The sequence below is a fragment of the Melitaea cinxia genome, chromosome 10 (assembly GCF_905220565.1).
Source record: "Melitaea cinxia chromosome 10, ilMelCinx1.1, whole genome shotgun sequence".
NCBI lineage: Eukaryota > Metazoa > Arthropoda > Insecta > Lepidoptera > Nymphalidae > Melitaea > Melitaea cinxia.
Genome location: NC_059403.1, coordinates 1,658,045 through 1,802,223, shown reverse-complemented (window position 1 = coordinate 1,802,223; position 144,179 = coordinate 1,658,045). Strand labels below are relative to the sequence as shown.

The 144,179-nt window shown below is 33.9% G+C and overlaps 5 protein-coding genes and 1 non-coding gene across 6 annotated transcripts; 3 read left to right on the top strand and 3 right to left on the bottom strand.

Moving 5' to 3' along the window:
- Positions 1-1,839: 1,839 nt before the first annotated feature.
- LOC123657154 lies at positions 1,840-4,326 on the bottom strand. Its single transcript, XM_045592732.1, has 5 exons — positions 4,153-4,326; positions 3,543-3,566; positions 2,187-2,285; positions 1,969-2,034; positions 1,840-1,860 (listed from the first exon to the last, which is right to left on the bottom strand). The coding sequence occupies exons 1-5, from the start codon at positions 4,324-4,326 to the stop codon at positions 1,840-1,842; spliced, it is 384 nt and encodes a 127-aa protein (XP_045448688.1).
- Positions 4,327-8,541: 4,215 nt separating this feature from the next.
- On the top strand, positions 8,542-19,971 carry LOC123656892 (spermatogenesis-associated protein 20). Its single transcript, XM_045592508.1, has 8 exons — positions 8,542-8,553; positions 13,875-13,933; positions 14,049-14,187; positions 15,110-16,732; positions 16,823-17,031; positions 17,116-17,336; positions 18,079-18,217; positions 19,649-19,971. Exons 2-8 carry the CDS (start codon positions 13,888-13,890, stop codon positions 19,765-19,767), a joined length of 2,496 nt encoding a protein of 831 aa, XP_045448464.1. The 5' UTR covers positions 8,542-8,553; positions 13,875-13,887; the 3' UTR covers positions 19,768-19,971.
- Positions 19,972-25,641: 5,670 nt separating this feature from the next.
- LOC123657283 (ubiquitin carboxyl-terminal hydrolase nonstop) lies at positions 25,642-36,775 on the bottom strand. The gene is made up of 7 exons (XM_045592861.1): positions 36,656-36,775; positions 36,136-36,371; positions 35,583-35,748; positions 33,130-33,240; positions 28,475-28,614; positions 26,490-27,122; positions 25,642-25,696 (listed from the first exon to the last, which is right to left on the bottom strand). Exons 1-7 carry the CDS (start codon positions 36,773-36,775, stop codon positions 25,642-25,644), a joined length of 1,461 nt encoding a protein of 486 aa, XP_045448817.1.
- Positions 36,776-44,996: 8,221 nt separating this feature from the next.
- On the top strand, positions 44,997-90,421 carry LOC123656993 (cytohesin-1). Its single transcript, XM_045592599.1, has 8 exons — positions 44,997-45,670; positions 72,649-72,781; positions 81,383-81,581; positions 82,146-82,407; positions 85,661-85,779; positions 86,278-86,389; positions 86,817-86,947; positions 87,432-90,421. Exons 1-8 carry the CDS (start codon positions 45,461-45,463, stop codon positions 87,568-87,570), a joined length of 1,305 nt encoding a protein of 434 aa, XP_045448555.1. The 5' UTR covers positions 44,997-45,460; the 3' UTR covers positions 87,571-90,421.
- Positions 90,422-124,759: 34,338 nt separating this feature from the next.
- On the bottom strand, positions 124,760-126,774 carry LOC123657006 (protein yellow-like). The gene has a single exon (XM_045592609.1). The coding sequence runs from the start codon at positions 126,642-126,644 to the stop codon at positions 125,313-125,315; it is 1,332 nt and encodes a 443-aa protein (XP_045448565.1). The 5' UTR covers positions 126,645-126,774; the 3' UTR covers positions 124,760-125,312.
- Positions 126,775-142,967: 16,193 nt separating this feature from the next.
- Trnae-uuc lies at positions 142,968-143,039 on the top strand. The gene has a single exon. It is a non-coding gene; the product is annotated as a tRNA-Glu (tRNA).
- The last annotated feature ends 1,140 nt before the right edge of the window (positions 143,040-144,179 follow it).

The window sequence follows — 144,179 nt, the reverse complement described above, 5'->3', positions numbered from 1 at the left end:
TTGTTTGTTCGCTTTGTTTACATGGGTAAACTACTAAATCAAATTAATAACTCACACGGAGATGTTAAGCAAACAGATTATTTTATATTTAATAATCTAATTAATAATTCTATTAGTTTAAATAAAATTTCTCAGTGTAATAATTTACCACAGAGATAGTCTCAAGACCACTAAAGAAAGGTTCCTTGAAATTAAAAAAAAATAGTAAATGCGGCACAGAGAAAAAAAAAGATTTTTTTTTAAATATCGGATATCAAAATTTAAATATACCGAAACATCATTGGAACAAATAGAAAATCTGTCCATCTTTGTAATATTAATATTGAGTTATAGATTCAACAAATATAACAAAATATTATAACTTCTAATTTTAAAAAATAGAAATCATACAACGATCTTCTTATAATACTAAATAACTTTATTTAAAATCGTGCCTCTGCACGGGCAATAATTTACGGGCACTTTTGGTCGACATAATTAAGCGCTTCTTAAGATTCCTTTATGCAAATATTGCTGGATACGTAGCCGTATAATTAATTGAGGGTAACATATCGTTTGACATTATAGTGATGTATGCGCCTTAATCAGTCTGTCTAATTATTTTAAAACGCCTCCTAAATTAACTCAAAACGTTTTATTTCATCATCGTGACAAGTTCAATTTTACGATCGCGAAAAGATTTATATATTTTGGATATTTTATATTGAAAAGTCGATATATATGTTAATTATATTTTTTTTATATATATTACAGTTGTCGACCTTTGTATAATAAATAAATAAATAAACGCATCAAACTCAACGGCCGCAGTAGGATTATCTCCTGTGTCGGGGGTCCGTAAACACACACAATACACAAGCACAAACACCCAGACCACGACAAACATCTGTATGGCAAATACAAATGATTGTCATGTGCGGAGATCGAGCTCGCGGCCGCTAGCGCAACAACCAGCGACGTGACCGCTGCGCCAAGGCGTTGTATACAAATCCGAATACAAATTTTGTTGCTATAACCACAATCTTCTTACTAATATAATAATACTTAATTTAAAAAAAATGGACATGCCCGATGTTAATAATATATAAATTATCGTTTAAGATAACATTATACTATATTAAAAAATAAATAAATGTCCATCTAATAAATCTCGCTAAACTTTATCTCATTCCGAGGCGCGACAGTAAAACCCCGATAAGGACGTGGGCCCTTTTTCAAGGAGTTTTATTTTCGTAATTTTTTTCGTTTACATTTTGTTTTCCTTGTCTCCGTTGATTGAATCGTTTTTTGGAGGAGTTTATTATCTCACTCTCGGACCTGCGCGAGTTAGACGTAATCGGCGTTTGCATCTCAATATGGGTGTCTCGTGTTTAGAGGACGATATTATTGATGATATTATGATCTATTTTCAACCTACAACAATAAGGCACTTAGCGATTCGGCCACATCACTGCTCTATTAATACTTATGAATAATTTATATATTTTGGTAATATATAAGATATAATATCTTTCACGCTTGAGTACAAAATGTGAATAATAATCATCTTCGTAGAATATACGTCTTCTAAACATATAATATTTTAAATTATATAACACTATTTTCAGGTCATCACAGTCGATCTGAGATAGGTAATTATTAAACATCGGCTGTTACTCAGTTTGACGAAAGCGAATATTATACTATTGTTCAGTCACAAAAGCGATTGCATTGATAAAAAATTACATGTATTATGTATGAAACATTTACTCGTAAATACAGGTTGACACAAAAATATAGAATATAATATTCGAAAATGCTTCCACAGCTGTAATATTTTTATCTTTTTTCAACTTTCGTTTATTGAATATTTTTAAACGCCTGAAAATGTTACATTGATAAGTCAAATATGCACTTATAAAGACAAATAGACGTATTTCAGATGTTAGGTAAGAAGTTTTTAAATGTTACAAATATACCACTACTTACCAGATTTACGAATTCTTGAAAAGTGATTGCAGGAGTTGTAGCACTTCGAGCTTTGTCTAAAAGTATCTGCGAAAGAATACTACATATCGGTTACTCGTTTATAAGTAGAAACAAAATTTTTGTACTATAAATCAAATATTCGATACAAATTACACATCGAAATATTTTTAATTATTTAATTTGAAGTTAATTCGTATTTTACTTTGTTTTATATTTACCTCACGCTTATGGGGTGGCACCTGCGCTATGAAATCAGGATGTTGAAGAGTCTGTAGGAAGTCTGGCCACGGAATCTCACCGAAGCCCTCCGGATCAAACTGCAGATAACGTAAACATATAATCGTTAATATAATATTCACACCTACAGCATTCGATGCGGTCACGTATTCCGCCACCCGATTTAGTTTTCAACGGAGCATCTGAAACGTCATAATCGCCGACCGTTCTGGGACCTCGCATTATTATGTGTATAATATTGTTATAATCGTTTCGTCCATTTCCAAAAAGGAGAACACAAAAAAATAAAAAGCGCCCCTATCTTAGCAGTAGTATTATCTCAATGTTCCCTACGTGACAAGACATCGTTTGATCCGCGGCGCTACCGCCTTTCTTTATCTGCTTATAAAACTTTTTGTATCCCGCTTCTGTACATTTTAATCAGGCAAAGAAAAAAAATAACAGTCTAAAATTCGTTTCCACCTCGTAAACGACACTTATGAAATATGCGGTGCTTTAACTCTCTTGTTTATGCTGAAAGTGTCGTCAAATCGTAACCCCGTTTTTTTGAAGAAATATAAAATAAAAAATTTATGTAACTGTATTTTACCACACTCAGAAAATATACTTCTTTGAATATAACATTTTTACTTTATTACTAGCTGACCCCGCAAACGTTATTTTGCCACGTATTTTATTAACCTTCTCAATCCCCCCCCCCCCCTTATAACTTAGGGGAATGAAAAATAGATGTTGGCCGATCCTCAGACCTACCCGATATGCACACAAAATTTCATTATATTTTCTTAACCCTCTTTACAACCCCCCCTCCTTATAACTTAGGAGTATGAAAAATAGATGTTGTTCGATTCTCAGACCTACCCGATATGCACACAAAATTTCATGAAAATCGGTCAAGCCGTTTCGGAGGAGTTTAACTACAAACACCGCGACACGAGAATTATATATATTAGATAATTTCAGTGTTTATTAATACTTTCTCTATTTTCGATATAAACGATTTCGTGTTTCATGAAAATTAAATGTCTTATGAAATTATTAGTCGTTTTACTTGTAGCTTGAAATTGAAGGAAATTTATTCATTTATGATTATTATAGACAATTTATTGATCATAAAAATATTTAAAATAGTTGTAGCTAAAAATATTATATTCGCTTATAAAATTATGAGTAATAAGTTGTCTTATGGATTATTTTATCGTGTTCTAAGTTTGAAGCATGATTTCATTGATATTTTGAAAGAAAAACAGGTTATTAAGCTAAAATACCTTATCTGGTACAACTCGTCAGAAAATATCACAAAATATTGTAACAACTTTTAAAAAAATCAGACTTACCCTATCGAAGAGCAGACGCCATTTCTGAAAAAAAATTGAAATTGTTTTATATTTACAAATATTAGGTAACAGGTACATATAGGGTACCTATATCTACGTATATCTAGGTATAGGTCATAAACAAGAATCAGATATTATTATTAGATTATTTATCAGATATAAATACGTGTCCAGCCCGGTGAAATATGAAACATCGTTTATTCCATAACTTTATTATTGAACTTTTTTTTGATTGGTTTGAACGATATTGTCAAGGATTAAATAAATAATAAATAAATAAATAAGCGCTTCACACTCAACCCCCCCCCCCCCTCCCCCCAGTAGGATTTGCTCCTGTGTTGGGGGTCCGCAAACAATCACAATACGGAAACATACACAAGAACAAACGCCCAGACCACGACAAACATCTATATGGCCAATACAAATATCTATTGTGAGCGGGGATCGAACCCGCGACCGCCTGCGCCACAGTCACTACTGTGACCGCTGCGCCAACGCGTCGTCACGATCGACGAACACGTCATCGTCGCGATTTATGTATGAAATTCATATATGTAAATAATGCTTAGCGAGACAAGTACTCTACTGCATTAATTGTCTTAATACTTGCATCGTGCATCAACTCCCTTCTGATTTCCGCTTCGTCCAACTCCGAACCGAGATCTGTATGGTCTGTATCGTAAAGTGGTTCCGCAGCCCGTGATAGCGAACCGAGTGAGTCTCGAGCCGAGGCGAGGGATCCCGTGACTGTCGGCAGCACCCCGGCCTCGATCCCGGACTCCATGGAGGTGTTAGCTGATAGGACAGTGGCGACGGGCGGCGCGCGGACCTCTCCACCACCTCCGCAGCCACTGCCCACCCACACTGACATCTTGCTGGCAACACCATCCACACGACAATGTCCGATTTATAATTTTAATACTAATTATTTGCTTAATTTGGCATTATTTGGCACGTAGTTTCCATTATACGCTTATGAACATTTTCGAATGTTATGTCGAATTTTGGACAGATATGGACCGAAATTTTACTGTACATTTTGGACAGTTTACTTGGACATATTTTTTAAAATAACGTTTTATATAGATAGACGAAAAAAGAAAAGGTAAGGCACGTTTTTCGGTAAAGCTATAACCAGTGACTTGTACGTCTGAAACAATAAAAAAATGCAACGGTTTGTAATATACCCTGGAAACGTTTATTATAATTATCAAACACAGTTTGGCTTAAGGAAGAGGAACAATAACATTTTAATTTTACGAAATTGCTGCTTTATGCGTTATATGTGTTACATTAAAATTCGTTAGAGCTAATTTATTCTATTTTTATTTTCTTTTTACCTAAATATCTACTGAAAATATACGCTTAGTAATTAGTTGAAATTAAAAAGGAGGCTTCATTGTAAAATCATTAATATACACCATAGTGTCATTTATGATATAGTACCTATCAGTCGTGAATTTTACAGCAGTATTACCGTTAAATAAATTTTTTAAAAGTTAAAAAGATTAAGTCCATAAAAAGTCATCCTATTTCCCACTCAAAATTATGTTATTTTCAGATTTAAATTGTAATCAAATAGACAGTGTACCTCCTTAACAAAAAATATATTCACTAAAAATTAAATTATCTATTCATTAAAAAAACGGAGTTTTAAGTTAAAACAAAAAAAAAAAATCGAGCGAATTGAGGAATCTTTTTTTAAATTTAACAAAAAGTAATCATTGAGATATAGGTAGTAGGAAATTAGCTCGGACTACAGTAACAAAGTAATCTTTTAGGGGATCATAAGAGGAAAGCGCATCGGTTCAAGGGGAAAGAGCCCTTGACGTTACCATGGCAACGTGTCGCAGTTTCATTCACCTTGCAACACCCTCCTTGTTAGAGCACGTGCAAACTAAAATAGTTTACGTGACTACTCGAAAAACTAGATAATTTCGTTTTAGCAGACTCTTATTCGATTCGTTAGTTTTAACAAAATAAAATTTAAACATCGTTGTCAAAATACCAAATAGCGGCCACCCAGTAGTTTTACACTTGATTGCCCATTAAATTTAAATTAACCAAGGTGCCCCGTGCTATAAATTTCTGTATTTCGCTTGACAAAATAAAGAAGCAAATGCGATATTTTTTAATGAAGTCTCAATCGGTGAAAACTATTTTGTTTTAATAATAAAAATAAAATAAATAAATTGTTTACATTATCTGATATTGACATAAAGGTGTACAAGATAGGTCAATTATTTACTTACCCTTATTCTATAACTTTTCACTCACTATCATAAGGGGAACTTCACATTGTATAGCATTTCCAAAAATTTGTAATCGTACATTTCGTGTCAAGATCTCATTAAGTTTACGATTGCGGACATTAAGTACACGTCAAAACATGTCGTGTTACATTGAAAGTGAGAATGGCGTCCAGATTTTCGCGCATGCGTCTCAGGAAAATATTCCTTATGCATACTGCATAATTTAATTAACTACTTAAGTATTCAGATGCTAATTGCATCCATAGTTGATTGACATACTTAAATATAAATATTATTCATTAGGTATCTTACGACTCACAAGAGTTTTGTTAAGCATTTTGTATTTTTCTATATCCTTACAAAATATAATAGCAATAACCGGGTCCGTCTAAAATAGAATATTTAGTAAGGCGTTTATTCTAATAGAATAAACGGTCATTGAACTGTTAGATTAATTCATAAAAAATCAATAGTGTAGCTTTAATAATAAGGTTATATATAGTAGGTAGATAGATCATAGATGTTTGACATTAATCTAGCAGTTCCACTGATAAGAGCATAAAAATATAGAAAAAAGGGTTTATGGTTTTGCATTTAAAATAGAAATATATAAAAAGTATAAAAGTACTGTGTGGCTACGGTACTAAAGAATTTAGCCACCCCCTCTCTTCCCGTGGGTGTCGTAAGAGGCGACTAAGGGATAACACAGTTCCACTACCACATTGGAACTTAAAAAGCCGACCGGTGGCGGGATAACCATCCAACTGCTAGCTTTGAAATACACAGGCCGAAGACGGGCAGCAGCGTCTTCGGTGCGACAAAGCCAGCACTGCGGTCACCAACCCGCCTGCCCAGCGTGGTGACTATGGGCAAAACACATGAGTTTACGCTATTTTTGGCGTAAACTTATGGAGGCCTATGTCCAGCAGTGGACTGTGATAGGCTGTAATGATGATGATATAAAAAAGCTAGCTGACTCGGCAAACGTTGTCTTGTCGCTAAACGCTATTTAAAAATAGGGGTTGGTGGTAGAAGGGTAAAAATTTAGGGTTGTATGTATTTTTCAACGCCAAATCATAATAAAATTAAATATAAATAGTTTATCTAAAAAATTAAAAAAAAAAATATTACATTTAGGAGGATGAAAAATAGATGTTCGATTCTCTCTCTCTCGCTCTCCAATATGCACACAATATTTCATGAGAATCAGTCAAGCCGTTTCGGAGGAGTTTAATACAAACACCATGACACGAGAATTTTATATATTAGATATAATTTTAAAGACGCAGAAAATACATTAAATCTTAATGCGGTATTCCTACTACTTATATGTTTCATAATTAAAGTTATAAACTAAAAATATATATTTTTATAAATTATCTTTTACAAGTTCTTAAAGTAGACATAAAAAATCATTATTAATAGCAATCAGTAACTGGTTCTTCCAAAAGAAAAATATTTCTTTAAATTTAATTTAATTGTATTGACATTAACTTATAAATATCAAATTGTGTTAAAGATGGGTCTGTAATCAACTTATTTTATGTAACGACCACGGAATAAGTAAAACTTTTTTTATTACGTGGTAACTACATTTATGTTTTTTTTCTAGTTCACGATTTCAGATTTAGATTTAAGTTCTGTTTCATAAGTTGTGGATAACGCTATTTGACGGATGACAGAATCCAATGGTAACAAGTTTTTGATTCATTATTCTTTTTTACTATCGAACTCTACTATTTTTATGAGACATTTCTATTCGGGTATATTAATGTTAATGTTGCAGTTTTTTAATTGAGGAGAAACAGATCCTACTGACCTATCTTACCTCAAGCTATCAAAGTCTGTTTGTATCGTCATCCGTCAAATAGCGTTATCCACAACAGGTGTAACAGGCCCTTAGTAGCTTAGTAGATTATCACATTATTCTATGGCCCTTAGTATATTCATGATTTCCAATTAATAAATCAGTAAATTAGTACTATTAATAAACTACATTTGAATATAAATAATATTTCTACGTGTTAACGTTAAAAAAATATGAATAGTTTTTTCTAATAATAGTGCACTCATTTTAATTTTTGTGCTTATCTGATAAAACCTATGTTCGTATCTAATAAATCGTACATTTATGGTTGGATTCAATTATTCTGAAAAATGTGTTTTGAAACTTCATTTTCAAGTAACTGACTCACAAATAGTAATAAGTACTTATTGTACTATCTATACAAATAAACAAAATTGGAGTGTCTATTTGTAATATTAAAATAACCGCTTTTTAATAAATGCACATGGATGTATACACTTTTGGTACATATACCAAAATAACATTTTTTACAATTTTGTCTGTCTGTCTGTCTATTTTGTGTGTTTGTTCCGGCTAATCTCTGAAATGGCTGAACCAATTTTGACAGGACTTTCACTGGCAGATAACTGATGTAGTAAGGAGTAACTTGGGCTACTTTTATTTTAGAAATTTATTTATTTTATATCTCTGCGAACTGAAAAATAACTTTTTTGTTAAATTCCAAGCGGACGAAGTCGTGGGCACAGCTAGTCTTCAATAATTTACTTCTTGCTTTAACATTTATACATACGAATTTGATCTTGATTTTGATTGTGATCGTTGATTTACATTTTGAAATTGTATATGATTTTTATTTTCCTACGAATTAGGATCTCTGTAAAAAAGCCTGCCAGTTTGAAAAACAAAACCGATGTTATTGTTGTTGTCATGTGCTGTCAAATATTGTTGTTAAGTCAAAGAAAAAAGCGCGGGAACTTTGAAGTGAAAAGGCGGTCTTTTTTTTTTCAAAAATATTTTATTAATTTTATAATTCATTCACTGGAGTTTTTTATAAATAAATACTTATAAATTAATCAAGAGATGGGGAGAAGTAAGAAAAGGAAAAAGAAGGAGGAAGGTAACGCTGAGGACGACTCGTTGAGCTCCGACTCCGAGTCCATAAAATCTGTTGAGCTAACAGACGCCGAAAGGTATGCCCCGTTTCGGGTAGCCGATTACGTGCGGCACTACCCTGAGAACGGGGGTAATTTTGACTATATTGTATTCCTGGAGAGTACAGAGGCTGACAAGCCAATCGGAACAAGAGACATGATGACACTCGCTAATAGCATAAAAAAATATAATAAAGGCGTGAAACAACTAAAACGCATTAATAAAAGTAAAGTTGGAGTTATCTTTGATAGACCTGCTTTTGCTAACGCGGTCTTAGGCAACAAAAAATATCTTGATGGGTACAAACTTAAAGCTTCCCTTCCGGCTGCCGCTACAGAGGTCACTGGGGTAATTTCTCATGTCCCTATAGAATTATCCAATAAAGAAATATATTCAGCTCTAACTAGCACGAAAAATATTATATCTATACGTAGATTTATGCGACGTGTAAGAGAAAATGGAGAAATAAAATTAATCCCCACAAAAACAATTTCTATAACCTTTTCCTGTCCCAATTTACCAGATAGTGTGGACCTCAACAGCTGGCGGTTCGAAGTACGGCAGTACATCCCGCCAGTAAAGCAGTGTCTAAAGTGTTTAAGATATGGTCATATTGCAAAATTCTGTAAAAATTCACAAAGATGCAGCATTTGTGGCGAAGGTCACAATTTTAAAGATTGTCAGACTCCTTATACTGCAGCCAGTTGCTGTCACTGCTCTGGCAATCACATTGCCATATCCCCTGCATGCCCTGTTAAAAAAGAAAAAATCCAGCTTAACAGAGATAAATTTCAGAAAAAAAGCTTTGTTGATGTTTTAAACAGCTCTCACTTTCCATCATTAAACAAAACTGATCAGTTCTTATCTCTTTTAAATTCCGAAATAATACTCAAATCTATTACAGAAGCTTTAGTAAAACTTATAACACTAAACAAAAATAATGAAATACCTATCTCTTCCCAAAATATTAAAAATGTCCTGCAAGATACATTAAAAAAGGTTACTAATAAATAATTTGTACTTTATGGATACTTTAAATATTGTGCAATGGAATGCTCAGAGTATTCTACACAATCAACATATTTTTAATTATTTCCTTTTGGACAAAAATATTCACATTGCGTTAATTTGTGAGACTTGGTTAAAGCCTTGTCAAAAATTTAAGATACGTCATTACAATGTAATCCGTCTTGATTCAGGAAACACCCACAATGGCGTAGCCATATTAATACATAGCTCTATTTCTTATTCTAAAATTGATACTTTTTATGATGACTCCATTCAAAATGTTGTTGTTCGTATAAAATACTCTAGCAACAAAGAACTTACTATCATAAGCTTTTACAGTCCAACTAATTGCAATCCTGCTTTTTCTAAATCTAAACTAGACAGGTTAATTAAAAGTTTACCAGAACCAATCTTCCTAGCAGGAGATTTTAATGGCCTAAACTCAGCCTGGGGCTGTTCTACTTCTAATTGTCGAGGCAAAGACATTTTAGAGTCTATCAATAACAATAATTTGGTTATACTTAATGACGGAAGTATGACCACTGTTGGTTCGCACATATGGAGACAGAATGCTCTTGACTTAACCATAGTATCACCTTCATTGGCTCTAGAGTGTGACTGGTCAGTACATGACGATCCCTTAGGCAGCTACCACTTTCCTGTAATCACAAAAATTTCACTTAATAACAATCATTACAATGCCACTCCTATTCCCAATAGTAGCTCACTACCCTGCTTCCCTAACCTGAACAACGTTGATTGGAACATTTATAATTTAAATGTCCAACTATTGCTCACTGAATTTTCTCTTGATACACAAGACCCCCTTCATAACTACACAAAATTTACAGATATTTTACACTCAGCACTGTGGAAATCATCTTCTATTTCTAAGCACTCTTTGGTTAATACAGCTTTATCTTCATGCTCTCCTTCTAACTTAAATAAAAAAAAAAAACTTCTTCCTTGGTGGAATTTCAATTGCACCAAAGCCGTATTAAATAGCAAAAACGCTTATTTGACTTTTAAATCTGATCCCACTGAGGCTAATTACATTAATTTCAAAAGACTACAAGCCACCAAAAAATATATTATCAGAAATGAGAGAAGAAACAGTTGGATAAAACTTTGTGAACAATTTAACAGATCGACTCCTATATCAGTCATTTGGACGTATATGCGAAAATTTAACAAAAGCTATTCTCCACCTTCCCATAACAACTCTGACTATTCTTGGATCTTTGATTTTCTCAAAAAATATACTCCAGATACTGTAGAGCCAGCCTTTAATCTTAATTCTTTCTGCCATATTCTTCCTAATCAAAATTTTATTATAAAATCTTTTACCATTGTCGAATTAAATTCTGCTATTTCATCCAGAAAAGACTCTACACCTGGCCTTGACTACATTTCATATAAAATGCTTAAACACCTGTCTTCTCAATCTAAACTAATTTTATTAAATATCCTGAATCTTCTTTGGGAGCATAATCTTATTCCTATGGATTGGAAGGTTGATTGTTTAGTACCTATCTTAAAACCCAACAAGGACAAGTTTAACTTTGATTCATATAGACCTATAGCATTGACTTCTTGCATGGGAAAAATATTTGAACAACTTTTAAAACAAAGATTGGAACATTTCATAGAGTCTAATCATATTTTACCTTCTAATCAGTTTGGTTTTAGAAGAGGCAGGTCTTCAAGGGAGAGCATTGCTCACTTACATCTTGATATTTATAATGCTATACAATCAAAGCAAGCTCTCGCTGGAGTTTTCTTCGATGTAGTTGGAGCCTTTAATAATGTTAACCATCATATTCTATCCACGGAATTAGCTGCGATTGGTTTACCTGTAAAAGTTATACAATGGATTTTTAATTTTTTGCACAGTAGGAAGGTATTTGTTAAGTATAATAATAGACTTATTGGTCCAAGGCTTTCTCATAAAGGTACATGTCAAGGTAGCATTTTGAGTCCATTGATTTTCACACTTTATATACATAGATTAAACTTAATTCTAGGCTCTCATATATACAATTTACAGTTTGCTGATGATTTGGTAGTCTATTGTTCTAGTAATAATATAACTACCCTAAATCTTAAGTTAAACGAAGCTTTAGTTAAATTAAATTCTTATTTTAATTATCTTGCATTGGACATTAGCTTTGAAAAGTCTAAAGTCATAGTTTTTAATAAAGTAGGGTCTGAAAGAATTAAAATAAACTATAATAATATATCTCTTCTTATCACAAATGAAGTTAAATTTTTAGGTGTTATATTCATGAATAACTTATCATGGAACAAATATGTAGACCACATAGTTGATAGAGCTCTTAAGGCTCTTAATATTTTAAAGTCTCTTGCAAAAACATATTGGGGTTCTGATCCAAAAATCCTTCTTACCCTATATAAATCTCTTGTACGCAGTCATTTTGAATATGGATTTCTATGTTTTTCTGCTAATGACAAGTTGGTTAACAAATTAAATATTATTCAAAATCACAGCCTGAGACTTATCACTGGCGCCATGAAAACAACCCCAATTAATTCGTTACAGGTCGAGTGCAACATTTCCCCTTTACACCTTAGATTTAAATATTTGAAATACTGTTTTTTGCTAAAACTGTTTTCCATTAGTAATCATCCTCTAATTAAAAAGCTTAATTACTTACATAGTAAATATCCTGTAAATGCTCCATTAACTTCTAATAACCCATTTATTCTCTTCGAATATTCATTCATGTTAAATCTAAATAACCAACACAAAATACACAGTTCTAGCAATTGGATGTGTTACGAAAAGGAGTTTGACTGTCTTATTAATCAAATCGATATTATTATTGACCATAAGCTAAAAGAGCGCCAGGAAGTTTACAACCTCATAGCACAATACTCTGATAAGTTCAAACAAGTTTACACAGATGGATCAAAAAATGATATAAATGTTTCCATGGCCTATTATGTACCTCATCTGAAGTTTGGCCAAGGCGTCAGATTGAAAAAGGAGATATCAATATTTACAGCTGAAGCTCTAGCAATTACTGCTGCCCTAGAATTCATTAAAAAACAAACTAATCAATATTGGCTGATCATTACTGACAGTATGAGCGTTCTAAAGGCTTTAGATAATTATCAATTCAGTGCTAATACAAACTTCATCATTTTAGAAATAAGACATCTCCTTTATCAACTATCCAGAAGAAACTACAACATCAAATTATTGTGGACACCTTCACATATAGGAGTAAGGGGAAATGAACATGTGGACTTTCTGGCACGTTCAATTGTTGACAGTGACAGCGGCAGCCCTGTTGATGAGAATGTTGCCGTACCATACATTGATCTATTAGTTGCTATTAAATCAAAAATCCTATCTGATTGGCGTGATCTTTGGCGACAAACCTTGTTAAGAAAAGGATCTTGGTATGCTCAGATAAATCAAGATATTGGAAAAAGTCCTTGGTTTACTAAATCGCATCAACATAGAAGCAGAAAATATTATACAATACTATGCCGCTTGAGATTTGGACATTGCAGATTTAATGCACATTTGAATCGTATGCGTATCATCTCATCGCCCGTTTGCCCACATTGCACCAACAACTCTACACAGTCTTTAGATCACATATTTTTTGAATGCTCCGCTTTTAATCTGGAACGCCTCTTATTTATAGCCAACTTGTTATCAACTTCTGGACCAAAAAATGTCCCGCGCAATACACAAGATTTATTGACTAATTTGGATAACTATACTAGTATATTTGAATTTATTTGCAATACTATCAATGATATTTGAAACAGGATCAGGACCTTCATTCATCGGATGTGAAATTTTATTTTGATATTTCAGGCTTCGGCCTATTACAGACTTGGTTTCGACCTCGCCTATCACTTATAGACAAAGAAGAGTAGACGAAAATATGAAATTTCAGACTTGGTTTCGGCCTTACTCTACCAGTCATCGAATCAGAAGAACAATAAAGTTACTTCAGACTTGGCTCCGGCCTTTTGATATATCAGAACGAAACTTACAAATTCAGACTAGGCTGTATGGATTATAGTCCTTTGCCTTTCCCTATTGGGGATAAATTTTAAAACAACAACTGTTAAGTCAAATGGTCAAATGTCAATTGTCAACAAAACTATAATAATAGTAAATAATGTCATATGTACATAAGGACAAAACTTTCATATTAATGCAAATATATAATATAATATTTTGTAGTAATTAGTAGTACACTGGCATTCTATTACTATTATCACATCTAAATATTATGCCTACAGGTCGTGCTGTTTTGTTATTGCGACGTTTGTCGACTGGTGATAATAGATTAAAAAGTATACATTTGAACCATAATACTACGAAGGAGTCTTTATTTACTAACCTGGTGTGCTTACATCGGGATTTAAACTTTAACAAAAGGTAAATGGCTTATTTTTTTTTTAGCATTATGTAACAATATTACGTCAGACATTTTGTCCATAATTTTTTGTAGGTATGTACAAAATAAGCTTTAAGATACCTATTGATAGATTAATTAGAGTTGTTATGTGACCTTGTTTTGTTTTCGTTGTGTAGTACATAACATTGTGATTAATGTTAGAAAAACACGCACGAGATATTGTCCACAAAACTCAGATTTGGAGCATCAGATTTTCAGCATCCCAAAAATACATATAGAATGAAAGAAATCGGAACTACCCCAAAACTTTCCTACTAGCAGCCCTTTAGAGTACCTACAAAATTGACTGTATTATTATGTAAATGAGATATACTTATTTTTAAAAAAATATATAAAATTAAATAGGTTTATCATCATACCTTCAGAGAGCATTAGTATGTTATATTTTGTATCATTTGGCTATAAATAGACCATCAGATAATATACAATGCGTTAGTGTAATAGTCACACCACTGGTGTAGGGCTGATGTGTTTACGGTCTAGGAATGCCTACCTGGGCATCCTGGATATCACTCGTAAATGGGTTCCCCTGCGATACTAAAATAAAGGGCTGATGTGCTATAGTAATGATCTTTGATCCTTACACATGGTATTTTTATTAAGCTAATGTTTGCTGAGGTTTCAGTATTTGTGCTTGTGTATTTTGTGTTTTACTGGACCCCCACATAGAAGTACATCCTAGTGAGGCCGTTGAGTCACCTTTATCGTTGATCACCATGAATATCAAAACTAAACTTGTACCTTTTTTATCAACTTTCGTAGCCCAACCACAGAAATAAAAATAGAATAGTTATGTATATAAAAAATCTGAGTGAGAAAATGAGAATATGAGATATTTATTCCATGCTTTTTAGTTATTAATTATTTTTTATTTTTTTACAGATTATCTTGTTTTGGACATTCTAACATCTCAAAACCACAACTTACAAGAAGTATTAGCGACAATATAATCAAAATGTCTACAAGTAACACAGATTCTACCCAAACTGAAAAACCAAAACACACCAACAGATTGATTACCGAAAAGTCACCTTATTTGTTGCAACATGCCCATAATCCTGTAGACTGGTATCCATGGTGCCAAGAGGCCATAGATAAAGCTAAGAAAGAAAACAAACTTATATTTCTATCTGTGGGGTATTCTACTTGCCACTGGTGCCATGTAATGGAAAAGGAATCATTTGAAAATGAGGATGTGGCCAAAGTAATGAACGAGCACTTTGTCAATATAAAAGTAGATCGAGAGGAGAGACCTGATTTAGACCGTGTTTATATGCTTTTTGTAATGGCAACTTCAGGGGGAGGTGGATGGCCAATGTCTGTTTTTCTTACACCAGATTTACGACCAGTAACAGGTGGCACTTATTTCCCACCAGAAGACCGCTGGGGACGACCTGGTTTTAAAACAGTCTTGCTTTCCCTAGCAAAAAAATGGAAAGAAAACCAAGCACAGTTCCTTGAAGCTAGCAACAATATTATGAATGCATTAGAGAACATTGCTAAAGTTGATGTAGAGGCTTCATCAGTACCTGGCGAGGCAACATGGAATAAATGTGTACGACGATATATGTCGTCATATGAACCAGAGTTTGGAGGATTTGGGACTGCTCCCAAATTTCCACAAGCATCCATATTTAATTTTTTATTTCACTACTATGCACGAGATAAAAATAATGCTGAGGGGAAAAAATGCTTAGAAATGTGCTTGTACACTTTGACTAAAATTGCTAAAGGCGGAATTCACGATCATGTTTCCAGTGGATTCGCTCGTTATTCTGTAGATAATCACTGGCATGTTCCACATTTTGAAAAAATGCTTTATGATCAAGCGCAATTGATGATTGCTTATACAGATGCTTACCTTGCAACAAAAAACGAGTTTTTTGCAGAGGTGGTACGAGATATCGTAAAATACGTAAACAGAGATCTACGACATGATTCCGGAGGTTATTACAGTGCAGAAGATGCCGACTCATATCCAACTTTCGGTGCACCTCATAAGGAAGAAGGAGCATTTTGCGTATGGGAGTATAATGAAATAAAATCCCTCCTAGGAGACAAACACATTGGAGCTATTTCTTATCTAGACATTTTTTGTGATTACTTTGGCGTTACAGAGAGTGGTAATGTATCACCTGGAAGCGATCCTCACGGAGAACTTACAAATAAAAATGTTCTTATTATATATGGCAGTAAAGAAGAAACAATGTTGAATTTTGGAATTTCTCAAAAACAATTTGAGAATGTAATATCTGAATGCATTAATATTTTGTATGAAGAGCGATTAAAGCGACCTCGGCCACATCTAGACAGTAAAATCTTGTGTTCTTGGAATGGGCTTATAATAGCAGGATTAGCACAAGCTGGACAAGGTTTAGGAGAAAAGTCTTTTGTTGACGATGCTATTAATACAGCAGAATTTATAAAAGAACATATGTATGACCATAACAATAAAACACTTCTCCATTCATGTTACAGAGGTGATAAAGGTGATATTGTTCAAACGTAAGTTTTCATTATAAAATGCAATTAGCGTTAGAAGAAATAATGTTAACAAGATCAAAATAATAATAATAAGACATCTAACTGTTTCAGTAATCAACCTATTCAGGGCTTTTTGGATGACTACGCTTTTCTAATTAAAGGCTTACTGAATTTGTATGAGGCATCCCTTGATTTAAAATGGCTAAATTGGGCGCGGGAATTACAAATTAAGCAAAATGAACTATTTTGGGACCATGAAAATGGTGGATATTTCACCTGTTCCACTGAGGATAGTACCGTCGTTTTGAGGTTAAAAGAAGGTAAAGTATTGTGAATCCTAGTACCTGAATATATTCTGTCAAATAAAATCACATTTTATGATAATCTAATAAATGCATTGACAGATCAAGATGGTTCAGAACCTTCAGGCAACAGTGTTTCTTGTCACAACTTGCAACGTCTCGCCGCGTACTCAGACAAGAATGTGTCGCCTGAAGGAGGAAAAGACGAGATGGAAATGGCAAAGAAACTGCTAATAGCATTTTCAAAGCGTTTGAACGAATCTCCTACGGCACTGCCCGAAATGATGTCGGCGCTAATGTTTTACAATGATTCTCCTACTCAGGTTTGTAAATTGTCTCACATTCCTAAAATACCAACGCCAATAGAGAGCGGAAGAATGTCAGTCGCTAAGATTTTATTAGTTTTAAATATTAACTAATATGCTTTAACGTCAAGTAAGCTATTTTACTCACTAATAGCATCAAACTGTTTAATAGAATTGTTTTCAAATCAGACATTCCATTCAGGAGGTAATTTTCAAAAGTGGTTATCACCACTTTTCCTCAATCCCAGCCACTACAACATTTGAAGGTAAACCTCAACTCCTGGGGAGGATCGGGATTAGAATCGATAATTCGCATGGAATGCTTCTGATATTGCAGTCTTATAGACGCCCATTAGCAGTTACCGGAGCTCATCGCTTCAGCCTGCAATATCCCACTACTGGGCGTAGGCCTCTTTCCCCATGTAGGAGAAGGATCAGAGCTTAATCCACCACGCTGCTCCAATGCGGGTTGGCCTATATATTCCCTACTATGAGTAACGAACGCTATCAGGTGTACATGACTACAACCGGGACCGACGGCTTAACGTACTCTCCGAGGCACGGTGGGGAGATCCACAAGGACAAGGAGTAACTGCTCACTTTCGGGGGGGACGTGTGCTAGCTCACCATTGAAGAATAAAAAAAAAAAAAAATTCAAAACTTAAAAGAACAGTGAAAAATGTTGTTAAAAACATTTGGAGATGAGCACTTGTGTACATGAGCCGCTAGTGCGAGGTCAGTGAGCAAGCGCCCGGCGCAGGTGGTGATCGCGGGCGGCGGCGCGGACCCGCGCACGCAGGCGCTGGCGCGCGCCGTGCGCTCGCGCCTGCTGCCGGGCCGCGTGCTGGCGCTGGCCGACCCCGCCGCCGCCGACGCGCCCGCCGGTATGTCCGAGGCGCGTGAGTGTCATGCGACTCTGTGCAACACTTCCGTCACTTGCCACTTCCAACGTCACTCGCCACTTCCAACGTCACTCGCCACTTCCAACGTCACTCGCCACTTCCAACGTCACTCGCCACTTCCAACGTCACTCGCCACTTCCAACGTCACTCGCCACTTCCAACGTCACTCGCCACTTCCAACGTCACTCGCCACTTCCAACGTCACTCGCCACTTCCAACGTCACTCGCCACTTCCAACGTCACTCGCCACTTCCAACGTCACTCGCCACTTCTAACGTCACTTGCCACTTCAAACGTCACCAATGACCCCATATATAACTTGTGACTTCATACCTCACTTGCGACTTGATACACGGTCTTATATACAGGTCTTGCAACGGAGCCCAATTTCAATGGTTAGAGAGTAGTACGATAGTGTCATAACTTATCGTTCGCGTCAACGCCGCTGTACGTAACTGCTGTCGATGAGTGCGGTCACTTGATGCGGTGCGCAGTGCTCGCTGCACGCTGAATGACGTTTCATTGTAATTGGTTATATTGAGTGATATTTCATTGTAATTGGTTATATTGTAAATTTAAAACACAAATGCAATACGTGTGATAGAAAAGAGACAAAATGCTATTCTGTCTTTGTTGCACACCACACCCATCTACCGCCATGCCTATAGCGGCCGTAAATTGAAAAGAACAGCGCAACCATTAAGCCGACGTACCCCTACTACTATTGTTGCAAGATCTGTATAGAAGACCGTGACTTGTTACGTCACTTGCGAATTCATACGTCACTTACGAATTCATACGTCACTTGCGAATTCATACGTCACTTATTACATTATACGTCACACGATACCTCATATTCCACTTGTGACTTCATTCGTCACTTGCGACCTCATATATCACTTGTAACTTTATTTATCACTTGCGACCTCATACGTCACTTACGTATCGTGCATCGGGATTTTTAAGATCGCAATAATGTATAATCACTTCTATTTTACAGGTTTGATTTTATACTATCAAATATAAGGACGTTCTCAATGTCATTCATTTATAAAATAGAGCGAGTAATAATATGTTATGTGATCTATAAAAGATAACATATTCGATTTTGCAAAAACTAAATTTAATGTTTATTTTTAAAAGAATTTAATTGCTAATGCATATGATAAGCTTGAACCACGATTATATTTATGATAAAGATGAGTGGATTTAGCGGCGCTGTATTTCATGAAAGACATGACTAAAGTGATAAATGTCAGTTTTTTTCAAAGACTAACATTGAATTAGTGGTAACTTCACTTAAACTATAATTAATTTATTAAAAATGAATATGACGATTCAAAGGTGTACGAGTAGGGCCATAATAAGAGTAAGGGTAACATTTGAAGTCTACTTGAATAAAGTAATTTTTGATTGATTTGTGGTCAGTGATGGCGCGCATCCGCGCTGCTGGAGACGTGCCCACAGCGTACGTGTGTCGCCGCTACGTATGCTCTTTGCCCGTCACAGACGTCAAGCAGCTTGAAGATTTACTTGACAAAGCGTAAATAACTAACATAAATAAAAAAAAAAAACTTCCGGACTAACTTTTATTTATTAGTAATGTTGTTTAACTCACCGAGCACATCGAAGTATCGTCTACTAGAAGCAGTATAACGTATTTACACTAATATTACTAAAATAATATGTTAGTCTGGCTAATGAAAGTAGAAACTGAAAAACGCGCCAAATAAATAAAAAAATATCAGCATGGCAACATCAAATAAACTTGTTTCTTTTTTTTTCGCAGTGTTACTCTATGATATTCTAGCCTATCAGTGATACAATACTCTGATTCCGATTCTTTCAAATCTTTAGGGGAATCGCAAAAATTCGTAAATATTTATTATAAAGTTTAACTCACCGAGTTATTTTAAATTATTGCAGTATGTTGATTACGTAATTATTGCATTAAAATGAGGCTTTGCTTTGGTTTTCATAATGGTCATCAACACATATCTATGTACTTCATTATGATAAATAACACTTGAGAAAATATAATTCTGATATATATGTATAATATTTTATATATAGTTTCATATCATATATTCATATTTATTAATCCTGATTTTTATTCAGTACTATTTTCATATACTTTGTTAATGCTACATTTTACTATAAAATCTCTGTAAATTAGATTTTAAGAAATCTTTTTTTTTTTATGCTTGGTGAATAAACGTCTTTATTATTATTATTATTACATTGTGTATATAAGTTCGTTATAAAAACGGCTGTTTAAATATATTATGTTTTCATTTTTTGAGCTTTTGTAGGTTTTCACTTGATATACCCAAATCCAAAGGCAAATACCCGATGATGGGAACACATAAGTGTTGTCATGTAAAAAGTTTGCAAATAAAATCGAGTTTCTACTTTCGTCAGCAATACTTTATAGCTGCTTATTTATGTAACATCTAACTCATCATCGTTAAGAACTTGGGACACGTAACGCTGATACAGAAACAAGTTTATGATTCATAACGTTCACCATCAAACTTCGTTATTTGTCAGATACTCCTATTTGCAAATTGTAAATCTAACTAGTCAAGGAGATATATTCCCTAAGAACCTGTTCAGTCCCCATTGATAAAGTCTGTCAGTAACTTAAGTGGTAGATAAACGTTATCAGCTGCCAGTGAAAGTCCCTAAATCTAATTTAATTAGATTTCATAATAAAAAAATAAACATAATTCGTTCTTATAATTTAATATTTATTATGGTGATCTATCTCAATCTCAATTAACTTTATTTTGAACTGAATAACTTATGCATCTAATGAGGAATATTTGATGATGAAACTAATATAACGCAATAACATTAGATATTCTGTAATGGGGTGGTATTAGAACTTTATTATGTTGCATTGTATTTGATCATTTTATTTGCTAATTTATATTAAGTTACTCTTGTATTTGGAGTTAAACACATGTAACGAAGTTTATACATAACGGAAAAAGCGATTTATCATGGGTTTTAAATTCAATTCAATGTTAAAAAATATGTATTGTTATTTGATAATTATTTAACAAAAAAATCTTTATATGGATTTTAAACTCATAAAATTCCTGTACTATTATTTTAAGACAATGAAGCAATAACTAAGAGCTAGAAAGTATAAGTCACTTAATATTTATTACTGTTCATAAAAATTTAAATATATGTATAAGTAGAATTATAAACCACTATAAGTGGTGTCATTTGTCTCATAAAATTGTGATAGTTTTACTCGAATAGGCTTTATATTAAATGGATTTGCAGAATTTATGATACTCCATAATTATTACCCTCAATGAATGAGAAGTTTTTAGTCTTTAGATTATATAATTTTAATAAAGTTTGTATGATATGTAATATTGTACTATTGTACACATTGTTTTCATTGAGTCATAATAGTCATTGCAAAGCAATCATTGTTCAAGTTACGTTGTATTTAAATATATTTAAAAAAGCAAGTACTTTGGTTTTATTTCATAAGGTTTAATATTATTTCCATTTATTTTATTGCTACTCCATCTATTTTTTATACGACATAATCTGTTATCTAGCCTATCTCTGTAACACCAGGAGATGCGCTGTCTTGGGGGTGGGTTGAAAACATCCATCATGATAGACTTCAATAACCGTTTATTATCAGGTAAACTGTGTGACCAACCTAAGTGGTATGAAGAAGTTTAATACAATATTTACCCTATGTAAAAATATCTCATGAACTTCATAAAAACATGGACAAATGCAGAACAAATTCTCATAGATATCAAAGCCTGTCATAACTTTTTTGTTACATTTATTAACCGACTTCCAAAAAAGGAGGAGGTTTCGACTTCGACTGTTTTTTTTTTTTATGTATGTTACATCAGAACTTTTGACCGGGTAGACCGATTTCGACAAATTTTGTTTTAATCGAAAGGTGGTGTGTGCCAATTGGTCCCATTTAAATTTATTTGAGATCTAACAACTACTTTTCGAGTTATATCTAATAATGTGTTTTTACTTGACGCTTTTTTCGTCGACCTACGTTGTATTATACCGCATAACTTTCTACTGGATCTACCGATTTTGATACTTCTTTTTTTGTTGAAAAGAAGATATCCCTAGTTTAGTACCATGATAAGGAAATCAGGATCTGATGATGAGATCCCAGAGAAATCGAGGGAATCTCTTGAAAATCCGCAATAACTTTTTACTGGGTGTACCGGTTTTAATAATTTTTAATTTAATCGAAAGCTGATGTTTGTCATGTGGTCACATATAAATTTTATTGAGATCTGATAACTACTTTTTGAGTAATCTTTGATAACGCGTAGTTACTTGACTATTTTTTCGTCGATATACGTTGTATTACTCGTCGATGTAATTGAAGTCGGTTTTTTTTTCGTTTGCGAGCAAACACAATTATTTATGGTATACAATAGAGTATGTATTATTATCATTATTACTAGTGGTCACCCAGTGGTCGAAATTCGACCATAATTAATTTCAATAATAAGTTTGAACATTATCTTTTTGAAATTTTTTACATACAAAATGAAGATGAATCACAATTATAATCCTAATCCCATATTAAAGGAAAAGCGGGTAAGAGCTAGTTTAAAACAAAATTCTTTAGGGCGATTATACCTTTATTTCTATGAGTCAGGATGAAACATATTGTATGACATAATGACATTAAGAATTAACAACATTACAGACATTTAATTCGTTTTTACGACGAGAATTAAACATTTATTAACATTAAGACATCATAAAATGTTTATGTTATGTATGCTATTTTAAAACATGGAAACACGTTGATATAAGTATTTAAAAACTATGCTTATACCTCATAATAAGTTAGAATAGGATCGATTTAATAGAAACAAACGTCTGCATTGTAATACATTTTGATACATTTCATTATCACATTACATAAACCGTCTATTTTATGAGAATGCTCGGGTCTGAATGACTAAAATATTTTTATGAGGTGTGATTGTCATTTTGTAGACTTTGTACAGTTTTCTTTTTCGACGGGTGCAAAGTAAAAAAAGTTAACTACAATTTTGAGATTTTTTTTTATTGCAGTAACTAACTAAAAACTTTATATTTTACAACATGGCAAAATAAAAAATACAAATATCGCCTCATTTCTTGTACTTTTGTCAAGTAAAAGAAGACAACTACTGCTGTTTTGTAAAATTACACAACGTACATGCATTCAACTACCACCTGGCCGCTTTCACACAGTCCGCGCGGGGAGCGCACGTTCATTCCTATTGTGTCATCAGTCAGATGTCATGTGCTTCGCCGGCCGGCAACAGTGTTTGTTTGTTTTGGTTTTTTACGTATTAAGGTTTGTGTGAAAGTGTTATCATAATAATAAACCATTTGAATAGATCACAATAGACATGGAAAGACGTTTTTGGAAATTTTTGGAATTGGAAATGTCATACTTATAAATATATGAAACATCTTTATTAAACCCAGATTTATTAATTCCTATGTAGAAACGACCAAGTGGTAGTTAACTCAGTTGTCATATTTTTAAGCACAATGTAGAGGCAGACAACTGCAATATCTCGTAAATTAAACATAATTAGAAGAAATGAAATATACAATTGTTTGTCTTTCTGAAAAATATAGCAGTGATGAAAATTTCAACAAATTTGGTTTGAAATTGACAAAATGGGAGCACTTTTTCCTATTTTGCGCTCTCCTGAAAAGTTGCTGTTTTGTATATAGCTCTTTTTACTTTGCACCCGTCGTTTTGTGCAAACTAAAAATTTTATTTATTTTTTATTTATATTTGTCACTATGTAGCATATCCTTCCAAAACATCGCAGTACCTTATAATTATGCCTATATTGTAATCCTGTTGGATTGCGTACGTTTATATATAATCATAATTTTCATAAGACAATTAATTTTTACAACAAGAGTTTAAGATAGTGAAATAGACAATCTTATTATACAGTACAATACTTAGGTCTAATATTGTTGCGTCGAAGTTTAGAACTGCACACATTTTAATAATCTGTTCTAACTTTTTTTTTGTATTTTTTTTTTGCGATATTTGTTTTCTGCTCTAGACGAATACTTTTACGCACCTTAAATCAGCTCATAACGCCAAGTGCATTCATTACAAGTATGTACCGATAGAAAGTTTATTAATATATAATTTAATATGAAATGTTTTACATGCATAAGTTTGTATTAAATCTATATCAAATTTTAGTATTCAAAACCTACACAGAAGTCTTTTTTCTACAACACATCGATATATCTCGCAAAATATAGTGCATTACAATATTTCAAACAAGATTTACTCATATCACAATTTGCTAGAAAACTAAACTAAAAACTTCCTAAAATATGAGAATCGGAAGATACTACTGGAAATGAAATTAATAAAAACTAAGTTTAAATACATGTTTTAAATACTAAATATCACATTAATCTAACAGTTCAGTCGGGTTATAGACTACAAGAGACACTCAGGAACGAAAATACTACAAATACAGGGATACTCTACGTGTTTATACATTCATTATTACCTACGTGTTTAATATTCCTTATTTTGTGATGATCCACAATTTTCACATGTTAAATAGACATACATGGATACATTTACGTTTAATAATTTTTGTTTATAATTTACGAATTACACTTGTCATATGTGGTAACAAAATGGGAATGTGTAAAAATGGCATTTTTAATCATTGTCAATAATAACAATCGAATAAATTTATTTTACACAAAAGCATGATTTTCGTAATCGTTTATCTCACTCAATCAATCAAAGCACTCTTAAACATCGGGGCCACAGAACAGCGATATACAAAACAAATGCAAAATAATAGCGAGGTAGTTTTTTAATTGTTCTGGAACTAACGGACATTATTTATAAATATTTTTACCACCTCCTTATATCTATACTGTTCAATTATATTTGTAAGCTTGTCAATAATTAATGTAAAGCTTATTGCTTTACACTTTCTGTAGTTAACTTAAAATTAAGAAGATAATTTCACACTACGGAGTAGAAACACCGCTACAGCGACAATCTGTCTGTTTCTACTGTATTCTGCTCAATAAAGCAAATCTTGATTATAAAAATTAAAATTTAGTTGAAACTTCTGTCAGTCAATATACGGTTGTAATAATTAACTAATCATCAAAGGAAATATCTACAAATTCACATTAAAGCTTAAAAACTATAAAAATCTTGAGTTATCAAATTGTCCAAAACACCATTTCTATAACATCTACGCATAAATATCACGCCAAATAATATGACACCAAGCATATTACGATAGTATACAATTTTATGTGAATACTAAGAAGCATGAAAGGAGCGTCGATGAAACGATATTTTTCAAATACCGGTGAACAACGCCGTTGACCGTTTACGAGACATCACATTCATATTCTAAAACCGTCTTGTGGTAGAAGAGAAGATACCTGGAATTATAATAAAATAATATCTTAAACAGATTGTTACTTAAAGTAATCGCACACTAAATATTGTCAACATGAGAGCATATACCTCGCACTGTCAAAAAGTCATCAAATCTCATGAAGTTTAAAATTTAAATTTAAGTTCCTTACTACAAGCCATACATATGTCGCTTGACCGTTTTATTATTACAATGACTATAACAGAAAAGTATTGAGAATGCCAGAATCAACTGAGCCTATTTTAGATATCTCGTTCAATGAGAAAGCATGTAGGCTATAAAACATTGGGTGTGATTCACAGGTAGGAAAAGTATACTAAATTTACTATCTTTTTTAATGTTTACATTAAAAAAGATAGTAAATTGAATTTAATACATGAAACTGGGGAAGTAGTAAAAAAAATATTTATTAAGTAAATACAAAATCAATTTTGTTTTTTTTTTTTACTATAAAATGTCTGCTCACTGAAATGATAAACATATTGCAGTACTTTGAGAATATACCAACTTTACCTTATTGTCCCATCATTAAAATCTGATTAGAATATGATATATAATATATATCAGGATACTGAGAGGCAGTCACGCCATAACAACTAAGTTACCTTACTATGACAACCAAATAACAAGTGCTCTCAAGTATTGTTGTGAGTAAGGTGACCAGAGCTCCTGGGTGGTTTGGGGGTAGGGTCGGCAACGCGCTTGCGATGCTACTGGTTTTATAAGAGTCTTGGATTACGGTAATCGATTACCATCAGTTCATATGCTTGGTATATAAAAAAAAAATATATAATTACCCTTCGCTGTCCAAAACTTCGCGCAGAGACGCCCTAGTAATCATATGGTCGTCACACTTAAACCAACTCCCTTTCATCTGCCTCACATAGGCGGTGTAGTGGCCGGCGTCCAGCGAGCCCAGGTGGTTGACGACAGCGAACAGCGAGTAGCGGTTATCTTCGAAGATACCCTCGGGCGCGTTGTTGTTGTCGACCGCATCGACCGCCCGCCTGTGCGTCGACATAAACGGTGTCATATCGAGTTCGGCAGGAAACGACACGAACGCTGATATCTTTCGATCGATTTGCGACGAGTGTTCAAAACGCTTGAGGTGGAAACTTGCGACTATTGGCAATGTTTCCAGAGTCAATTGCTTCGTCGATTCGCGGTAGGCTCGACAGTTTGAACACTTTATCTTGGCTGCCGAGCCCAGATGTTCGGCCCTGGTGAAGCGCTCCAGGCAAGCTTGGAGGGACCCCGGGCCGGCGACGTCCAGGCTTATATCCCAAAATGGGTCGATGGTCGTCGACACTCCCGAGCAGGAAGTGCAGACGACGTCACTTTGCAAGCCCCCCGTGAATATCTGATCAATGATGCAATTGCAACGTCCGTTTTCTTTCTTTTCAGTATCTTCAACGCCATTCATGCAGTGTCTGAAACGGATATGAAGTTTCATTACAATTTTAATTTATTTTATGCATTTAATCAAAAATATTGATAGTAATCTTGGTGAATTATACTGGAATTTGATACAAACGAATTACTGTCCTATCGAAAAATAATTTGAGAAGATTAATCATATGCTGATACAACTAAGTTGATAAAAAATTTAAACACATAATTTTATTTCATCGGTATAAAAAAATACTAGAAAATGAAACGACTCAAAAACGAACTTCAAAAAATACAACAGAACTTGTTCCGATAGTAAGCTTCTTATTAAAACATACTGAGACGGAAAAATTTACAAAAATATACAGATTTTTTTATAATTGTTTATATTGTGTTACACAGGTTTTGTCCTCCTCCTATATGAAGAGAAAGAGGCCAAAGTCCAACAGTGGAATGTTGCAGACTGAATACGTAATGCATACATAGGTTAGGTGTAAGATATTATGTTTTATTTTGTGTACATAAAAGTAAGTATTCTAATAACCTTTATGTAATTAAAAACAATCCAATATTTTGAGCTAAATTTTCTCAGCTTGCGATATTGACACTTTCCTGCCTCTGACCTAACCACACAACACAAAGCAGAGGAAAATTGTATCAAATCGCAATCTCTCTGCCTCCACCCAATCTTCTACTCCAACTGGCCTCTGGCCGAGGCAAGCAATTCATTCATCGTAATTAATTACAAAAGCGACATTAAAAATATAAAACTGTGTACCAAATTTATTTAATAAAAAAACCACACAACACAGTCGCACAGTGACCAGACGCACCTGTGCAGCACGTCGAGCGTGGCGATGAAGAACTCGTGCGCGTCCTGCTGCTCGTAGCCCGCCAGGTGGCGCGCGACACACCGCACACACACAACACACCGCACACACAACACAGTGACCAGACGCACCTGTGCAGCACGTCGAGCGTGGCGATGAAGAACTCGTGCGCGTCCTGCTGCTCGTAGCCCGCCAGGTGGCGCGCGACACACCGCACACACACAACACACAGCACACACAACACACCGCACACACAACACAGTGACCAGACGCACCTGTGCAGCACGTCGAGCGTGGCGATGAAGAACTCGTGCGCGTCCTGCTGCTCGTAGCCCGCCAGGTGGCGCGCGACACACCGCACACACACAACACACAGCACATACAACACACCGCACACACAACACAGTGACCAGACGCACCTGTGCAGCACGTCGAGCGTGGCGATGAAGAACTCGTGCGCGTCCTGCTGCTCGTAGCCCGCCAGGTGGCGCGCGACACACCGCACACACACAACACACAGCACATACAACACACCGCACACACAACACAGTGACCAGACGCACCTGTGCAGCACGTCGAGCGTGGCGATGAAGAACTCGTGCGCGTCCTGCTGCTCGTAGCCCGCCAGGTGGCGCGCGTGCGTCCAGATGAGGTGCAGCAGGCGGTGCAGCGTCAGCGGCGTCTTGGCGCCCGAGTAGAACTCCTGCCCAGAACACGGCTTGTCATATGTACAATAGTAAATGGCTTCCTAGCACCTAAGCCTAGCTTACACTTTTAACTGTGGTGGGGCACAGCAGGAATTTCCTGCTCAAAATATGAAGCAGCCCGACTGGGGAAGTACCTCGACCTTACAGAAGATCACAGCTAAATGTATACTGTTTTCAAGCAGTGTTGTGTTCCTGTTGGTGAGTAAGGTGACCAGAGCTCCTGGGGGGGGGGATTGATGATTGGGTCGGCAACGCGCTTTCGATGCTTCTGGTGTTGCAGGCGTCTATAAGCTAAGGTAATCGCTTACCATCAGGTGAGCCGTACGCTTGTTTGCCGACATAGTGATATACAGGGTTACAGGAAAAGTCGACCTAGATCCGTTAAGGGCGTGTAGTACACACCATTTCTGAATGATTTCACTATGGAACCCCCCATCCTAAACTTAACCGTTTTCGAGATATTCGAGTTTTAATTTTTTTAATGAAAATGCCCAATTTTTCGGCTATTGAATTGAATATTTTGATTTTTTTTGACTCTTATGATTATTTTTTTGGTTTTTTACATGAAGAATGAGATGCTTAATGACCTCAATGACTAAAATTGCACGTAAGTTAACAAAATAGGTCGTTGTAGACGATCGAAACTTAAGAAAATAAGTACAAATTATAAAAAAAAATATTATTCTTTTCTGGATATCTCAAAAAATTATTATGGCACTTGCTCTGCAGATGTGCTTGAAACATCTACATTTTATCAGCTATTCAACGAGGTATAATAACCTAGGGTTGTGTTTAAACTCATAGAAAAAAACATAGTTGAAAAGGTTCAGGTAGTAGGTCTAACGGGTCCCTCGGCTATTGTCCTTCAAGTTAATCCCTTGCGTGTGAGCGAGACAACTTAAGATTTATGCAGGTGAGAGTGAGAAAATTAATGTGCAAAAACAAGATCTGAATGGTGAAACTTATGAAAATTTCTAAAGAGGTGACCTACTAGATGATCTCCCATTACAATTACTGCGGGACATGTGGTTTCAACATGATGGCTGGCCTGCTCATTTCAGAAGAAGCGTTAGGGAATGGTTGGACACTAACTATCCTAACACATGGATTGGACGAGGTGGGCCTTTACCCTGGCCAGCCAGATGTCCCGACCTGACCCCCATGGATTTTTATGTATGGGGGCACATGAAGAGCCTCGTTTACAGTGAGCCCAACCCCATATCGTCAGTGGAAGTTTTCAAAGAAAGGATAATTAATGCTGCTAACGACATAAAAAGAACATTAACCACTGGTGTAGTGAAAAGTGGACTACGTGAAAGAATGAGAAAATGTGTGCGAAATAGAGGTGGACACGTAGAACATGAACTTCAAAAACATTAGGTGAATAAATGTTATTTTGAACTGATTTATTGTTTCATTTAGCTTACTACAATCACCGACGATCTGTAATGATGATGATGCTGAACTTAAGTCAAATTAATTAGATTAAATAAGCGCTATTTATTCTGACTGCCATGTAGCCTTAGAAACTAAGTTTCACCTTTGAGGTTAATAAATACCCTATTGTTATACCTCGTTTGATAGCTGATAAAATGTAGATGTTTCAAACACATCTGCAGAGCAAGTGCCATAATAATTTTTTGAGATATCCAGAAAAGAATAATATTTTTTTTTATAATTTGTACTTATTTTCTTAAGTTTCGATCGTCTACAACGACCTATTTTGTTAACTTACGTGCAATTTTAGTCATTGAGGTCATTAAGCATCTCATTCTTCATGTAAAAAACCAAAAAAATAATCATAAGAGTCAAAAAAATTCAAAATATTCAATTCAATAGCCGAAAAATTGGGCATTTTCATAAAAAAAAAACTCGAATATCTCGAAAACGGTTAAGTTTAGGATGGGGGGTTCTAAAGTGAAATCATTCAGAAATGGTGTATACTACACGCCCTTAACGGATCTAGGTCGACTTTTCCTGTAACCCTGTATATATATATTAAAAAAAAACATAGCAAACCTTAATATTAAACAGTAAATACATATAACAATGTGCGGTCTTATCACTAAATAATGAACAGAAAGAAGCTAGCAATGTAACAAGCTTAAATAAGCCTCTTTCTCGCTGTAGGAAAAGGATTGCTGCTTAATCTACCACGCTGCTCCACTGCGGACTGGCGGATAAGTCCCCTACTATGAGTAACGATCGCTATCAAATATTTATGATAAAAAACCGGGACCAACGGCTTAACGTCCCCTCCGAGGCACTGAGGGGAGGCAACGAGGACAGACATCTAAACCGTAAAGACATTTTTGTACAAATACAAATATCTATCCCGAGCGGGCATCGAATTCGCAAACCGTCGGTGTTTTTAGCGACTACTACTGTGCACCACAACACCAGAGCGGTTGTTAGTTATTTAATACCAAAATTTAAAAATTTATCGTTAGTAGTGTGTTTGTACCAGTTCTGGCTCGTGAGCCTAACACTAACTACTACACTACTAACTGTACAAGCGGTCGGCCCTCATCGGCTGACGATTGGACGACCGATCCTAAAAAAAAAAGGAATGAATGAGTTTTATTTATGACTAACTGTGCCTGCGACTTCATCCGCGTGGAGTTAAACAAAATTGTTACTGTTCAGTTCGTAGAGTTATAAAATAAGAAATGTCTAAAATAAAGGTAGCCTTAGCAGAGATTATAGCCAGAACAAACAGACAGACAGGCAAAAATTATAAAAAAAAATTCGTATATGCACCCAGTATACATACACGTGAGTTTAGTAAAACACGGTTATTTTAATATTACAAACAGACACTCCAATTTTATTTATTTTTATATATATATACATTCAGAATAGCAAAGTAGTATAATACAATAGCACTGATATCAGGGTGCATAATGAGTAAGAGATAAGAGCAGCAAAAGTCGAGAAACAATAGCGACGATTTTCGAGGAATAATAAATAAGAGGACAATAGGTAAGAAAAACAATAGCGACGATTTTCGAGGCACAATAGATAAGAGGACAATAGGTAAGAGAAACAATAGCGACGATTTTCGAGGCACAATAGATAAGAGGACAATAGGTAAGAGAAACAATAGCGACGATTTTCGAGGCACAATAGATAAGAGGACAATAGGTAAGAGAAACAATAGCGACGATTTTCGAGGCACAATAGATAAGAGGACAATAGGTAAGAGAAACAATAGCGACGATTTTCGAGGCACAATAGATAAGAGGACAATAGATAATTGCATGGTTATTAAGGGTACTGGAGTTGGAAAATGTAGAAACCTAAGTCGCGAACCTTTAGAGTTAGCACAAAATGGATGCGTGCAATCGATTTAGATGACCCCAAAACTTTGTTTTAGGATCGGTCGTCCAATCGTCAGCCGATGAGGGCCGACCGCTTGTACCAGTTCTGGCTCGTGAGCCAGAACTGGTACAAACACACTACTATCGTTTGCTTAGAGAGCCTTTCAGGTTATAGGTTACATACATGCAACCCATCAAAATGCACGGTGACTAAAAGGGTAACAGAATAACAAACAATTATTATAAAATATACTACTAGCTAAGGATTGATCTTATGATGCTTGAAATTATACCACGTGTTGTACCCACGTGTATTCACAGCAGCCTTACGCAGTCCACTACTGGACATAGGCCTCCAGAAGCTCTTGCCAAAAATGGCGTGGACTCATGTGTTTTGCTTATAGTCACCACGCTGGGCAGGCGGATTGGTGACCGCAGGGCTGGCTTTGTCGCACCGAAGACGCTGTTGCCCTTCTTCGGTCTGTGTATTTCAAAGCCAGCAGTTGGATGGTTATCCCGCCATCGGTCGGCTTCTTAAGTTCCAAGATGGTTGTGGAACCTTGTTATCCCTTAGTCGCCTCTTACGACACCCACGGGAAGAGAGGGGGTGGCTATATTCTTTGATGCCGTAACCACACAGCATACACCCACGTGTACTATCACGACTTAATTATTACAACTAGCGATACCAAGTTAATGACACAAAATTCTAGTTAATCAATCAATATGATATTTACATTTGTTAATAGTGAAGTTAATTTGTGATATTTCTACGAATTGTCAGTGAAATAACAACGCAGATTTGTTATTAGCGTTGAGATTTAGCGTATATTAAAAATACGAAAGTACAATTAATAATAATACCCAAAGTTAAAATAATTAATTATTATTGTAATAAAAGGAAAACATAAATGCTTAAACAAAAAGAACATCTAAATATAGCTTTATAATTAACGAAAGTATTTAATAAAACGTATAAAAGAACAACGGAAGTCTAGAAAGAGCAAACATGATTGAGAACGCGGTATTATACCGACGTCGCTAATCAATAAAATATACAATTTCCATAGATGTTGCACTATTCGATTTGTGCTCTCAATAACGCTGCAACTTCAGAACACATTTCAAGCCTTGTGATGCCTCACGAAATCAATAATTCACGTGGAGGCGATTTATTTATAGCGCACCTACCTGGAATAGTTTTGAAACTTCGCAAACGAGGCATTTCCCCGATCCTTGAGTTTTGCATTTGTGTTTCTCGCCTAGAAAATAATCGCGTAGAAGGGGCGTGTGTATTAAAGTCTGTAAGGAAATGTAAAAAAAAAAAATCTTTTAGTAACTCAAATAAAATTAAATATATTTTGATTTTGTATTTCAATTTTCATATCAATAATTACGATTATAACAGATTAAATTTCTACAAACAGTAAATTGTTACTTTAAGATAAGTATTATTAGATATTCTACATCTATACTAATATTATAAAGAGGTAGAGTTTCTAACTTTGTTTGTTTGTATGGGGTAATCTTTGCAAATACTGATCCGATCACGAAAGTTCTTTCCCTAACAGAAAGCTACACTATTCAGTGTCATAGGTTATATTTTATTATGATTGGACAAAAAAATCAGTAAAAAATCTTATATAAAATTCTCGTGTACCAATGTTAGTTACAATACTCCTCCGAAACGGGTGGACCGTTTTTAATGAAATTTTGTGTGCATATCGGGTAGGTCTGAGAATCTGCCAACATCTATTTTTCATACAGCTAAGCTATAAGGAGAGGGGGATTAAGGGGGTTAATAACATATATGGCAAAACAACGTTTGCGGGGTCAGCTTGTCTTTTATAAAAGTATTTATTATTTATTTATTTATTTATGCATAAAAAAAACTTTATGTTAAGTAAAAGTAATACACAGCTAAAATTTGTTTTAAATAAAATATTTTTGACAAAACTAGATTCCCAACTACGGAATTAAGTAACTAGAGCAACAGTCAAATAAACTATTCAAAAGGATTTTAGACAAAAAAATAAGATATTAAAATTATTTTAAAGATTAGATTGAACATAAAATCTAAAATCTTTGTCTCAATGTTTGAATACCCGTAAACAACATCGCATTGTCGTGACTCATAAACACTACTACTTAATTAAGTTTTTATTTTACTTATTTCAAAAACATAATTTTTAAATTAAAATTTAATGTTTATTTTAACATAATTTAAATAAAACACGAATTAATATATGTATTATATGAATGATGTATGAAGTAATATATGTATGAATTAATATACAATTATATTCTATACATGTCATCGCTAGCGATCTTTTCTGGTTTCAAGAGAAGTTTGCAAAGGCAATAAGTGTGTTTACAGTCAAACGAAGAAAAACCGCCTTCAATTATATCGAAAAGTAATACAACGTAGGTAGACGAAAAAATAGTCAAGTAAATACGCATTATCAAAGATTACTCCAAAAGTTGTAATCAGATCTCGATTAAATTTAAATGTGACCACATGATAAACATCGGCTTTCGATTAAATTAAAAATCATCAAAATCGGTACACCCAGTAAAAAGTTCAGATCCTGGTACCAAACTAGGGATATCTCCTTTCCAACAAAAAAAAAAGAATTATCAAAATCGGTTCATAACGACGGAGTTATCCCCGAACATACATAATATATATATATATATATGTAGTCGAATTGAGTAACCTCCACCTTTTTTTGAAGTCGGTTAAAAAGAATGTGTCATGGCTAGGATGAGCTTATAACCAAATAAAAGTAATTTTAAAATTACTCTTTCAGTACTCATTTGACAGTGTGATAGGTCGTAAATCTGTTTTGGTAAAAAGTTAGAACTTGTATCATTGTTCCAGTTTTCAGAGATTCCATTTTGACAGAACATAAGAGACCAGTATAAGTGCACGTGTGCACCTTTAGATCAATTTAAGAAACTTAAAACTTTAAGACCGGTACCTTCGGAAAGAAATAATAGAACTCTGCCCTTTTCTGAACACACACAAATAACATTTGCATACTTATTGCACTTACAGTTATTAACTGACCTCCTCTACTACTTAAATATTAATGAAATAAAAACAACTGTGACATGTAGATTTGTGATGCATTATGATACAATAATTGTGTTTGCTCGCAAACGAAATAAAACTAACTTTGATTACATTGACAAGTTATATGACATAGTAGTCGGTAAAACGATAAGTTAAATATGCATTAATAGGGAAAAGTCAACAATTACTCATCAAATCTTGATCAAATGTAAATAGGACCACATAAAAACCACCATCTTTCGATTTAAAAAAATAATTATTAAAATTGGTACACTCAGTAAAAAGTTATGTGCTAAAACACAAAAAAGTACAGTCAAATTGAAAACCTCCTGGTGAGAAAGTGAGTTTGAAACCTGAAGGTTGGCTACAAACAAAACTAGAAACCTCAAAAGTTATTCAGTTCAAACATAATTTTATATAAATAACACTAGAAGTACGGTTATGACAGTGTGATTTATTGCAATAATTTTTATTTTAAAAATTCTTAATAAAAGTCTTTATATAAGGGCTTGAAGTAAAAACATAAACTATTTTTTTACTTATGATTAAATTATTGGCAATAACATACCTGAACAATACAGTTCATGAAGCAAGTGGATCCAAGGTTTTGTAAACCTCTCAATCCGATCGTAGTGTGAGGACTAATTAGGCGTCGTTTTCTCATCCGTCGAAGAGCCATTGCTTCATTGGCGTTAGGTAGCCATGGGGTAAATGGCACACTGATCCCCAAGGACCTAAATAAATATTTCATTTAGTCAATGCCTTTAAAATATAAAATTTTATTTAGATTTATTTATGAACTAGAATTATAAAAACTATTACAAGAAAGAATTTTATATCTTATGTATACCAATGTTATAAAGAGGATAACTTTGATTTTTTTGTTTGTTTGTTATTACAAAAATGTAATTGGCCCAGTAGCTTATAAATTTATCCAACGATAAAGAATATGATTGAATGATAGAATGCTACATTATGACTAAAGGATTTAACAGGGAAAAAACGAAACAGTCAAAATTGTGTAGTACATGGCAGCAAAGCCGCGGCGGAAATCTTGTATCGAATATAAAGTAAAATGTGGCTGAAATTCACCATTTAATATATAAAAAACCAATACTTACTTAGATTCCTTCATACGCAGTGCTCTAGAAATATCAGTGAATTCTCTGTCATAGATGTAATCTTGACACTGCGCACAGTATATGTTTCCATAGCTTAAATCCACGTATAAGAAATGTTTTTTAGCCTTGGAATGATCCAGCACATGTCCCCCATAACAAGCAAAATAAATACAGTGGAGACATGAATGCATCCGTGGCCCTGTCTGTCCACAAGAGAAGCATAAGCATGATGTCGCCTAAACAAGAAAAAACATTATTTTAATGATTAATAGTATTATTTTTATAGACATCGAAAACACAAATAAAAAATACAAAAACAAAACTTATTAATGCAAAAAGTAAATCAGTAAATAAGATAACAGCTGTTATAAGGTGAAAGATTAGTAATCAGCTGACTAACAGCTGACAAAAGAATCTAAACAACCGCTGATATGGAGTTATGATTACCAACAACGCTTAAAACTGATCATTTGTTATTGTTATATTCATAGATAACTGAATTCCAATGTAGTTCATTTACCTTGTATCTCCTTGCTTCGTAGGATGTGCATGACACAAAAAAAGCGTGCACTATTTTGTACGGATTTGTTCCTTTCGCAGCTTTAAAATTACTCAAATGTATACATCCATTGTCATTCATTTTTTTGCCTGTTAATTATAGTACCGGCTCCGCAAATTGTAAGCTTTATTTACTGATCTTAAATAAATAACACTATTTGCAAAACACGTATTGATTCTAATTATACACAATTATTGTCAAACTTAAAAAATTAACAGTATAAATAAAAACCGTATACAATTATACCGGGCGTGTTCTTTTTTTCAGTACAAAAGATAACCACAGAACAAAATTCTCAGGAGCAAAGGCGAGATGTTAATTACCACCTCGTTAACGCACGGTTTGCTTCGCCCGACTCGCAAGCAAGACGCAAGTACAATGTAACTTTCGCTAGCCTGCCTGGGAGTGCTTGCGTCCATAGATTATGGTATATGCATAGATTATACTCTATATGATGGATCAAGAGCATACTTCATCCTAGCTCTATATCAAAGAGTATTTGAGTAAAGAAGGTACCACAATGTCACTTCTATCTGGACAGGTCTCTTCACACAGAATTGAGTCAAAGTTTACTATATATAATTAGAAATATACAAAGATATATAAATTATTATAAAATATATTTGAGTAAGTAGGTATAATTTTATAGCGATGGCTCCATTCCATTGTCATAATAATTATTTTTGTACATTTTCAAACATGTTGGTAGTTTTAAGAAAAAAATAATCTGTAATATATGTTTGTACATAATTGTTCACTCCTTTCTGTAGATGTAAACTATATTATAATTACCACTAACTAACTAGTGTACTTTGAATATTTTTTTATCTTCTAAAATATACTTTTTAAGTTTAATTTATATTGAATCACTAGCTGTACTCGCGACTTCATCGTATAAAATAATCATATTTGTAAAATAAAGATAGCCTAAGTTACTACTTATTACATCAGTTATTTGGCAGTGAAAGTCCAGTCAAAATCATTCACTCTGCCTGCTTGTTGCGACTAAGATTAGCCGGAACAAACAGACAGAAAAAGATTGTAAAAAATGTTATTTTGGTATATGCATTTAGTAAAAAGCGATTATTTTAATATTACAAACAGAAACTCCAATTTTATTTATTTGTAGTATGTAGTATAGATGTATAGATTAAATACAATGTGATATAAAATTTTAACTCCAAGGATAAAGTTATGAAAACAATTTTAAAATTAATTAATGATTTGGTTTTGTTACTTTCATTAATTCATTAATATGTTTAAATAATGTGCACATTACCAAACAAATACATATATAATATATGTTAGTATTTTATATTTTGTAATTACCGTAGTCAATCTGATTTAAAAATTAGAATGATTATTTTCTTAATGACTACTAGGCACTCTATGCAGGTCTAGGTATTTAATTAATGAATAATAATAGTTTTACTTTAAGTTGAGCTTGATATTATTACAAAAAAAATATATTTTTTTTTACGAATAAAAATTATGATATCACAAATCCAAATTATATGATAACTTTTAGTGTTATATGAGTTTTAAAGTTATATACTACGTATATATGTTTTCGAACGCATCTCTAACTGGCTGACTGGTCTTTGACTGATGATGAGTACAGGAGTACTTTAGTAGTAAATAAATATGGCTGCCAGTCAATTTTAACGATGTAAACTTTTGTTTACTGTTTTTTAGTAAATATTAGAAATGATAAGTGAATTTGAAAATTTGTCTCTTGGAGGAAATAATGCTGCGAGTAACCATGCAGACCCATTTACTCATACGGGTAAATAAAGTGTATATTTCTTAAGAGGCGTTATAGCTTTTTGACCTCGATGAAATTGCTCAGTTAAGCAAGTTAAAAGTAGCTGGTTATATATATTGAGTGTGGTATAAACTAGCATTCTATACTGTTTTCAGAGCTGACACCTGAGCAGCAAAAGACTTTAATAGATATACGTCGACGAAAAACGGAATTACTGCTGGAAATACAGGTTAGTGTACAAAAACACTTGCTGTATACATGTAATATACAACAATATCAAAATAGTTGCATATTGCAATGTTCGTAACAAATAACGTACTAGCTTGTATTAAGAGTTTTTATATGTAGGAATGTTTTGTCGTTTTACATTTGATAAAAGTTATAGTACACGTCTTATAAAAAGTATTTTAGTGAAGTTATGAATGAAGTTTTTAGTGTCGTAATTTGAAAATAAATGAATCAAAACAAAACAACGTATCTAATAAATATTGTAAAAAGTAATATATAGTTAATTTAATTTACAAATTAATAAATAATTCTTAAATAATTTTGTGAGTACATATTGATTTTGCGGTTATTAAAAGGTGGTGATCATTGTAAATACTTTAAATACTGTAATGTATAACCAAAACTTTATAAAGTGCAACTAATTTTCTCCAAACTAGTTTAGTGCTTATATCTATAGAGGAGTCTGGCCTTTTCACTCAGGCCAACCTGTCGCTGGAGGGATCCTGTTGCCTGCAGATCCAGGACCCTCCAATTAAAGTGGCTGAAGGCTCCCGCAGGGGTTTAGTTGGTATTGCACCCCCAAGTGCTGAGGCCGACATATGGTCTAAGACTGTCTACCTGGGCGTCCTGGATATCACTCGTAAATGGGTTCCCCTGCGATACAAAAAAAGTTTAATACTTATATAGTGTAAAAAAATGGAGTTACACTATTTATGAATACATTCTTCAAGATATTTAAAAAAATAATTATTTATTGCAATTATGTGTAGTATGCTTATATGATTATATATTGTTTTACTCAGTTATAAATATGAAATAGTGAAGTAACAAGTTTATAAATGCAACTATCTACAATTGAACCTGTATAAGTAAGAGTCAAAGGGATCGCAATATCTCTTTCTCTTATAGAAGTTTCTAACTAACCTGATTTATAGCTTACTGATATTTAGGAAAGGTCTATCTAATTTAGAAATAATATCATAACTAATAATAATATAACATATAATAATTACTACTTGTTGAACATGTAGGTAGAACAAATGCTCTTAAACATTCTCCATTATCAAGGATGTGTTCTGAGTACAATCGATTTTCTGCGTCAATTAAAGATTTTGATATCTTTTATGATTCAGGGACAAGTCTAAAAAAAAAAAACTTACCGCACATTTCTGCTCATAAATATAATGTTTAATTTGATATTTATACTATTCTTTTTTTTATGATGATTGCTATGATATGATTTGCTGCAACTCTAAAACTGTTATTTAATGTCTTCTAAGGCGAGTGATGTATGCACCCGTAACTGGCATGCATACCGGACTATGTACATGAACGTGATATTGTAATGTTTAGTATGTTATGCTGTTGGTGTATCAGTAAATAAATAAATAAATAATTAACACAAAACTGTCGAGGCAAGGCACCAAAGTCTGGAGCGGCTCGAGAAGTAGTGTTGTGTTCCTGTGATAAGAAAGGTAGCCAGAGTTATTGAAGAGGGTTACAAATCACTTGTACAATCACTTACAATCACCTGTACAATCACTTACAATCACTATAAATCAATGTTTCTGGTGTTGGAGGCGTTTGTAGGCTAGGTAACTGATTAGAATCAGTGGGCCATATTGTTATTTGCTGACCTGGTTGTATGAAAAAAACCCCATATTATATTGTTAAAATTATGAATTTATTATTTGTTTTTGTTCACTATTTTTATTTACAAATTAAATTAAGAATATTAGGTTAAGTATAAAATTTAGGGCATGCATAATTTCACACTTCTATGGATGACTCTGATGATGAAAAAAATTTGTACATGTACTTTTAAAACCTCAGCCAATACAAAAATATTTTTTAAAAGTAATAAATTATAATAAACGCAGTGTGGGATGTCCTCCAACCCGCTGGACCGACGATCTATGTAAGATTGCCGGTGTGGGCTGGATGAGAATTGCGGAAAACTGAGACGTCTGGTGCAAACTTGGGGAAGCCTATGCCCAGCAGTGGACTGCAATAGGCTGAACTGATTGACTGACTGAATAAATTATTATAGCCTGTTTAACATAATATGAGTATAATAACAAAGTAATAGAAAAATTGCTAAGGAATTATTCATCTGAATGATTTGGCATTTCAACTATTTTTAATTTAATGCTACAGTAGGTAAAACGTAAAATTGAAAAAAACAGCCGACTAACAATTAACCTTGTTTTACTATTGAATCACAATTGTGATTCTTTGTGCAAAATAAACAATTCTTTCTCTCACCAGTGGAGGCTATGAGTCATGCACTCAATTCATTTAGGAATCGTTCTGCACTGGACATTGAAATGTCCATCTACGCTTCAGCCTCTAATATCCCACAGCTGGGCGTAGGCCTCTTTCTCGATATAGGAGAAGGATTAGAGCTTAATCCACCACACTGCTCCAATGCGGGTTGGTGTGTATATTCCCTACTATGAGTTATGATAAAACAAGAGGTAATTTGAAAAAAGGGAGAAATATTTGCTTCATTATACATTTTTACTATGTACTGTAGCTCCTGGTCTTGAGATCATATCCTTAATATGTGATGAAGCCAGTGTGTTAATATAAATTGCATACCACAAAAGTTTAGAGGTTTTTCGAAGGCCTCATTAAGAAAAATGCAACCTAAAATTTTGTCTAGTTGAATATTGTATTTTCATATGTTAGGGTTATAGTCAAAAGTATAAGAAATATAAGTCTAATTTTCTTTAAATTTAACATGATCTTCTAATTTGAGTTGAGATTTTTCTGAAGTTTCATAATTAGTTTATTACAGTTTTCTTAAATCATTTTTTTTTATTGTACACCACAAAATAATAATAATACAGAAATCATATTTTGTTTGAAAAATGTTAATGTAATGTAGTGGTCTATGTGTCGTTGACTATATTACATGTCAATTCAGTTTTTTTTTTACTGTTTTTTATATATATTCTTTATTGCACTTTTAAAAAAAATCATAATTACAAGTCATTTTTACAAAGAATGTTGGCAAGGGCGAAATTATCTCTGTAAGAGATCTCTACCAGTCTACCCATGGTGGTGAGAGATGATGTTACCGCGGGACTCATAAGCGCATTTGTGATAAAGTGAAAAAAAAACTGAGCAGGTAAAAAAATAATAAAAAAAGCCATATAAGTACTTATTTTGCAATATTAAATTAGTGATATAAAATACATTTATTTACACGTCTTCTACATTTCTTAAAACATTGATTTCAACTTCTTTTAGTTGAATGATTTGTAATAGTAAAGATACATTTTTTTTCGTGTCGTTACAAATGTACTTTAAAATTAGTTTTCTACGTTTATGTCGTTTGTATTAATTATAACTTAAATCAAGTAGGGCACAGAGGAAATATCTTGCTCAAATCTAGAGCAGTCCGCCTGGGGAAGTATCTCGACCCTTTAGAAGATCACAGCTGAATAAAACTGCTTACAAGCAGTGTTGTGTTGGTGAATAAAGGTGATCAGAGCTTCTAGAGGATTGAGGATAGGGTATGAGGATAGGCTATGGTAATAACTTTCTATCAGGGAAGCGTTTTCGTTAATAATTATGTTCATTCAATAATTACATTAATTTTAAGTTTTCAGACATTTTCATTACATTATATAACAATGAATTTTAATTATATTAGTGCATAAAATATTAGCCTACATCGATTGTTAAGCTATTGTGTGGTTAATTTTTTTTTTTCATACGCTTCAGCCTGTAATGTCCCATTGATGGGCGTAGGCCTCTTTCCCCATGTAGAAGACGGATCAGAGCTTAATCCACCACGTTGCTTCAATGTGGATTGGAGGATATATTCCCTACTACGAGTAACAATCGCTATCAGGTGTACATGATAACAACCGGAACCGACAGCTTAATGTATATTATTATATGTAATAAAACCTTTTTAGTGGATTTGCTTATTATAACATAAACCTGTACTATTCGGTAACCTCGCCCGCCCTTGAAAGGACTGTAATGTTCTTTAAGGATTTTCGTAAACCGGCGGTTCCCCCCTGCCCTTTCATTCAAAACACTGCGGAGCACATTGACGTAAGCCGCTATTGCTCAGCTTACTACGTTCGAAAGAGAGGTATGTAGTTAGCGTTAGTCAGTAACCATCGGGCCGCGGTACGAGTGCGTTGTGTAATTACATCACACGCCGGGTCCCGACATTGAGATTTAACACTCGCGGTATTTGTAACTTCGATAAAAACTGTTAAATTTTACGCGGAGTAATTTTTTTTATTCAGTGTTATCTACTATTTTGTAAGTTTTTCTGTGATTATACTAGGTGAAAAGTGATACGGCTTCGTCGATTGCGTTTGGTTTAATTTGATCAAAGATTTTGGTTAAATTCAAGTAGTAATATCGTTATTGTATTTGGTTTCAAAGTGAAAAACTACATATTTTTTTTAATTGTATTGTTTAATTTTAAATGTTATTTATTTGCAACGGAGTTATTAGCTTTCAATTCAAACAAGTTAACCTTCATGCTCCTACTGTTACTAATCCTTACTGTTAGGGTAATACCGTAATAAAACAAATGTTTGGTCTAGATCTAGAATAATTTAACTGCTGTGCCGTGTGCGTTTATATTCTTATGGAATGTCTGTAACAAGATAATTCTTCAAAATATCTAAATTTGAAAATATTGATGCATTATTAATTTTTGTTAAAATTATAGTAATTACGATTTTCTGAATTTCAATTTGATTTTAGTAGTTTTTATGTTAATTGAAACATCGTACATGTATTTTAAGTAACAATTACTTTGATAATATTTTAAGTAATTACACGTATCGATGTAATCGTTTAAGATATTTAATACAATTATTTGCTGTAAGTGAGTCATACTTATATGTCATCCATTAACAATGTTTACTCTGACGCTACCCTCATCTATCTGTTTGTCTTTTTTTTATAGTTTCATCCCAAGTTTGTTTGTTTTAAATATTAAGTTTATTATTTCCGAAAACTTTATGACTAATTTATTTGCGTACTTTTTAAAATATGATGTATACGAATCATTTGCTGTTATCATGTTTCCTGTACTCGCTTCCGGACTGGAGCTGGCAGCTTTGATAAGGAATGTCGTATTGTTTGTAGCACATTATAAATAATCCAATATATGAAACGGTTAGAGTTTACTGGAATTTATATGTCCTTAAGTTAGGTAAAGGATCCTCCCATATTGAAGAGTAAAATCTTCTAATTAATTTAGTTAAAATAATATTTGTAATATCTGTAATCTAGTAAATAATACCTGTTATCTTTGACATCAATATTACACCACTTCATTTTTATGTTTGTACTAGCTTGCCCGCGACTTCGTCCGCGTGGAATTTAACAAAATAATTATTGTTGAGTTTGCAGTTATAAAAAAAATCTGAAATAAAAATAGCTTAAGTTACTCCTTAAATCATCCTGCCAGTGAAAGTCTCGTCAAAATCGGTCCAGCCGTTTCAGAGATTAGCCGGAAAAAAACAGACAGACAGACAAAAATTATCATCATTACAGCCTATACAGTCCACTGCTGGACATAGGCCTCCACAAGTTTACGCCAAAAATAACGTGAACTCATGTGTTTTGCCCATAGTCACCACGCTGGGCAGGCGAGTTGGTGACCGCAGTACTGGCTTTGTCGCACCGAAGACGCTGCTGCCCGTCTTCGGTTTGTGTATTTCAAAGCCAGCAGTTGGATGGTTATCCCGCCATCGGTCGGCTTCTTAAGTTCCAAGGTGGTTGTGGAACCTTGTTATCCCTTAGTCGCCTCTTACGACACCCACGGGAAGAGAGGGGGTGGCTAAATTCCTTAGTGCCGTAGCCACACAGCACAGACAAAAATTATAAAAAAATGTTATTTTGATGTAGACAAAAATTATAAAAAATGTTATTTTGATGTACCTTATATGTGTAACCGTGTAAAAGCGGTTATTTTAATATTACCAACAGAGACTCGAAATTTATATTATAGATTTTATTCATTGACTGTACAAATATTATAATTATAAGTTATGCAGTACCCACTGCAATACATAGTACTTATAAAAATTAATCTGATCATAATTGTTGTATATGCAGTATAACGTGCGATCGAATCAGTGTTTAATATCTACATCCTTAATTTAAACGTTTTTCTTTTGCTACAAGTTAACGTTAAATGTAAATAAACATTGCACGATGATTAAAAACAGCAAGTACTAGATTTATTTATCAATACAAGACTGTATTTGTCACCGACGTAGACTCGTAAAAGATAATAATCGGCTTACGGCTACGTGTAGTTGTCACTGTGCCAAACTCGGTGGCGCCCGCGCCTCTCTTCAGTCGAGTGTGTTCCTTAGCGGGAAGTGTATGGCGCGCGATGTGTTTGCATGTTCGGCTGCTGTGCGGCGCGCTCTGGTGGCCGGTGCTGATGCGCTGCGTCCGCGCCGCGCGCACCTACGACGACGATTATGATCAGGTGTGTCATCTGTCACCGACCCTGCTTCTTGTGCACTCTGAAACCAAATTCTTCAACGAATAGCTTCACCTGTAATTTGGCAATCGACGTAGGCGTTGACGAATTCGTCGTCAACGATTGTAGTCGTACACTTTTCACTTACTTTGCTTTAATTACGCCAGTTTATTTAACGCTAGCGGCTTGTCTGTAGGTTACGTGTGATTCGAGCTTGAAATTGGTTTATTATTGAGGATATAGTCTGAGTCGTGTGGAATTGTGATGTGCCTAGTTCATTAGCGCTCCTCGAGTTATGTTTATCAAGGCCGTGCCCGTGGCGGCCGAAGAGGAGCGTCGTGGTTCAGTGTCAAATTGGTTTTCGTCGTTGAGACGAGGCGGTCGGCGCAAACGCGATGACAATGGTGTTCCGACCGGTTACGGCTCATTAGGCAGAAGGAAGGAGGGCGCCCAGGCTCGCGGCAAGACGAGATCTGCCTGGGACCTTACCAGCGTCACCCGACTGGTCTGTATAGTTATAAATTTCACTATCTGTCAGTGAAAGGCATTTTGTATGCACGCTACTGGAGTCTGAAGTTTTGGCAGTAATCCAAATGTTCTGGATCGATCACGCTTTTTGAGTCTGCGTGTAAACGATTGCTGCAAAAGATTCAGCGACCTTTTAGCTGTACTTTATTATTGCACGTTTTCGATTAATGTTGATAAACACACTGGATAGGGCGCTAACCCTATTCCTATTACGAATATCATATTATAAATATGCGGGTATTTTAAAGTTTCATTAGGGTAACGGCTATAAATCAAATATTATGTCTAATACGAGAATAGTTGTGAATATTATTTTTTTTAATTTAAAATACTTTTAGGTAATAATATTTTATCTATACTCAGAACAATCACGTACGTTATCGGTTTGTTTTGTGTGATATTTTTTTATCTCTCGACTATAAAATACGTGCACATTTACTGTAATATTTATTTTTGTTTTTATATTACGCTCGTCATAACGTAAAACCGGATTCATTTAAATACTTCTAATTGTAACAGAAAATTATTTAATTGTTTTCTTCTACAGAAAAAAAAATCGTTTAAACCACTCAATAAATACAAAATAAATTAGGAAAAAAAAGATACTACATTCTTGCTCATTTATGCCAGTTGAATACATAAACGATGTGCCAATGAAGAAAAAAAAAATTAACAGATTCTGTTCACGCTTATAGACTTGAATATTTGGTTATAATTTTTTAGTCCAACAGGTAGATAACTTTTGCTAACCTACGTACGTGTATTTCATTAATTAAATTGTTTTGCAATAGTCACACGTATTATTCTAAGAATGTCTGTTTCATCTACAGACTTCGTGGTGAAATAGTGTTAACCTCCTCGGTTTTATGAGGACGTGTTTACTGAATGCCTTCTGACTACTATCAACTTTTTACATTTCTTGTTCCTAGAACTTGGTTTGTTCTGTTTATATTAAAACAATAAAACCATTCTATAGAAACTAATAACTTTATTTTCATCTCCAAAAGCTCCTGATGATATTTTTTATGAATGTGACTTGTTGGATTGATTAAATTGAGGTTAATATTTGATCTTAGCTTTTGGTTTTGTCGTATAGTAATTGAACGCTTACATTGTTTTCTTTAGTCCATGTTGTCTTATGTCTTAATTTTAGTTTGTTTTAACTTTTGTTTTATCTGTTTAACTAGAATGTGTCATGGTTTTGTTTATACGTCGATGCGATCAGAGTACCCTGTGTTTGTATGCAAATCACGGTCATTGTCATTTTAACTTTATACTATAAAATTAGATATGTATTGGAATGTCTTTCGAACAAAAGGTGTTTGGTAAAGCATTGCCAAGTATGACATCATTACGGCGTATCTATAGGAATGTTTATGCGACCCAATTATATGCACATGTGAAACTTAAAACAATAACCGACTCGTCTGCTATTATAATACGGTTTTAAGGCCATTTATAAATTATTAATGTATTACTATTGACAAACTTTTGCTAATGTGTTTTATATTTCGATCACGTTATGAATATTATTAACATTATTCATAACCTGTGTATGAAATCTTTTAAAGAAGGGTTATTGTAACGGCGCCAGCGGCAGTAGTGGAGCGTGGCGTCTGTGTAAGTGTTCGCATTGATTGTACTCGTCGATCGTGACTCGCGTCATTTGTTTTTAACCGACTTCCAAAAAAGGAGGAGGTTCTCAATTCGACTGTATTTTTTTTTTTTTTTTTTTTTTTTTTATGTATGTTACATCAGAACTTTTGCCCGCGTGGACCGATTTCGACAAATTTTGTTTTAATCGAAAGGTGGTGTGTGCCAATTGGTCCCATTTAAATTTATTTGAGATCTAACAACTACTTTTCGAGTTATATCTAATAATGTGTTTTTACTTGACGCTTTTTTCGTCGACCTACGTTGTATTATACCGCATAACTTTCTACTGGATGTACCGATTTTGATAATTCTTTTTTTTGTTGGAAAGGGGATATCCCTAGTTTGGTACCGTGATAAGGAAACTAGGATCTGATGATGGGATCCCAGAGGAATCGAGGGAAACTCTCGAAAATCCGTAATAACTTTTTACTGGGTGTACAGATTTTGATAATTTTTAATTTAATCGAGAGCTGATGTTTATCATGTGGTCACATATAAATTTCATCGAGATCTAATAACTACTTTTTGAGTAATCTTTAATAACGCGTAGTTGCTTGACTATTTTTTCGTCGATCTACGTTGTATTACTTGTCGATGTAATTGAAGTCGGTTTTTTTTTCGTTTGCGAGCAAACACAATTATTTAAGCAAAGAGACGTGAACTTGTGCTGATATATATGAGTATGGCTGTTAAATGTATAAGCTATATATCATCTCCCTCAAGATTTAATGTTACAAATATATCTCGTAATTTGACTCATCTCCAAATGACAATATATTATAAAAATAGAACGATGATTATCAACGTTGATATACATTTTATAACTAAATTTATTTATTACAGTAAATACCAACTGTTTCAGGTGTATTGAATTATGTATATAATGATAAATACCAAATACACATGGTAAAATATTTGTTAATAAATTCCGGTTTTTCCGATATTTTGTTTACCTACATGTATGGGTAAAGTCGACTTGACACATCAGTGAACGGAATCGATTTATCGTTAATCAAAAACCTTCTCAAATAAATGAGTTGTTCAAGCATAGCGGTATACGTCATTTCCTTTTGTGTCGGTCTGCTTTGAATTTGCAACAAAAAATCCTCTGTGGTCTAGTTTATACCATTCGTGAACATGACTGGAGGGAGGATTCTGTCGCAAAAGTGAATATTTTTTCATTTGGTAAAAGGTGCAGAACGTACACACGATTCTTTTCTTTTGTCGTTTGAAACCTATTTCCTTAGTCAAACGAGCTTGTCGTTGTGTTCTTGTGTGTGAACGAACGTAAAAATATTTTTTTTATTATTATGGAATTTTGTTAGTTCCAATCCAATAATATTTATGTAACGAATATGATTATTTAAAAAACTTGCGTCACAAATGGTATAGTAAACCCGTTTCACTAGAAAGTGTAAGAATGTCAAAGTTTTATCAAGAACAATAAACCAAAATGCATGTCTTAATACCTTAGTCTTTATCTAAAACGCTTATAGGTATAAATATGGTTGGCAATCTTATTGTGAAAAATAAGCAAGAGTTACAATATCCGCATTGCGACTGGCAAATAAAAAACTCAGTATTGACAGAGTTGGGTTTCGATGCCAAGTGTATTCATTTACAGAGGGACGACCTTAGTTCATTCACTGTAGCGCTAATGAAAAAGATATTCATTAACTCTTCTTCGCAAGGTTGACGCATCTTTATCACTGCTATGCAAATTGTGTCCTATAACCTATATAAGCTTAGGCTGGAACCTAATTACCGTTTATGGTAGGTTATTGTTGACGTTCACATGTATGTAGAAATATTTATCCTCTTAAATCGATAAAAGCATGCGTTATAATATTCTCTAATAAAGGAAACATATCTGAAAATAAATGTTAAAGTATAGTTAATTACTTTATTGTTTTATTTTAGTTTTGTCTATTGTTTGTTGACGGTATTTTGGTTAGGATTTTTGCCAATAATTTAAGATACTTTGCCAAGTCTTATAGAGAAAGTTTGGGCTTACGGCCAAAGGTCATTTGCCCGTATATTGAAATAATTTTTATTTTGAATTTACAATTCACAATTCTTAGAAATTTTTAGCCGCCTTCAATTCGATACCTATATCATTTATTTATTTTGTTAAATAATGTGTTTCTAAATATTACAACGTATTATATATAAATAAAATGAAAAAATTATCATATTAATGTTTGTATCGCATTAATTTTAAAGTTCGTTGACACGAACGAATCGCTCTGTAAGCCATTTGATTTTTAACCGACTTCCAAAAAAGGAGGAGGTTCTCAATTTGACTGTATTTTTTTTCCTATTATCAGCAACATCCAGTTTCGATGTTATTTTCTCTTACTTTTAAACGATTGTATTAATGTGACAGTGTGGACTAACCTCAATCCTTTAAATTGTAGATAATAAAGTATAGGTACGCTCCCGTACGCGGGGAGGTGCTTTGACCTTGCCGGGGAAAGGGGGATTTGCGAACGTACCACACGGTCACCTACCCGTCAAACGAGTTAGCTTGCATTGCTTCATAAAGAGCTATATAGTCGACTAAGCTTTTATCAGTGCTATTATATTAATATCGTAACAGCCGTATTAGTAAAATAATCTTTAGTAGCACTTCTGTCATTAAACTTCACTTAGGGCCTGTTTCAACAGCTGTGGATAACGCTATTTGACGGATGACAATACAAACAAACTTTTGACAGCCACCTTTTGACAGACAGTAGGACCTGTTTCTCTTCAATTAATAAACAATAATTTTAATATTAATGTATGCGAATAGAAATTTCTCATTAATATGGAATCCGATGGTGAAAAGAATATTGAATCAAAAACTTTTTACCTATCGGATACTGTCATCCGTCAAATAGTGTTATCCGCAGTTTGTGAAACAGGCCTTTAGTCTAACCTGTGTTTTTGACGGCACTATTTACTTTTTTCAATTTATTGGAACCACAAACAAGTTTACAATGATGTAGGTGGTTTGTTTCATATACATTCTTGTAAAGTAGAATTAATAATTATTTATTTATCTTCGATTTATATCAACTAAGCCAGGGGTTCCCAAACTTATTTTGTCTACTGCCCACTAAAAGAATAAATTATTTTATAGTGCCCCCTTTGAGCAATATTTTAATGATTATTAGTTGTTGTTCACAAGTTGTAGTCGAGAGTCCTTATAGATTAAATGAGAAATCGCCCCCCCCCCCAAGCCTCTACACAACGCCACCATTTTTTTTCTAGGTCTCTTACCCCCCTTTAGTACTGCAGCGCCAATAAGGGGGCGTATCGCCCACTTTGGAAACACTGAACTAAGCTATCAATTTTTCAATGATGTTATAATCTTTACATTAGTTAGCAGCAGAATAAACTTTAGATAACGAAGTATCGTGTGAACTTAATATTTAAAAAAATATTTTTTTAATAATAAAAAAAATATTTTTATATTTTTTGTGTACAAAACAACATTGGCGACTTAAAAAAGCGTGAAATGTTGCCATTTCTTTAAATGCCACATTAGAAGCACTCCAAAAGGCTAAAGACGTAATTGGCTCCATGCCGAGAATCGCCCCTAAATGCCTCCTAGATATTTGTTTAGGGAGAGTAATTTATCCACCTTTTTTGCTCGTCCACATTTGTGAATATAAATGCTATCTTCTAACGACCCGCTTATTTCTTCGTCTACGAGCGTTCTACGCAGTCATTTTTCGCTCGGATGTCATTTTGTCATTATGGACTAGTCTATTTTTAGAGTTTAACAGAAAACACACACAATTCGAGTTGTTAAGTAGTGACACAAGTGTTCTGGCATATGTTTTATGTCGAAGTTCTATTTTTTACGTGAATCTTTTCTCATCTTCGTAGAGTTTTTGTTGCCCTAAAATAACAGTTATTAATGAAAGTATGATAGGTTGAAATGAACTACCAGTCTGAACTTTTAGCATCAATTGTATTAGAACTAGAAGCGCCTCGTGGTTTTACTTGTGTCAACGTTTGTTGCGATATTATGGAAATTTTGATAAATTGTCGTGTTGTTTTACCGTATATTCTTATTACCTACTAGATGATGCAGCTTTCTATACACAAAAAAAATCTTTAAGTCGGTTCCTGAACCGTAGATAGTGTTAAGTTAACAAACAATCCTTTCCTCTATAATTATAATATTAATAAGAATGTTTTTTTTTTTTTTATTGAAAATATTTAAGTTTTATATATATATTATTATCTATAACACCAAGTGACACCGTTCGCAACTAAAATTCGGTTACAACGTGTAATTTTACAGTTAGGAAAGCAGGTTATCATTGTTTTCGTGGATGGCGAAATAGATAACGATTCTTAATAATATATGTTATATTAAGGGTTTCATAACTTTACTATTATTGCACATCGAACACATGAATGATATAAAAAGCCAAATACTACTTGAAATCACTTTACAAGTCACCCGCATATTCCATTGACAGTAGTATTTAGACGTATCATTAAGCTAATCAATATTCGTTTTAACATAAACTAAACAAGTAATAAAAAGAACCGTCGCTTCCTTTCAACGCCATTGAACTTTGTTATATCAAATAATTGAGTACAATGTCGATGATAACGTCCTAAGCACCGAACGAAATGAAGTCATGTCTGTCACAAATGGGTGATCGTAGCGACATTTTATTATTACTTTTAATCAGTAGCTTCTGGGAACGTTCGCTCGCATTCTTACATGACGTCTCATTGTTATATTTTGGCGCCAGATGATGCCCCTTGCTAATTGTTTCGTTACTATAAAACATAATGTAGATACAGTACTGCAGTTACTCACGGTCATCGGATCGTTCTTTAACCACATGGCTTCACTGAACCACTTGAAAACACAAATATCTCCATTATTAAAACGTGTTTCTATCAGTTAGTAGTAGTGTGTCGGTTTATGATAATATCATTTTATTTTATTATTTTGATTAGCGGCATGTGTTTAGAAACCTGTTAGGTATTTTCACCTGGCACAATGGCATTTGATGTAAATAATACTCGTCTAATATAACTTCATAGCGAGCTTATTAATTACTACTAACTCCAGGTGTTCCTTCTCGACAATAATATCGAAGTACTTTATGTAATAAAAAAGTTGATTATAATTATAATTACCTAATTCTATATTACTACAAATAAACAAATGGTTACAACTTGTAAGATTGTTATAAATATAACGGTATTAGAAATTTGCATTTTTATTACAATTACAGTAAAAAGATTTTCCGCACAACGATTCGGTACGAGTTACGCTTTGCTTTTATTAAAATAATAAAACGGATAGATAAAGTGGATGACTCATTTTAATGCTAATGATCGTTAATTAGACTGCGTTGAAATTCCGCAAATTTAATGAACACATGTAATTTAATTTTTATTCTTTTTCTTGTCAGTCGCCTTGATATTTGTAAAATGTTCATTCAAAGAAATCATTGAAGGCAGTTTGATGTGTTGTATTGGTATTTTCAAATTTGCTTAGGGTTGGCTGTCAGTGGCGTTGTTTGACTTTGTGGGGGCGTTGGCCGAGGTCTCCGTGTGAGTACCACGCGTCACTTCTCATACCAACTGTCTCATTAGCTCCCTCTGCAATATTTTTATTTTTATTGTCGTCCGCTGAGCCCTCGCTGGATACGAAAATAATTGTATTCACTTTATTTGTAAAACGCTTTTACTTATTTAGCGACACATTTATATTTTGCTGTACTCGTTAAGTAAATGCTTTTTGCGTTGTTACTTATAATAAAAAAAAAAATGTGATCGAATAAATGTTAATTGGGACTATTTAATAATTTAAACGTTCGTATACAGGAAGTAAAATATTCTTGATAGTTTATGATATTATTTCATCATAGTCGATATATTTATGGTTTCCTTGATTTTACATTTACATTACATTAGATTTTCCCTCACGTTTTACACAAAGACCTTGTGTAATTCCACCGACCTGTCTTTTAAATTTGCAGTTAACGGACGTTTACAAGAGTTATTTGCCGTCATTGTCTTATACTGTAAGTCCGTGATGTGTTTTTTCTCTGGCCGCCGGCCAGTTAGCCTATCGGTATTTACTTACACATAGGTTTATAAGTCTGTGTAAAGCGAAAATCTGTGGAACTCCTGGCGCTCAGTGACCGCCGACCGGAAATATGAAGCCATTGTTCGTGTCGTCTTTTTGCCTCAAGTAGGTACATGTTGCATTTTTTGTCATTGTTATGCACTTTCTTACTAATTCGAAGAATCCAGTACCCACGTTGTGTCTTATGAATGTATTTGCATACATTTAGTTTTAATTTTATTGTAACACAAGTCTTAAGTAGTTCAGTGATAAGTGGTATTTCAACTTCGCAACTGCAGTGTAACACAATTTCAAAATAAAACGTACATACGCGGCGGTAGTGTAAAGCTATAATAATGTGAACGATGACTTTTTATAAATGAATTTCGATTGATTTCGCGGTATTGTGTATGAAGTAACGCTACTTTATTCGTATGACGATATCTCGGGCGAGACGTGAATGCGCGGGTCAAGAATGCGGTGACAGGAGCCGATCGCGGTCGAGGGGCACCGAGTATCAATAGCCTGATGAGATGACCGCAAATTAGGGCTAGCTTCGTATGCATAGGTTTGCCTTTGTTAGTTCTTATATAAAGATTTTTCAAATTTAAGTATGTATTCAATTAAAATTCACACAACAATTTAACTCTCATTGAGATCGCTTTAGCAAATGCGCGATTATTGATCCGACTTATGCGTCTGTCTACCGGTCACAGGTCACTAACATTAAACAATTAGTTATTACGAGCGGAAATATTATCTTTTTAATACTTATACACATGTATGATATGATAATCATAAAATAAGTTTGAATAGATTTCGGTTTTAGTAAAATATGTTATGTAAAAAAAATGTTTTACTATTCACTGTAAATATATGCATTTTTACTGCTTTTTAATTTAAAATCTTAATTTAAAAATCCTAAAAAAAATGTAGTCTTTGGTGTTATGAACAACTTTACAGATAACAATCATATTGTAACGTGTAGATGAAATATGTTTACTTATTTATATAGTATTACACACGCACGCTTTATCTGTTTTCAATAGAAACGTTTTCTTAACAGTACGATATCAAGGTACTTGAACAAAATGTGTTGATAATATTTATTATTGTCTGAGTCACAACATTTTAACGTATATGTGAATAATTCTAGACAAATACGATCAAAGTATATATTTAAATGCGCTGATTCTCGTTACTTCTAAGCACTTTTATAATAAAAGTATCCAATTGATACACCGAGTCGATAAAAGGAAGCATTCAGTTCGTTTATGGCATTGGACTATATTTCGTGATTTTTGTAACTATTATTTAAAGTTATCTTATAGTATTGTGTTCCATTGTTTAAATAAAGTTTAACGGATTTAGATTTCAACGACAACGCGTCTGTTTATATTATCTAGCTAATCAAGAGTTAACTTAACTTTTTTATTATACGTGACATTGTCGAAATCGACATTGCCCTAATGTTACAACAGAAAGTCATTAAACCCAATTAAGGTGACGCATTAGCTTAACGGTCACAGACCTGGCTTACGGCCTTTGTGCTGGCGGTTGTGGGTTCGATTCCCGCACATGGCATGCACACACACGAGTCCATCATCACATCCATTTTTGGCGCGAAATTGTGGAGGCCTATGTGTAATAGGCTGAAATGATGATGATGATGATGAAGATGATGACATGGCATGCATCTGTGTTGGCTATTCAGATTTTTGTCGTGGTTTTGGCGTTTCTGCTTGTTTTGTTTTGTGTTTCCGGATCCCCGACATAGGAGCAAATCCTAGTGGACTGTTATGTGTGAAACATTTATTTATTTATTTATATTACTTTTTTAATAAAAAACTACATTGTGTGACTATTATGTTCATATAAAATATATCCTACAATATTGTAACTTATAAAAAACTGGTTACAAGTTTATTATTCAGACCCTTTCGTTCAGGCCTCAGTGAATCATTTTCTTATTATAACGCGCAGGAAATAGGGACTGTACAAAAACGTAACAAAACAAGACACTTGTTGGATGTTTATAACATATAAGGACGAGCAAGTTTTACGGCTTTTAATGGGATTCACCTGTTCGGAGTTTATAGTTTATAACAATAAGCTTACGCGTGCTCTCAATACGGTGGGACTCAATATGGGCTCCATACTGTGTACAAGTTTTAACTATATTTTAATATGTAGCTAAAAATATCGTAATAATACATTGCTTTGATTTATAGTCTAAGATCCGAACTAGACATGATCTTCAACCACCTGGTTAATGGATAAAAATTAAAAAGTTATCTTCTTTCCGTAGCGTGCATTCCATATAGGCAGAAAGGCACTACCTACCCTGGCATGTCACTAAAAATGATATATAAAACATGAACATTACATATTTTTGAAAACATATTTTTGCAAAAGACATAAATCATAATTTAATTTAAATCCGCTTCAAAAAATGCCGCCGTCATATATGCGATATCAGCGCTGTCTAAAAACTTTATGCACGCCACTTCTTTAGTGTTAAAGATAAATCGTAAATGGTTTGTCTGGAAAATTCCTGGCCAGGCTATATTATATTCGGCAACCGCCATTCGAATCAAACTTTTAGCAGGCAGGAGACTGCTTTGATTTTGATGTAAGATATATTTATTAAACATGTGGGTGAAAGTAACTAGTATCAATAAATATTTATATACCTGTTTATACCTGTCACCCAGTAGCTATGCCAGGAAAATAATAGACAACTGAACCTTGGCATTTTCTACAGTATTCATACTGTTGGTAGGTATTAAATGAATACATGTATTCTATAAACTCGTAGGTGCATTTTTAAATGAAAATAAATTTTACAATTTTGAATTAAATACAGCCCAGGCTGTATGGAAGCTGCCAAGGAATCTTCCAGCTAACCCTTTCGCGATTTTATTCTAATAAACTAAAATAAATATTGTTAAGGACACACAAAGAAACTAGCGCCATCTAGCGGCAACCATTGAAACCACGCAAAGAAAGACACCGCATGAAACTCTCTACTCAATACTAGATGGCGTTAGAGGAACTACTGTGGAACTTTATAGAAGTATAGTCTCGAAAACCGGGCACATGCGCGAACTTTCCAGAATGGTCTGGGCCTCGTGTCGGCCGATATAAATAGCCGCAGGGAGGCGAGCGAGCACAGTTCAGTTTGAGCGATCTTCGAGGCGACTTCAAGAGTGAAAACTAGTGATCAAGAGTGGTACTAGCGAAACCTACGACATTGGCTACGACATAGGACATTGTTAGTGCTTAGTGTTTGAACTTAGTGCTTAGTGTTTGAACCAAGTGCTTTGTGTTGGACCTAGTGCTAGTGAATAAAGTCTTGAAAAGAGTCAGCAGGTCTTTCTCTCCAAATCCTTCGAACCCTAACACGTAACAACTGGTGTCAGAAGTGGGATTTGGAGATGCCATTGACTCCGAGAGAAGACTTTAAGGACGTCAAGGGCGTCAGGACAAGGGCGCAACGAGCTGCGGAGGCCACACCTACTGGGGACCAAGCTCCACCTACCGTGGACCAAGCCCCGCCCGCTGACCCCGTAGCTTCAACAGACTCTCAAGTGGCTCTTCAATTAGCAAGTTTAATTAAATTAATGGAACTGCAAAAGGCTGAAATTCGTGGTGCTTTGCAAGAATCACAAGAGCAAACAAGTTTCAAATTGCAAGAATTACAAGAGCAACAAAAAGAGCTCCAAGAAAAAACGCTTTGGGCTGTAAAAGATGTTAGCGACGCGGTGACTAAGCTTCGAAAAGATGTCGACGTAGTGGAAGAACGAGTTGCCGGGTTAGGATTGGATCTTGAAAATGTGAAAACCGGCCTCACTGAACTACAGAAGAGAGTAGTACGCCTTGAAACCATGGGAATCGTAATGTCTAGCGGAACTACCGTAGTGGCGCAAGGACCAAAAGTGAAAGTGCCTCCATACGACGGCACTACTTCGTGGAACGCTTATCGTCGACAATTCCAGGCTGTTGCTATTGCCAACGGATGGACGGAAGAACAATGCCTGACCGCTCTCACTGTTGCGCTCAGAGGGCAGGCTTTATCGGTTCTGGAAGCACTGCCACATACAGGAAACGGGTTCCAAGACTTGATGGAGGCACTTGAATCCCGATACGGGGAGCGACACCTGGAGCACGTATTCCGTGCCCAACTGCGTGACAGAGTCCAACGCTCAGGGGAAGGGCTACAACAATGGGCGTTGGAAATTGAGAAACTCGTCAGAAAGGCATACCCAGGAGCAGACACCAAGATGGTAGACACGAATATTGTTCAAGCATTTGTCGACGGAATCAAAGACCTGGAGGTCAGAGCTGCAGTGAGGCTTCGTCACCACACCTCGTTAAAGGAAGCATTGGCGCATGCTTTAGAGGTCGAGGCTGTTCGCCATGACATACGGCAGACCCATAAGATCCACGAGGTTTCTGAGGAAGTCAAAGAGGCGAAGGCTCCCACGAAGAAAAGCTATGGAGTCATGTGCTACAAGTGCGGCGAGAGGGGCCATCTTCAGCTCAACTGTCCGCAGAAGAAGACCCAGATAGCAAGGATGAAGAGGATCGAGGAACAAATAGAGGAGCTGAAGAAGCAAGGGGCTTCGCCCCCTGCCCGGGATCAGGAGTATGACTTCAAGACGAAACACCGCAGCGGAAAAATGCATGGGAATGCCGACGCACTCTCACGAAGGCCGTGTTCGGAAGACTGCAAACATTGTGTTAAGCAAGAATCTAATGAAGTCACATTAAAGCTAACAAGAACAAGTCCTTTGGGTATCTGGGAGAATGATGCTATGAGGGAAGCTCAAGAAAGAGATGACGACCTTCGGCACATCATCACATGGAAGAAACGGGGTGACGTAAAACCAATCTGGAGTGAGGTTGCACCCACTGGCGCTGTCACTAAGGCGTACTGGGCTCAATGGGACAGTCTGATACTTCAAAACGGAATACTCTACCGGAAATGGGAGAAGACTAACGGCAGAGAGTTCCACCTTCAGATAATTGTCCCGAGAACGAGAGTACCAGATATTCTCCGTGAAATACATGATGGCGTATCAGGAGGTCATCTGGGTGTCAAGAGGACGTTAACAAAAGTGCGAGAACGATTTTACTGGTTGCATTGTCGAGATGATGTACAGGATTGGTGCCGCAAATGTACTACTTGCGCTGCTGTAAAAGGACCACAGACCAGGAGTCGTGGGAACCTGCGGTTGTATAACGTCGGTGCACCGTGGGAGCGAATTGCAGTTGACGTAGCGGGGCCATTTCCTGTAACGGAATCGGGAAACAGGTATTTTATGGTCGTCATATACCAAACCAAGAAGCTACAACAGTCGCTTCTAAGTTAGTCGAAGACGTGATATGTCGCTTTGGTGTGCCTCTAGAAATCCATTCTGATCAGGGCAGGAACTTCGAATCGCAAGTATTCCAGGAAGTATGCAGAATTTTGGGCATGCATAAGACGAGGACCACCGCGTACCATCCACAGTCTGATGGAATGGTTGAGAGATTTAACCAGACCCTTGAGAGGCATTTGGCGAAATTGGTAGACGACAAACAAAAAGATTGGGACAAGTATATACCGCTCTTCCTTCTGTCGTACCGAACCGCCGAGCATGAGAGCATAAAAGCTACCCCGGCGTACGTCAATTACGGTAGAGAATTACGAATACCAGTAGACCTATTGACTGGAGGGTCACCGGAGGAACCGAATGCCGTACAAGACTATGTCAGCGATTTAAGGGAAAAAATGCGCTATATACACGCCTTGGTTCGGGAAAATGGTTTACAGTCAAGTGAGAACATGAAAACCCGATACGACCGGAAATCGAACACGAGCGGCTTCAAGGAAGGGTCACTGGTGTGGCTGCATAACCCAACCCGCCGGAAAGGGAAATCGCCAAAGTTGCAGACCAAGTGGGACGGTCCATACAAAGTGGTTACCCGACTGAATGATGTGACTTACAGGATTCAAAAGCAACCAAGAGGGACATTCAAAGTGGTACACATAGACCGTCTGGCGCGTTACCATGGCAGTAACAACGATGCTCGGGACGAGCATCTCTAAGAGGGGAGTAGTGTTAAGGACACACAAAGAAACTAGCGCCATCTAGCGGCAACCATTGAAACCACGCAAAGAAAGACACCGCATGAAACTCTCTACTCAATACTAGATGGCGTTAGAGGAACTACTGTGGAACTTTATAGAAGTATAGTCTCGAAAACCGGGCACATGCGCGAACTTTCCAGAATGGTCTGGGCCTCGTGTCGGCCGATATAAATAGCCGCAGGGAGGCGAGCGAGCACAGTTCAGTTTGAGCGATCTTCGAGGCGACTTCAAGAGTGAAAACTAGTGATCAAGAGTGGTACTAGCGAAACCTACGACATTGGCTACGACATAGGACATTGTTAGTGCTTAGTGTTTGAACTTAGTGCTTAGTGTTTGAACCAAGTGCTTTGTGTTGGACCTAGTGCTAGTGAATAAAGTCTTGAAAAGAGTCAGCAGGTCTTTCTCTCCAAATCCTTCGAACCCTAACACGTAACAATATAAAATAATTTTCATTTATTAAGCAGAGGGTTAGGTTCGTCTCGTTGTTATTATGTACACCTGATAGCGATCGTTACTCATAGTAGGGAATTTATCCGCCAACCCGCATTGGAGCAGCGTGGTGGATTAAGCTCTGATCCTTCTCCTACGTGGGGAAAGAGGCCTATGCCCAGTAGTGGGATATTACAGGCTGAAGCGATAGGTTCGTTCTCATTCGGATCTCTTTATTCTATTTATGAGATATCTTAAATTTTTGTCTTAACTTTATCGATTTGTCGTTATTAGCGACTGCTGTAAAATGTTATGTGCTTAGATTTTTTTTAAATATACATGTAATGACCAACAGATAGACATACGGATCAACTACGAGATATTTATTTATTATTTAAGAGGTCTTCATTTGATTTTAGGCGCCCTTTTAGTACGGAATTATTAAAATTATTATTTATTTTATGGTTAAAATTAAATCATTGTAGTTTCCTACTTTGTATAAGGAAGTCAAATAATGGACATTAATTTAGTTTTTAAAATGTTTTAGTTTACATTATTAAATAATTTATTTAAAAACAGTTGTGAGATAATATGAAGGATGTCAAGTTGCTTATATCGGAAAGAAACTTGAAGGTCAGATTAATCTTATGTCACTCGATGAAGTTAATCCTAAGCAAATTCTTTATGAATTACTTCATCGGGTAAAGTTGTTGCGTGTTTCTGCTAGTGTTGCCCAAATGCAAGAACAAGACGAGACTTAGCCAGTCTTGGTCTTGGTCTTGCGCCAATACACCTGGTCTTGGTCTTGGTCTTGGTCTTGCGCTCCCAGTCTTGGTCTTGGTCTTGGTCTTGCAGCAAGAGTCTTGCAAGTCTTGCAAGACTCTTGGTAAGTAATACAAAACTCTTATCGCAGGCTTTTTATTTTATTAGTAGGTAAGTACTTACGCTTTTTATATTATTTTATTAGTTTTGTAGAATTTTTTTACACGTTTCAAGTATATTTAAAAGTGGCTACAATATTTATTAAACGGGTGATATTTGAACACTTTTTGCTATTTTTTCTTGTAAAAACTTAAGAAATATAATGACTAAATGTACAATAATAGTACCTAAGTAATTAGTTTAAAACCATATAAGTAATCAATATTATAATATATACTTACTAGAATGAATTAATATGACATCTACTACCTATCCTTACCATTTTATCCTAATCATAATACTACTTGCGTGATCAGTATAATGTATTCATTTTCATTCTAAGCACTCTGAAACTTATTTATTCTTTGGAACACCTGTAGGTACTCTTAAAATTCGAAATTATTTTGCATGAGTATACCTACGCCCTATGGCGGCAATCAAATAGTGTCAAATGTTATGATTTCGGCGTGGCGGCAACGATTGTTTTAGATTAGATAAAGAAGCCGCCGGCGCGTGTATCATAACCATGTACTTCCGAAAAGCGGCAAATTTCTTTGAGAAGTAAGTACAAAACCTTTGATGCCGCATTATCAAAGTGCCGATGGTTAAAACATAACTATGCATGCACTCAGTTTGATTTTAATAGATATTTTTTTATTCGCTATGTTTATGGTATTAGTCGTAATGCGCATAGGTCCAGTTTTTCATATTCTTTGATACAGTTTTTTGCGTCTCATAGAATTCCTAAGCGTACCTACCTATACACCGAACTGTTACACCTAACTACTCAGTGAAATAGCGCTAAGTCCTAGCTGCAAGACGCAAGAGTCTTGCAGGCTATGTCTTGTTCTTGCTCAAGTCTTGCACGGTCAGTCTTGGTCTTGGTCTTGCTAAAAATACGCGGTCTTGTTCTTGGTCTTGGTCTTGCAAAAACGCAAGAACAAGACCAAGACTGCAAGACCAAGACTGAATTTGGGCAACACTAGTTTCTGCGAAGTATTTGAATTTTCTCATTTCTTAGGTATTTATAAAATAAAAAATAAAATACCTATGTAAATTATTTATTAACCTTTTTGTATTTAATTACTTCATTCGGAGAGTTAGATAATTTTTGTTATTTTTAACTGGAATATATATTTTTTAATAATCAACTTTCGATTAACATTCAATCGCGTAAAAAGTTGTTTATTTGGATTATCTATGCTCTCAAATAATCTCAAAAAGTTTTTCGCTTTTATAAAAGTCTGCAATAGTTATCATAGATGAAATGTATAGAAGCAGCTGACACAAGTCACTACAATTTGAGTTTCTGATAAAGTTAGTATAACTTGGCCGTCTCTAAAGGAAAGCTCCTTCCATGACTTTGCTATCGGGTCTCTTATCATTGGTAAGATAAACGTAATAAATCGAATTGATTATGTAAATTGTGACCATTACACATAGATAAACATATAAAGTGTATTATACATATATTATTTAGAAACAGGTGTTATAATACGGATTAAAAGTTGAAATTCAAGAAATAGTAACATATTTGTGTAACTGTAATCAACACGTGGCTTATCCTCAAAATCGCTTAAATTACAAACCCTGTTGAGTTAATGCATAGTCTTTAAATTACCAAAATTATACGGATTCTCATTGGATACGGAACCCCTATAAAATAGCTTCGGTATGCTACCAGTAGCTTCCCGACGCAAGAATGTAATTCTTGATTAAATTACATTTTCTGATCTATAGAAGAAATTCTATGCACAAAGTAGTAATTTTTTTTTTATACTTCTACCCTTGTTTACAATACGTTTAGGACCTGTGTTGTGGTTGTGGATAACGCTATTTGACGGAATCCAACAGATAAACATTTTTGATGCTTTATTCTTTTTTATCATCGAATTCCGTAATATTTATGATTATATTTCGAATTGCAAATGTGAATCTAAAACATATAGTTTTTTATTAATAAAGGAAAATCAGGTCATAATGGTCTATTCTATCTCCCGCTGTCAAAGTCTACACCTTTCCTTTTCTCCTTGTCCTTTTAGTTAATTCAGACAGTATATTCTGAACTACGCATTATGTTTAGACATTTCGAAGTATAATATATTGATGTAATTATGAAATAACTGTTAACAATCGTGTGCTCTTCATGTCGTCACACATTTCTTCAGTGGAGATGTGCTTCATTGTTTTTCAAAGTTCCGTTGCATTGTTTGGGTTATTTCAGAGACGTTCAACTGTGTAATATACAGACGTTCATCACCTTTCACTATGCACTTGCATAAGGCTCGATACCATTTGTTCTTGGCCTCATTTTGGTATTGTGTGGGTACAAAATAATAATAGGTACTTTACTTACTCAAAAAAAAAATGTATATAATACTAGCTAACCCCGAACACGTTGTTTTGCCATATATGTTATTAACCCCCATTAATCCCCCTTATAACTTAGATGTATGAAAAATAGATGTTGGCCGATTCTCAGACCTGGCCTAAAATTTCATAAAAACCCGTCCAGCCGTTTCGGAGGAGTATTGTAACTAACATTTTTACACGAATACTTTTTATATATAAGATAAAAATATATTAACATCACAATCAAGAAACATTCAAAGCAAGTAGCTCTAAAATCGTTCAGCTTTTTTTTTTAACTTTAACTAATGGATTTCTTATGGTAATACGTCCATAAATTACAAATAACGCTTCCGAATTTAAAGAGTTGATGAATTGACATTTCTGACTTTCTAGAATTAGTTTGCTAAATATCACTGTTGATTCTATAATGGTCAGTCCAATAATATAAGAGTTGGCACATGGGTCGCCTGTGCAAATGTAAATATCACTAGGGCAAACGAAACGGTGTCCGAGACAAAAATATCTGTTATACCTTTAAAGAAATGATTATGTAACATTTCAATAAAATTATTGTATGACAACAAATTGCTTTATCATTATATTCATTAAAAGAGTATCTTCTATAATATAAAAATGAGTCGCTGAATGTGTTGCTAAGCGCAAAACTCGAGAACGGTTGGACCGATTTCGCTAATTCTTTTTTTTAAATATTCCTTGAAGTACGAGGATGGTTCTTACGGAGAGAAAAATTCTAAAAAAAAAAAAAAAAAATTAAAGAATCGACTGTTTGGCGATACGAAGTTCGCCGGGTCAGCTAGTTTATTATATAAGTAAGGTGATATTTCTTATCATACACCTCTCTTAACTTACGCGTAGGGTAAGTAATAGAGAAATTTTTATTTGTTCCATGAGAGTCGCACCAGCAGTATTTTTTCCTGCTGTTTCTTGCAGCAGTTTTTATACAGCTTTTAACTCTTGAATCTTTCGACAGTGTTTTTTGTGCATTTAAAATTTGTTTTGTGCATAAGGTCCGTGTTGGACCATTTCGTCGCAGGTAGAGATTCAACTATATACGCTTGTATTATATTTGTTAAGTTTTGAATTTTAAAACGTTGGAAAATCTTATGTATGTCAAGTCGATTGCTTTAAATTGAAGGTTTGTTTATTTCCTGTCTCACATATTAAAAACGTAATTTCCAAAAGTTCTACACTATTGATTATTTTGGTTATAAAAGGACCTCAGCGATTATGAATAGTTCTTTTAGGACATACGTTTTAGTAAATGTAAATTAATTTTAAAGTAAAAGTATTTTATGATTTGTTTCATATATTTTTCATTTTAATCACTTATATGTATGTAATCGTTTTTAATCTTAATCGCTTGTTGTGTACATTAAGTGCAGATAAAAACGAATTTTATATGTAATAATTGTACCTATATAAAAAGTACGAATACAGTATATTAGCCAAAGTCTAACATTTCTTAATATTCTCTCAGTATTTAGAGATTGAAAAGGCTTTAAAAAAACGTATTTCGAGTATTCTGGCTTCATCAGGCTAGTCGAACTTTAGAAGACCCTTATTCAATTATTAATAAAGGTCGGGCCGTGTTCCTTTTGTTGTCAGTTATTCCATTAAAATTGAATAGCTTGTTTATAAGTAATTAAATGTATAACGTAATCATCAATATTAATATTTAAAATTAATTCAGAAGGTTAATTTATTTTAACAGGATGAGGATCTTGTGAAATAACAAGCCTATTATATCAATGAAAACAAAACAGCAGAATATAATTAACGATTTTCATTTATATTAATAACAAACATTGAAAAATTAACGTTATTTCCAGGACGGTGCATTTGAAATATGCAAATCAGCATCCGTCTTTAGAATCGACCAACACAGGCTTTGTTTGTTCACATGAAAACGTAGCGTTACAGTTATTACAGGCAACTAATAAATACACGAGGGATGTCAAGCGATAGTAGGCCTTATTGTCCTTTCTTTAATGGTAATTTGTCTTGTATAAAAATGTACATGTTACGTTTTGATTCGTCACGGCTGTTTTGAAATTTGACCTACGGTAAATGTAAAAATGTAGTCTAAATTAAAACCGAAGTATTTTAGTTTTACCGCGTCGGTTATGATTGATATTTCACGTACGTTTGAAAAATATTATGTACTAGCTGAACCATGCGCGCGTTGCTACGCTTTTTTTTTTGGTTGTACCAACTCAGAAACCTTTGTGGGCTCATGCACAACACTGCTAAAGATCATGACATGATCAAATGCATAGTTTACGATTCTATAAAGGACATACGGACAAATATTCGTTTATATATATATATATATATATTAAAGTTTCCTATGTAAACGTATGGTGCGTACATTCCGCATTCAACGTTTAATTTGTTATTGAAATGAAGCATTGCATGATTATGGGTGAGTTTGATTAAAAAAAAAAGAACACAAGCTCTGTAGACTTTCATCGATTTTATGCAGACACAGCACAATCCCATGCGTATCCGGCTGCGAATCAGAACTAAACTTGGGGAAAGTGAATTAATAGGGGAAAGTATCGAAGGATTCGCGAACTCGTTCAGTTTAATCTTCGATATGCGACAAAAAAATTTCTATTTCGTTCGGTAAAACTATAAAAAGGACTACTTGATGACGTAACGGTACGGTGGCTTAAAAACTGACATATTGTATATTAGCTAAATTTTAGTAATATTTATTTAATTTATTATACGGGTAATAAGTATACTTCTTCAAATTAATTGAGGTGACTTTTTACCATAAAAAATGTACTTGATACTTTCAATCCAATTCATATGTGTAACATACGTACATTCTATGATTTCATTGCTGTAAAACATCGCCTTAATTAAATAACAACTTCAAATGCGTTTAACCCATAAACGGGCGGAACTCGATTCGACTCTTAGACGACGAAATTGCAAATATATCTTGCAGTTTGAATAACGTGATTGCCAATTGCACTATTGGTCTTGATATAGATTTATCATCCGATTCATTGAACCAGGATGGTTCGTACAAAGTGCCTTCGAAGGATCTCTTTGAGTGCTCTTAATATCCACTTCTAAATGAATGAATAAATAATAATTTTGTGTAACCTATTGAAAATAATATGTAACATTGGGTCTGTAAAAACAATTCGTACACGTTAAAGTGATTCTCAATAGACAATAACACTTGCCTATAATATTTTATTGATACTGTTTTATTATCTAAATCGTTATTGAATATTTAACTACGGGTGTATTTAAATTGATGAAAGTGTGACCACGAATTATCGTGACGTAATAATTTTCATGGATCATAATTGCGGATTTGACGCAGTGCAAATTACAACATTTGACTCAACGGAGCAATCTGAGTTTTATACTTTGTTACATGCGATGATTGTTGAAATTTTTTTATTCTGTTGTTATATAATATTTGATCAATCTGTTCTTAAAATTAGAAAATAATGTAAAAGAAAGAATGTAATTAATGAACTTTTATGTTATTGTACATTAAAATTCTTCACAGTGGCATAATAGGTACATAATTAGGGAATGCCAAGCTATTATCAGACATTAATTTGTACGAGACTAGGCCGCGTGCTTTTCTGGATTGCCGTAACACGCGGACAGTTCAAAACGACCTTCTATTTATAACGAGACTAATCCTAATCGCTTAACAGACAGACGTTTTTGTTATAATATATGTCATGTTTCTATGGAGCACGGTGCATGCATATAATGTATGCATATGTATAAAATAAATCAATATTTTGCTGGGTCACGTCATGACTTGAGAAGGACTTTACCCGTTTTTTTCACCTTTTTGTTTCAAATTTTCAAATACTTTTAATTCTTACGGAATGAAAAATAAAGAAAAAATGAGCTCAAAACAAGAGAATTTCAGAAAAATAAACGATTACGAACTCATGTGTTTTGTCCATAGTCACCACGCTGGGCAGGCGGGTTGGTGACCGCAGTTTCAAGTTGGTTACTAGTTAATTGATTAAGCAGCGAACTAATAGTAACGACAGTTGATTAATTCTGTCATAATTTAATTTAATTTAATTCACTCTTTGTTGTACACATAAAGAGAAGATTACAATTTATAAAACAATTCACAAAAAGAAATGTACAATAGGCGGTCTTATCGCTAAACAGCGATCTCTTCAAGACAAGCAACTTGGAGGAGATAATGTGAAAATAAGCGGAAAGGGTGTACAGAATTAAAATGAAACAAAATAGGAAGAAAACCAAATATACATACATACATGCATTATATATACATACACATATTATAACAATATTAACTATACAAAAATTACAGAACGTATTACATAATAAGATGTAAATACACTACGCATATTAATACATATAAACATACACACATATATATATATACATACATACATATTATATTTGTTTAACAAATCAATTATAAGAAAAAAAAATATGCTATAAATGTAATATTACACAAAGATTTACAGGCATTTGGTAATACCTTATGAAATCGATTTCATGTTGTATCATCTGTTTCTAAGGAGTTACACCCGATTCCGTCTCGAATGAAGAGAAATCTTCTATGCATTGAATACGTCTAGACGAGATAAAGCCTTCTGATTTAACGAATGTATTATCTGTAAATTAATCTCCGTGACGGTGTCGATGTTACGGGAAAGTACATTTGTATTCCAGATTTTTTATTTACATTACACAATTTTTTTAATTTAAATAGAATAAATGATAGATAAAAAAATAAAAAATTAAAATCAATTCGCTTTATATTAAACGCTCGAAACGAAAAGCCAATTTTTGTAATGAAAATGACAAGAAAATAATGTAATTACAATCAAACCGTTCGTTCCGATTTCAACTTTGGTGTGAATTTGAAAATATGGCATAATTTTAGGAATAATGAAGATACGCTTCGTATTGTTGCATGTTTACTTCAAATTATTTCTGTGTAAGTTTGTTTCAATATAATGATGGTTTAAAACAATCTCTTGTATCGGTGAAAGTTTTCATTATATAAAAAATGACATTTGTTATGTTTTCGAGAAAGCTTGTACTTGTAAGTAAATAAAACAAGGAAAAAAGCCCCAATTTGTAATGGTCATATTTTTATGACGCCTAATAAAATTGCATTCAATAAAAACTTAATTTTTTTTTGCTGTGAACGGATATAATTGCCATAATATAACACCATATCTTAAATAATTATCTAAATTGTTACTCCGGTTTAATCCGGTTTATTGTTACATGTGACTGGTAAAAATGGTAGATTAAAAAAGTAAAATTTAATATGTTCAATGCATTCGTCGCCCTCGTTACTAAATTGGCATAAATAATGTCTCGATATATTCCCATATCGAGTATTGAGATTTCTTAGCGACATTTCAAGTTCGTATATAAGAATTCATCTCGGCACCTGCTCTAAGCAAAAACTAGTCTAGACCGGGCATTACAACTGCAGTGCACCCATAGGCATCGGTACGACGATGTCAAATCATTATTACTACTGTCGTGTCGTCAACTTTATTGACGGAGCAGTGGATTTTATTGTGTAGCAGATTGTGCCTGTACTTTGTGCTCGCTCTTTTATACCTATCGCTGATAAAATTGAATTTCCGTTCTTTGTGTATTTGTTTTAATATTTTTCTGTATTTGTCAACTTTAGTTCTGCAATTTATTTTATGTACCTAACAAATTTAAACTCAAACATATGCTTTTAATACAGAAGTTATACATAGTATTCACATAACACGGAAATATAATATTGAATAATCGTTAAAAATTTCCGCCGTTTTATTTTATGTTTCTCTTGAACCGTTTTGGGTAAAAATCTTCCTCAGTAAAATCTCTTACTCGAACAAACGTAATCAAGATAGTTGAAATCTAAACACCTTTAGGTTCCACCTTCAGTACTAGAAAGTTAGACTTTCATTTAAAATATTTGCTGCCTAGGTTCAAACGTTCAACATACATGGACATCACTGAATATGTCTACATTTTTTTTTCTAAAGTATGTACTAGTCATTTAAATAGTAATTAATAGTGATTATTAAGCTAAATGCGGTTATACGTTGAAGTTACGCAATCTAGTAGCTTTGCATTTTTTTATCGTATTTGTTAGATAATTTTTTAACTAGGTTTTTATTAAAGCTTACCCTTCTAAAGAACGATCAGGAATTAAATTAGAAACGTTAATGTTTTCGTCATCATAACATCGTCTAGACAAGGAAGGCTGGTATCGTGTCCCGTGGGGGATGGGTTGCCGACCGCAAATTATGTTAGCAAATCGCTAGACCGTAGCGGACAAAGCATTGTATACGAAGTACGAACTCTCTGTTTGCAGTATTAGCAATTATCACGTGTTTAATATCAGTTTTAACGTGCCTCTATTAATATGTTTAATGCGACAGTAATGTCCTTTATAGTTATTATGTTCGTTGCCGTTGTGGTCAGTAAAATCAAATTGCGCGTGATTTACTGTTCGTCAACAATATCGCATATTTACTTGCGTTCTACTTTCAAATGTGTTTTGAGACCGATGCATGTAATTGTCTTCAATTTGTGTGATTGATTTTCATTTCCCGGTCGAATGCATTGTTACCTACTTATAGGTATTTACTTATCATTGAAAGATAAAAATATGATTATTTATATACAGTAAATGCTTTGTTATTGTATATCTAAATTAACTTGACTTTCTAACGTTATAATTAAAATAAACTTTGTATTCGATAACAATTAAAAAAAAAAAATAGGTCCGTCGATGAAAATTTTAATACGAAACTTTCGTGAAGTTTTAAAGTCACGTTAATACATAACTATGTGTAAATACACACACCTACTTACAAACACACACCTAGCTAATAAAAATAGAAGAGCTATCACGCCAAAAGTACGTAAAGTGTATTTACGCATATTTAAGATAATTTAAATAAATATCTATGTTGCGTTCTGAAAAACAAAAATGTTTTGCGTTACAATATTACTTTAACTTTGCATGAAAAAGTTAAAAAGAAAAATAATGCATACGTCGCGGTATTCATCGCTCAACTTAAGTGCACTAGTCTGATGCCGACGTCATGCACAAATCCAGTCTCTAAAATAAATTAAACTAAAGTTAAAAGTAAGCTAAGTGTTACGAAGTTTTCGAAAAAGACGCCGAGTTACGGATGAGTAAAACTGCGGATCTTTAAATTTTAAAACTTGCGGCCTGTCCATTATCCTCTTTTCGTAGTAAATGGAAAAAAATGCTTTGTTCCCTCGTAGATACTATGTTGGAACAGGGTTGCCTAGGCGTAATTTTAAAGAATGAATTGTTCGCTGGACGTTTTGCCCCAGCGATGTTCGCCATTATTTGAATGTTACTTTTGTTGTAGCGATAGATAATGTAGATATTCTTTTGTAAATTGTGATGGATGATTTTCGGTGAAAAAATTGTTTGACTCGTCACTATTTGCATAAGGAACTTATTTTTATCATTAACTTTTTTACAAATATTTTAAATTACTTCTTTCACTATTTATTTATTCCGTTAAAATATTTAAGTAAAGTAATCTTTGTGTTCTTGTATTTTGTTGCTTAATAAAACAATAATTTGTTCTTGGTATTTATATCGTCTGACGCCTTATTATAAATATTTTGAAAATAAAACAGAAGGACTAAATATAAGAAATAACAGTCACAAAGGCTTGCGATAAACAAAGATTTTTTTTTCATTAAAAATACATTGTAGTCTACTTATAATGGGCATGTACGGACATTTCGCCACGAAGCATTATTTACTTGTATGAAACAGAAACACAAGTCCGCAATAACACGCTGATGTTTCAATTGACGCGATATTATCACCGGTCGTTATACAACTCAAACGCCTAATTTAATTTTGCTCAATCATATTAAAAATTGCAAAGCATGCTGTAATCTTAAATAAGCGTGTTAATGTTTTAATTTTTCAGACACGACTTATCAATTATGTTTTCATTTTAATTTTCGTGTTAACCTAGATATAGAGTAATTATTTAGGTTAAAATAATGTATGACACAAAATGTCTTTGATATTAAATAACTTCATTGGTATCAAACTTTCCTTAAATATAATAATAAAAGAAGTTAAAAGAAATAGTAAAAAAAATGTAAATATAAAAATATAGAATAGACCATCAATCGACATTAAAAAGATATACGACGACATGATAATTAATTAAGAACTTTTTAGCACCTTTCAACTTTTATCCCTTTCTGTTCTATTCCTTTATCAATTCTTTTATAGAACATCAACTTGTAAATATACGATAAAAATTGAATTTAATGAGGTAACAGAATTTTAGGAAACACGATGATAATACAATTTATAATTTTAATTTAAACTTAACATAATATGAAACTAAATATGAAAAAGTACAAAACACTAATAACTTTCGGTTAATTTCTATTCCCGCATCAGCCTGTAATATCTTAATCCACCACGCTGCTCCTCTCCGGCTTTGAGGATTAATTCTAAGAATTTCTATTACATCATATTAATGTTTAATATTGTTTTGTACAAATAATTAAAGTTATTTCCGTACATAGTTTCGATCCTAAAATGTTTTAAAAGCAATTATTAAGTTGACACGACAACATTCCCAGTTAATTTGCGGTTTGTCATATCGCTGCGGTGTGAGTCAGTGGGAGTCAGAGAAATGCGTCATAAATTGATATGACGTTTGAGTATTGAAAAGCTTGGCGTACCGTGATATTATAGAGATAGAGAGAGCTTTAAACCGAGTCGGTTAAATACTATCAAAACGCTTGACTGGTAATCGATCCGAGGCTTTATTGTATAAGTTTTATCTTCCCTTCAAGTTTGGTTGTTATATGAAGTAGATACTTATTTACATAAAACTCTCAGCTGTAGCCTTTTAGGTCGTTTTTTTTTAATCAAAAATTATTTGCTTTTTCTAAGATCTAAGTGTCACAATCGGTATGGTATAATATTGTTTACTGAAAATTATTATTGTAAAATCGTGACTGAATGCAATTACAGTTTATTTTGAAAACCATAATAATTAAATAAACCGTGGCTTACGTGTTCTTTTTTATTTGATACACGTAAACTAAAGTAAAATATTCTTTTTTAGTAATTTTGATGCTAAACTGTAAAGTACGAAAACGTAATGGTGCGTGACAGCTAATGTGTTTGCCGAGTCTGATAATGTGACCTTGTTAATTATTCCTTGAATATGTGACACGTTTGTCGGTACACCTCATGTAGTTCTAAATACATAATTCAATGAGAAATTAAAAATTTAGTAATTTTCTTTTAGTGAACGTTTCTTTTCTTTATTTCCAGCAACTCAAAGATGAGCTCGGTGAAGTGGTGGCCGAGCTGGAGGCCCTCGACGGCCAAGAGGAGTGCAAGCAGAATAGTAAAGCCAAACAGATGAGCATAGGTAGAAAGAAATTTAATATGGACCCCAAAAAAGGTGAGGAACTGTTATTATTTACGTAACGTAACGTGTATAGAATTTATAATTTTAACGTGTATCAGAAATAAATGTGATTCTGTAGTTTTTTAACCGACTTCAAAAAAGGAGGAGGTTACTCAATTCGACCGTATATATTTTGTTATTTTTTTATGTATGTTCGGCGATAACTTCGTCGTTCGTGAACCGATTTTGATAATTCTTGTTTCGTTGGAAAGAAGATATCCCTAGTTTGGTACCATGATAAGGAAACCAGGATCTCATGATGGGATCCCAGACAAATCGAGGGAATCTCTCGAAAATCCGCATAACTTTTTACTGGGTGTACCGATTTTGATGATTTTTAATTTAATCGAAAGCCGATGTTTATTATGTGGTCACATTTAAATCGAGATCTGATTACAACTTTTGGAGTAATCTTTGATATTGCGTATTTACTTGACTATTTTGTCGTCTACCTATGTTGTATTGCTTTTTTACTTTCGATATAATTGAAGTCGGTTTTTCTTCGTTTGCGGCTTGTCTCGGGATCAGGGACTTCACTTTCATTTATTTTAAGCGCCTATTTTTCAAAAAAAAGGTTACTTTCTTTTGCTAATAAACGTAAACAGATATGAAGATGACGAATACAATGAATATAACGTCATTCGAAAATACATAGATTTAACAAGTTACATTTCGTAAGAATGGATTACGTATAATAACGATGACATTATTTCTCAGTTATTCTTAACGAAGGCTGTTCTAACGTTCTCGTTCAGCAGGTGCACCGTTCCCACGGACGGACGGATGGTCTGCATTGTTGACATACACGATAAATCTACCGTGTAACCATTTTTACACCTGTCATGTGAACCAGTAATCGCGATGTGAATTGGTTGAAGCTGGTTTTTTTATGTATAATTGGTTTTTAAAGTTAAAATTGTGTGGGTACTGGGTTAAGTATTATCCGTGTCTACTTTTTAATATTCTGGAGATGCTTTTTATGTTTTTTTTTAATTCTAGGAATTTTTTATTATGAAATTAAAAAAAAAGTTACCAAAAAGTAAACCAAAACCCAGTTTGCTTAAAATACATGTTTTTAATTGTTATCTGTAGACTTTTAAAACTAATATTGTACACATACTTTTTGTAATAATATTTTCAATTATCTTTGAAAATATTCTTGCTGATTTATCGTAGGAATCAAGCACTCTGACACTATTAGCTCCTCTTTGATCTTATTCCCCTTGACATAATCGAACCCTTCCGTCGCTAAGTACCTCTTCAGCGACAACGAGCGTCGAACGTCGTTGAAGTACAGCGAGCGGACAAAGGCGGTTTTACTACAAAATGTTGTTAACATTGCAAAAAAGAAAAAAAAACAAGAATTTACATTATTTCCATGATGGTGAAACTATGTAATGGCTGTCGACACTGTTAATTAATTATACTAATACATTACTAGTACTTGAATTCCTTAATCGTTGCCGATATTAACTTATAATAATAATTTCTCTTTGCAGTTCAGAACAAAACTTCCGAAATTATTATATTAAAATTCATTAAAAAATTAAAGCCCAACATCTTGCTATATAAAAGCTTACATTAACTGTTCGAAGTCAAACCTTTGCTTTACAATTTGAAAGATAAAAAACGGGATGTTCGTAGTATGTATATAAGTTAATTCTTAAATTGTTTTTAAAATGTTAAAATGTTTTCATTTTAATTATTGTGTAACTGTTGAATGTTTAGCAATCTATTGTCCAGCTTTGTAATTATAGCTTTCATTGTTAGAGGCGAGAGTAGGTAATCATTGAAATGACGCAGAATATAAAGTTCTCTGAGGACTTCGTTCTAAGTTCTCTTTTTACCGAGGTTTAGTTTAAAAGGTTGTACTTCATACCATAAAATTGAGGCCAGATGTATGTCTCATTGATATTCTTTACAGTGCTCTCTCACGGGCGGAAAATTTTACGGTTTTTAGCGCAATCTAATAAAAATCTGAGATTTTTCCTACAAGCTGTGAATTTTAAATCTGAAGCAGGGAGGGTATTTTTATAAATGGACATAATTAATGACATCTTGAAATATAATCGCGATGAAATTTTTCATCGTGAATTCAGCGGCCTATTTATTTATTTATTTATTAATACATTATTGCACAATACATTAAAGAATTGTACAAAAGGCGGGCTTAATACTAAAAGCATTCTCTACCAGCCAACCTTAGGACGTACAAGAGCAGACGTTTGTAGCGGTTATATATATATAAAGTGTGAATTTGTTGCCTAGATACGAAAACTACACAGACATACAGATATTAGCTTACCCCGCAAACGTTGTTTTACCATATATGTTATTAATCCCCTTAATCCCCCCACCCCTTATAACTTAGGAGTTTGAAAAATAGATGTTGGCTGATTCTCAGACCTACCCGATATGCACACAAAATTTTATAAAAATCGGTCCAGCCGTTTCGGAGGGGTATGATAACTAACATTGTGCCATGAGAATTTTATATATAAGATAACAAAGGGCAAATTAATGCATACTGCGCTGTTATCTTTTTTTTTACTGTAAATATTGTGGAAAGTAATTAATATTATTGTAGTTAGTAATTTGTAGTTGATGATTAATTTGAATAATAATACTGAAATGAGTTACGGCGCTTACCAGTAACCTTTTAATTACCCTTTAAAAGTATCGCGTGCATTACATACTATATAATATACTAGCTGACCTGGCGAACTTTGTACCGCCTTCTTTATTTTTTTCTTAAATATAATAATTAATATATGAAAATAAAATATAGCCTATCTTTCAAGTTGGATCGAACTGCACATGGTGTGCGAATTTTATTATAATCGGTTAAGTGGTTTAGGAGTCCATTGAGGACAAACATTGTGACACGAGATTTATATATATATATATGTAAAAAAAACTTTGTTGTAACCTTTGTACGTGATTTTTATTTTAATTTGTTGTTAATGAAATTTAATTCGTGATAAATATATAGATTAAATATTGCTTCTGTGACTATGGTGTAACTCAACTTGATATATTGTATGGGAGGGTGTAATGCATAATTCAAGTACGTTATTACGAGAACTTTTTCCTTAGGGAAATACTGATAGTGGTGTGGCATTCTGTGTTAATAAATGAAGGGGTCAGGGGAAAAACAACTTTTGTCACATTTTTTATTTTTTTCAACTGGTAATGCAATCTGAATGGTTATATCTGTCGCTATGTTCTGTCAAAACAAACAGGGCAATAACATTCATAGTCACTGCGATTTCAAGCTTTTAAAATATCGGTACAGGGAAAAAACATCCGATGTCAGAACCGTTCAGGAAAAAAACAACCGTTGTCCATGGTCGACGTCGACTATGACAGTGACATAAGACTTTAAGGTTATAATTTTTGATATTTTCTTTCGATTCCAAGAGCGCTCCAAATTACAGGAATTGTGAGTTTTTTTACGCAAAATGTCTGACGATGAGTGTAATGTTTTGAGGTGTGAAAAGTCTAGTAAAAAGAGAAAAACTTTCGGTCGAATATCAGAAGTTAACAAGAAGATAAAAGTACAAAGTCATGAGATGGGAGAAAATTGTTATTGTAAGCGGTACAAGTGTTTTGATGTGGTAAATCTAGATCAAAGAAACAAAATTCTAAGAGATTTTAATCTCATGAAGACCCGTGATGACCAAAATTTATATTTGTGTGGTCTCATCACAGTTTATGAGGTACAACGAAGGCGTCCAAGAAAAGCCGAAGACGATGCAAATTTACATTCAGCAACCTATGTATACCGGGTTAGAATCACAGACAACACTCAAACGAAAGATGTTCCAGTTTGCTTTAAAGCATTCATGGCTATGCATGGCATTTCTCAACAAAGGTTAAAAACTCTGAAGAAGTCTTTGCAAGAGACTGGAAACGCGCCATTAGATATGCGAGGCAAGCACAACAACAGGCCAAGGAAGCTCACAGAAGATGTGAAAAATAAAGTAATGGAGCACATTAGGTCCTTTCGTGGCCGTAAAAGCCATTACAGCCTACACGAATCCTCAAAAATATATCTTCCTGAAGAATTAAATGTAAAAAAAATGTACGATTTGTTTCAATACAAAGATTTATTGTCCTATGAGTCATACAGATCTATTTTTGTTAATAATTTCAATATTGGTTTCGGATATCCGAGGTCAGATACATGCGGAAAATGTGATGAATTTAAGGCTAAATTGAAGGGCTTAGAAGTAGATTTGAAGAGTGTATCTAACAGTGAAGAAAAGGATATTATTGAAAAGAAGATAAAAGATTTAGAATCTGAAAATAAAGTACACAAGATAAAGGCAGAGACATTTTATCGCAAAAAAAGAGAAAGCAGGATTCACTCTCAATCTTCATTGAAAAGAGAGGCTATCGCCATGGATTATCAAAAGAATTTAAGCATGCCTAACATAACCAGTAACGAGACCTACTATAAGAGACAGCTCACCTTCAATTCATTTAACATTCACGCCCTGGCTTCTTCAGATTCTTATTTTTACTGCTACGATGAGACCATAGCTAAGAAAGGAGCAGATGAAGTTTGTTCTTTCCTACATCATTATATCTTTACAAAACTCAATGCGAATGTCAGAGAGTTAGTAATATTCTGTGATTCATGCGGTGGGCAAAATAAAAATTATTGCATGTTCAGATTTATACACTATGTGGTTCACACAACCAAACGTTTAGATGTGATAAAAATGGTATTCCCGATTCGAGGTCATTCGTACCTAGAATGTGACAAAAACATGGCACTTATAAATCAGAAGGCTCCATGTGAAACACCAGATGATTGGAGAAAAGTAGTGGCCGAGTCAAGGCTAAAACCTACACCATTTCGAGTTATTGATGTTGATCAGCCTTTAGTCCGATCTTGGACCAGGTTTTTGGCACCAAAGTACAAAAAGACATGCCCATTTCTTTCGAGACCTATCCGTGAGATCAGAGTTGAGATTACACATCCTCGTCTCATTTTCTACAGAGATTCCTATAATGGACACTGGACTTCCTCTGTCATGCAAAGAGAAGACGGGTAAATTCATCTTCCTGTGAAGACATCCCTAATTCAGGAGAATTTATTCTCCCTGACCAAGCTTACAAGGACATATTACCGATCAGTAAAGCAAAATTCCTGGATATACAGTCTTTATCAAAATATTGTGGACCAACAGCAAAAAAGTTTTTTTCCAACCTTAAATACAATAATTAGATTGCCTTGTGAAGTTGTGACATCAATTGTTTTTCCCCTGATGTTGGTGGACATAGGATGATTTTCACCTGATTATTCTGACTTAGTCACAATTTTTTATTATAACTCTTGGCTGATGTAATAATCAAAATAAAAAAATATATAATTACATTAACAATAAACATCCTTTCAATAAAAAAAGCTTTTCTTATTTATTTGGGTATAAAACACTATTTTATTACGATCTTATCTTTTAATTAGTAATATCTCAGTTTGTTCATTAGGTGACAAAAGCTGTTTTTCCCCTGACCCCTTCAAATGTTATATAAGTTTCGTATGTTGTTATAATGTTTAACTCTAAGCGTATTGTGTTAATTTAATTGAAATAAATTATATCAATTATATTATTATTATTATTTATTATCGTTGGACCGACGATCTACGTAAGATTGCCGGTGTAGGCTGGATGAGGATTGCGGAAGACCGGGATGTGTGGCGCGAACTTGGGGAGGCCTATGTCCAGCAGTGGACTGCGATAGGCTGAATTGTGTGTGTGTAAATAATATCAATTGGGGTTTTTTACAGTGTAGAAAAATATATTATGTTATTGAAGTGAAACTTTAGGCGCATGAGGGTAAATTTTTTACGGATGAAACGGCAACGTTGTCGATAGCGCTGGAACGGAAATATAAAGCTTGAGATTTGTATAAATATAAATGAGACTTAAAATTAGTTTGTCAAAGAAGTTTCAGAATTTAATAACCGATGGAGTTTTTTTTTTAATGTTGGTATATCAATAGTCATTATATAGGAAGTTTGCAAGGGCAAACTTATCTCTAAAAGTGATCTCTACCAGTCAATCCATGCTAGTAAGAGACGCGGAGCAAAGCACCTAGTGCAGGAATAATTCCGTGGTTGAAATTTAGCTATTGAATATACACTATATGTGATTTGTTCGTCAATAGAATTAGGATACTCAAGTATAGTCATTTATATATACTCGTATATGTTTGCGATTGTATATTATGTTTGTTTAAATCGAGAAAAAAATAAGGAAAAACGCGTTGCTACCTGTAATGACGTCATTGCTCAATGGTCATTACGATTTGTCTTTTCCTACATTTTTTTATTTATTTAATTAATAGCGTCGCTGTATAAAGTTATTCGAACTTAGTTGCGTTTCGAAATAGAAAAAAAAACAACACGTTCAATATTTTCCTCTTTTATATTCCATGTAATTAATGTAAAAGGTTCGACCCTCACGCTGTAATCACGAAGGAATAACATCTGAAGGCGTTCACGTCTCGTATAAGATTCATTTATCATCTTTAATAATGTACATCAAGGCTAATAAAATCACTGCAATGTGTTTCGAATTCGCGCAACTCGATTGTTTCAATTCGTTAATGAAGTAGAAACGTTCGCTAACAAGCTAGCTCGTTATTTTTGCCTTTATAACGTCAGTGGCAATTGGTCTAGCGTCTATCTTTACCGAATAATTTATCATAGTCGTCTTCAACTCTGTATACTATAAGTACATATAGACATAGTGTTATGCGATTATACATACATATTAGCATAATTACGTTCGAGATAAAGACTGTTTTATATCAGCTTTGATACTTTATTATTTTATAAATCTTTTTCGCTTCAGCCTGTAATATCCCACTTCTGGGTATAGGCCACTTTCCTCATGTAGGAAAAGGATCAGAGCTTAATCCACCACGCTGGTCCAATGCGGGTTGGCGGATATATTCCCTACTATGAGTAACGATCGCTATCAGGTGTACATGATAACAAACGGGACTGACGGCTTAACGTGCTCTCCGAGGCACGGTGGTGAGACCCACAAGGACTGCACAAACACCCAGACCACGGCAAACACCTGTATGGCCAATATAAATGTTTGTCATGTGCAGGGATCGAACCCGCAACTGCCAGCACAACAGGCACAAATGCTGGAACCGTTGCGCTAACGCGGCGTCAAAAACGCACATTAAACGCGGTGTAAAACTTTTTACAATTTACTAATAGTATAACATTTATTGCTAATATTTGAAATACGCTGAGCTGCCCACGTTAACGACGCCTAAGGAATAAATACGGAGACTTGTGACGTCAGCAAGGAACTCGTTTCGAGGATCTCGTTACGTCTATCGTACGTATCTAATTTATATGCAGGTTGTTAAACATTGCAAAAGAGGTTTTTGCGGAGTGACGTTATCACTGTTGTTTTTTAAACATGAAATGTAAAATCCATTCTGTTTTGTAGACTTAAAAATGAAGTTTGTTACTCATAATTATTTAGTTTAACCATAAAATATCAAAAAAAAAACAATGATATCGATCAAATTGTTAACTGCTTCTTTCGAAAACTGTTTTATCCTGTGTCTATGATTTTATTGCTTCCACTATTTTGGCTATAAATATAACCTGTCATTCAATGGAAACGTAACATCCTCTGGGTGAGAATTTTTTAAATTGCTCGTAATTATCCATTACAAATAAAGAAAAAAAAAAACAATACAAATCTTACCTCATAATAATATAACCTTTAAGAAAATTGAATAAGGTTTTATATATGAGTTATTTTAGTACAGGAATTCATTTATATGAAAATATTTTCACGACGTGCGGATAGCGGGAACGATTTAATAAATATTTGATTTAAACGTTTATGTACTCTTTGCAGCGAATAGAATATTTTGTAAGCACTTTGATAACCGTTCTCGTTATTTATTTACCATTCACAACTGCACTCCTCGTCGCATTAATAATACCGATTATGGTTCTGTTCGAACAACAAAAAAACCAGTGTGCTTTGACCACACGACTGAAGTAAAAGCTGCGAAACGTAACTCTTTCTCTCTCTTTCTATCTTCACTAACTTATTATACACATTTCGTAACGCTCTAGTCACGAAATCACCAGCTTACTCCCCAAGTTAAGCGTGCGTAAAGAAATATTATTTATTTTATTTATTAGTACAGCCTATACAGTCCACTGCTTGACATAGGCCTCCACAAGTTTACGCCAAAAATAACGTGAACTAATGTATTTTGCCCATAGTCACCACGCTGGGCAGGCGGGTTGGTGACCGCAGGGCTGGCTTTGTCGCACCGAAGACGCTGCTGCCCGTCTTCGGCCTGTGTATTTCAAAGCCAGCAGTTGGATGGTTATCCCACTACCGGTCGGCTTTTTAAGTTCCAAGATGGTAGCGGAACTGTGTTATCCCTTAGTCGCCTCTTACGACACCCACGGGAAGAGGGGTGGCTATATTCTTTAGTACCGTAGCCACACAGTACTACTTAAGAAGTATTACTTCAAAAAATTGTATTTGATATTTGCATCGTCACTTAACAAATTAATTTTATTTCTAGGTATCGAATACCTGTATGAAAATGGTCTGTTACAAAGGACGCCGGAAGACGTAGCGCAGTTTCTACATAAGGGCGAAGGGCTCAGTAAAACAGCGATAGGAGACTACCTCGGAGAACGTTCGGATTTCAACGAGGCGGTTCTCCGGGCGTTCGTCGAGCTACACGATTTCACGGACTTAATACTTGTACAGGCGCTTAGGTAGGAGCGAAGTAATTGCTTAATTATAGTACAGGCCGCAACCTCTACACGGCGCTTAAAGAGGTTAAAGTGTGCAACGGATTTAGAAACCTATATAATTTGATATATTTTTTAACCGACTTCAAAAAAGGAGGAGGTTACTCAATTCGACCGTATATATTTTTTTGTGTGTTCGGGGATATCTTTGTTGTTTACGAACCGATTTTGATAATTATTTTTTTGTTGGAAAGGAGATATCCTAAGCGTAGTACCATGATAAGGATATCAGGATCTGATTCTGATTATGGATTCGCAGAGAAATCTAGGGAAACCCTCGAAAATCGTTGTGATGACTAAGTGCGTTTGTTAATGTTTTCGTCTACTTACTTTGTATATCGATGTAATTGAAGTCGGTTGTTTTCGTTTGCTAGCAAACACAGTTATGTATAATTTGTCCCGGCTTAAACTTTATTAAAGATGGAGATCGTCATGTCATTATCGTTTATTATGATTTCTTTAACGTAATAAACGTAATGAAAAAACTTTTAAAAGAAATCTCCCTAATAAAAACTTTTCCAATTACAGACAATTCCTATGGAGTTTTCGCTTGCCCGGCGAAGCGCAGAAGATCGACCGTATGATGGAAAGTTTCGCTCAACGCTACTGCCAACTGAACCCGGATATATTTACGAATGCAGACACGTGCTACGTGCTCAGTTTCGCGATAATAATGCTCAATACGTCTCTACACAACCCGAGTGTGAAGGACAAACCGACACCGGAACAATTTGTCGCCATGAACCGCGGGATAAATAATGGCGGTGATCTACCTCAAGAATTGCTCTTGGTAAGGCACGTCTGTTTTATCATAATAGCTTGTTGGTTGTCGTAATTGGCAAAGAGCAGCAAATTGCTTTATGGGCAGGATTATCTCGCTGGCCGTTTGCGGATTAGGATGTGCATGTGTACTTCGTGTAGGTTACGAATGTGTGTATAATTGTATATATTAATAATAGCTGTGACTGGCGTCAGTTTGAGAAAAAAGGTACTAAATATTATGTAGTCTCGGAAAATGGACTATCCAACACAAAAATAATTTTCAATTCCGACCAGTTCCTGAGATTAGTGAGTTCAAACAATCTTTGCAGCTGTATCTTCTTAATATATTATATAAATTACGCGTCACGTTGTTTGTCCGCGATGGACTTTTAAACTACTTAACCGATTTTAATCAAATTTTCACACAGTGTGCATTTTGATCAGAGTTGAAAGATATGCTATGTTTTATTTCGATATAAATAATTATCTTATTCACTAAAAAAAAGTCGGTACGAAGTTCGCCAGGCCAGCTAGTATTAGTATAGATTTTACTACCTCACCTAAAACTACACCAATAATATCATACACAAAATTAGTTAGGAATACAGAATTATGAATATGTAAATCCTAAGATCACACAGTCGCATTTTGAATGACAAATATTATATATATAAACGATTTTGTAACCTTGCAAAAAATATAATTAACATATACGTAGTAATAATGTAGTTTGAACAAAAAAAAAAAAAAAAATTTAGCAATATCTGTGCTTTGGATAATTGCGTATGCAACGTAAAAACTGTGTTCCTAAGTCGTTTAAAATCGTGTGTCGGTTCTTTATCTTGATTGATAATTTCGATAACGGTGTTTAGTTTCTGTTTGATGTATGTAAACATTTAAGATTTTTAATCGAAAATCTATATATAAAGACAAAAATTATTTTGCGGTTTTCACTTTTTCTCTTTTTAGAAAACATCAATCGGTAATCTTGAAAGTGATAAATAAGATTTATATTAAAGAAATATATATTTATTAAATTTATTAAATATATATTTATTACATATATTTCTATAGTAGAAGTTTCGTTTATGAAAAAAGCTGTTCGGATGTACGTTATTTGTAGATACATATTTAACTGTGGTTAATTAGAAATTCTTGCTGAGGCAAATTTTCGTTACTACTAGATTAGCATCTAGTAAATAATGAGAGAATAATTTGAATGTTATTTTAATTTGGTTTTTATTTTCAAAGAATGACGATTAAACATATTTGTCTAAGATCCAAGAAGAATGGATAAAAATTATTTTATATATACTTTAGTATGTTAAAGATGAATCGCGAAAGTGTTGGCTGGAAAATTCCTGCCAATATAGCCATTGCAAAATTTGTATGTAAATTATATACATAAACTTTGCAATAGAGTATTAAAAATTGATTTGAACCATATATAGTTTTAAACTTCAATTTCGTGTTATTCAAGTTTTTAGTGTTCTTTCCATGACATAATTTTTAATATTTCGTTTGTACGATATATTTAATTTAATTAGAATTATTTATTATACAACCCAGCTCCATAGCAGCGTTGCGTTTGTTGTTTTTATGCTCAAGTCCTTTTTAACCGACTTCCAAAAAAGGAGGAGGTTCTCAATTCGACTGTATTTTTTTTTTTTTTTTTTTTTTTTTTTTTTTTTTATGTATGTTACATCAGAACTTTTGACCGGGTAGACCGATTTCAACAAATTTTGTTTTAATCAAAAGGTGGTGTGTGCCAATTGGTCCCATTTAAATTTATTTGAGATCTAACAACTACTTTTCGAGTTATATCTAATAATGCGTTTTTACTTGACGCTTTTTTCGTCGACCTACGTTGTATTATACCGCATAACTTTCTACTGGATATACCGATTTTGATAATTCTTTTTTTGTTGGAAAGGGGATATCCCTAGTTTGGTACCGTGATAAGGAAACCAGGATCTGATGATGGGATACCAGATAAATCGAGGGAAACTCTCGAAAATCCGTAATAACTTTTTACTGGATGTACCGATTTTGATGATTTTTAATTTAATCGAAAGCTGATGTTTATCATATGGTCACATATAAATTTTATCGAGATCTGTTAACTACTTTTTGAGTAATCTTTGATAACGCGTAGTTGCTTGACTATTTTTTTGTCGATCTACGTTGTATTACTTGTCGATGTAATTGAAGTCGGTTTTTTTTTCGTTTGCGAGCAAACACAATTATTCCAATAGATATATGCTGCCGTACCATATTTATATGGTGCCATTTACAAGCAGTACACATAGATATTATATTACTAAACTAATACATTTGTATCGTTGAGTAAATATATGTAAACTATTAAAAATTCAGTTAAAATTCTAAAAATACATTTCAAATAAAGTTATAATATCCCAATTGTAAACATCGAATTAAAAACAAAGAACACTTTAAAAACATTACGTACATAATATTAATAACAAATTAAACAAATTAGTTATACATTTAGATCAAGTTAGTTGTTTGACCCAACCTTGTTTGTTTATTGAATATAAGCCATTTGATTAAAGCTGTAAATCTATAAAACCTTTGCTCTATAATTATGTGTAATCTTGTGTCGTTTATATTACTTTTAATTAAACAAGTAATTATAAAAACGAAATAAACAATTAATGGAAATACCAGTTTTGATATTATACATATAGGTTAACTAAATTGATAATATTCAGTTTGACAAGTTAGTTGAGGCACGGTGTTTGATATAAGTAGTCTGATATTGAACTGATGAGTACATTGTTTTACATTTCGTTGTGCTAATTGAATTGTTTTTGTTTTAATATTCCTCGCTGGTGGGTTTGCATATTCATACAAGATGTGTGTAATTATTGATGGACTGGTTTTTAATATTTCTATGTCTAATAAATATTCTGGATGAATTATTTGGGAGTTACTGTGAATATTGTTTTTGTTGGTACTGCATATACATACGAGATATAGTTTAATTTTATGTGCTGTCTTTGTATTATAATGTGTAGTACATGTTCCAAATTATAAAAATTATGGAAGGTTTTGACCGCACATAGTAAACTTTCAAGCACTTGTATTTCTGTCTATGTATGTCTTTGTCTTTTTAAAGTATTGAACATACTAAGAGCTACTAAAAAATTATAAATTAAGCTTTGTTTCTCCTTTCCGTCAGTATTTTGTAATAATGTAAGTCATGCTATCTTTACAAAATTTCCTACTTCTCAAACATATTGTTTTCGTCTTGTTTCCAGTCTCTATACGAGTCTATAAAGACGGAGCCGTTCAAAATACCGGAGGACGACGGTAATGATCTCATGCATACTTTCTTCAATCCCGACAAAGAAGGCTGGCTCTGGAAGCAGGGTGGCAGGTGAGATTTAAACAAAAAAAACATTCAATGGCTATAGTCTTACTTAAACAGTAAAAAAGAAAATACTTATTCTTAAAGACTTATTCTTTACCTATTTGAATCTAAATTACATACTATCGTTACCTGAGGTAGGGCACAGCAGGAAATTTGCTCCTCAAAATATAGATCAGCTCGACGGGGGTAGTACCTCGACTTTACAGAATATCACAGCTAAATAATACTGTTTTCAAGCAGTGTTGTGGTCCTGTTGGTGAGAAAGGTGACCAGAGCTCCTGGGGGGATTGGGGATTGGGTCGGCAACGCGTTTGCTTTTGCGATGCTTCTGGTGTTGCAGACGTCTATAAGCTACGGTGATCGCTTACCATCAGGTGAGCCGTACGCTTGTTTGCCGACCTAGTCGTATAAAAATATTTTAGCGGCCCTATATTTGACTGAGCACTATCTTAATATTTTTTTTATTATTAATAATTAATACAATATATATTTATAAATTTTCAGATACAAGTCATGGAAGAGACGATGGTTCATACTGAACGATAACTGTCTGTACTACTTCGAGTACACGACGGACAAAGAGCCGCGAGGCATCATTCCACTAGAAAACATATCTGTAAGTAACCTATTTACTAACCTATTTACTAACCTATTTTTAAAGTAAAACTTCTCTATGCACGCTTGACTTGGTGAGTAAGCTGGTGAATTCGTGACGCAAGCGTTACAAAAAATGTGATCGGGCGAGGCGAACAGAGCGAGAGAGAGAGGTGTGAGCACACATTTTTTTTTCTCTTTTTCTCATAGCCTAGCATAGCCTCTCATATATTATATTAGTTTTCGTATATCTAAGACACAGTGCAGGCCTACTGTGCAGAAGTTTTACTTCACTCGTGTGGCGTTAAAGCACACTCGTCCTTTGGAGTCTAAAAAAGACACTTGACATTTTTAAGTCTGTGCCATTGCTTGTATTGCGCAGGTTTTTATCCAATGATAATTATAGTATTAATATGTTATAATACTATAAAATTATTATTATTTTCAAGGTTCGTGCAGCAAGCGATCGCCAAAGGCCACATTGTCTGGAGTTGTATGCAAGTGGCGGAGCAGACCTCATCAAGGCTTGCAAGACAGATTCCGAAGGAAAGGTGGTCGAAGGAAAGCACACAGTTTACAGGTAAACCTGATAACTCTTTTATCACTAATTTAATAGTGTAATTGCATAGCATGTTGAATTTTCTTGCAAATGCCTGAATAATTATTAATACGATATTAAACTTACTCTTAGATAAAACTTGAAGATTTTATTTTATTATGATTTAACTAATATTTTCGTAAAAGTGTCGTGTCTTTTTTCATTAGCCCACTTAAACAACACCTTGAAGTCCTTTACGTGGGTTAAATCTGAGTAACTTGGATCAATGGTATAAATAATTCAAGTAAAATAATAATATTAAGTCATTTACTGTCTAGATCTATTCGTTATAATAATCATTTGAAATAGGCTTTTATAATGCATTACTGTCTGCCTACTCGGTGGAGCAGTGTGGTGGATTAAGCTCTGTACCTTCTCCTACATAGAGGATGAGGCCCAGCAGTGGGATGTTAGAGGCTGAATCGATCGAATGTGTTTTAATAATGCTGTAATTATAAAATTTCAGAATGTCAGCAGCGACCGCCGAAGAACGCGACGAATGGATTGAATGTTTGCGACGCTCGATAAGTCACAATCCGTTCTACGATATGCTCGCACAACGCAAGAAGAAGGCTCAACACAACTTACATTCCGGTTCGCACTAGCGCGCACTGACTAGTGCGCTACTTACTACCTACCCGGTGGTACTACCTACCACCTACTTGGTGGTACTACCTACGCCTTCCTAGTGTATTACCTACCACCTAACTGGTGGTCGCTAGTGTGAAGTCTAACCACACTAGTATATACGTGGCATCTGGTACGTTTAGTGCGCACTGAAATAAATTATGATGTCCAGAGCGCACTAGAATACACCTAGCGACGTCTAGTGCTCGTTGATCACCTAGGACATCTGGTGTATAGTAAGATACATCAGCGACAGCTAGTGTGCACCAAATACATTCTGGGATATCTGACACATTGGGATACAACTGTTGACAGTTTACTACTGTATAAGATCGGCATATCTTACAGACGAAGGTCTATAGTTAAGTGCCATTTGAGCACAGCGATTACTAGTGCGCACTGGACAACTAGTGAAATATTTACCATAAATAAAATTAGTTAACTTATTACGTCTTGAACTCGGCCTATCACATTTTAGAACACCAATTTTAATAATATTACGCTAGAGTTCTTTTATCAAAATATTAAAAGTTTTACATCATCAGAAATTGTGGAAATAATGTATTTATTAATACAAGAGGAATCGAAATAACAATTACAATGCAAATTTTATTAGGTTTGTGTGTTTATATATGTGTAAATAAATTGTTGAATCAGTGATCACAAATGAATGTGTTTAACGAAACCGTGGGATAAATGGTAGCAAAGTCTTTAACAACTTTTTTGTTATAAGTTGTCATTTAATATAGTTTTGAATAAGAGTAGGAATATACAGATTAGGTCTTGGCGTAGAACAAGAACATTCATTACTTTGATACTATTAAATACTGGCCATCAGTGTAAAATATTAATTAAAATTGAAAGAAATACATACTGGACAGTAAGAACTGAAGAAAGAAAAAAAAAAAAAAAAACAAGAATAAATTTACAATGAAAATTAGGTATTTGTTTATTAATTGTAAGGGTGTTTTTATTTGTATGGCTTTTTTATATGTGGATAAAACACACTGATGGCCTTATTATTACATATTGAAGCAATCATGTTCAAGTTGTAGACGTCCAGCTAGTTTTAGTAGCGTATCTTCAAATTTGTTACGGAAGAAACTTAGTGCGAGACCACTGATACATTTTTACTGATAAAAATTGCTCTAAAAACCATGATATATCTTAGTAAAATTACACTACAACATTGTAGTTGCGATATTTTAGTAATTATGTATTAGATTTTGTCCGTAACAATGAGACAACATGAATAAAATGTGATATTTACAGCCAATTCTACATCAAGTGATTATAGTTGTAGTCGGTCGAACAAATGTTCGTAAGTCATGAGCAAATAGCTCGTGGTCAGTGTTTATTGTCCATGTAAATAACAAAAGCAAGACTGAAACATTAAGTATGTCAACGTATTGTATCTTGAATCGATTACGTTGTATAACTTTGTAACTCCACACATACCTAATATCAAATGTACGAATTGTTGGATCGAGAAATGCTTGATGTACAAATTTTCAGTGTTAAAGTTAGTTTTAGGTCACGATTGTATAAAATTTTACATGGATTTCGCTTAATTAAATTGTCGTTGTATGACGTAATCGATAAAAGATACAAAATGAATTACCGCCCGTATTATTGAGATGATTTGCGATATATTATTTAAAGTTTTCAACGTTGTGTTCGTAAATGTATAGTTAGGGTTTTACAAATTTATTGATGCTTCTCGTTGCTTTGACAATAATACGTTCTATAAAATGGTTTGTCGTTTATCGGTCAAACTATAGGATTATACCATAATTATACACATTATATCAATTAGTCGAAATTTGTATTCAATGAAAGTATTACACCATGTAAAAATATTAATTAGTATTAGTTTTTATTATAGTGTAACATAGTTATATTAATTCTTATGATGTAAATATGGCTTGATAGTTGATTCGAGCGAGGGCTTAGGAAATTATTTTGATGTATGTTGTTTATATTTCTCATGTTTTTTTTTGTATTTTAAGAATTTTAAATGAACGAGCCATTGCTTAAATTCTACGTTTTAGATTTTGTAATTATTTATATTAAAACGATGATAAATAGGAGTAATATTAGAACTGTGATGACACTTCTAACAAAATACTACATTTTAAGGCAATGTTTAATTAATTACTTATTATTATTAATAGGTATTTTCCTTTCGATTATCTAAAATGAGACAATTTTATTTTCAAACCCATTATTATTTTGAATCAATCTAATTCAACCACATTTTATTTAATATGTTGTGTGTAAATTGTGGTAATGAATGAAAAATAGTTTGATTGTTTCGTGTTTTGATGGAAAGTAGAAAATAGATTGTTTTGTATCGTTCGTGTTAATGCGTCACAAGTTTGGATAAAAATTGTCGATAGTTATGCGACAATATGTCAGTTGAATACATCTGTATGTGAAATAATATGTAACTAATTTATTTATCTATTGACTAACTGTTCATTGTTCTATTAAATAATTTATATCACACTTGCTTAATGATAGCTATTGTCTGTCAGCGACTAATAATTCAACGTACTGACATATTTTTACATAACATATTGCATTAATGTTTATGTATGTAAATAGGGATAGGTATAAAAATGTGTAGGTTTTAATCAAATATTTAGGGAAAGGTGCCTAATGATCTGTAATTATTTTAGTTAGTGTAGTTACGATACAGCTCTGTAAATTGCGTAAAATAATAATTTATCTCAATTATAAATGTAACGATTTATATGACAACGGATATGTGCATAATAATGGTGTAAATAATTTTGTATGAAAGAAATACATTATTATCATTATTTACATTTGTTTTTTTATTCCTTATTTATAGCACTGCTATCTTTCTAGTGGTGCTGTGTTCCTGTGGTGAGTAAGTTAGCAAGAGCTTCCGGGGACGGTGACTAGTGTTTTTTTAAATCGTACCCAATACCATCGTCTTCAAGGAAGAAAATAGATAATTTTGAACCAGTTAATAATGCCACAGTTTTGTACTTCATACTTTCTGGGTCACAATGATGGTTGATGATTATTAGGATTATTAACATAAACCTTTTTTTGCTTATGCTTAAACTGATTATAGGCCATTTAATATTAAGAGTTAAGTTGTTAAGTTTACGTTGTTTTGTTTTATACAACTATGTCAACAAACAAGCGTATGGCTTATCTGATGGTGAGCGATTGCCGTAGTTTATTCGAGGTGTTGTCGACCCTGCCCCCAATCACCCCAGAGATCTGGTCACCTTGTCCCTCATTCTTGATACTATTGTGACTTGATATATTTGGTTGTGTGCATCTTTTTAACAGACTTCCAAAAAAGGAGGAGGTTCTCAATTCGACTGTATTTTTTTTTTTAATGTATTTTACATCAGAACTTTTGACCGGGTAGACCGATTTCGACAAATTTTGTTTTAATCGAAAGGTGGTGTGTGCCAATTGGTCCCATTTAAATTTATTTGAGATCTAACAACTACTTTTCGAGTTATATCTAATAATACGTTTTTACTTGACGCTTTTTTCGTCGACCTACGTTGTATTATACCGCATAACTTTCTACTGGATGTACCGATTTTGATAATTCTTTTTTTGTTGGAAAGGGGATATCCCTAGTTTGGTATCGTGATAAGGAAACCAGGATCTGATGATGGGATCCCAGAAAATCGAGGGAAACTCGAAAATCCGTAATAACTTTTTACTGGGTGTACCGATTTTGTTAATTTTTTATTTAATCGAAAGCTGATGTTTATCATGTGGTCACATATAAATTTAATCGAGATCTGATAACTACTTTTTGAGTAATCTTTGATAACGCGTAGTTGCTTGACTATTTTTTCGTCGATCTACGTTGTATTACTCGTCGATGTAATTGAAGTCGGTTTTTTTTTCGTTTGCGAGCAAACACAATTATTATTTGAGTTTTCAGTCCCAGCTTGCTTCTAATAGGAGGGGTGGTAAATATGTGATTATTATATTATATATATTTTTTGGTTCATTAGTTATACTAAATAGCATTGTCATAAACCTGCGTGGTTTTTTAATGCTATTATAATAAATAAGTACAGTATTTGATAAATAAATTAAAACAAGGAAAAAGTAAAGTATATATCTTCAATACGATGAAGTTAAAGGTCCTTGTTAGTGTGTAAATACGTTATTGAGACTGGGTCATTAATGTGATAATAACAGCTTCGTGATGGGGACATTGCGACCATAAAATAGAGTTTTATGGCATACATGATGCGTTAGTTAAGTTACTTCTTATTATTTTACGACACTTGTATTCTTTGGTCTTTAGATTAAAAAAGTATTAAACCCAAATATCCTTTTTGATAAAAATGAATTATTTTACTTACTGGTTCTAATAGTCAAGTAATAATATATGCGACATGAAAATATATTAATACGTATGCCTTTGTTACTAAAAAAATAAAATAAAATTATTCGTAGGTTCTTGTGGGTCTCCCCACCGTGCCTCGGAGAGCACGTTAAGACGTCGGTCCCGGTTGTTATCATGTAAACCTGATAGCGATCGTTACTCATAGTAGGGAATATATCCGCTAACCCGCAGTGGAGTAGCGTGGTGGATTAAGCTCTGATCCTTCTCCTATATGGGGAAAGAGGCCTATGCCCAGTAGTGGGATGTTACAGGCTGAAGCGATAAGTAGGTATAGAATTCAAATTACATGGATGTTTAAAATGAAAACCGTTTCAAATATTTCAAAAATACAAATTAATATCTAAATTGTACAAAATTATAGTATACATATTTAAAATTCACAAGTTAAGAACATTTTACATTAAAGTAAGCTACCGTGACCCTCGTTAGGTGCAATTAGGTAGGTCTACTCTTATGAACATTGTATAACAATTCTAGAACTTTTGCTTCGCAGATATATTAAAATAAAGTTATCATATAGAAACGTAGGTATATACTACTATACACATTATATACAAATATATGATAGTACGTGTACATCACGTCACACGGTAAGGGGTAAAGGCGAAGTATAACAAGGGGTGGGGAAGGGTCCAATATATTGATTGTTTCTAAATAGAAAATATGTAATTGTTAGTTAAATGAAAATAAAAATAAAGTTGAAACTGATGTTTTAATTTGATTTTACTTTTAATTTAACTGATGTTTTCATTAAATTTTTGTATGATCTTTAAGGCCCACGGAAGGTTTAAAATTTTTAATACTAAATAATAAAAAAATTAAAAAAAATCTACTATTTTAACTTTTGACAGAACGAAGTCCGCCGGGCAGCTAGGTTTATAGGTGTCATAGTACTCTGTACAGCTAGTCATTAATATTTCCGTTCTCAACATCATGTTCGTAACAAGTATGTTCTAAGCATTATTCTTTGTTTACATTATTAGGTAAAAAGAAAAATACGTGACTGACATATTATAATCCAAGGAGCTCGTTACAAACATTTCAATAAAAGCCTGTCCGACCGTGACTTGCAGGTAGCTTCCTTTTCCGACGTCGGTGAAACGTTTATTGCGTAAATACTGAAACTAACCGTTGAAAATAGAATTACGCATTATGTATTCTACAAAGCATTTGCTACTGATGTGCGATAAAAATAAAAAAATAAACATTAAGTATAACAAAGACACAGTGAAAACGAATATAAAAGTTGGAACGAGGTAGACCGGAAGCTTTGGGGTTCATTCAAATTAGTCTCCAGAAATCAGTTTTTTTTTCGCATAGGGATAAATTTAATATCTGTGGCGCAGGACCGATGGACTGAAGACCGCGTCTTGGCAAACGCACTGTGGGACGTCCTCCGGCCCGTTGGACCGACGATCTACGTAAGATTGCCGGTGTAGGCTGGATGAGGATTGCGAAAAACCGGGATGTCTGGCGCGAACTTGAGGAGGCCTATGTCCAGCAGTGGACTGCCATAGGCTGAAGTGAAATTTAATATATACTTATAATTTGTCTCAACTTATAAAAATACTAATTTCATAACTTCTACATCCCTTATAAGACGTGAATGTGAGACGAGAGAGAGAGAGACGTGACTTAAATTTTTAAATATGTGTTGTCTCATAACTTTTTACTGGGTGTATCGATTTTGATAATTCTTTTTTTAAATCAAATCTGGTGCTTGTCATATAGTCGCATTTAAATATGATTGAGATTCGACAAGTACTTTTTGAGTTATCTCTAACTACCATTCCGCACCGGCTCCGCTAAGGTATTTAACAAAACTTCCAAATTTAATTTTTGTACCTATTTTTATGGAAATGTAATATAGCCTATGTCCTCCGCGGATAGTGTAGCTTCCCAACAGTGAAAGAATTTTCTTTCGGTTCAGTACTTTCGGAGCCTATTCAATTCAAACAAACAATCAAATCTTTCCTGTTTATAATATTAGTATAGATAATGCGTATTTATTTGACTATTTTTTCATCTACCTACGTTGGATTACATGTTGATGTAATCGAAGTCAGATATTTTTTCGTTTGTGAGCGAACACAATTATTGTAAGTAGTATAAGTATTTATATGTAGTGTTTTGTCAAGGAAAAGAGGACCGTTTGCTTGAAAAATGATGAGTGTAAATAAAGTAAGTAGAAAACTGCCAAAATATTAGATGAGTAAGACTGGTTTAGTTAAACGTGTTGTGCCTACCTTCTTAAAGTGGGACTAGGGCTGAGAAATTATAACATTAACTTTTCGATTTGATGGACCTTAATATAATAAACTATTATTTGCTATCAGACGTGTCGTTATCCGTATCTAATAGATAAAGCTTCAGCCTGTAATATCCCACTGCTCGGCATAAGCCTTAGCCTCCATGTAGGAGAAGGCTCAGAGCTAAATCCACCACACTGCGCCACTGCGGGTTGGCGGATATTCCTACTATGAGTAACGATCGCTATCAGGTGTACATGATAACAACCGGGACTGTCAGCTTAACGTGCTCTCCGAGGCGCGGTGTGGAGACCCACAAGGACTAACAACCAGACTGGAAAGAAATGTTTGCATACACACAAACATTCACTCCGAGTGGGAATCGAACCCGTGACCTTCAGTGTTTAGGCACCGCCGACACGGCACGTACAATTACACCAGAGCGGTCGTCAATAGATAAAACGTCTAATAATAAAGATTATGATAAATTTTTTCAGCATCATACTCCTCTTTTGTACATTTATATCATACTTCGATGTGCAACATGTGATTCCACATATTGTGTGGTAGTTGATGAAGCCTATCAGTAACATAATTAATTACAAGGCACAGCGTGCAAGGTAAACTTTATTTGGAAATTGGTGAAATAGGACCATTAGTTTTGTAATTTTACTTATATTTGGTACTAGCGATAGTTAACATTCATAAATAGATATTAATCAGTAGTAAGTACTTAGTAAGCACACACAAACACACACACAAACACACACACACACACACACACACAGAGAGAGACTTCAGCCTATCGCAGTCCACTGCTGGAAATAGGCCTCTACAAGTTCGCGCCAAAAATTGACGTGACACATGTGTATTGCCTATAGTCATCACGCTGGGCAGGCAAAATGTGAAAAAATTATAAAAAATTACAAAAAAAAAACGTCTTAGTGCTGGAATTAATCTTCATGCTTTCTATTAAAAGAAAATTTTTATCTCATTATTTGTAAGATCACGGTTTGGTTAAAAAGTTTTGTGAAAGTTAAAGATTAAAGACTAAAGAACTTATCGGATAAGTAGGTTATTGTACCGTGTAGACGAAACTATGATCGACAGATAATCTATATGTATGTCACCGTAGTATTTTGAATATTACAATAAGCTTACAATTTGTTTATTGCAAAACCTTGAAATATAGAAAATTTGTTTGTTAGAATTAAGATGCGCTAGATTATATTATTTAAGCAACCTGCATATAATTTACGAAAATATTTTAACAGCAGGATTTTATATGCCATTAAGGTCTGTTTTACTTCAATTCATCAAGTACAATTTTTATAGTCAGCGGTAGCGAATGGAAATATCCCATAAATAAATTGGAATTCGTTGATAATTAAGAATAATATGTCTCTGTTGGTTGTCGACATACGTTCTTTATTTGATTATTATTTGTCTGATATTGATTAATATTGTAAGCCTTGGTGGATGAGCGGGGTACCCAGTAATACGGGACACCACCCAGTACAGGGGCCCTTGCGACTTGTTTGTTAAAACTTATTATTATCAATAAACTATTTTGTATTTTGTATTTTTGTATACGTCAGATAGCTTTAACGGCAACCAGTAAAACATGCCCTAATTTTGTATCAATTCGGATTTGAAATTTTGCAAACGATAAATGACAAACTAATCAAGTTATAAAAAAAAAAAACAAAGTAATGCAGCATTTATAGTTGGACGTATATTTATTTATGTTCTGGGTGAATGTATTCTTACATTGTATTATATTGTATGTGCATAATCTAAATATATAGGGGGCGGTACGGGCTATAACTGTCTATTAATTACACAACACTGGTAATTTTTAAGATAAAAATCGTACAATAAATTCAATTAATGCTCTTTAGAGGTTCAATAAAACAATTATATTGAATAAATTCATATATACCGAGACTCTGAGGTGTTCTATTGCAGTTCGATAAACTGTGTTTGTAGTCAATGCCATTAGTTCTATCAGCGTTGATCATGGTTCAACGCTCCATTGACATTGAATTCTCTCCGTACTAAATGATTGAAACCATTTGTACATTTTCTTGTTTTTAATTCGATTTTAAGAATTACAGCTTCGGTGTATTCATTATTAAATAAATTTTAATAGTACCTAAGGTTAAAAGTAATTGATATGTGTTAGACAAGATCCAAAGGTTGTGATAACAACTCCTTATTAACATAATTGGTTTATCACTACGCGACATATGCGTACTGATATATACATCATAGTAACCGATATTTTACATATTAACTTTGTATTAAAAATATAGCAGTCCAAGATCCCAGAGCGCTAAGCCAGCATCTCAACGTAATCAGCCATTTAAATGAAAGTTAAGTTACTCTTATTTTTAATTAACTTTCTCACTTGGTACCTGACCAGCTGTCACAGAGCAGACGAGGCCTTCTTCCGCAGGCGACGAACGAGGTTGCGTAGGAGGCGCTAGATAATGCGCCTCCAGTAACGCCCCTGTGCCCGTGTCGGGCCGGGATGGGAACCCGGTCCTGCTAGATACGGCGTCATCGGGATTGTTCAGAGGTGAGCTAGACAGTCACCATGAAGGAGAGGTCTGGCCTTTTCGCCGATGCCAGCCTGTCGCTGGAGGAACTCTGTTACCTGCAGATTCGAGACCCTCCAATTAAAGCGGCTGAAGGCTTCCGCAGGTACTATTACGGTATTACACCCCCCAAGTGTTGAATCCGACATACGGTCTAGGACTGCCTACCTGGGCGTCCTGGATATCACCCGTAAATGGGTTTCCCTGCGATACAAAAAAAAGGTGTCACAGGTCGAACCCCACAAGTACGCAGGTATTCAAAGCAGATGAGACACTACCGAGAGCCTAAGGTTTCATCTTTCAGAAAATAAGTTATGTCTTATCGCTCTGGTATCTTACTCTATAACTGTTACTGTAGTGAAATTGAAACGAAGTCAATTTTCTTTAATATAATTTAACTATTGTATAATTTAACTATTGTACTGTGTGGCTACGGTACTAAAGAATATAGCCACCCCCTCCCTTCCCGTGGGTGTCGTAAGAGGCGACTAAGAGATAACACAGTTCCGCTACCACCTTGGAACTTAAAAAGCCGACCGGTGGCGGGATAACCATCTAACTGCTGGCTTTGAAATACACAGGCCGAAGATGGGCAGCAGCGTCTTCGGTGCGACAAAGCCAGTACTGCGGTCACCAACCCGCCTGCCCAGCGTGGTGACTATGGACACATGAGTTCACGTTATTTTTGGCGTAAACTTGTGGAGGCCTATGTCCAGCAGTGGACTGTATAGGCTGTAATGATTGTATCGTTATGGCTCGTCTCTTACGTAAACACTTATATTATAAATTGATTATTTTTATTAGCATATCAAGGACCTGTTTCACTAGTTGTGGATAAAGGTTATCCTACAAATAAGTTACGAATAGACTTTAATAGCATGATGTACAATAGGCCTTTATGAACTCTTTCTCCTTAATTAATTAACTACATCATCAAGCTTCATATTGGCGAATGAAAATATATTACGAATATAATCGTATTCGATTGTAAAAAGAATAATATATCAGAAACTTTCATCTGTAGGATACCGTCACGCGTTAAATAGCGCTATCCAAAACCGATAAAACCGTAAAAGTTTTAAATATCGTCATGGTCTCGCTTTACTGGACCACTGCAGCCGTCGCTCACCACAACTACTCACAGTGGGTTGACTGTGGCTTCCCTGATTCACAGCATACCGTTTCATTAGGGCAGTGAGGAATCCCCCGATCACGTAATACGTATGTTTAATTCAAAATTTCACCCATATCACCTCGATGTCTGGAAGTCTACGACAGCTCGATTTTTGCGCCATTTTCTGCCACGTACGACCCCTCTATGGAACCAGCTGCCACCTACGGTATTTCCGAACCAATACGACCTAGGGACCTTCAAAAGAAGAGCATATTCCTTTTTGAAAGGCCGGCAACGCGCCTGCTAATCCTTTGATATAGCGGGTGTCTGTGGATGTTGTTTTTCACTTACCATCAGGTGAGCCGACTGTCCGTTTGCCCTCTCTTCTATAAAAAAAAAAATGTTACGTTATGTACTCACCACGGTGCGAGTACATCATCTGACCCATTTCCCCTTTCCGTATTCTTAGGTACTTCCTTCCATTTATACTTTAAAGTAATGTACTCGTAGTATGATTTTATATGAGTCAGGTGACCTGCTTGATCGTTTTCTAGCAATTTCCATAAGAAGTTGATTATTTCTATTATATAAAATCTATAACTGATTGTAAGCCTCTTTGTATGGATGATATATCTAGTCATTAGAACCTGTTTGAGTCACCTTGCATTTCAATTAGAAGCAAAATAAAATAAATAATAACAAAACATTCCATTCATTCTAGATTGTTCATTACGTAACAGTCTGTTGTGTATTATTATAAAACTAGCAACCCGCTCCGGCTTCGCACGGTTGCAAACACTATCAGTGTTCTTCTAGTATATTATGCATGTATTATACATATAAAACTTCCTCTGAAATCATCATATTTACTAAAGAAATCCGTTGCGTAGTTTTAAAGATCACAGCGGGAAGCGACTTTGTTTTATACTATGTAATAATAACGTTTCAGCCTGTAATATCCCACTACTGGGTATAGGCTTCTTTCCCCATGTAAGAGAAGGATCAGAGCTTAATCCACCACGCTGCTCAAATGCGGGTTGGCGGATATATTCCCTACAATGAGTAACGATCGTTATTAGGTGTACATGATAACAACCGGGACCGACGGCTTAAGGCTAGGTATTCCTGCAAAAGTAGGCATTTAGCGCTGAGCCGGCCGCGCGTAATAATACTTCGCGCGGACACTGCGGCAGTGAACTCGCATTGCAAACGTGACCCCGCCGTCAGTGACACAGTGCAGAATTAAGCAGTAGGATAATTTTATTTGGCTTTAAAATAGAAAGGCATTTATTATGATCATTTTTTATAGTAGTAATAAATAATATCTAGTTTCGTAAATAAATGAAAGTAAAGGATTTTAGGGTTATTTATTTTAAAGACTGTTTGACATAAATAGAATAAAGGATATCAAATGAAACAAATTACATTACAAAATTTAAAATATTATTATGTATCATCTCAATAAAATAGTCTGTAATTAAATTAGTTCTCCGATGTTGATGAATTTTAAAATTACTTCATCGGCTTAGGCGTAAAAATATAACAGACAGACTGACTTTTGAATTTTGTAATTGTATTTACTTAAAATAAAAAATAATTGTATTTGCTCGCAAACGAAAAAAACCGACTTCAATTACATCGACAAGTAATAAAATGTAGATCGACGAAAAAATAGTCAAGTATCTACGCGTTATCAAAGATTACTCAAAAAGTAGTTATCAGATCTCAATAAAATTTACATGTGACCACATGATAAACATCAGCTTTCGATTAAATTAAAAATTATCAAAAGCGGTACACCCAATAAAAAGTTATGCGGATTTTCGAGAGTTTCCTTCGATTTCTCTAGGATCTCATCATCAGATCCTGGTTTTCTTATCATGGTATCAAACTAGGGTAGCAGTAAAAAGTTATGCAGTATAATACAACGTAGGTCGACGAAAAAAGCGTCAAGTAAAAACGCATTATTAGATATAACTCGAAAAGTAGTTGTTAGATCTCAAATAAATTTAACAAATGACATACACCACCTTTCGATTTAAAAAAATTTGTCGAAATCGGTCCACCCAGTCAAAAGTTCTGAAGTCACATACATTGCAGTCGAATTGAGAACCTCTTCCTTTTTTGGAAGTCGGTTAAAAATATAATTTAGATTATTCATTTTTAGCTGTGTACGAGTGTAAGGTTTGACATGTAGCGTTGCTTAGTTTAAACTAGTATCAAAATTATTTTAAAACTCATTAAATTTTAATTAGCGTGTGCTTTGTGCCGGCATTGAATCATCAGGGTTATCAGAGCTAGGATTAGGGGGATCTATGGCAAGCTTTTCATATTCCTTTTGACTTGATATGTCTCTAATGGGCATACTCCTTGCATTTCTACTGTCTATTATTTCAGGCAGCAAGCAATTTATATAAAATGTTAATAATTTAGGTTTCATATTAGTGTTCCAAAATACATCATCCTTTTCTATCAATTGTGTGTATATTTTTTCATTCTCGCCTGCCCATATGGCCAAAAGACACTTTTGTCGTTCTGATACGTGCAACTGACCTTGTATTTGGCGATACCAGTTAATTTTTTTATTAATTGTGGTTGTTTTAGTATTTTTATTATACTTTAAAATTCGTATCTTGTTTTCTTCTACTGCAGTAGAAAGTCCTTTTTTATATGCTGCAATTGGACACTTGACTTCGACAATAGTATCATGTCCAATTAAGCCGTCAGGCGTTGCCCCTATAAAAGGGTAATCTTTGTCAATAAATAAACCACAGGGTGCAATGATAACACCTTCCTGCTGTTGTAATTTCTGCAAAGCTTGTTGCTCATGCACGACTCCGTGTGCAACAGTCGTGACATGGGACAAATTTTTTCTGTTAAGTAAGTTTTTTACGAGAGGAGCTGTACTTGAGGTTACTTTTCTTTTGCATATAAGGCCTAAGTTTGAAGCAGTTACTAGGCTTTTTCTGATTTCAAGCCACTCGCCGCTGTCTCTCTGCAGTATCGTAGATCTTTCTACCTTGTGTCTGTCAGATGTAACAGTTTCTAAATTTTTTAGAAATTCTTTCTTTGCTGTTTCGTATTCTTTTGGCGACATATCAGGTGCTGAACAGGTTGAACCATAGTCGTTTTGCCCATTGTTTAAGTCTTTTAGCACTCTTCGTTTCTTTACTGGGTTTTCCATATTTAATTTTCGTTTTTTTGCACGTCGTTCTTCAATTTCTTTTGCTTTACCTCCAGAAGTGTTACCTTTTAAGTAAGTTAACAGTTTGAATTGTTGATACTGCAGCTTTCGTGTTAAACGAAACAACGGCGGCTGCACACCTTCCTTGGTAGCCACCTTTTAAAGCAAAATTTATTCTTTTGCCTCCAGTAAATTTTGCTATTACGCTGTTGAAGCACTCTACCTTATTTGTGTTCACATTTTCGACCAAAATTCGTGTTTTTGAAGCTACGTTGGACACAATTGCATTGATCCTGAACAGAAAATTGAATTTATTATTTTTAAAATTGAATATATTATTAAATATGTTTATATGCGAGCGACAAAGACAAAATATGGGGAGTCGGTGTGCGAAATTCTTCGTACTCCGCGTCCGTACTATAATAAGTGAATAGTTCCATATAATATATTTATTATTCTTCTTTTTGAACCTACTGATAAAGTTAGACTGTGGTCAGTAGGTACGGATATTGAATCCGCACTAATATTAAAAATACGAGAAATAAAACTTACCATATTTTATTCGCTATTATTATTAGTTCTATTAATCAAAATTATTATAATATGAAAATATGCTTTACGCAACAGAAGGGACTCGCGCGCAAAAAATCGTCACACGTCCTATCTCGGTAACGTCCCGCTGGACAATGCGAGCGCCTCGCGCGGATCGAAAATCACTTGAAAAATCGATAAAAAATTAATAAATTTATTTAAAAAAAAAACATCGGGTGTAAACCCTCCAGTTATATATGACCTTTATTTAGGTAAGTAACTCATAATATTTAATCAGTTATTTTAAAAATAAAACCGAAAATAGAACATAATATGACCCGAAAAGAGGTAACTTTGTGAATTTATTCTATCGAGCCAAATTTATCAAATCATGTTTTCATCGGATATAATCCCTAAAGTATACCCTAAACAATATTAATTAAATTTATTAGATTACAATTTCACTGTTTACTATTTCAAAAATGAATAACTAGAAACGTGTTTTGCAGAAATACCTGAAACAGCCCCCCTTAACGTGCTCTCCGAGACACGGTGGGGAGACCCACAAGGACTGCACAAACACCCAGACCACGGCAAACACCTGTATGGCCAATACAAATGTTTGTCACGTGCGGGGATCGAACCCGCAACCGCCAGCGTAACAGATACAATCCATGGCTGTAACCGTTGCGCCAACGCGGCGTCCAATGTAATGATAAGAAATGAAAAAAAAACACGCAGGTTAATGGATAGTTACGAGATTATTTTAATTTTACTATTTACCGGTTTATTTATTTCTTGAAAAAAAATAAAATATTTTGACGTTTGTAATAAAATCATTATAGTTAGGTTATCGTTCTTTTTTGTTCTTTATAAAAGACAACAATTAAGCAGATAATATTGGAAATATATGAAACTAGCTCGTACCAGTAACGTTGCTTGCATTTCACTAGAACTAAGAACGAGTTCTCAAGGTGTACTCTACCATTGGACAAAATTTTATCAAAATCGGCTTAGTGCTTTATTCATGAAAGCGTAACAAACATATTTACTTTCGAATTTATAATATTAGTTTGGACTAGTACACGAAGAAGCAAAAGACAAAGGTCTTTCTTTGTGTTCATAAAAGTTGTATTACGCAGTATTTTATATTACGTAGCAGTGTATATACGAAATTAGATGTTAAAGCTGTCTTACGTTACACGAAGGAAATAGTTCGTTCTAGTAAAACGGACGTCGTGTAGCATTAAAATGTAAAAGACTAAATAAAATCTACAAATGTGAGGTATACCTGCATTATTTGATTTTATAAATTAGTATCATTATGCAGTTGAAAGGGGGACAAAAAACATCGCGAAATGGTAATGAGATATCACGTGTTTTTATTTTTTAATAAACGCACGATTTTAAACCAAACAAATATCTATCAATAGCCACAATATTAATGTATGTTTGGATATTTTTATTACGATGCTTGATTTTCCATAATTTAATCAGACCACAAGTATATACACGTTAAAAAGTTCGAACATTACTTAATTAAAAGAACAAGAAGAAATAGTTCTTGTAAATCTTCTCAAGTCTGACACATTAAAATTTTTGTTGTATTCTTATTAAAATATTTCGAATTTAAAAACAATAATATTTTAATACACATAAATGACGAATATGCAAAACATATGTACCTTTTTAATTATAAAACATCTGTGTTGATATATCAATTTACATTTTAAACACCATGACTTATTTTTTCTGTGTTGTACGTTCCACACCCCACAGCTGGGCAGGATCAGAGCATAATCTACTACGTTGCTCCACTGCGGGTTAGAGGATACATTACCTACTATATATAACGATCGCTGTACGTTGATTGAAAATGGTTTGTTTGTTTTATACTTTTTTAATATTTTACACTTAATAAAACAAATTTAAATCATTTTGAATCACGCCCCAATTGCAACAAAAAAAAAAAAAATAATAATCAAGGTTCGATTACGAACAAAATTTACTAGAATGTAACGAAGCAATAATAGTCTTTAAAGACTTAACACAATGTTACATTAACGTGATGTTGATATTACGAGTATATAACGCGCGATTAAATGAATTAAATTATAATTAATTAAAATAATAAAATTCAAAAAACAAATACACGCGTACTATTTGTATCGGTACAATAAATGCTGGTGACTATTATGTCTTGAATTATTTGATCACATTGTATGACTAGTAACAGAAATTTGAAATAGGTAAGGGGAGGATCATACCTGTGATCATTCGCGGTTCGTCCGGTTACCGTAACTAATGCGCCGATCCGTTATTACTTATTAACAACACCATACTAGTCGATAAGTTTAGTTGTTAAATAAAGTAGCGATTTGAAAAGAAAAAAGTTTTCCAAAATTAAAATAGATTTATAAATTATCTATTTATTTTGCATTATATTAAATTTTGTAAAATTGTTGAGGTTAAAAATGTGATCATTTATATTATGAAGAAAAACTTTTTTACGCACGATTGACTTGGTTGGTAAGCTGGTAAATGCGTGACGAGAGCGTTACGAAAAGTGTCATCGGGAGAGGCGAACGGAAGTTAAGAAGGAGATATGTTAGTGAAGATTTTTTTCAATCGTGTGGTCTAAAGCATACCTTGTTCTTGTTATTACATCTCCATATGTTGTTAATTTTTTTATGTGATTATGTATAATACATAAAGGTACATTTATAAAAACACAATCGGATTGAGAACCTCCTCCATATTTTGAAGTCAGTTATAATGTAACAATTGATACTGTTACGTTTTTTCAATTAAATTTACTAACGTAAATTTAAAAATTATTATATTTTTATCTAGTTGCCATATAAAAAAGTAGTATTTTTTTCAAAGGTTCCAACGGAAAATTACTAAAACTTATGATTCACTTAACAACGTAGACAATTCGAGACAGGCAATTTCCCAGTTACGTGTCATACAGGGTTTCCAACTATCCTCAATTCCCGAGATACGCTTAAAACGAGTTTTTAGGATTTCCTTTTTATGTTCTGTATTAATATGTACTTACATTGATATTGATAAATGTAACGAAAATTCATTGACATTTAACACCAACTGTTTTTGAAGTAAAACTTCTTCACGCACGCTTGACTTGGGGATTAAGCTGGTGAATGCGTGACGAGAATGCTACGAAAAGTGTGATCGAATGAGGCGAACGGAAGTTGAGAGGGAGATATAAGTTAGATGAAGTTAAAGAAATTTTACTTTACTCGTGTGGTCTAAAGCACACTCGCTTTTAGGGTTCCGTACCTCAAAAGGAAAAAATGGTACTCTTATAGGATCACTTTTTCATCCGTCTGTCTGTCAAGACCCTTTTTCTCAGGAACGCATGAAGCTGAAATTCTTATCAAATACTCAGGTTTACTGTCCCTTGGAGCTCCAAGAAAAAAGTAAACTTCTTAACCGTAATGAAAAGATACAGCCACTTATGCTGCCAATTTTCGACACTCACAAGGGAATCAAAACCTACAGGGTACTTCCTGTGGACTCAGATTATTAAAATTTGGTACGAAGCAACTCTTATAGCACAGATAAAGAAAAAATTGCGAAAAGTATAAATTTTTAGTTATATAATATAATAATAATATTTTTAATAATTTTTGTACGGAACCCTCGGTGCGCGAGTTTGACTCGCACTTGGCCGATATTTTTTATGTTAGGTTGTCGCTTGGGATCTTAAGTGTGGTGTATAATTAATTCTCGTTACAAAATTTTCCTAAAATTGTGAAAATATTATAATCAATAAATTTAATTAACATGACTAAAAATAGACAGTAGGACGAAAGACTTACTATGGTCTCTTTGATATTTCGAAGTACGAAAATCTTAAGGTTAATTAATATGCCAGTTAAAAAATTTATATAAAAAAATTAACGTCTAACTAAAAACCTTCAGTGGGATGTGAATCCTTAATAGGATGTGAGTAATGACTGTCCTGAAACATACAACACACAAGCACAAAGTACCTAAACGTCAACAAATATCTGTGTATTTAATATTTATCTATATTTTTACCTGTACAAATATTTCTCATATATGGGGATTGAAGTCGAAACCGCTAGTATATTTGCTACTTGCTGTGCTCATTTGCCCAAAGCATCACTCACTCACGCACTTCAACCTATCGCAATCCACTGCTACAGGCGGATACAGGCCTCCACAAGCTCGCGCCAAAAATGGCGTGAACTCATGTGTTTTGGCCATTATCACCACGCTGGGCAGGCGAGTTGGTGACTGCAGGGCTGGCTTTGTCGCACCGAACATGCTGCTGCCCGTCTTCGGTCTGTTTTTGAAAGATTTCAAAGCCAGTATTTGGATGGTTATCCCGCCATCGGTCGGCTTTAATAGTTCCAAGGTGGTAGTAGAACTGTGTTATCCCTTAATCGTCCCTTACGACACCCACGAAAAGAGAGGGGGTTGCTATATTCTTTACTGCCGTGACCACACAGCGAAACTTGCCCAAAGGGTAATCTTTTTCAATTTTAATATGTTTTAGTATCATATTTATCATCCGCTGCAACAAACTCATAGAAACATTTATTGACTGAGGGGCACGGCAGGAATTTCCTGCTCAAAATATGGAGCAGCCCGACTGGGGTAGTACACTGTTTCAAGCAGTATTGTGTTCCTGTTGGTGAGTAAGGTGACCAGAGCTCCTGGGGGGGATTGGGGATTAGGTCGACAACGCGCTGGCGATGCTTCTGGTGTTGCAGGCGTCTATAAGCTACGGTAATCTCTTACCATCTGATGAGCCGTACGCTTGTTTGTCGACCTAGTGGTATAAAAAAACAATCGCGTTATAGAACGTGAAGTAATTCTATCTACTAAAGCTATGTACACAACACTGCAGAATGGACGTATCTATTACGCAAAAATATGGAAGTACTATAAAAAAATTAGGAGGTTCAATTAAACTATGTGACTCAAGGTCAAAGCTTTTGTAATTTGAGTAATTTAATCAACTAATCTGTCAGATTAAGATTGTCGTTTGTTGCGGAAAAAGATCGGATTGAAGTGTAAAAAAATTGAATTCAAATCGTTATATCATCATGTATGTTCTCATTGATATTTATAGTCAACAGTAATATCTCTCGAGTAACGATACGTAATCAATAAATTAGACACGGATGAGGTAAAATGGATGATAATGATAAAAAGTAATCTCTACTTTTTATAGGAATCGAAATAAACGATTAATTTTTAAAGCACTTCAAAACAGAGGAGGTTCTCAATTCGCCTGTATTTTTTATGTGTGTTACCTCATAACATTTTACTGGTTGTTTTTTTTATCATACTTTCTTTATTTAAAAGCTGGTGGTTGTTATTTGATTCCATTTCAATTTGAGCATGAGATCTAACAAGTACTTTTTTCAGTTCTTAGTATATGTATTTAAATCATTATATGTTGAACAAGCTAAAGTAGGTTTTACTTCTTGATGGAAATTGAAGTCGGTTGAGTAACATACAAAAAAAAAATTGTGTGTGTAATTCACACACGGCAGAAGTAAAACTTCTAAAAAGTAGTCTGCGTGTGATTTTTTTACCGTAAATATAAAATACTGTGTAATGTATAATAATAATAATAATATTCTTTATTGCACACCATTAAAAGATACAAACAAAAGTAGTATAATTAGAGGAAGATGTACAAAGGCGGTCTTATCGCTAAAAGAGCGATTTCTTCCAGACAACCTTTGGGTATAGAACAGGGCATAGAAAAGCTCATATTCAATCTCATTCTCTTTTATAAGTTTGTATATTTGTTTCTTTATCGTGACGCATTTCCGTTTCAGAAATGTTTCAAATCACAACGATTTTATAGAAGTGTCACTTTAATAATGTTATACTATCGGAAGATAAATGCAAAAGTAGATTTATACTGAATTTTGAGTAGTGATTACGCGAAATTATGTACCTGTCGATGAATTATGAACTGAATAATTATTTATCTTTGCCCTCTTGTATTACATAGGTTACATAGGCTAGTTGCATAATTATCTAGGTTAGTAAGTCTGAATACGCTGATCCTATGAACTATACGGTCTAACAGGTGAAACATTTTCCATGTAAGATCATCATCATCATTACCCTTGGTCCGTCTATTGCAGACGATTTAGACGGTGTCAAACAGACACTGTGTCGCCTAGGACACTCTTCAGGAAAACGCAGCGTTGCCTAAGCTCTGCGCCACCCTCTCGACTTCACTGACTAGGCCCACAGGAACGACGAGTCGATACGTGTGGAGCCAGTTCGGCTGCAGGAGTCTTTCGCATTTTAGAGTTATGCCACGAATGCTTAACGGAGACCCCATTCCGGGGTTCAAATGGAGTTTTCCTTCTCCAGGACCCTGATGATTTTGAGCCAGGTTTATCGCTCGGTCGCCTTTTACGACCCCCACGGGAAGAAAGGGGGTGGTGCTATTCTACTCGGCTGACACCACACGGCATGTAAGATAGACCAGCAACAAATGTAATTTGAATTAGGAACTGGTTAAATTTTCAAAACGACTTTTTACGATAAATGTTTATGTTAACTAATATTCACTAAAGCGAAACCCATAAATCCTTTTTTACGAATATATTCAAAGGTGTAAAGTGTATAATGAATGGCTCTTCCTTCCTAATGTTTTTGTTAACGTGTAAATTGTGTAAATTAATCAATAAGTGATTACATAAAATAATACGTAAATGTGCAATTAACTTACGAAAATAATGTTTTACTAGTATCTACATTTATTTAGCTTTTATATCAGACAAATTGTCTAATAATGTTATTTGTTGACTGTAAAAATTTTAAAGAAAAAGTTAATTCTTATGTTTCGTTAAGTTTTTTTTGTTTATATCCAGTTTATCTTTTTGTTTTTTTGTCTAGAATTTTCAAGTAATACTTATTCGTAGCTTGCGAGCGTTTACCAGGCTTCGATTCGTTACGAATAATCAAACAAAGACAGATCGTCGCCAGCCAATTATAATGTTGATGCTAAACATTATCTTTAACATTGAAAAGTTAGATTGAAAACGTCAACCGTGAAGCGTAAACGTCCACAGATGAGAAACGCTAAAGCACAGACAAACCGATGTAAATTCACAGGAAATATTTAGTTAGAAACAGTAATTTCCTGTTTTGCAATTTGACAGTAGGAAATTGTTTAATTAACTTCTATTAACTAAGTTATGTCGAAGTCAGGATTTCGTTTTTATTGATTTAAACGATTTTATTTGTCTTCTTAGTTGATCTACATCTTTCATAATCATCTTCTTGGTTAATCTACCACGATAACTCATTGTTTTTTGTTTTTTTTTTCATTGAGTGTATTACATAACCCTATTTATATTAATATAATTTACGATAATCATACCTATGTAGTTTCATGTTCCAATGATTGCCGTATCCCTTGACAAAAATTTCATTTATAAGTGAGGAGTCCCTTGTAACTTCATACCTACTCCTTGAAAATGTGTTTCACTTATAATACCTTTATAGGTTACTGAAGTATTAGTTATTCGATAAGGTTCATCATCATCATCATCATTACAGCCTAAACAATCCACAGTCTTGTATTAATGCTCTTGTAGAGCCGATAATGTTGTAATTTTCATATTATATTTTGAATAATTATCGTAAATTTAAATAAAATTGTTTTTAATATACTTCCGTCGGTCGCTGTATTATAAGTCATGGTTTATTTTTTATTTCAACAGATAAGTAAAAGGAGGTTCAATAAGCGTTTCATTTTACATCGACAAGTAATATAAGGAGAACATCATCAAATTCTAATCGAAATCGAAATAACAGTCAAGTGAATATGCATTATTACAGATAGTTTAAAAAGTACTCTTCAGACTTCACTCAAAAGTTAATATAACAAATACCATCACCATCATCATCATCATCACTTCAGCCTATCGCAGTCCACTGCTGGACATATGCCTCCACAAGTTCGCGCCGAAAACGGCTTGAACTCTTGGGTGTTGCCCATAGTCACCACGCTGGGTAGGCGGGTTGGTGACCGCAGGACTGGCTATGTCGCACCGAAGACGCTGCTACCCGTCTTCGACCTGTGTATTTCAAAGCCAGCAGTTGGATGGTTATCTAGCCATTGGTCGGCTTTTTAAGTTCCAAGGTTATAGGTAGGAAGAGAGGGGGTGGCTATATTCTTTACTGCCGTAGTCACACAGCTTACAAATACTAGCTTTCGAAAATAACAAGAATTATCAAAATCAATAAAACACAGCAAAAAGTTACGAGGTAATACTCTTTTGAAGTTGGTTAACAATGTAAAAGCATTTACTTAAAATATATCGAGCTTAATAACGCGTCGTCAAAATTAAATATAATTTAAAATCAGATTCTGTTATTTTATGTCCGAATAAATCTTTTTTTTTTAAATACATTGTTTGTGTTTCTGTATGCAAATTAATCTAAAGTTTCTAAAGAGCGTAGCTGGCAATGTTTACTGGAATGAATATCTAGCAAGAGAGTCGTCTCACGTTATTAAAACACCGTCTACTCTACTTACAACTGCTAAACATAAGGGAGATGAACGTAAGAAACTAGTTCTCAACTTTAGAATGTTAAGGCTTCGTTGCCTCTATTTATTTATTTTTAACATACCTATGCTATTGTACAAAGTACGCTGAATTATAGTCCAAGTTAGGTACTGTAGTACTAAGTACACATTTTCAGTGTAGTGTACCTAACTTGTACTACCTATATTACCTAAAAACCCTGAAATAGAAGGGCGGGCAGAGGGTCGTATAGAGTGATATGTCAGGTCGTATAGTCAGAGGGATCTTCTATTTTTATATTATTTAAGGGCACGATATCAAACAAAAAAGGGTTCATTAGATTACCTTAGTGACGCCTATTTTTCTGACAATTTATAAAACAACAAACCTAAATGCTTTAGAATATTATATATAAAAAAATCTTAGCAAATGTTAGCCATAGTATTGATCAAAGGCGCTCATAACCTGGTTTTTGGCGCGAGAGTAAAAAATAGAAGACAAAACAGTTTAATTTATTTTATTTATTTATTTATTTTGTTTCAGACATAAGTAGTCCATATCTTAATGTTAGTATTACAAAAACAACTTATATCTAATGTTAGTAAATCAATATAAATATGAATAAAAGTAAATAAAGATATCAAACAACAAATAAAATCAATACAAATCAATAACAAGCAAAAGTAAAAGTAATAGCTATCTGGACACGACCCTCGTCAGTCAGAATGTAGCCGTATCCAGTGGCGCAGTATTGCTGAGTCCCAGCGGTCCGCCAGTGCACTCAGAATGCCGTTCGAGCTGGTTCGTAGCCTCCGGAGCATGGATGCACACCTCTTACGAATAATAGCCTTAAAGCTATCAACGCGCCTCGTAGTAAACATTTCGGAATTAAGCTCATAAAACTGTAGGAATGTGTTTCGTTAATAACTTGATTTTAAAATTATATTGTTATGTGCTCTCAGCAACAAATGAACGCACAGAACAAATAATATTTATAGAGACGTCTATTAATTATTAAGTGTATTTAATTAGCCCTTAATCCGTTACCTGTTGTTACTAAGTTCTTTGAGTCTATTATATATTCAATACTTCCTCTAAATTTTTAATCCATTAATAGGTATTTGAGACCTATATTTACAGAATTAAATTTATATCTAGGTAAGTCTAACTATATGTAATTAAGACAATTTTTATTGGTCATGTCTGAACAATTCTCGTACCATTGGAAAATCCACTCAGTAATCATTTACAAAATCGTCAATTTCAATGTCTACTACACTATTGAAGCATAAAATAACATTTCAAAAGACTATAAGTATCTGTGAGAAGTAACAAAAAGCGCACAACAATAACAGCGTCACGGGCCGGTGAGCATGCGTTTCGTCAGAAGAAATGTAATTTTTTTTAATTTTCTCGGTTGAAACTTCGCACTATTTTACACAAACAAAACAAACTAAACAAGGTTGCACCCACAGCTCAATGCAGCCTCGAGAGACAGCTTTAGCGTGGGCTATGTTCTATGTACAGAGTTACAAATAGTACTCATTTTTACCTTAATGTAGGCCATGGCACATGCGTCACGATACAGCTGGTTGCCTAATTTTATGTTATTTAATATGGTAATAAGGACCATTAGACGAAATAGTGGAACACTTATAAACTTTATTTCATATTACTGGCAACTACGAAAGTTTTGAGTGTTTTAATTTAATGATTTACTAGCTGTGCCCGCGACTTCATCCACGTGGAATTTAACAAAAAAAGTAATTTTTCAGATCGCAGAGTAATAATATAAATAAATTTCTAAAATAAAAGTAGCCTAAGTTACTCCTTATTACATCAGATATCTGCCAGTGAAAGTCCCGTCAAAATCGGTCCAGCCGTTTCAGAGATTAGCTGGAACAAACAGACAGACAGACACACAAAAATTGTAAAAAATGTTATTTTGGTATATGTATCGTGTAAACATCCATGTATTTAGTAAAAAGCGGTTATTTTAATATTACAAACAGACACTCCAATTTTATTTATTTGTATAGATAAACGAGTAGCAACATAAATGTCAAAATGTGTAACAATCTAAATTTGAAATTGTGTAAAATAATCTATCGTAATTTTATGAAAACTACATTAATATTCAGTAACAGTCTACTTAAGACATATTATATTACTGAAACATATTCTCAAAGAAATAATTTACAAAGGAAAAAATACAGACGAATGAGACAGCGTTAATTAATTGTTTCGTCTTATGAAAGCAAATATATATTTATATTTCACTATTTGAAAGACTTAAGCTCCATTACTTTAATTAGAATAGTATTAAAAATGTAATTATGAAAAATAATATTAAATTATGTTTTATAATCATCATATATATAAATGCGCTAAGGTTTAAGATATTTGCGTCCCTTTTTAGAAAAAGCCTAACAATTATTCCATATAAATTATCTATCATTTTATAGATAATTGCTCTACCAGCGACAACAACTAAAAATTTATTATTGCTTTCTTTTGTAAATCAATTAATTATTGAAATGTTAAATGTGGATATACATTGCGACACAACGTCAACATGATATAAATACTTTTTTGTTATTTTGTAAAGTTATAATTATTATACTTATTTAGTGTAAATTATTCGCACGGGTATAGCTAATAAAGATATTACATTAATTAAAGCATTAAAATATTAAATTGTGCAGCTCGATATCACGTGGCCGGTAAAATCACGTTTTACAAGAGTGTAACAGGTGACAGGGTGTGTTAGGGAGCTCATAAAGGGCAGCATCACGTTTTCAGTATCAGAAAAATAATAATAATCAACCAGTTTATTGTACTGCTGATTTTCTATTTGATCTTTCTATCTTATCAGATTCAACCTTTTATTATATAAAGTTATGTCCACAGGCTTATAATGCCCCTGCTTTTGTTATTCCGATTTTTGTTTTTGTTAGTGATCGTTTACTTGTTACACTACTGCAGCTTACATTAAGTAAACTAATTATGCTATCTTAGTATCCCTAATACAGACGTGAGTCCACCGACGAAAATTATGCTGACTTAATTCTTACATGCAAAAAGACAGATTTTTTTTTTAATATTGTTATTATTTTTGTTTTTTTATTATATTGCGCCTTATCTTAATTATTATTGTCATTATTACTATTATATGTTTATGTTTATGTATACCAAATTCAACCTTTGACATCCTACAGCTGGCTATAGGCCCCTTTCTCCGTGTAGGAGACAGGTCAGAGCCTAATCTATCAAGCTGCTCCAATGCGGGTTGGCGGATATATTCCCTACCGAGTTTTTAACGCGCTCTTGAAGCAAGTTGGGAAGACACAAAAGGACAACCAAACCGAAAATAAATATTTGTATAAACACTAATAACCACTTCGAGCGGGAATCGAACCCGAGACCGCCGTTCTTAGGCACCAACACATATCACACGCACGATCGATCGTACGATCGTCAGAGTTTTCTGTTTATATAGTAAATAATCGATCGCTTTGTATAGGTGTATGTACTCCTGGTATGATAACAGCTATTCACTGCGAGTGGGTGGACAAACGTGAGTGCATGATGTACATATGTTACAAAAAAAAACCATGAACATATTAATAGGTTAACTGAGGTAGGGCACAGCAGGAATTTCCTGCTCAAAATATGGAGCAGCCCGACTGGGGTAGTACCTCGACCTTACAGAAGATCACAGCTAAATGTATACTGTTTTCAAGCAGTATTGTGTTCCTGTTGGTGAGTAAGGTGACCAGAGCTCCTGGGGGCGGGGGGATTGGGGATTGGGGTTGGTAACGCGCTTGCGATGCCTCTGGTGTTGCAGGTGTCTATAAGCTACGGTAATCGCTTACCATCAGGTGAGCCGTACGCTTGTTTGCCGACCTAGTGACATAAAAAAAAGGTTCCACAGAATTTATTTTTCAAAACCACATCATTGTAAGCATTAAGGATTTGAAAATGTTGAAATAGTAGTGCAGATTACCTTATGGTTGAAATCCAAATACTAAATCTATTGGGCCATAAAAGGTAATTAATTAATACGTTTACGATAAAAAAAAAATTAACCGATAGGAAATATTGAAGAATGGATAAATTAAAATAATTTAAAAAAAATTAGGAAATCCGAAAGTGTACGACTCCTTTAAAACTAGTGGTCGCAGCTTTTAGTTAGCAACGCCCTTTCGTAGCTTGCTTAGGAACTAATGATCGACCATTCAATAATTAAAAGTTCGATAGAAACGGAAAAGTATTTATTATAAAAAATTGAAGAATTTTTACAGTTTCGTAGTTAATAGTTTACCGACATAATAAAAAAACAGCTTATTTCGTCAATTGATTCTAGTGTTATTTTGCTAACTTTCGTACATCCAAAACGTTGGCAACATGATATTCTTAATCGATTATTTTTACCATAATAGTATTAAAAAAAAATACTTCATTATTAATGATGATATTTAATTTATAGCTTGAAGTATAATCTGTATAAAAGTGTGTATTTTATAGCACATTGATGCATTCTTAAAAAAATTTAGAGGAATCAGGGCTTCCCATATTTTTCATTTTGTGAGAGTAACCACAGCCTCCTTCGGAGGCCTGCAAAAACGACCTTCAGTTTTTACTCATTTTAATTAATTTTCCTGGCACAAACATCATATCGAGTACTTATGTAAGTCACACTGTGTAGCTTTATCTAAGTTTGTTTGAGACCTCATTCCGGGTTTCAAGCGAAGTTTTCCTTCTCCAGGACCCTGATGATTTTGAGCCATGTTTATCCTTCGGTCACATTTTACGACCCCCACGGGAAGATAGCGGGTGGTGCTATTCTACTCGGCCGAAGCCACACGGCATAGTTTGTATTATACCCGAAGAAATTATAGTAATGTCTTAGAAGGCCGAGCCGAGTAGAGAGCGGCGGTAAACAGGAGATTCAATGTGCAATCTAAAGTTACACAAGACAATGATGCGCGGGCCTGTACTAATTACTGTCTTGTTAAATACTGCCTTACTACAATGTTACTACATGACTACCAGTATAAGTCTAGAAGATCTTTTTGTATTAAAATAAGAATACTGTTATTAAAATTGACGATTCAATTCTTTTGCAAATAATTTTTCACTTAGAATTTATAAAATGTAAAAAATCAAGACAAGGCTAATGTTAATGTAATGTAAATGTAATGTAATTACATAGGCCTCCACAAGTTCGTAAAAAATAGCGTAAGCTCATGTGTGACTGCGATAGGCTGAAGTGATGATGAGTGATGTAGCACTGAGATTTTAAAGTTTTGTTCGAGGTAAGTGTGTGAAGTCAATGTAATAGTCTGTGATAGATACCAAAAAAAAAGTAGTTATATGAACATGATTTGTCATATAAACTGTAATATATTTTATTTGTCGTATTATAGTTTATTATTATTGTTGAGACATAGTTAAAACACAAACAATGCATACAAACAGTACATAAATATAGACAAGAGGCCATTGTACAGATGAACACAAGATAAACAGGTTAGATCAGCGGCGCAAACATCCAATTTATTCATTAAAACGACTATAAAAAGAAATTAAATAAACAACAGTTACTTACAGTAGTTTTATTTGGAGTATATTATTATATTTTATTTGGAGTATATATAGAAATTAATTAACTGGCTAGAGCACCGACACGGTCAGTCGGAAGTGCAGGTTCGATCCCCGCTGGAACGGTCGATTTTTGCTATGATATTAAAAAAATGTATATATAGAAATTCGATACTATGTAGGTATACAACTATACATGTCGGTTAATGCCGTCGCGTTGACGCAACGGTCACAGCACTGGATTGTGGCTGTTGCGCTGGCGGTCGCGGGTTCGATCCCCGCACATGACAAACATTTGTGTTGGCTATACAGATGTTTGCTGTGGTCTGGGTGTTTGTGCAGTCCTTGTGGGTCTCCCCACCGTGCCTCGGAGAGCACGTTAAGCCGCTGGTCCCGGTTGTTATCATGTACATTGTTATCGTGATAGTGATCGTTATTCATAATAGGAAATATATCCGCCAACCCGCATTAGAGTAGCGTGGTGTATTAAGCTCGGATCCTTCTCCTACATGCATGGGGAGGAAGTAGTACTCAAGTATTTTTAAACGCAAAAAGTTTGCCAAGTTTTTCAAGCAAGCTAGCACAGCAGGAATTTCCTGCTCAAAATATGGAGCAGCCCGACTGGGGTAAGTACCTCGACCTTACAGAAGATCACAGCTAAATACTCGTAATACTGTTTTCAAGCAGTATTGTGTTCCTGTTGGTGACTAAGGTGACCAGAGCTCCTGGGGGGGATTGGGGATTGGGTCGTCAACGTGCTTGCGATGCTTCTGGTGTTGCAGTCGTCTATAAGCTACGGTAATCTCTTACCATCAGGTGAGCCGTATGCTTGTTTGTCGACCTAGTGGTATATAAAAAAAAAGTTTAAAAATATTTGTGCTGTAGTGTTGAATTTTATGCAAAATTTATGAAATATTTTAATTTTATAAGATCAGGAAGAATAATAAATAAATAAATTTTTATTTAATATTTAAATATTTATTTATTTGTTATTCTTCCTGGAAGAATAAGGAAGGAAGAATAACCACTAAATTTTAATAATTTTTAATTATTTTATATAACGTAAAATTACTCAGAAAAATCATAGCACCTGCTGAGTCATTTAGTTTTTAATCAAATGAATATAATAATTTAGATTGTTCTCATATTTATAACCGACTTCAATGAACATCGACTAGTGCAATGCAATTAGGGATAACTCAAGAAGTATCCGTTAGATCTCCATCAAATTTAAATTGGACCATAACACGAACCAGATTTCGATTAAAAAAAAAAAGAATTATCAAAATCGGTGCACTCAGTATGCAGTTATGAGCTAAGACACAAAAAATACAGTTGAATTGAGAACCTCCTCCTTTTTTTGAAGTCGGTTAGTAAATATTAACGTTTTCATTTCGAAATAATAAAATATATGTTTAAGAATGTACCCATGACGAAACCACCAAAATACAACTAGAGGTCACACGATGAATCATAATACATACGACGCAGGATTTTGTCAAGTGTAGTGTGACTTAAAAAAGGTGTATGAGGATTTTTGTGTATTGTTTTATTGATTCATGTCATTTCCATTTTTCAAGTATCATTACATAGTATAAAACAAAGTCGCTTCCCGCTGTCTGCATGATCCGATCTTAGATCATTAACTACGAAACGGATTTTGGTGCGATTTTCTTTAGTAAATAGAGTGATTCCAGAGGCAGGTTTATATGTATAATACATGCATAATATAGTAGAGGAACACTGATAGTTTTAGAGGTTTCTAATGTGATGTCGTAAATACACACATTTTTGCGCTTACATTGTAAATAATATTTATTTTATATTTTACATTTATCAGCATTGCACCCGTGCGAAGCCTGGACGGGTCGCTAGTATTTAATTAAATGTTACATTTCTTTTGATGCGTAACATTTTTTTTTACTCTTGCTCCCTTAATACACAGACAGCGCAAAATCTCACTTATTAATCTAGGTTAAGGCGATGAATCAGTTGGGGGGAAGTGTCGAATGCTAGCGCGACCCGAGGATGAGTGGTCAGTAAAAGTCTGACATAACCTCTCCGGTGCCCCCGCGCTGGAGGAGTATCGATGAGGATTTTACTCACGTAAAAAAGGGCGATGAATCAGCTACTCAGTCACAAAGTCAATCAGTCAGTCAGTCAGGACACGTTATGTTAAAAGCATAGTAAACAATGACGATGACATCATTGATATATCTAACTGCTCAGAATACTAATTTTATTCGCAACGTAAATCCCTGCTTAATAACGATATAAATGTTAATGTTGATGATTACATCGCACATTTAATCGTGTTACACGATTAAAATTAAATAAAATTAAATTGATTACAACTTTGATAGTTCAAATACGAAAAGAAAATATTATTCGTGACATGCGTTAATAAAGACGCAGTAAAAACTAATGAGGAAGAAAAAGAACTTTAGCTTAGTATTCAATATGTATTGAAATAGTTATGTTAAATTATTGAAAATTCGTGTCTCTAATGACCAGAGCGCATCCGTTGCGCACTATCTGTTGATCTGTGATTGTTATCACTTGTAATCATTTCTATTGATTTAACTATAAAAGCATCTTTTACAATACTCCATTAATGTGAAACTATTTGTATCTTAGTAATTTTTATTTTATGACATGATTATTTAAGTGTTTCAACTTTTTGTATTTTTTTATCTTTTTATCTTCCTAATATAAATATAACGAAGCGATGGTCATCAAGTCGCATCAAATGTATGTTAGACATATCGTCATGAAATGAAACTACAAAATTTTAGTAAAAGTAACTAGTTCATTTTTTATCGATTTTAATTTTGGACACTTCAATCTCAACTAAAAGTTAAACATCGAAGTATAGTTCAGGAATTGAGTCAATTTCAAAACGATTGCGGAAACAATATAAAAACCTGATAGAGATCTCTTAGTGACCTTGTATACAAAAATATCTAGTCAGGTTTTATTTATAAATCGGATTTCGATAACGTTATTAGAGTTGATCAGCATTATCCACTTAACAAAGCTTAATCAAAAGAGAGACCTTTCAAGGTATAAAGGTCGATACATTTCCTGGTGTCAATATTTACAAATATAATAAGTGTTTACATGTCCGCCATAATGTAACCTCGCTCGCTTCAGCCTGTAATATCCCACTGCTGATCATATACCTTTTTCCCCGTGTAGGAGAAGGATCAGAGCTTAATCCACCACGCTGCTCCAATGTTGGCGTATATATAACCTACAATGAGTAATGATCGCTATCAGGTGTATAGATGATAACAAACGGGACCGACGGCTTAACGTGCTCTCCGAAGCACAGTGAGGAGGCCTACAAGGACTGCACAAACACCCAGGCCACGGCAAATATCTGTATGGCCAATACAAATGTTTGTTATTTGCGAGGATCGAATCCACAACCGCCAGCGTAACAGCCACAAACGCGGCGTAACCATAATGTAACCTGCATGTCTTAATTGAAGCAAAGGAGCATAATAAATTCCAATAACATATAGTAGGCGTTTACGAAGCAGAGGGCTATTCCCAAGCTGTACGTGTGGCTAGCATTTCAATATATTATTCAACTTTTATTAAATTAGTTACACCAGCGAATATTGTAACATCGCTTTAATATTCTTAAGTAACGACTTCAAATTAAATCTACAATATAGTACAATACAATTTAATACTTTAGTAGGTTTTCAGTTATCACTAAAAGGATAGTTAAAAAACTATTCATCAGATATCAATGAAATTTAAATGAGACCATTGACATGCACTAGCTTTCGAATAAAACGATATCTTAAAATTAGTACACCCAGTAAAAAGTTATGAGGTAACGCAATTATAAAATTACAATCTAATTGATAAGGAGAGAGCAAAGAAGGGGGAGGCTTTCTTTTTTGATAGATTTATTTGTTGAGATTAAAATTTAAGTAAATAAATTACGGTACACTAAGCGTCGCATTAACCTCCACAACTATTTATAGCGACCCAGTTAGGTTAAATTCGTCTAATTAACGTACTAATTATTACGAGGTATTTATTAAAAAAAGCACTGACCTAGGTGTTTCATATGCATATCTATAATATAAAAATGAGTCGCTGAATGTGTTGCTAAGCGCAAAACTCGAGAACGGTTGGACCGATTTCGCTAATTCTTTTTTTAAAATATTCCTTGAAGTACGAGGATGGTTCTTACGGAGAGAAAAATTCTAAAAAAAAAATTTAAATTTCCTGAAAAAGTCTAAAAACAACACTTTTCTATACTCCGATACAAAAGATTTGTGATAATACTTAAAAGTCAATTTGAACTTTAATACCATACGATAAAGTTTGTGTTAGGCGATACGAAGTTCGCCGGGTCAGCTAGTACAAAAATATTTATATAAGGATTATATAATATATGTCTTAAAGTTATAACCAAGTATTTGACACAGATATTTTATAAATATTAAATAAATAAAATAATTGAATGTTGAAACTTATTGGCCATAAATATTATCATAATTTACATATCTATTTAGTCCTAGTAATCCTCAAATAAATACAGTTCAATGTCCGCGTGACTTAAAAAGAAATGCGTAAACTTATATCTTAAACTACGTATTCATTTTTCGTTTATAATTATATTAACAAATTTTAAATGAACTTGACGAAAGAGTAGTAAAATGCAAAGTATGTTGAATAATTCTGGTTAGCCTTACATAACTCGTTTGCATACTTGCCATAACGGTGTCTTCCATTTTCAAGCCACCTGTGTAATTTGATTGACCCTGACTGCAATCAATTCTTTAATACATAAAAATCGTAATTAATATTGAAATATATATAATATCATTCTCTTGCGTTAAGCAAAACAAAAAAAATGTTTGTTCTTAATTACAATATGCAAGAGCCTTCAAAACGTTTATAATATTATTATGAAGTAGAAATATTTGTTTGTTAGGTATTGTTTTAACGTTTAGACGACGCGACGCTTTGGCGCAGCGGTTACAGCACTGTCCGTGGCGCTAGCGGTCGCGGGTTCGATCCCCGCTTACGACTGACATATGTATTGGCCATATCTGTCGTGGTCTGGGTATTTAGTGTATTGTGTGTTTCCGGACCCCCGACACAATAAAATCCTACTGGGGGCCGTTGAGTATGAAGCGTTTAAGCGCTTTAAGCGTATTGGACCGACTTTGAAAAGTATTCCACGATAATTGTACGTTATTACTGAAGACATGGGCATATTTTAGCGTGAGAAAATGGAACGGCAAAAATAGTGTAATTCATGTATGCGTCATAAACCAAAATCTAGTACATTACAATTTTTTAATGTTATTTTGTCTAAGACAAAATATCAACAAAACATACATTATTTAGTAGCGTTCATAAAATTATTAATGATGAAAAGAGTACATATCATCAGCAGCAGCAAAATCTGTTTTTGAATAAACAAGTAAAAATAAACAAGAGAGTGTTGCGTGAATGTTTGTTTAATTACAAATAAGTGTTGTTTATATATTTATGTGTAGCATTTTAATTTATTATGTGAGAAGCTTCTAGAAACAAAATACTTGTGTTGTTATGTATTGAATGGTTTAAGTCACGCTATATTTATAAACAATTGTTAAACATCACAGATTGAGACTCAGATACTTATAACGTATTCAATAAAACATGATGTGACGCAACTGACTACAGGTAATATATTCAATATTCTATCCATACATTTGAAAAATGTGACAAGAGTAAAAGCCAATATTTATATAAAATAGTTCTTAATAGAAAACTATTTTATAGATTATATAAATAAAATTGTAAATAAATAACATGATATTGTATGGAAGGTTTGTTTCGTTTTCAAAACGACAATATTTTTTTTGTCATAACCATTATAATTAAAATTATTCTTGGTATGATTTAAGTTCGTATCGAGCTAGGAAACTCGACTCTCTTTTCCAAAACTGGGCGAATTGAAGTCAAATGTGATACAAATGTTTGGCGCGCACTTGGGGAGGCCTATGTCCAGCAGTGGACTGCAATAGGCTGAGCTGACTGACTGACTGATACAAATTGTTGCAATTCATGTTAAAAAAAATTCAATAACCACATACAATTCATGTAAAAAAAATCAATACCCACAGGAATCTTTGAACATAAAGCTCATCTAAGCTGTCGCTATACTTTACCTTCCAGTCTTATGAAACTAATGGCAGGCGCAACCGGAAGCACGGGTACAGCTAATCTAAATCAATAAAAGTGAATGTTGCTAAGCGCATAACTCGAGATTGGCTCGATTCGGCTAATTTTTTTTTTTTTTGTATGTTCCTTAAAGCCCACGGAAGATTATAGTGTTACAAAAAAAAACATTTTTACTATTAACTTTTAACAGAACGCAGTCTGTCTGATCAGCTAGTAAATAACAACATTGTAAGGTATTGTGGTACGGATATTCTGCACCCGGCGACAGAGTGGGAGTCGCTTACAAAATTAGTTTTAAATATATAGTTTTAAATAAAAATAAATTTAACGTTAAGTATTTAATACTCATTTAATCACTCATTAATACGTATGTATCTACATCCATAACGTTAATAATTTTGTTAGCTATTTTGGTCATAAGTGAAGTCATTAAGTCAATAATTATGTTTGCTCGCCAACTAAAAAAAATTAACTACATCGACAAGTAATATAACGCAAGATCTCGATTAAATTTAAATATGATCACATGACAAGCACCATCTATCGATTTAAAAAAATCGTAGAAATCGGTCCACAAAGTAAAAAGTTTTAAGGTTCACATAAAAAGTACAGTCGAATTAAGAAATTCTTCCTTATTTGAAGTCGGTTAGTAAATATGGAATTTATAATAGACTAGCTGTGCCCGCGACTTCGTCCGCGTGGAATTTAAAAAAAAAGTTATTGTTCAGTTCGAAGAGTTATAAAATAAATAATTTTCTCAAATAAAATTAGCTAAGTTACACATAATTTTAAAGTTTTATTATTATAATTAATTATAATTTTGTTTTAATAATTAAATATAATTAAATATAAATAATACAATTAAATATAAATAATATAATTAAATATAATTTAATTAATTAAATTCATTTAACAGAACATTTAATTTTTTAAATATTAGGTAATCGTTCTGAAACAGTAAACTCCAATCGCGAATTAGAGCTGGATACTGATACACAATTTTTTTTAATGAAAAACGTAAAAAAATATTAGAATAGTATTTTCTAAGCTTTTAATGGACATTTATGTGTTATGGGCAATATCCTGATTCTTTTATTAACTTCACATCTGACGGAACACACGATTGTAGATGATATTACTTTTAACGCGCGAATCGTGTACGTTTTCTTGCTAGTAGCGCTAGTAACGCAAAACATTTTAGTTTTATTAATCTGTATATATAAAAATGAATGTTTGTCTGTATGTCCTTTATAGAATCGTCAACTATGGATTTGATCATATCATAATCTTCAGCAAAGTGTTGTGCATGAGCCCATAAATGTTTCGGAGTTGGTACGACCGAAAAAAAAAGCGTAGCAACGCAGGTAGGGTACAGTAGTAGCATTATAAATATAAGTAATTTTATAATGATGTAGTTTTTTAAATTAATTTCGAACTAACCTCAAAGTTTTGATTAGCCACGTAATTTTATATGAATATTTCGTATTATGTATTACTTTAAGTAGAATAATCTCTGCTTTATTTTAAATATTTTTTTAAAGCAATTGACCAATATTATAGAATTGAGTAGGTACAACGAGACAGTAAATTCACAGTCACAGCTCAAGTAATATCTAACGATATTTTTATACTCAGAATATTATATAACTAAATTAAAATTTGGTTAGTACTTTCCATATTAGACTGATCTATCTATCTATTACTGACTGCGAAGATCAGTGATTGTTACGTGGTATGAAGTCGAGGTATACACAGTAGTTATGAGTTTTGAATATTGTAACGTGAAATATAAAACTGACTGTCGTCTGTTCTTACGGTATCTAAGCAACTTGCTTGTGTTATAGGGAACAGCCGACTGTTGTAGTTATTTTTTTTTACAAATATACATAGAAATAATATACATAAATACAAATATTACACCAAGGCTCATGCGGGAATCGATCCACAGCCTTCGGAGCAGGAAGCAGGGCCACTACAGACTACGCCAACGGGCTAGTCTAAGCCTATATAGACAAATTAACTAAGATATTATAAAATGAGTATTTTATATGTTTACATTACAATACGCCTAACACATACTTTCATTACCGGCAAAACCACTTTCTACGTTCTTTTTAATTAAGCTAGGTCGCTTAAAAACTTCGCTGGATATCAATCAAAAAACAAAAAAAAATGCTGGCAGTGAAAACAGGTTTGTTGACATGTGTCAAATTAAATATTTTATTAGCATTTAATGACTGTAACTAATTTCGTTCTCTGTGTACGGACTGTAGAGTGACTTCGTAGAAAAGAAAGCAAATAATTTAATGTTTTGTACATATCAACTTTTAAAAAAGTGTGCCATGACATTGACACATTTTTTTCTTAGTTATAAATATTGTAATTTACCAAAATATAAATTTTGTTTTAAGAAAAAAGTTTAAAATTTCCTTTTTTAAATAGAATAATAAATTATACACACAATACAATGACTATTTTTTTATACTTGGTGAAGAAATAATGAAAAAAAATTGCAATTATAAAAATCGCTTATGTAAGTAACATAATGTGATGCCAGATAACTATTTGCTCTTGTTAGTAGCAAAACTTATTACGTAAATTTGATGTCGACCTTGTTTATAGTAGTAATTGAGTACTCAATGAAGCTACTTAGTATATTAGCACTTTGTGGTAAGCTGGTACAAAGTAAATGAAAACAGCAAATAATATAATGTGATAAACACGTTTATTCTAAGTCACACATATCGTCACAACCATACATGTAAGAAACACACATAAATCAGTAGTATATGCGATCTTTTATACTTTTCATTGTTATCGCTTATCTCTAGTTTAATAACTACAATTATAATGATATGATATAAATAAATAAGATTTTCTAGAGTATATCTGAACGATTAATGTTGAAAAAAAATTATTATATAAGAAAATATATAGGTGAGCTTGTTTACTATAGATATAATGTTTATTGATGAGCGAAACGCATTTGGCAACACGTCCCCGACCTTTTGTTTCACATGCACGGTTCGTCTTCGAAATGCCTTCTGTTTCACAAAGGCCATAAGATCTTATCTTTATAACATTACACTTATATTAAAATATATTAATAATATACAAAGCTATCTACATTGCGCATTATCACTGAAAGACCACGAGGTCAAGGTAACTTTAAATATTTGGTAAAGTTTACACGCCTCAATGGAGCGTCGTGTAGCGTAAATACACGGCCAGTGTTATGGCCGAGAGCTTATCTTGACTAAGCGAGGAGATGTGCGAAAGCAAATACGAGCATCGACGCTGCGAACGTTTTAGTGGCTGCAGCGTTTTGTGGAGGAGTCGGAGGTTGTAGATCTTGAGAGTATATGTAGCTCTTCGTACCGGTGTAGGATCGTAGAATTCTGTAATTGACTTCATCCATTGATACTTGATTTTTCACAAAGTTGTACAACCTGTTTATTACGACATAGATGTTACCGCGATCGTCAAACGTAAACCGATCAACCCACTGGATGTAGTTTGGATCGCGGGCGATAGTACGTTGGCCGCTAGGAAAATCGACGGTTGAGTTCCATTCTGCTATGGTTGAACTGCCAATCAGACCGAAAAACAGTACGCCCGTTGAATCCATCTTCATACCATCCGTTTGTGATGTTTTCGTTCCGAGATCGACGACATACGGACGTAAGGCACCTTCACCCGACGTCGCTAGCGATTCGTTTTGTAAAACGGATGCGTTTATCGCGTAGAGGTGAAAACTTGAAAGCGGGCAGTAGTAAACTGTACGATCGACTTTGTCATCTACGGTTAAAAATTGTGGTCCAAGAGCGATGCCATCGATATTAACGGGAAGATTTACTGTAGTACCGTTGATACGGAATAAGGCAGCTTCTGGGACCGACGTCATTGATTTTTTGTCACGTAATTTCCACGATTTCTTATCGCTACGACGGAACACAACAATTCCTGGATCAACAGCACTATTGTCGGTAATATAGGCATAATCATCATCACGATTGTCCACTACCAGGTCATTGAGATACGTCGTGCTGGGATTCACTGTGTCCAGAGACAACGGTATACGCTCCTTTTTGTTGTTCTTTAAGTCGATTAATACGATCGACGGTGGGCACTTAATACTTGGGTTTTGTGTTAAAGTACCGACGCGGCCGTTGTCTAAAATCCACATCAAGCCATTACGATCAATCTCGATATTTTGCACAAACTGTAGAGCATCACAATTACCGATCTCGTTATCACTCCAACTAGGGAACGGTATCAATTTCGGGGCCGTGGTATCGTTTTGTTGTGCAGGAATGTAGGCGAGGGTGGCCGGTACACCGTCCAACATACGCGGGAGAGTTAGAAAGATTTTATCATCGTAAAAGTTTATTCCCGATATTAATACATTTTGGGGGATGTATCGACTGGTGTTGAGGTAGGTTTCGCGATCAGTTGGTGTTTCCCACTCGAAGTCTATCGTTCGCCACTCGTAAATGACCCGGAACTGTTCCCGGTGTGGACCCGGCGGACGAGGCGATTGCTGAGCGGTCGCGGCGCCGACGATGGCGATGAGCAGTATAAGAATCATATTCGCTGGAAGTCCGACTCGGAAGCGTGCAGCGCGGGCGGCGCGAGCGATGTGACTGACGCTCGAGCACCTCACCGTGCGTGACTCGCGGTCTCTGCCTACCGGGCTGCCGATCCTGCTTGTGTCACCACAATACGTCACTGTTATTGACAACCTGCGGACTGCGATTAATAGATTCATACACCTTGAGACGATAATTATCTCGTTTTAAAAATCTGTTGCGAATCGGAACCGTTAGTAATGAATGAATACGTGCCGGAAAGGGTGCAGCAAGGTCACTCGTCTCACCCCTGCTAGACGGGGGGTCCGCCGGTCTCGCCGTTTATGTATAAATCGTACAGGGAATCGATCCAAGTGGCTGTTGAGTTTAACATTTTAAATTTTTCTAAAATAATATTTACCTGTTTAGATTCTACGATGGATATCAAATGTTTAAACCAAAGTCTTTAATATCCGATGATCCGAAAAATACATTGATAAGACAATTTAGTTATAATAATTAATAAATAACGTACTGCTCAAATTACGTTGTGATTTCCTTGAAATGATAGTATTATTGAGATTATTTAATATTTGTATTATAATCATAAGTACACACTTTCTTCTTGATAATTAGGTGTTTGCATAATGTATAAAACTTTAGATACATTTATAAGAAATAGAATAAAACAAACTTTAAACTCGGTTAATGCACTAAATCGTACTTCGTTATATCGTAGTTTGTTTAACTGATTCAGAAATAGAAATGGTTTATTTGGTGAGTCATCAAAACAAAAGATCTTCAAGTCACATTATATTCTAAGTAAATACTCATTTATAATTCAATAAAATACACAAAGAAAATAATATTAATTTGCATTGCTTTGCTTTATAATAACCATAATTAAAAATTTGCATTAACAAGGGCATACAGCATGTGACAACTGTCTACAATTTAAATGAAAATCTCTGTAAGCGTACATTTTATTATTCATTTTTGTGCAAATTGATGTTTGCAGTATATGAAATGTGAGTCGGAAGCTGGAACAAAAGATTCAACGCTAGTTCAAGCTTATGTAAAATAAATTAGGGACACTATCATTATGTAATTTTAATATGTGTCTGTATATATACATAATTATTTGACAAATGAATTAAATTTTAATTTTTTCCACAATTTTCTCAATTTTTTAACCGACTTCAAAAAAGGACGAGGTTACTCAATTCGACCGTAGGTATATGTATATTTTTTTATGTTCGTGGATAGCATCGTCGTTTATGAACTGATTTTGATAATTCTTTTTTGTTGAAAAGGAGATATCCTAACGGTGATGAGCATGATAAGGAAACCAGGATCAGATGATTAATTCCCAGAGAAATCGAAGAGAACCCTCGAAAATCGTTGCGATGACTAGAGCGTCTGTTAATTTTTTTCGTCTACTTACGTTGTATTACTTGTCGATGTAATTGGAGTCGGTATTTTTTTTTCGTTTGCTAGCAAACACAATTATTGTTGATAGCTTTATTTTAATTTTCATATCAACATTATGATTAACACAGATTAAATTTCTACAACCTATGACTTGTTACTATAAATGAATTAATACTTTTTAAGAATTCGTAAAGTGGCTCAGTTATTTCTAGAATTTTAGTCTGTCTAATACACTTTTTTTTAATAATTTTTATTTTTATTATCAATTATACCAATTCGAGTTGAATATTCATAGTTAAGACAGGAAAACGTTTGTCGGGTTAGCTAGCATAATATGAAAACGACGCAGATACTTATACGTTCGTATATCAAAAATCACGCGTAAACAATAACTTGTTTTGTAACCTGTAAAAAGTCGTAAAGGGCTACACCGTTCGCATACAATAATTTTATTATTAACCGAGTTCCAAAAAGGGTTTTCAATTCAATTGTGTTTTTTTTTTGTGTTATATTGTTACCTCAGAATTTCCGACTGGTTGGACCGATTTTTATATTTATTTTAATCAAAAGTTGGTTGGTGCGTGTCACGTGGTCCCATTTAAATTTAATCGAGATCTGATCTCTAATTTTTGAGTAATCTTTGAAAACGCGTATTTTCAATATTTTTCTGTCTACTTTGTGCTTGATGTTGTACATGTTGGTGTAATTGAAGTAGGTTTTTTATTCGTTGGCGAGCAAACACAATTATATTATTTAACGAGCAGAACCGACAGCCGTTGTGTGTACGCTTTTAGAAATTTTCCAATAATTTTGCGTAATTAATTCTGCGTAATTTTACCAAATTTATTTCATTTCGTACGAACCTTTATTGGACTATGACAAGTGTTAGATTACCTTTCATGTCGTATAAAAAAATTAAAATATCCATCGTTATTTAACACGCTTTGCGAGTAATTTTCATTTATTTAGATTCAGGTACTTGTTACACAGACACGTCAGTCTCAATGTACCTGCTAGTATCTAATTTTAACGATTATTCAATAACTTTTGTAGTTCCAAAGTCAAAACTAAAAGATAAATTATAATAGAGTGAAAACGTGTAAAACAACTAACATCGACGCTGAGTGACACTGAGGCTTACGCCCGGTTTCTGAAACGTTTGTCAAAGTATAGGTCTACTAATCGGCTGTTAGATTTAAAACGGAAGTCAAATCAATTGGAGTTGCTGAAACGTCATTCACAGCAAAATTAGCTAGTCCTCGATTAGTTTGATTTGACATTCGGTTTGTAACATGTGGTCATGTAACATAATTAAATATTATTTTATATATTTGTGATGTATCAAAACCTACAGAAATTGTTAGTTGTGATGTTATTTAGTACATATGATAATACTCAAACATCTAATAAAGCATCATATAAACATCTAAGGAAGATACAATAAAAGGAAATAGTTCCTAAAAACAATAACTGACTAGCCCGTTGGCACAGTTTGTAGTGGCCCTGCTTTCTGTTCCGCGGGTTGCGGGTTCGATTCCCGTCTGAGTCTGGGTGTAATATTTGTATTTATATATTTATATATCTATTATTTCTTTGTATATTTATAAAAAATGTATGTTATAAGATATTTATTTATTTATTATTATTTAAAAAAAAAACAATATCATGAAAATAAGACGAAGAGCATCTTTAGAAAAAAAAAAATTATCAGAATATTGTAGACTGATTTAAAAAAAAAAATTAGTAGAAAATAGTAAGATGAAAATATGATAAAGTAATTATAATTATAATAGCTTGTTTCAAATTTTAGTTATTAAGTAATTATAAGTATTTTTTTAATAGTTCCTATAAATGTATATTTAGATATATATTTTTATGACCTTTTCTTTTAAATTCCCTATTATTTATATATTGTTAGTAATCAAATTTAAAACTTAACGATTAAAATGTGTCAATAATAGAGATGACCGAACTGAAGTGTTTTTATTTATTATTGAACTTTGACCAGTATCTTCTTCGTAATAATAATAGACATCTCTGTAAGCTACAACAAAGAACAAAAAATTTTAGTTTATCAAGACCAAAATGTAGACTATTATAAGATAAAACATACATTACATATATAAAACTTGGTTATAAATATGTTTTATATACCTTTAAAGAACCAAAATGTAGTTTCACGTAGAAAATAATTGTTTTCCTTAAGTTAATTCGCCGATATACACCGATTAGTGGACCGAGTATTTGACAGACGTTTGATCAATGATTATAGCTTAATTCGCGTTTCAGAAACCCAAAATGGCGGTTAACATACGATTCCAGAGTCAAATTTGACAGTTATGTCAACTGACAGTATGATTAAATTAAGTAGTTAACCATGCTTTTAGCAACTCATTTCATGCTTAACAAGAGATTTGACAGATGTTTTGTTAATTTCAGCATTGATCAGCCTTTCGGAAACCGGGCGTTAAGTGTCGCTGATAGTGACTTAATTATTATAATTTGATTTATTTATTGGATTATTTTAATTTTTAAGGCTGTATGGCTACGGCGGTAAAGAATATAGCCACCTTCTCTCTTCCCGTGGGTGTCATAAGAGGCGACTAAGGGATAACACAGTTCTACTACCACCTTGGAACTTAAAAAGCTGACCAATGGCGGGATAACCTTCAAACTGCTGGCTTTGAAATACACAGGCCGAAGATAAACAACAGCGTCTTCGGTGCGACAAAGCCAGCCCTGCGGTCACCAACCCGCCTGCCCAGCGTGGTGACTATGGGCAAAACACATGAGTTCACACCATTTTTGACGCGAACTTGGGGCGCTCTATGTCCAGCAGTGGATTGCGATAGGCTGAAGTGAGTAATCTCTTATCGAGTGTCGAAGCTAACGCCCATACTTTTTGAATATTATAAATTATAAAATATTTTTCAGACATTTTAAAAGTAAGTATTTAACACGAATAAAATCCACATTATCAAAATGTCTACACTTAGGTACAACAATTTGTGTTTGAGAAATAAGGCAATAAGGGAGCTGGTAATAAAATATACATGGTATAAAGCCTGGTTTAAGACAGTCTGTCTACTAAGCTTCAATCAGAAATTTCTCATAATCCGATTTTCAATGCTTTGGTTGTACGAGACCATTCGACGGACGTCGCGACGACGTGTTTCAATATAAAACAGACTAGTAGCTGCATATGATTTTAACTGAAATGAAATGAAAAATGATGAAATGATATATAAAAATAAAATCGCATATCATTTATAAGTCTCAAACCTTATCATTTCAATTGAAATTATTGTTGAACTTATATTATCAGAAATAGAAATGGCAAGATAAAATTAGTATTTATTTAAGAAAGCAGTGTAAATACATATAATCAATGTTTAATTACAAAGGTTATTATAACGAAACAACTTTTTCGGATTTCATCGCAGTTTATGAAGTTTTTTAAATGCCCGACGTTTCGGATACTTTACAGCAACCATGGTTACGTGAGGACGGGAGGAGGAGGAAATTCGCGTAAAAATTAGAAAAAAATATATAAGGGTCATTTTCATCTCAAGCGAACAAAAGTGAAATATGTGTGTAATAGAATATAGGAAGGTCGTACTAAAAATGGAGTGTTAGTTATGACTTATGAAAAGTATCTAATTGCACATTTTTGTATCTTTATAACATAGCTTCTCTGTACGAAATCATTAACTGAAATCTACGTTTGTAAATATAAATTAATCATTTGAGAGTTAAAAAAAGAAGATTTATTTATTTATTTAATAAACTGTATTACACACACAAAAAAGAAGATAAATTTTAGAACGATTAGATACAAAAACAAATAATGTATGCAAAGGCGGCCTTATCGCGTACAGCGATCTCTTGTGTAATTTTTTTTCTTATTTTATAAAAAAAATTATGCATAATTTTAAAATAAATATTAGCATTCTGCACTCCTCTATATAAACTATAAGTGTACGAAATTTTATACTCTTCCGTCTGCACAATTTTCGTAAAAAAGGGTACAAACATTTTGCTTCACGTATTAATATGTAGATTTTGTATAGTACTACAATTGTCACTGTAAACTGAAGTTATTTATTTTGTTTGAGAACAAGCATATTTATTAGGATGTGACTGTTAACAGTATAACATTTTTAAATTATTGCAACCTTGTCCAACACAATATGGTATTATATTGTATTGGATAACACAATATGTGGGTATATCTACAAATCCCTCTGGCTTACCTTGAAAGCTTGTAATTAATTTGTTAGGAAAGGACTAGTAACAATGTATTAGGTCGGGGATAAAGTTTTTTCGTATTTAATATAGAAATTCAAGGTAAGATTTTACATATTTATTTACATTAATTAATTAAAATATACATGTATTATTGTGTTCGATAAGTTGCCGTCATCGTGTAGGTAGTGACAGGATTCCGTTGCTAGAGACATTTTGGGAATTCTCATTAAAAAACCGAAACTGTTGTTTACTTTTGAATACCTTTTTAAAAATGTCGCCTTTTCATGGTATCAAAACCAGCCAGTTACAAATAATATCACCAAAAAGATTTTATTGTAACTTTTTAATAAAATCTGTTATAACAAATTTTGTTTGGAGATAACATTTTACATTCTTATTTAGATAGCTATTGTTATTAAGAAATTTTCACGAGAAGTTTTCTCATTTCAAATGAAAACTTGAAAGACAACGAGAAGCTCGAGTCGTCTAGGAACTCTAGGATATTCATATGAATTTTATGAGACTAAAATGTCTTGTCAATTCTCACTTATTCTTGAAGCTGAATGTATAAAAAGCATTTTGTGTGTGATTAAATCAATGACTATCGCACGGGTCGATTTTATTTATTTATTGCAATGAATAATTACAAATACAATCATTGAGAAGACTTATGAAGAATGCAGGATGATATACAAATTTATAAAAAAAAATTTTTAGATTTTATCTTGTGCAGCACACAGCAGTAGCAGTGTACAGCTCTTTTATTATTTACCCATTTTGAAGTCATGCTAATATAAGAGAGCTTTGTGTAATGAAGAATATGTTCACTGTTTCAAGTCAGAGTGTTATATAAGCTACCCATACCTATTGCTATAATATATAATGTATAATATAAACTAATCTATTAATGTTACTTACTTCCATATCATGTCTTGTAACCTTTAGTCTTTAGTTAGTGATAAGCAATATTTACTATTTACTTCTATTAGCATGTAATCAGTTAATCACTATTAGAATGTGAACAATATGTACTTTAAACCCTTAATTGTGTGAGAGCGGATTTCTTATGTAGAGTGGTTAGTAAGTAAGTATATCCTATTCCATCCTATTCCGTCCTATTCCAAGTCCCATAAATACTCCAGGACTCCCGAAATCACGCATTCTATTTCCAACTCCTAACTATATCAGTACTCTGTTTCTTTGATCGTATTACTATTTCTATTAATTAAGTTTCTTTATATTAAAAGTTACTATTAAAAGTGTTAATAAATAAATTAGTTTTAAAAAGACCATTTTTGCTCTCGCCACATAACAAGAGTGCTTAATATGCACGTTCTGTAGTAACCGTTATAAATAGCTACAAGTTATATAAATTATAATATAAACGTTTTCTTTGGTAATCGAATCATGTATTTGAGACGTTCGAGAAGTGTAAAAAAATAAAAAAAATTCGAGGTTATTCGTTTTTTACTAAACATTATTTATATTGAAGTACCTTTTAGCAGCGAAATATTTTTGATGTTTACAGAATATCACTTTTTGTTAACATTAATAATATATAAATATTTTGGATTGATTTGTACCCGTAAATGAATAAAATATGTTATGCAAACCTATTTCCAAACATCAGACAAGGCAAAAATTTAATAAATTTATACGAACTAAGGTCAGCCATGTAGAGTCATCTATGGTAGAATCACTCATGCGACCTCAATATATTATGTCGGATGCACTTCACCATAAATAACACATAACCAGTTTCCCTACTATAATATGACACCTATTGCATCTCAATAAGAGCGTTAAACGTAAAGACAAATTTTAAATTCAATATTGCGCCTTGGGCGTGACTCCTAAGGATCTTCCGCAGACGCGATCCGCAGGTTCAATACAATATCGTTTACGATTACTTTTATAACCGCATTGTTTTTCCTTATATCTTAATTATGTATTGTTTAGTTCGAGTATATTTATAAAAGATTTATGAAAGATATCAAATTTATGTTGAATTAAAAGAAACACGTGAATGCTTTAGTTGCTCGAGTCTAAATTGAAGAGAAAGAGAATATTCTGGAAATAATTTTATTTTATACACTGAAACTGTTATTCATCAAGTGCTTACCATAACCATTATAACTTTTGCTCTTGTTATAAAAATATCCAACATGTGTTAAATGCACTGCAACTTTTTTTTTGCATTTCAATTTCAACAGATAAAATAAAATAAAAAAATGTTACATTACACCCGCTAAAAAGTGTCGTTACTATTTCGCAAAAATGATATTTCCGTTCCTTTTCACATTTCCTAAGCATTCAAGGATTAGTGAAAGCCAATTTTACATAAAAGAGCTTAAATTGGGATGTCCACGGGGCTAAGCCGTTTGAAGGAAAATGAGGATACGTGCGACATTTTCCTGATACGTATGTAGAGCGAAGGAATATTTTAATCTTTTTCATATTTTTTTATTATTAATTCGATGATAAAGTCTTAAAATCGACAATATTTCTGTTATTATCCACTCATCTTTTTACTTTGAGTGAGCCCGGCTTTTACTATTTAAACTGTACAAAAAGATCAACAAAATTCTTCAACATACTTGCTAAGTATATATTATGTAACATTTAATGGAAAATAACAGAAAAATTGCCCCGTCTTTAGTTTTCATTCGAATTTCGAATAACACTATTCGGAAGCGGAAAGCGTATGTATGTGTTTAATCTAAGTCTGCACTCACATTAACCGACTGGAATAAATACGTCTTACTTTCGATTATCCTTTCAGAGGCTGTACATTACAAGATAAATGGATAAACTTTAAATTATTTCTGTTAAGGAACGTCTCACATTTTCATTGCGGTGCAACTCTGTAACGATTCGCATCGTGTGATCCATGCTTAATTATCGGTTATCGGTGTGAAGTATCTATATAAACTGTGAGTGCAATAGACAATCAGTGATGTGACAGAACGTTGGGTATATAAGACAGTGATTTGACATTTGAACTCTCTTTCCCATACTTCTTCTCGTCGTGCGAAGTGTTTGCGTAATCTTGTAATTTGCAATACAGAATTGTTTAATTTCTCATATCTTTCATTTTTCAACCACTTCAACGAACAAGGAACTAGTAAATACAAGCAGCAAAGCAATGCAAGAAACATTTGGCGCCCGAACAGGGACAAAATCAACATCAACCCAAGATCCAAGGAACACATGGCCGACGTCTTCTGCCGAGCAGTGATGCACCTCGCAGCATGATAAGATAAGTGCCCTATATTCATCCAAACCCATGATTCCCAATCCTAATCAATCTTATTTTTAACAATCATGATTACCAATCCTAAATCCTAATCCATCCTAATCTCTTAAATTTATATTTCCATTTCTACTATTTCCATTTATATTTCAAAATTAGCATTCCGCTATTGCAAATTTACAATGATTTTTGGTTTAATTTCTTAATTGCCGTACTACAATAAACAAACACGTGTTCTTATATTCAATTTTCTTGTTCGAATTTCTTCATTTAATACAAATTTACAATAATATTTTTCAACTTAACCTCTAAATTTCTTTCATCCATGCATTAAAATTAATATTTCACTATAACTTCTTATTCCAAATTTCTTTCATTAAGACATTAAATTTAATATTTTATAACAGTAGTTTTTAATTTACTTGTATATTATTTTCCAAATTTACTTTAAATTAAATTTAATGTTTTATATTACTAGTTTAACCGCTTCAGATTTTTATTTCAAGGTGTGTCACACCTAATACAAATGTTTTCCATACATTATTACAAATGTTTATTCAATACTTCATTCAATTCAATTACATTTAACTTTTCTAAATTCCATTACTTAATACAAATTAAACTTAATATTTTATTATATTAGATTTCGAGTCAACAGCATCAAATTTTTTATTTTTTTTTTAATAACATTAACTTAACAACATAATTCAATTCATTTCAAAATTAATTCAATTCTAAAGGCAATATTGAGCCTCAATCCTATTTATTGTGCGATGCTTAGACGATTCGGCCGACTATTTCAGCGTTGCGGTACGTGAGGCGCACCACGTGGTTGGGGCTTCGGCCATCTTGTCTTGCCGCTCCGCGCCGGTCTTCTATGTGTCGTCGATTGAGGAGCTTCAGCTAAGACATTTGCATCATTCCTTTTTATTTTCTTTCTTTTTGAGGTGTCTTGTAATTAATTAACTTAAATTCAATAGTAGTTTATATTATTCTAGTTCATAGTCATATTCAATTTCAAACAACTTTAGTATTAATCCAGTTCAAATTCAAATAACTTTAGTATTAATCCAGTTCATATTCAAACAACTTTAGTATTAATCTAGTTCATATTCATATACAAATACAAATAACTTTAATATTATTCATATACAAATAATTTTAGTATTATTCTAGTTCATACAGTTTTCTATTTTCAATAATTACATTTTTTCTAAAATATTTTCTATCTATATTTTTCACAATGTCTGAACCTTCAGTATCAACTATGAACAAAGAATCCGGGATAAAGGTTTTAATTGTAAAGCGCAGTTCCATAAAGGGACAAATTACTAAATTCAAAAACTATTTAGACAAGATTACAAGGCAATCTCAACTGACGGGTATCGAAGTCGCTGAGCTTTCACTGAAGCTCAGTCGCTTTGAGAATCTGTCCGCTAAATATGATGAGCTGCAAACTCAAATTGAACTAATAAATGCTGACAATTTAGACGAAGAGCTCGATGAGCGTGAACGCATTGAGCAAGATTTCATATTATGTACCGCGATGGCAAAAAATATCATTGAAGAACAAAATGAATTAAAGAATTTAGAACAGGATAAGAGACGCCGTGAGTCCTTATTCCAGGATGCTCAATGTGGTCGCGATCATAATAATGAAAATTGTATAACCTTGCCGCAAATACAAATTGCAAAGTTTGATGGTTCGTTCTTCCGTTGGTTAGAATTTCGAGATACTTTTAATAATTTAGTTCACAACAATAGTCGCATTTCATTGATTCAAAAATTTCATTATTTAATTTCTTATTTGGAAGGCGATGCGGCTCGGGTAATTTCAAACATTGAGGTTTCCGCAGCCAACTATAATAGCGCTTATCAGTTACTTTATGAACGTTACAATAACAAAAGATTACTTGTAAATTATCATATTAAATCATTATTCAATATTGAAAAAATAAACCGCGAATCGGACACTTCATTACGCTCTTTAGTCGATCATGTTTCAAAAAATTTACGTGCTCTAGCTAGCCTAGGTCAACCTACTGATCACTGGGACACGTTAATTATACATTTGGTTTCATCTAAACTCGATACGCAAACACTTGTTAAATGGGAAGAGCTACGCAATAGTTTAGGTGAAATCCCTAGTTTAACCGAATTCAATAAATTTTTGATTGATAGGGCTTATGTTCTTGAATGTACGCGTCACAATAAAAATGATCAAGGTTCTAGTTTCCATAATAACATATCAACAAATAACAATAGCAAAATGCAACATTCAAGGCCTGTCAATTATCATCATAATCATCACAATCATCACATTAAGCGTGATCGACCAATTTCAAATTCATTTATTGCTACAAATCAAAAGGACAATAGCACTTTGTCTAGGTGTGTTGTCTGCAATCAAAATCATAGGATTTATGATTGCCAAATATTCATATCCAAATCCAGAGAGGATAAATTAAACGATATCTCAAAGTATAAATTATGTATTAATTGTTTAAGGCAGGGTCACTCTTTAGTCGAATGTCGATTAGGGCCATGCAAAATATGCAAGAAACAACATAATACTTTATTACATCCAGTTGACACGCCAAAGGTCAACAGTGCCTCTAGTGAGGTAACTGAAACTGTAGTAAACTTTTCAAACAAAAATTCAAATCAAGTTTTATTGTCTACTGCCCAAGTATACATTTTGAATCCAATCACTAAAGAGCCTCTTAAAGTACGGGCCTTGTTGGATTCAGGCAGTCAGTCGTCCTTCATCACAAAATCTCTTCAACAAAAACTTTCAATCAATTCAAATCCAATTTCTATTAACGTCATTGGTATCGGTCACTCAGATAACCAAATCAAAGAAAGCTGTGTGATCCAATTAAAATCCATTTACAATAACTATAAGACTAAATTAAATTGTCTTGTGCTTAGTAGGCTGACTGGGAATCTGCCTAAGGCACCTATAAACATACAACAATTAAACATACCATCGCACTTGCATTTAGCTGACCCCGATTTCAATCAGCCAGCTCCTATTGATATTCTCATAGGAGCCGATCTCTTCTGGCGACTCATGAAAAACGACCGTATTTCTTTAGGTGCAAACAAGCCTATACTACAATATTCCAGTTTCGGTTGGTTGATTGGTGGTCCTATTTCTTATCAAGCTAAACAAGTAGTGTGCAATCATTCAGTCATCAATGACAACCTCTCAAATGAAAGCAAGGTCGACAATTTACTAACAAAATTTTGGAAGCTAGAAAAGCTTCACCAAACAACAATTCAAAGCGAAAAGGAATTAGCCTGTGAGAACCACTTTCGGTCTCACACTTCACGGCTTCCTTCTGGCAGGTCTAGTGTCAGACTTCCATTGCGCAATTCACCTGATTGTCTAGGTGAAACATATAACTTAGCAAAAAGGCGATTATTAAATTTAGAAAAACGTTTCAAAAAATATATTTCATTAAAATCTCAATACATACAGTTTATGAGAGAATATCAAAGTTTAGGTCAGCAGAGATCTATTCCAATAGCAAACGCAATTTTGTAGGAGCGGCAAGAGAGCTCAGTAAATTCACCGATATACAAAACATCGCGTTAACTGAATTTACAGCTCAGCAAAACATCAAAATTTAAATTCATTCTGTCTTACGCTCCTCACTTCGGCGACATATGGGAGGCCGTTGTGACCGGCAAAACATCATAACAATACATCACACAAACAAACACATATATAATATACAAACGAGTCATGGGAATTTTTATTTAACCTTTGAAGAAATTTTAACTTTTAAGGCAATTCTAACTTTGTTTGCACAAGTGGAGGCTATTCTGAATAGTCGTCCCTTGCGCCCATTATCCATGTTCCCTTGACGATTCCCTTTTCCTTTCCCCAGGGCACTTCTTAATCAGAAGACTACTATATGAGCTGCCGGCTCGCGCCTTGGAGAATGAAAAGGAACCGCAATTGAAACGCTACGCACGACTCGAGCAAATCAGACAACATTTCTGGCTGAGGTGGCAAAAGGAGTACATCTGCGAACTACAAATACGTACAAAATGGAAAACAAACAAGGCTAAACTAAAGGTTGGAGACTTGGTGCTCATAAGTGAAGATTCCCTGCCACCGTTATGCTGGAGTACCGGACGAGTAACCAGGCTATATCCAGGGCCAGATGGGATTCCTCGTGTTGCTGATGTTCAGACCACGGTGGGTTGTTATCGCCGTCCTCTGGTTCGCCTCTGCCCGTTACTCGACGATGAAGACACAGAGTTGAAGAATCTGGATTCTTCAACGGGGGGAGTATGTTAAGGAACGTCTCACATTTTCATTGCGGTGCAACTCTGTAACGATTCGCATCGTGTGATCCATGCTTAATTATCGGTTATCGGTGTGAAGTATCTATATAAACTGTGAGTGCAATAGACAATCAGTGATGTGACAGAACGTTGGGTATATAAGACAGTGATTTGACATTTGAACTCTCTTTCCCATACTTCTTCTCGTCGTGCGAAGTGTTTGCGTAATCTTGTAATTTGCAATACAGAATTGTTTAATTTCTCATATCTTTCATTTTTCAACCACTTCAACGAACAAGGAACTAGTAAATACAAGCAGCAAAGCAATGCAAGAAACAATTTCTATTATATGATAAAAAAAAAAATATGTTGTGTGGCTACGGCATTAAAGAATATAGCCACCCCCTCTCTTTCCGTGGGTGTTGTAAGAGGCGACTAAGGGATAACAAAGTTCCACTACCACCTTGGAACTTAAACAGCCGACTGATGGCGGAATAGCTATCAAATTACTGGTTTTGAAATACACAGGCCGACGGGCAGCAGCGTCTTCGGTGCGACAAAGCCACCCCTGCGGTCACCAACCCGCCTGCCCAGCGTGGTGATTATGGGCAAAACATATGAGTTCACGCTATTTTTGGCCTGAACTTGTGGAGGCCTATGTCCAGCAGTGGACTGTGATAGGCTGAAATGATGATGATGATATGATAAAATACTATAACAGTTTGAAATTTACGTCCATATTGAAATAAAATTAATTTATTGTAGTTAAATATCGTTTCGTTTGAACGTATTGTGCGAAAACCTTAAGCGTACTTCGATATTGAACAGACCCAACCATGCATGTGTTTCATTTAATGCATTGCAGCAATACGGAAGCAATTTCCTTTCTTACGAGCAATTTTAAACACGCAATATTCGATGTACCGTGTTTGCTGTTCTGTGAGAGTTGACCGTAGAGTTGTATGGTCATTAATTTGTAGTTCTCAGTGTTTAAATGATACTTAATAAATGATTCAAATAATATCTACTTTTAATTCACTTGTCTGTACTTTTTTTTACTGTTGAAATATTAAGAAAGCACTGAAGTGAACTGTTAAAACTATTTCTACGACTTTCGATATCGGAAAAGTGTAGTTGGGAATATAAAACCTAAAGTTTTTAAGTTAAGTTTAAATTTTGTGTTTGTATTTCGTTCGACTCCATCTGGCTCAGGTGATTTCTGCACCTAATTGAGGGAGTCAATCACAATGTATTTTTGGAATAAATATATTTTTTTCATTTTTTTATCGTGACTGCTTCTCAAGTTCATCATTTCATTTCATCCGCAGCAGCATCACGAAAAAGGATTTTTGTGAAAGTTTAAAGCTCAAAAGAAAAATTAAATCATGACAATGACAATAATTAAATAGAATAAAATATTTAAGAACCGTCCTACGCCGTAAACTTCGTCTTCGAACAAGAATTGAACCGTTTCGTTCAGTTTTCAACGTACAAATGGCGGTCAAAGGTTTAATTTTCCATAAAGGAGACTACTCTATACTCCATAACGATGCCGTGTTATGGGTTGGCGGATAGTTTCCCTAATACGACTAACGAGTGTATTAGGTTTCTATGATTACAATTGGACAGTCAGCTTTACATACTCTCTAAGGGGGAGAGACACACAAAGACAAATACACTCGGCTATGAGACTAAAACAATTTATTTTTATTTCGCAAATTGTCAACACAGTTTGATAGCGAAAGAGGCGTTTGGATACTATACATAATCGATACAAATAAACAAAATTGGAGTGTCTGCTTGTAGTATTAAAATAACCGATTGTTACTACATACATATGGATGTATACACGGTACATATACGAAAAAAACATTTTTTACAATTTTCTGCCTATCTGTCTGTCTGTTCGTTCCGGCTAATCTCTGAAACGGTTAGACCGATTTTTACAGGACTTTCAGTGGTAGGTATCTGGTGTAATAAGGAGTAACTTAGGCTACTTTTATTATAGAATTTTATTTATTTTATAACTCTGCGAATGAACAATAACTTTTTTGTTAAATTATACGCGGACGAAATCGCAGGCACAGCTAGTACATAATATACAAATAATTACAATACTACAATTACAATTTAACTATAGCGTTAACATTTCACGTTTGGTTGTATTCTAATTCCACATTCTTTTCAAATATCCTCGACAATACTTGTGTCTGGAGTTACATTTCTTAAAAAAAATATATTTTATACATCAATTATTTGCGCAAATAATAAAATGTCTGCTGAGCGGGAACCAGTTCACGACGTTCTAGGTTTACACAACTACACGCTCCATTACAATAGAACAGCTAGTCAAGAAAGGCGGATTAGTGTAATAAATAAAAATTTCGATGAAAACTTAGAGAAAAAGTAAGCGTTTTATACTCATAACAAAATAATTTTTAAAGTCAGTAACGCTCTCTATATTCCCGTGTAATGAACAATTTAGAGTTCTTTTACGATACACAGATGCGACATCTGTTTAAACACCAGGAAAACACGACGTAAGTTCTGTGTCTCTACAATGTGGTAGAGTCCACATTATAAACAGGTATCGAACGCCATCAAAACGAATGACTTAATCAACAGGCATGTTTTACGATAATCTAAAATTTGTTACTAAATGTGTAAAAATATTTAAATCATGCTTTTTGTATTACTTTTAACAATCTCAATTAAGTATTTAATATTGTACTCTGATTTAGCGCCATCTAGTGTCCAATAGCAGAACTGCAACAGATATCACATACTATATAAAAGATGCCATTTGTATACATACCTATATGAAATCGAAGAATATTTAGTGCGTTATAAAAGTTAGTAATAATACAGATATTATTAATGAAAAGCAAAAGTTATTAATTATAATAGAATTTTGGCATCATTCCACGTGGAAAGGATTTATACCGTAACTATATTTAAATATCTAAATATCCAATAGTTCCTATGTTGTGAATTGTATATATGTATTATATTGTAAAATGTTAAAATAAAAAAATATATTTTGAACATTAATGAACGTTATTTTGCAGTCAAGTTTAAGAAAATGTATAAATATTTCATCAACATTCATATATCCCGTATGGTCTAGTGGCTAGGATACCTGGCTTTCACCCAGGAGGCTCGGGTTCGATTCCCGGTACGGGAAGCCTATTTTTTGTCTTTTTTTTTTAAATTTCACAGAAAATAAATATTATACTTATTATACTGTAATAACCAATTGTACGAGTATAATGAAATTAATTTTTCAACAAATTATGAAATGATACATTCAATAAACTCGACAGATGCGTAATACAATAGCAAAGTCAAGCTAAATTTAATAGTGGATCAAAGGAAAAGGCGTTAAAGCAAATGAATACTTTCATTTTATTGTTTTCTAATGTTTACGCGAATTTTACTCATTTAATGAAACAACTTTTTTCGGATTTTATCGCGGTTTATTATTATCTTTTGATTCCCGACGTTTCGGATACTTTACAGCAACCATGGTCACGGGGGGACTGAGGTGTCAGACGTCCCAACGTTACAAAGTTATTCGAAACTACCCGACATACATCAATATCTTATACAGTCCTATCTACGCAGAATGTGCTAATTGAGTCTTTAATCTGTGGTGAATTATGCTTGGTTTTTGATTTAATTATATTAATAATGGGGTCCCAAGCAGGTGGTAATTGCCAACCATCTTCTCTATTGAAATTTGGATGTTTTTTAATTTCAATAGCCTCACGGATCATCCTTGGTTGGAATCGGTGTTCTTTTGCGAGGATCTGTGGTTTATCGAATCTAATATAATGGCTAGCTGTGTCTAGACTGTGTTCACAGATTGCGGACTTAGTATAGCGACGATGTTTTAAGTCAGCTATATGTTCTTTAACGCGAGTTTTAATCGATCGTTTTGTTTGTCCTATATAAGAGAGACCACAGTCACAATCAAGCTTGTATACTCCTGCATCTTGTAAGGGTATATGACACTTGACAGATGGTAAAAATTGACTTATCGTTTTTGGCGGCTTGAAAAAAGTTTTTATAGAAGCTCGCTTTAAGATGAAGCCAATCTTGTCAGTGACCCCTTTCATAAAAGGTAGCACAGCAGGTACTCGTTCGACGGTGGCTGGTTTCACACGTTCACTGCGATGAGGACGCGGTACCCGAAGCTTGTTGTCTCGCAGTACTTGCTTGACATGTTGAAGTTCGGTCTCCAGGTGTCGCTCTCACTTTCAAATGAAATAAAATTATTTAAGTCAAGCTTGTTTATTTTCCACATCGCGATACGTGGTCTAGA

What these genes read in the sequence shown, in the direction of transcription:
- LOC123657154 (XM_045592732.1), bottom strand. Translation starts at nt 4,326, where the DNA reads ATGGAGTCCGGGATCGAGGCCGGGGTGCTGCCGACAGTCACGGGATCC. An exon ending in GGCGTCTGCTCTTCGATAGG is followed by an intron (nt 2,286 to 3,542) that starts GTAAGTCTGATT and finishes CGTTATCTGCAG; the next exon opens with TTTGATCCGGAGGGCTTCGG. An exon ending in TTCAAGAATTCGTAAATCTG is followed by an intron (nt 1,861 to 1,968) that starts GTAAGTAGTGGT and finishes TAACATTTTCAG; the next exon opens with GCGTTTAAAAATATTCAATA.
- LOC123656892 (XM_045592508.1), top strand. Translation starts at nt 13,888, where the DNA reads ATGTCAATTGTCAACAAAACTATAATAATAGTAAATAATGTCATAT. An exon ending in AATAGTAAATAATGTCATAT is followed by an intron (nt 13,934 to 14,048) that starts GTACATAAGGAC and finishes TTATGCCTACAG; the next exon opens with GTCGTGCTGTTTTGTTATTG. An exon ending in AAAGGTGATATTGTTCAAAC is followed by an intron (nt 16,733 to 16,822) that starts GTAAGTTTTCAT and finishes TAACTGTTTCAG; the next exon opens with TAATCAACCTATTCAGGGCT.
- LOC123657283 (XM_045592861.1), bottom strand. Translation starts at nt 36,775, where the DNA reads ATGAATGACAATGGATGTATACATTTGAGTAATTTTAAAGCTGCGAAA. An exon ending in CTGCGTATGAAGGAATCTAA is followed by an intron (nt 35,749 to 36,135) that starts GTAAGTATTGGT and finishes ATATTTATTTAG; the next exon opens with GTCCTTGGGGATCAGTGTGC. An exon ending in AAGTTTCAAAACTATTCCAG is followed by an intron (nt 28,615 to 33,129) that starts GTAGGTGCGCTA and finishes TGTTCTGGGCAG; the next exon opens with GAGTTCTACTCGGGCGCCAA.
- LOC123656993 (XM_045592599.1), top strand. Translation starts at nt 45,461, where the DNA reads ATGTTTATCAAGGCCGTGCCCGTGGCGGCCGAAGAGGAGCGTCGTGGT. An exon ending in TAATATGGACCCCAAAAAAG is followed by an intron (nt 72,782 to 81,382) that starts GTGAGGAACTGT and finishes TTTTATTTCTAG; the next exon opens with GTATCGAATACCTGTATGAA. An exon ending in GGAAAGCACACAGTTTACAG is followed by an intron (nt 86,948 to 87,431) that starts GTAAACCTGATA and finishes ATAAAATTTCAG; the next exon opens with AATGTCAGCAGCGACCGCCG.
- LOC123657006 (XM_045592609.1), bottom strand. Translation starts at nt 126,644, where the DNA reads ATGATTCTTATACTGCTCATCGCCATCGTCGGCGCCGCGACCGCTCAG.